This window comes from Podarcis erhardii (assembly GCF_964252035.2).
Source record: "Podarcis erhardii genome assembly, chromosome: 6".
Lineage (NCBI taxonomy): Eukaryota > Metazoa > Chordata > Lepidosauria > Squamata > Lacertidae > Podarcis > Podarcis erhardii.
In genome coordinates this window covers 24322-161573 of record NC_138510.1, presented here as the reverse complement: position 1 = coordinate 161573, position 137252 = coordinate 24322, and the positions used below count along the sequence as shown (strand labels likewise).

The following is a 137252-nucleotide window of genomic DNA, read 5'->3' as shown; positions in this document are numbered from 1 at the left end:
TTTCAGAACTCACAGGGTTAAAGAGTTCTGTGTGACGTCCCTCAATTCCTGTCACGTGATTCAGAAAGAGGGAGGAGTTGTTCCTCACTGTTCCGTCTCTGCTTCCGAGGGAGACGGTAGCAGCCATGACTGCTAGCAGCCCAGGAGAAATCTGAGAACTGTTTTGTATTTTACTGCTGTAATAAAGACTGTTATGTAAACACACAGACGCCTATGTGTGTTTGGATCTTATACACCGAGAAGCGACAGCTTTCCGCTGTGTTTACTCTGCATGTCGTGGCGGAGCGAAGGATCGGCGCAGCTTGAGGGAAACGTGCCGGACCCAGAGATCGCTGTAAGCTGGGCCTAATTGGGGTCGTAAACCAATTAGCCACGCCCTTTTTCACAGGTTATGGGACTAATTACTGCTATAAAGCTGTTGCGAAGTGTGCCGGTGTGTTTTGAAGTCAGCTGGGAAGACGCTGAGTCCTGCCTGACGCTGAGGCGCAGAGGAGCTGAGAGCTGAGAGCTGAGAGCAGCTGAAAACCGGGTGCTGGAAGAGCTGACTGGTTACGTGAGTACAGCTGGGGCCCCGGGAAGAAAAATGACGCAGTCCCAGAAGCATGGCTTTGAGCTTAAGCTGCCATGTGCGAAGTTGACGTGCCAAAGCTGGTGGGAGTGGAGCTTTCACATAGAACTTTTCCTGGTCGGAGAAAACCTTTGGGAAGCAGTCCAGCCGCTACAGACAGCGGCTGGGGCAGCTATAAAGGCTGCAGAGCTGAGTGAAGCTGAAAAGCGTGTGCTTGCTTTTCTGGCAGAGAATGTGAGTGCTGCTCTGAAGCCAGTTATCCTGGATGCTGAGAGGCCTGAGGCTGCTTGGCTGGCACTCCGTGAGGCTTGTGAAGCAGGAGTGGAAAGCAAGAGCCAAGACGTGGCTGCATCCGAAGGGGAGAGGCAAGATGGCGCTGGGCACATTCTTGAGAGCCAACACACAGCTGAGGGAAGCTGTGAGCCCCCAGAGGGGGACGAAGGGACTATTGCTGGCAGCTGTATGAATGCTGCACCGTACCTGTGTGAGGAGCCAGGCCAGAGGCCAAGCGTTGGGAGCCCTTTACCCACCAGAGGGGGTGCAGGAAAACGTCCTGGGAGCCCTGGGAGCAGTGGGGGGGCTGTGAGCGGTGGAAGCTCAGAAACGGCTTGTTTTCCAAAGGCAGCCAAGAGTTGTTTTCGTCGTCAGCCGAGGTCTGTGAAGCTGCGGAGGGCTATACGCTTCAAGGTCAGCCACCTGCACAGCCACAATGTGCAGATAAGCCCTACAAAGTTGCGTGGGAACGCAGAGGCCAGTCCGGTCTCCAAGGCAACGGGGACAGTTGCTTCTACGGAAGCTGCCAACGTCCTGAGCAAGTCTTCCTGCAAGGGGGAGTTGGTTGCCGTGACAACCAGAGAGAACAGCTGCAGAAGCCCAGAGGGAGGGAAGCAGCTGGTCAGAGTTAAAAAGGGGCAGAATGATCTCTTTGTTCTTAAAACGCCTCTGGAGGCTGAGAGGGCACAAGCTATGCGTGCTACAGTTCCCACTCATGTTTCATGTGCATGTGCATGGCACAAGAAGACAGCCCATAGTTCTCTTGAAGAACTCCAGGTGCTACCTGAGTGCACTAAAGGCCGTAAAATTCAGGAATGTGGAAGGTCCATAAATTGTAAGGCTTGCAGAAAGGCAAAGGGTGCAGTTACCCCAGGGTGGACAGGGTAACCACAAAACCTTTTGAGCTTGTTCACATAGATCTGTTGGGTCCCATGGCAGAGCCAAGTCTGGGAGGGGCCAGGTTTCTGCTGACGATGCAGGATGATTTTAGCCAGAATTCCTGGACACATGCTCTGAAATCCAAGGAAGATGCACCACAACTGATTAAAAGTTGGGTTGAGGAGGTGGAACTAAGGTTCTCCACCAAGGTACAGGGAGTTCGAAGTGACCGTTGTGCAGAGTTTACTGGGTCTGCTCTGCAGAAGTTCTTTCACCAGAAAGGGATACGTCACAAGGTGACTTCTCCTCAAGAGAGGGGGGTGGCGGAGCTCAGAAGTGAAGCCCTGGTTAAGGCTACACAGGTGTTGCTGTCAGACTCTGGGTTACCTCCAAGCTTTCGGATGGAGGCAATTAAGAATGTGAATTTCACCTGGAATCGGTCCTACAATTCAGTGGTAGGCGACACCCCGTTTTTCATGCTTCACGGAAGGAAACCTCAGATTCACTTCCTTCGTTCGTTCGGGTCAGTGGCATCTGTGCCGGTGCCTAAAGCTTTGCAAAGGCCAGGTGGACCCAAGTTCCATAAAATGATCTGTGGATATGAACCAGCTTCTAAAGCATGGCGGTTTGCATATCCAGAAGGTGATCAGAGTAAGCTTCTGATCAGTAAACATGCTGAGTTCTATGAGCAGGATAGTTGGTCAAAGACTCCTGCAAGGCGTGACGTTCTCTCAGAATGCCTGTCTGATTCTGATGAGGATGAGGGAGAGCCAGGGGCTGAACCTGTTGATGAAGACCAGGTCGATGACCAGGGTCAAGAACAGGATGGGGCGTCTCCACAGGTTGTCAAAAGAGAGCCCAAGAGTGAGCCTGCGTCTCCTGTTAGCGTAATGCAGAGAATTCGAAGACGCTTTAAGTCAGAGGGGGAATCCCGTGATGCAGAGGACACACCTGCTGACAACAGTGAGTCAGAGGAAATGCCTGAGTTTGTGCCCAGGCGGTTCAGTCGCACAACGAAGGGCATTCCACCTGAGAGGTATCAGGCCACAGGGGTGTGGGTTGGTTTTGCACAGTGCGAACCTGAGAGTTGTGAGGATGTTCCACAGGTGCCTGACAAGAACGCCAAGAGAAGGCGCAAGGCATTTGGGAAGGGATTGATCTCACAGAGGTCTGCAAAGGTAAATACCCAAGTCACCTCAGGAATGGAGGGAAGAGGGGGTGTTAGTGTTTTCAGAACTCACAGGGTTAAAGAGTTCTGTGTGACGTCCCTCAATTCCTGTCGCGTGATTCAGAAAGAGGGAGGAGTTGTTCCTCACTGTTCCGTCTCTGCTTCCGAGGGAGACGGTAGCAGCCATGACTGCTAGCAGCCCAGGAGAAATCTGAGAACTGTTTTGTATTTTACTGCTGTAATAAAGACTGTTATGTAAACACACAGACGCCTATGTGTGTTTGGATCTTATACACCGAGAAGCGACAGCTTTCCGCTGTGTTTACTCTGCATGTCGTGGCGGAGCGAAGGATCGGCGCAGCTTGAGGGAAACGTGCCGGACCCGGAGATCGCTGTAAGCTGGGCCTAATTGGGGTCGTAAACCAATTAGCCACGCCTTTTTTTCACACTTACTGCACGTAGAGGTCAACTTCTCGACCGCCAGACACCCAGAAACAAATGGGCAGGCGATAGAAAAAGGGACACGACAGGGTTGCCCAATATCCCCTCTATTGTTTATATTGGTCCTGGAGGTGTTGTTGAATATGATTAGAAGGGACCAGCTGGTTGAAGGAATATACCTCGGAGCTAAACAATATAAGTTAAGAGCATTTGCAGATGATCTAGTTTTGACTTTACAACAGCCAGGAGCCAGCACAAAAAGAGTTTTAGAGTTAATTGAAATATTTGGTCAGGTGGCTGGTTTTAAATTAAACAAACAAAAGACAAAGGTACTGGAAAAAAATCTAACGATGGGGGAAAAAGATAGTTTTCAAAGAGAAACTGGCTTGGAGATAACAAAAAAGGTGAAATATCTAGGGGTGAATCTAACATCTAAAAATATGAATTTGTTTATTTTTTTTTTTATAATAATATTTATTAAATTTTCCAATAAAACATACAAATACAAAACAACTACAATAAAGACAAACACAAACAACAACAAAAAACAACAAGAATAATTTCAAAACCTTATTTCTTAACCTTATTTCCCCGACTTCCTTATACCTCACCATTTTGTATTCTAGTTTCATTATTCCATCAGCAAGTCCCTTCCCTTATTTCACCATATAATTTTACTAGTTCCATTTCTTTTCTTACGCTAATGTCTCTGAAAACCAATATATTTTTTAAATCCTTGTCAAACTAACATTCTTCAATCTTATAGTATTTATTTAAATAGTCCTTGAATTTCTTCCAATCTTCTTCTTGTTTAAAGACAACTATGAGAAATGTTGTTCGGAAGTGAAGAAAGTGAAGAAAGATTTTGACACATGGTCTAGATTGAGATTATCCTTGTTAGGCCGAATTGCTGTTATTAAGATGAATGTATTGCCGAGATTGTTGTTTTTGTTCCAGACACTACAAATTATAGATAAGATGGATTGTTTCAAGAAGTGGCAGAAAGATATATCAAAATTTGTCTGGCAGGGCAAAAAACCCAGAATAAAATTTAAGATTTTAACTGATGCAAAAGAAAGGGGGGGTTTTGCGCTGCCGGACTTAAGACTCTATTATGAAGCAGCAGCTTTCTGCTGGCTGAAGCAATGGCTACTTCTTGAAGACACAGATATTTTAGATTTGGAAGGGTATGATAACAATTTTGGCTGGCATGCATATTTATGGTATGACAAGGCAAAGATCTATAAAGGCTTTAAAAATCATATTGTCAGGAAAGCTTTATATAATGTTTGGAATCGATATAAGGATTTGCTGGAAAATAAAACACCCAGATGGTTGTCACCAATGGAAGCTAGAGCAGTTAAAAAACTTAATATGGATTCAAATTGGCCAAAATATAGTGAAATTATAGAGTATGATGGTGAAAAAGTCAAATTACAGAGCTTTGAGAAATTAAAATCCAAAGTTCGAGACTGGTTACATTATTATCAGATAAATGAGACTTTTAAGCAGGACAAGAAATTAGGATTTCAGAAAGAGAGGTCAAAATTGGAAACAGAACTGTTAGAGACCAATATTAAGAATCTGTCTAAAATGTATAACTTGTTGCTGAAATGGAATACACAGGATGAAACAGTTAAATCAGCTATGATTAAGTGGGCACAAGATGTTGGTCATGATATTATGTTTGCTGACTGGGAGCAGTTATGGACCACAGGCCTTAAATTTACGGCATGTAGTGCCTTGAAAGAAAACATAATGAAAATGATCTATAGGTGGTACATGACTCCAGTCAAGCTTGCAAAGATATATCATTTGCCCAATAATAAATGCTGGAAATGTAATGAATGCGAAGGAACTTTCTATCATCTTTGGTGGACCTGCCCAAAGGTTAAAGCCTACTGGGAAATGATCTATAATGAAATTAAGAAAGTCCTTAAGTGGACATTTGCAAAGAAACCGGAGGCTTTTCTCTTGGGCATGGTCGGCCAATTGGTACCAAAGAAAGATAAAACCTTTTTTATGTACGCAACCACAGCAGCAAGAATTCTCCTGGCAAAGTATTGGAAGATGCAAGAATTACCTACTCTGGAAGAATGGCAGACGAAGGTGACTGAATTTATGGGACTGGCAGAGATGACCGGCAGAATCCGTGATCAAAGGAGAGAGACGGTGGAAGAAGACTGGAAAAAATTTAAACTATATCTTAAGAACTGTTGCAAAATTTCGGACTGATAAAATGTTAAGGGTCAAGAAATAAAGAACTATAGCTGTAAATAGTTAAGTTAAGAAAATTTTGAGGGAAACGAAATATTGAAAAGGAATGAAGGATTGCTAAAAATTTCTGAAACAGGGGTGCAGTGAAGGGGAGGCGTGGGGAAGTCATGTGTTGTTTATTTGTGTGTTTTTTGGTTTTATGAAAATTAATAAAAATTATTTAAAAAAAAAAAGAAACAAATGGGCAGGCGGAAAGGGCAAACAGTATTCTGCAAAAATATCTGAGGTGTTATGTAAATGACAGAGAGAATGATTGGGTAGAGAAATTGGCTCTGGCCGAATTCGCCTACAATAACGCAGAAAATGTGTCCACGGGCATGAGTCCATTTATGGCCAATTATGGGTGTCACCCTGGGATGCGGGTGGCGCTGTGGGTAAAACCTCAGTGCCTAGGACTTGCCAATCGTATGGTCGGCGGTTCGAATCCCCGCAGCGGGGTGAGCTCCCGTCGTTCGGTCCCAGCTCCTGCCCACCTAGCAGTTCGAAAGCACCCCTAAGTGCAAGTAGATAAATAGGTACCGCTTTATAGCGGGAAGGTAAACGGTGTTTCCGTGTGCTGCGCTGGTGCTGGCTCGCCAGAGCAGCTTCGTCACGCTGGCCACGTGACCTGGAAGTGTCTCCGGACAGCGCTGGCCCCTGGCCTCTTAAGTGAGATGGGCGCACAACCCTAGAGTCGGACACGACTGGCCCGTACGGGCAGGGGTACCTTTACCTTTTTATGGGTGTCACCCTAGGGCCTTTCCAGGGGAAGGAGGGGAAAGATGGAGCGTACCGGCAGCGGAACATTTCGTGGAAGAAATGGAAGCCATACATCAACAGCTCAAGATGAATTTGGATAGGGCCAAGGAAGAATACAAGAAGCAGGCAGATAGGAGCAGAAGGGAAGGAGAGACCATAAGGGTGGGGGACCGGGTGTGGTTGTCAACACAAGGGTTGCCATTTAAGGGCGGGTGCAAGAAATTGAGGCCGAAACGACTGGGACCCTTCGAAGTTATACAACAGGTTAATCCGGTGGCCTTCAGACTCAGGTTGCCAGACAACATGAAACTGCATCCAGTATTCCATAGGTCATTACTGTCACCATACCGGGAGGGGCGGGAAATTTTGGGACATGAAGGTGAGGTTCCCGCGACACCGGAAGTAGAAGAGAGGGAGAGCAGCAGTCATGTAGCAGAGATACTCGACTCTCGGTGGAAGGGTAAACAGGTGGAGTACTTAGTGGCATGGGAAGGGGAACCGGAGTCCGAAAATACCTGGGTACCGGCAGAAACGGTTGATGATGAGGTTTTAGTAGGAACGTTTCATCTCCGGTACCCAAAGAAGCCTCAGCCCTTGGCTAGGTTCTGGGAGGAACACTTCGGCACCATTGACGAAGAAGGGGAGTTCGAGGGGTTCCCAGAATCAGGACAAGAAGAGGAAGAAGAATCAGATGGGGAAGAGTATTCGGGAAGAAGGGACAGTAGTAGGTGGAGGGCAGTTTTTGAGTCATCCGAAGATGAGGAGGATTCTTTCAGGGGATTCCCAGCCTCACCACCCAGAGAAGAGGGGGAAACGGGGGGTGAGGGGGGTCCTGGAGGGGAGGTGGATGTCAGGGAACTGCCATCGGAGAGCCAGGTGGTGGAGGGGCTCAAGGAGGGTAGGAGAGCCTCGGATGCTGAGGAAGGAACCAGCAGGGGGAGAGAGAGAGTTCCCACAGAAACTCAGTCGGAGGGATGGCTCCAAGATACTTCCAGTGAGAACAGCGGAGAGGTTTCAGGACCTCCGCTGGGGACGCCTACTCCACGTAGGAAACTGTCACGCAGAGAATCCAGAAGGAGAGTTTCCGTTAAGGAACTCTTATGTTGGCGCAAATTCCGGAAACGCCCACTGACGGATTCTGCCAGCGATTGAGGTGGCCATGCACCCATGGCTCCGCGGACTGGGAGAGTTTAGAAACTGATTGCATGAGTTGAGAGCTCAACCATTTACGCACAAGCAGCCCCCTTAACCCATAACAGGTGCCAGCAACAATTATTATTGATTTCATTTGTGGACTTCTATATTTTTAAGAAAAAGATCTCAAAGCAGTTTACAACACATTAAAATATCATAGGTTTCAGTGGCCCTTCCACAAGTGTGACTTAGTTGGCTGCATCCCTCAGGATAAAGGGGGGAGTTTCAGGGGGCTCCCCCCTCCGATCTTGGGTGAACTGCCATAAACAATGCAGCACCAAGGCCTCATCAGCCTTGCCTTGATTCTAGGTCTGAAGACAGAGGAGACCCAACTGGGCAGACCATTCCTGTGCCCGTCTCCTCCCTCTCTTTCCCCTTCAGCTACTCTCTCTTGGCTCCCATTAACAGCTTCAAGGTGCAAAGGCGCAAAGCTTTGAGGGGAAGGCAGGGTGTTTCCAGAAGAAACTCTCCACAAAAATGTGCACACTTAGAAGATGTTTATTCACTGGCAGCAAAGCATAAAAGGTGAGGCAACAGAGGAAACAGAGGGAAATATTGGGAAACAGCCCTGGCTGGCTGGCTGGCACACGCGAAGCTGTCTGCCAGGAGATGAGGATGCAAAGGGAGGTGCTGGGCAGAGGAGCCCCTCTGTGCCTCCAGAAGACCAGCACTTGAACCTCAACAGCGGGCAGGCTGAGCCCGTTGCCCATCTTGCTCTTTCAGAAATGCTTGAAAGTGGAACCATGGGCAGCTGGGGCCTGGGCTTCAGGGCAGTGGTTTTGGGGGCGGTGCATTGGGCAGTGGCAGACTCTGGGCCCTGTGCAACGCCTAAATTCAGTCCCACCTACCTGTTGCTCTCTGTTGTCCCTCATTGTTCCAGCACCCTCAGTGGTGCCCTCTCGACTCAGTGTCATGTGGGGGCAAACTGATCACGTTCCCCTAAATCTGCCTCTGTATTGCAGGGGTGCTGCTGCACGGGGCCCTGGATTTGGGTCCCACAGACACAGTCCAGCCCTCAGGGTGCCATTGGCTATCTCAGCTAGTCAAAATTCTCATCATATTGTTTTCATTCTTTTTGGGGGGAGGGGATGCTACCCCTTTTTTGCTCGACTAGAAGAAGAGGCAGGATAGGAAGCCTCATGCAGAAATAAATAATAAAATAATAATTTCAGGAACTTTCCTATGTAGTTCAAAAACTGTCTAGATATGACAATTTCTTTCTCACTGAGTGTCCCAGATCGGCTGAGCCAGCAAAGCCTAATAATAATGTCAGGGACGCAGCGAGAGCGCAGGGAGGGGAGGAGATGGAGAGCGAGGGGGAGCAATCCGAGGGCAGCGTAGGAGAAGATGACAGTAGCCCAAGAGATTCCATGAGCCTCTCCAGCGAATCGGAAGATTCACAGAAGGAGGCGCCAATGGCCAGGGCAAGGGGGGCCCCAAGGGGGACACCCCAGAAGCAAGGGGCCAGCGGGGACTCCCAGAGCAGCAGTTGGAAATCAGGACCAGCTTCCCCACCAGAGCGTAGTGGGGGGGAGGAGTCCCAGGTATTGGGGCCAGTGTATTCACCACCAGCGAGAGAAGATGAGTCAGGGTTGGCCACGCCTCCATCGGAGAGCGAGGGAACGGTCAAGAGGAAGGTTGCCGGCTGGACGCGCGTGCCAAGTTCAAATGTACAGGCGAGCGGCACAGCAGGTAGCCCGGATAGGGAACCAGGTCCTAAAGCCCGCCGGAAGGAGGGGCAAGAATCAGGGGGGTCAGCGTCAGAAGAGTCCAGAAAGGTTGAAACCCCAGCGGGCAGGAGGGCCCAGAGGAGGAAGGAGCTAAGGAAGAGGTGGAGCAAGGCTAGAGTCTTAAACTGGTGTGGAAGGGGAGGAGATTCAGACGGAACTTCGCCGGTCTAGGCTTTAAGACGTAGAGTTGCACGCTGCGGCTTTGAAATGGAAACTGAACTTCAATAAAGACTTTTGTACATAACTACAGCCGGGCGTTGGTCCTTTGTGAGCTGGGACCTAGGGGCGGCTCTGACAAATAATAATAAATATATTTATACCCCACCTATCTGGGGTTCAGCAGAAATCCTAGGCCAAGGGGTGGCCTGGCAGAGGAGTGTAGAGTCCTGCAAGCGGGAGATCTCCTCTGGCCTCCGCAGGCTGGGCTGGAAGAATCCCCTCTCTGAGACCAGAAGGTTGGGGCAGAGGTTTGAGGTCATGTGGTCTAGTGGTTAAAGCATCGTACTCGGGTCAGGGTCCCAATCCCCACTCAGCCATGAAGCCTGAACTGGTTCGCTGGGTGGCCTTGGTTCAGTCCCTGCCTCTCACAGATGCTAGGAGGGAACTTCTGAGAGGTCATAATCTGGGGGTTTCTCTCTACTTTAACAATGGCCTCTTTGCCACGTGGGAACCGGGAGCCTGCCTGTGTCAGCCAACCAGAATTCCTTGGGCAGCCCACCCTCCCTCTGGCCTGCCCTGCTTGGCTCCATTTCCTCCTCCTGGCTTGTCAACAAGGCTTCCTGCCCTTCCAGCCTTCCCTCCTCTCCCTTCCTTGTTTCTGATGTAACATTTCATTAGCAGGACTCTTTGAAGTGCTTGCTAATGGCACCTGGGGAGGATCTTTCCCCAGGGATCCTCAGGCAGGCTGAGCACCTCCCCCTGCCCCACATACACACCCTGTCCTCCAGAGCTCAGTTTCCATAGGAGCCTGCCTTCCCCATGCCAAGGCCAGCTCTGCCACAGCAAGGGGGGTGGGGGTGGGGTCAAGAATGGCCACAATGGCCATGCTCAGAGGCAGCAGTGCTCCAGAATGCCAGTTGCTAGAGGCCACAGGAAGCGGGACTGCTCTCGTGCTTGAATCCTGCTGGCTGGTCTCCCCTAAGGGGCATCTGGTTGGCCACTGTGAGAACAGGATGCTGGACTTAGATGGGCTCTCCAGACATTCTCACATTAATGCTCTGCTGGCTAGCGAACTCTTGTCTTTTTGGGGGGAGGGGGGACTTGTGCCTGTTCTTCATAGACCTGCTAAGCTGGCAGCCTGCTTGTGCCAGCCTAACCTAAGTGGGGAGCCCTGCAGGATGAGGGATCAGGATCACTCCTAAGAGAAACGAAACATCAGGCAACCCGCAGCCTCTGCCTCAGGGCCGTCGCTGACTGCCACCAACCACAGACCACCATCGCTACCCCCCCCCCCGGACCTTCCATTGCAAACCGAGCCTAAGCCAAGCAACACTGTGTTGCCTCTGAGTGGTGAGAGAGGCCAGGGGTGATGGTCTGTGTTTCCTTTTGAGTATGAGGCACAGCAGAGACTGTGGAGTCTTTATGATAAATGGTTTATTTGCACATATCTACAACCTGAGCCTACGATGGAGGGGCTCACAGTATTAACACCTCAAAAGGGTCTTGTTTCTCCCAGAGATTCAGCATTGGATTCAAAACAGACACCAGCAATAGCTCTGACTCTGCAGCTTGCTGACTTTTTCCAGACTGCAACCTTTCCCACCTCACAGCCAACTCTGGAACTCTGCTTTTAAACTCTGCCTTGTCTTCCAAGCTAAACTTGGAGCTAAGGGAGGGGCCCCTCCCAGTTGCTATCTGGCACGGAGTTCCCTCTCCTTGGCTTTCCTAATGGCTCATTACCTTCCCTTTGTTTTTCTTAATGGCTCGCCTGCCAGGTGATTTCTTGGCGCGCCTGGCTATTTGAATTTTAATACTTGCTAAATCCAGCATCTTGCATCCAGTCTTAATACTGCCGGCATTGATTAAATTCTAACATTTGCTGAATCCTGGAATTTAGGGTGTCTTGCACCCACAATCTCATGGCAATATCCTGGGCTCCGCCCTAGCCAGCCGGGACCCCAAATCACCTCCTTTCAGGAGCAGGGCTGACTTCTCCCAAGAGACCTCCCAGGGGCCCTTTGCCTGCGGCTGGCAACTGGGGCTCCTGCCTGCCCAGGAGTGGGGCAGAGGTGAGATTAAAGAAAGGTCCCCACCGCCTCTAGTGTGGCTGAAATATACTCGGAGTCCTGTAGCGATTTCATTCTCTTTACTGCAGCTTGTAAAACAGTGATTGAATTGCCCCCCAGAACTCAGGTTTTTATATACATTATTTACACAATGAGTCCCGTCTGATTGGCTGATTCTGCTTCCCTCCTAGAGCCTGATTGGTCTTTTCCTGCAGGCCAATCAGCTGTTGCATTCTAGGATCCTACTTGCCTCTTGTTCTAGGATCCAAGCTTAGTACATAGCAGTGGCCATTGCAGGGGAGCTGGGGGCAGAGGGACAATCTTGCTCTGCCAGCAAAGGTCACCCTCGGCCAGAACCAGCAAAGCTTGAGAGTTGAACTAGGAGCTGGGAGAGACCAGGGTTCAAATCCCCACTCAGCTGTGACTCTCCCTGGGTGACCCTGGGACTAGTCACCCATCTCAGCCTAACCTACCTCACAGGTTGTTGTGGGGATTAAATGAGGAGACGGAAAACCAGGTACACCACCTTGAGCTCCTTGGAGGAAAAAGGTGGGATAGAAATGCAATACAGTGGTACCTCGGGTTAAGTACTTAATTCATTCTGGAGGTCCGTTCTTAACCTGAAACTTTTCTTAACCTGAAGCACCACTTTAGCTAATGGGGCCTCCCACTTCCGCCACGCCGCTGGAGCACGACTTCTGTTCTCATCCTGAAGCAAAGTTCTTAACCCGAGGTACTATTTCTGGGTTAGCAGAGTCTGTAACCTGAAGCTGGGACCTAGCGGCAGGCCTGACAGTATGTAACCCGAGGTACCACTGTAAATTAAGGCAAATAAATCTCATTGGGCATGAAGGCAATGGTTGCTCTCAACTGCAACAATATGGGCTGACTGGGAACAGTTATGGACCACAGGTATGAAGTTCATGGCATGCAATGCCTTAAGAGAGAATATAATGAAAATGATATACAGGTGGTACATGACACCAGTCAAGCTTGCAAAAAATTATCATTTGCCCGATAATAAATGTTGGAAATGTAAAGAGACTGAAGGTACATTCTTTCACCTTTGGTGGACATGCCCAAGGATTAAGACTTTCTGGGAAATGATCTATAATTAAATGAAAAAGGTATTTAAATATACTTTTCTGAAGAAACCAGAGGCCTTTCTCCGGGGCATGGTCGGCCAATTGGTGCCAAAGAAGGACAGAACTTTCTTTATGTATGCTACAACAGCAGCAAGGATACTTATTGCAAAGTACTGGAAGACACAAGATCTACCCACCCGGGAAGAATGGCAGATGAAGGTGATGGACTATATGGAACTGGCGGAAATGACTGGCAGAATCCGAGACCAGGGAGAAGAGTCGGTGGAAGAAGATTGGAAGAAATTTAAAGTTTATCTACAGAAATATTGTAAAATTAAGGAATGTTAGAAGGAGGCTGGAATGAAGTTATGTGGCTTTAGCAGAAATATTATAAAGGATTAAGTAAAAATAGATTGTTAATGGATGAAAGGAGGAAAGGTAAAGTTATATTATATTAAGATAAATTATAGGATAAAAATTGGGAAAGATGGAAAGGATTTGCTGAAATAGCTAACCGAACTAGAATACAAAAAAGGGAGGTGCGAGGAGGTCAAGGAAACAAGCAAATGAAAGATAAGTTATGAGAAGGTTTGTTGTGTTTGTTTTCAATTGTTTCTATTTTTGTTTTTTATAATTTTTTCTTCTTTTTTCTATTCTCTTTTTTTTCTTATTGTGATGTGATGTTAAGTGTTTGTTTAACTTGGTGTTTTTTCTTTTTCTTTTTGTAACCTTTGAAACTTTAATAAATATTATTTTTTTAAAAAAACCCAAAAAACTTGCAACAATATGGGCTGATAACTGGAACCTGCCTGAGAGGGTTGTTGTAAGCAGGAAGACAAGGCGGTGCCCTTCTCCCCTGGGAAGCTCCTGGCAGCAACTGGGGGTGTCTGCTGGGGCCGGTCAGATGCCCCCCTCTCCAGTTCTGTGGGGCTCCCTTCCTGCAAAGGGGACTCCTGCTTGACCCACCCTGCACAAGACCAGCCTTTCCCACCTCTGGGGCTGCTGCTTCCTGCTATTTGTTGGGATGCTTTGCTTTAGGAAAATCATAGAATCGCAGAGTTGGAAGGGACCCAGGAGTCATCTAGTCCAGCCTCCTGAACTTCAGGAATCACAGCTAAATAATCTGAAATATACTCAGAGTCGCAAAGTGATTTCATGCTCTTTATTCAGCTCATAGTGGTGAGGAGGAATGAATGAATGTCCCCTCAAAGTATCTGCTTTATATACATTATTGACACAATGGGCTGCACATGATTGGCTAATTCCAGAATTCTACTATAAGCCAATCAGGTTGTGGATTCACCTCTATCTGGAGCATGATTGGGTAGTTCCTGCCAACCAGTCATACTGCTGCATTGTTCTAGGACCAATCAGACTGCTGCATTCTGAATCCTATTGTTCTAGGACCAATCAGACTGCTGCCTTTTGGATCCTATTGTTCTAGGACCAATCAGACTGCTGCAGTTTGGATCCTATTCAACTCAGTACATAACATAATCCCTGATGGATGGCCATCTATTTAAAAACCTCTATGGAAGGAGAGTCCACCAGCTTCCAAGGGAGCCTGTTCCACTGCTGAACGGCTCTTACAGCCAGAAAGTTCTAGCGTATGTTTAGCTGGAATCTCCTTTCTTGTAATTTGACTCCATGAGTTCAGGTCCCTCCCTCCAGAACAGGAGAGAACAAGCTTGCTCCATCTTCCTCGTGGAGCCCTTCAGATATTTGGAGATGGCTATCAATCTCCTCTCGGTCTTCTCTTCTCCAGGCTAAACATCCCCAACTCCCTCAACTGTTCCTCATAAAGCTTGGTTAATGATGTGCGGCATTTAAGCCGTCAGGTTCTTTGAATGGGTCCTATAACATTTTATGACATTGTTACAATGTTTTTAAACCACTCTGTAAATCACTCTCCATCCTAGAAAAGTCACTCGTCTCTAAAGCCATGCTCCCAGGGTATGGTCTGAAGGCCACAATGAAAGCCGGTCTGAACTGGGTTGGTGCGTGGATGGGGGACCCCCTGGAAGCCCCCAAACATATGGCACATGAACACACCCACCCACCCCAGCTCCATGGTGGAAGAAAGGCAGAATATAACAGGAAGAAACCAAATATGCAAATAAGGAACACAGTAGTTGAATATATGTGATACAGTATATGCATCGATGGAGATGGGCTGCCGGGGAGAGGATGAGGAGATCCACAGACCAGGCAGGGTCTCTCTTTTTGCTGAGGCCCAAGTCAAAACTTGGGGGCTGTAGGAGGCAGAAGACCAAGCACCCAGGGCAGCCGAGGGGCTCTGGCCGGAAGAGGCAGGATACCCCGGACAGTCTGCCTGCCTGGCTTGTTTAGGGAATCTGGTTGGGAATTGGCAAGGAACCCGGCCAAGAGTCTCCTTTCCCTGTTTGGGCAGAAATCAGCCCTGCCTGCTGCCTTGAGCAGCGATGTGTCGTGTGCCACTGCTGACCCACCAGCCTCCCCCCTCCTTCCCAGATGATGGAGAAGGAAAAGCACCAGAGTCTCCCCAAGGCAACCCGGTCAAGCTCACGCCTGAGTCCAGCAGGCCAAAGACGCTGGGCAAATTCTGAGCCCCTTTTCCTTTGATCACACTGTCCCTCGGGCCAGAAAGGGAATTTTGCAAAGGAAGAACAGCTTCTGGAAGAGACTGCCCTATGCAGTGAGTCAGCGATGCTGGAGGGCCTGGACAAGACATTTAGCTCAGCCCAGTGACTGAAGCTCATCCAACAGGATGATGATGATGATGATTTTTACCCCACCCATCTGGGCAGCTTTCAACAGAACATTAAAAACAGAATAAGACTTCAAACATTAAAAACTTCCCTAAAGAGGGCTGCCTTCAGATGTCTTCTAAAAGCCAGATAGTTGTTTATTTCCTTGACAACTGATGGCAGGGCATTCCACAGGGCAGGTGCCACCACTGAGAAGGCCCTCTGCCTGTGCTCTTGACAGTGGCCCCTCACAGCTGAGAAGAACTAGCAGGGAAGAGGCAGCTGGACCAGGGAGGGAAGCAACGCCTCCTTACTTTGGCACAGTGCAAAGCATGGGGACCCCTGGTGCACAGAAAGCGCCCCTGGAAGGCCCCCTGCTCCATGTGCTGTGACAAAGGCATCTCTTCCTCACCCAGCCCAGCCTCCTTGAGCTGCTGTGGAGGTCTGGCCTCCTCCTCTCCTTGACCTCTAGGCTCTGTTGCCTAAGGAGCATTCCCTTTGGTTCAGAGAGCTCAGCCCCAGCAGGCCTGTCCTGGACAGAACAAGGAGGTGTTTTGTCCTGCAATGAGCAAGAAGAACTCGGGGGGGGGGGGAGGAAGTGCCTGGAGGACCAGGTGGCCAGGGGGGAGATGGTGCTGGGAGATGAGAGGCCTCCTTGCTGCTCTGCCAGAGACCTTCCTCTTCCCTTCCGCTCCCAGCAGTGTCCCAAAGGAGAGGACAGGAGACGAGGGTGAGAGGTGAAGCTCCCTGGGGGTGTTTTGAATTTTGCAAAGCAGGAAGAGGAGAAGGAGGAGGAAGAGAAGGCCAATTTCAGTCTTGCTTTGCCCTGAAGTGCCACTGACGGCCGGACAGTAATTTTCCAGGCCTCTAATTAAAGGGGTGATAAGCAGCAGCTGCATTCCCAAGTCCTTGGCCTGGTTCTCTTGCCCCATCCCCTGCAGACTCCACGTTTCACTCCTCAGGTGTGCAGGGAAGCTAGGGAGAAGCCAGTATGTTTGGCCCCTTGGCCACCTGCCTTGGAGGGGAAAGGCCCTAGGATCCCAGGTAGCAGCAGGTGGGGAGAAAGGCCCTCCTTTGCCCCAGAAGCCCTGGAAGAGAGGGTACTCTGGGGCCAGGTGGGCACAGTCCCCCATGAGCCAGCCTGTGGTCAGTGTCCGCAGCAACAGGAGCAGCACTTGCAGGGGGATGGAAGCTCTTGCTTGAGGAGGAGACGACGTTGAGCCACCAGCAGGAGACCTGCATGGGGTCTGTGCAAGTTTGGGGAGGGCGTCTGCCTTCCAAACAGAAGGTCCCCAGTTCAGTCTCCACTGGCATCTTCTGAGAGGGCCCCTGCCTGAAATCCTGGAGAGCTGCTGCTGCCAGCCAGTCTAGGCAGTCCTGAGCTAGATGGGCCAATGGTCTGACTTGATATACGGCTACTTCCAAAGCTCTTCTTAGCACCTCAGCCTCCCCACCCACCTTGGCCTCTTCGGCCGGCTGAGGCAGGAGCCCCAGAGAATTTGCCTCTGTGCTTGTCGTGAGTGACAGGTCTCACAGATGGAGCCATTCCAATCAGTCTCCCAGCCTGGGGGAGAAGGAGTCAATGGAGCCACCAGGCAAAAGGCAGGCGCAGGCAGCCGCTTGGCAGCCGCCTGGCAGCCCTCTTGGCATCTTCTCCTGCTTGCCTGCTGCTGCTGCTGGTGTTGCTTGTCTGCCCTTGTAGCAAAGTGTGAGCGACAACAGAGGAGGCTGCCCGCCTGCCTGCCTACTTAGGTTAATAGAGAGGTGGACTCTCTTGCCAACAGGAGATGCCAGTTAAGCCAGGTTCCCACAAGGCCGCCCACATAACTGCCAGCATGCATTTGAAGGTTGCCTCATCAGCCTGCAGACAACGCTCCTGGCTGCCTTCATCCTGCACTGCAGCTCCTTGATTAGTGCCAGGAATGAGCTGCCCACCATCTTCCACTAGCCAAGGCTGTGCCCACCCTGCAAGTTGGGGGGCTGCTAAGCTGGAGACAGGCCCTTCAGGGACTCCATCGCCCCACCCAGGCTCCTCCTGGCAGCATCATGGGCAGGGGGAGCTATGGCCTTGGGGGATGGCTGTGCCAGGCCAGGTGAAGGGGCATCAGATACCCTTTTGGGCCGTGCCCTGTCCAATGAGATTGGGCTGTCATGCCAACCTGCCCTCTCACCATGCGTTGTTGTTAAATGTCCACAGCAAAACCAGAAAGGCAGGTGCACTCAGGATGCTGAGAGAAGCAGGGTGGTTTGCAATGCAAATGCACCATGGCAGTTGCCACAATGCTCATCGGCATGACAAATGACTCTGTTCCTGCTTTCTAAAAAGCTGGGGAGAAACAACAGCAGATAATCTTAGGGCACTTTGAGGACAAACAACTTTATTCCAGTAGAAGCTGTCTTGTGAACACAAAAGGTTAATCTCATTTGGGTTCAGAGTTTTTTTTTTAAAAAATAAGGGTCATTAGATGTCATGAAATGCAACATGCAGAAATTAAAAATATGCAGCATAAGCAGAGCAGCCACCCCACACCAGCAAACTCTGTTGTCTCAGCCTGGCAGAAGTATTTGGCATCTGGACCCGGAGAGAAGCTGACAGGAAGGTGTGTGGCATGATCTGCATCCCCGGAAGGGAGCAGGGAGGAATGACAAGCATCAACTCAGCCAGGCCTTGCCTACAAAAACACTTGTGGGGACTTGTGGGCCTCCAGGCCACCATCCAGGGTGCGTCCAGAGAGAAGCAAAGGACTGCATGAATCCACCTGAGTGCCAAAGGGAGCCCCTGAAGAGGCCCCTCCTGGGCCCCCATGCCCTGCAAAAACTATGACCAGGAGTACTTCTGGCAGGGCAGTCTCCAACCCAGGCACAGCCCTGCCTCCAGCCCCTCCAGCCCCCCAAGCACCTGCCACCTGAAGCCTCCAACTGGCTCTTCCTGAGCCTCTTTCCCCTTGGAAGCACCCAAGGAAAAATTGGGGGGGGGGACAGCTCCCCCTGTCTGCTTTGAGGCAAACAGAGCCACCTACTCCCTTCCAAGACTGCCTGGACATGGAGAGAGAGAGAGGATTACAGATAGGCAGCCGTGTTGGTCTGCCATAGTCAAAACAAAATTAAAAAAATCCTTCCAGCAGCACCTTAAAGACCAACTAAGTTAGTTCTAGGTATGAGCTTTCGTGTGCATGCACACTTCTTCAGATACACTGAAACAGAAAAGAGAGAGAGAGAGAGAGAGAGAGGGAGAGGGAGGGAGGGAGAGGGAGGGGTAGGTGCATGAACTTCAGGTGACCCATCCTCTTACCTGAACAAGGCAAGTCCCTGGCCTGGTGTGAGAAACAGGAGCAGCAGAGGCAACAATAAGAACCTGCCCTGGCCAGCTCAGGAGAGAGGGAGGACATTGCATCAGATAAGCTGCTATTCTCTTATCCCCCCCCCCCCCCGCCGCCGCATTGCAATATCGCCCTTTCCTCTCTCGGATTCTGCCTTTACATTCTTCCATCTGCCCAGACCTGTCCAGAGACCAGAGACCAAGGATGCCCCTCTGGGTCTGGTGCTCCCTGCCCCATCCAGTTCTGTGGGACCAGGGGTGAGGGCTGGAATTACAGGCCTGGAGGAAACGGGGGGGGGGGGGCCTTCAAAGCAAGCCCTGCGTCAAGTGCATGAGAAGAAGCATGTTCTGCTGCTTTTCTCTCCTTTCAGGCCTGCAGCCAAGCAGCATTTTTGACGCAAGTTCATTTGGGGCTCCAGGGCAGGAGTGTCCTTCTTGTCCATGTGAAACTTGCCCCCCCCCCCCCGGCAGCTCCCACCCCCATTTCATCCTCCTGTTGTTGCTGCTGTTGGCCTTCAGCTCCTGCTGGGTGAAAAGAGCCCCATTGACAACCACATCCCCTCCAACAAGACGCCCCCCTCCCCCCCTTGGGCACGGCAACTCCCCCCCCCTCACTAGTTGCTGTCCAGGAGGGACTCTGCTGAGATGATGATGATGATTCATTAAATTTGTACACCTCCCTTCATGCGTATATCCAGGGTGGTTCACAGCATAAAAATAAAAGACAAAGACAGAAAAACAGAGGGAGGGGTTGGGTCCCTTGGCTGTGCTAGAGATTCTGCCCCCTTCCTATTCTGAAGGCCCTTCTGCTGCAAAGCCTCTGTCTTGAGTCTCGGGGGGGGGCTCTCGGCTTAAGGGTCACCCCCCCTTGCTGGACCTGCCTCACTATGCCATTGGTGCAGCAATAAAACTGCAAGCACATTTGCAAAGCTTAGCCAGGTCCGGTATGGTTTCAGACTGGATATCTATTCATGTTTCCAGTTTTAATTCCAGTCTCTTTCCCAATGATCACCAGCAGTGAATTTTTTTACAGCTGTGCTGGCTGGGCTTGCCCTCTAGACGTCATGTGCCTTTCAACAGGGCGGCCTCCTCCCACCATTTTTGCCACAGACTCTGCGTGTAACTCTGGTCCTTGCCAAAAACCAGAAGACCAGGTTTCGCTGGAGAGCAGCCTGGGGGAGGTGGCTGTACATGTGCCCCAAAAGTGATTCCAGAAGAGGGCATGTGGCTGACAACCATGTCTTCCTCTGCCCACCTCTTGAGATTCTGCTGCCCTAGGCAGCCTCCTGGGCAGGGCTGCTCTTGTCAAACACCTGCCTAACAGCTGAGCTTAGGGCACCGAAGCAGAGCTTGTGCAAAGCAGGGATTGATTGGCAGGTGGAGTCCATCCTTCAGGGCCTCCCACACTGCTCAGACCAGACCCTCCAACATTTGTGCAGTGAAAATAGGGACAGTCTATTCTACACAGAGTGACTGGGGCAACCCAGGCAGATGAGCGGGGTGTTGTTGTTGTTTGGTTGTTGTTATATCAGGAAGCTGCTCCCGTGTTTGATCTCACCACACATGAAGACATCACATACACATCATTTGTCACCTTGGGCCAATGACAACCTCTCCACTAAACCTACCTCACAGGATTTTTGTATAGAAACAATTTGCAAGTGAAGGGATCGTTACAACACCTTCAATAGATTACAATAAAGGAATAAACCAGGGGTAGGCAACCTACAAAGACAGGAGTGCCTGGCCTGCTCTGGTCCATGGGGTCACGAAGAGTCGGACACGACTAAATGACTAAACAACAACAACAGGCAACCTAAGGCCCATGGGCCAGATGTGGCCCAGTTGCCTTCTCAATTCGGACCACAGACGGTCCGGGAATCAGCGTGTTTTTACATGAGTAGAATGTGCCCTTTTATTTAAAATGCATCTCTGGGTTATTTGTGGGGCATAGGAATTTGTTGATTTTCTTCTTCTTCAAAATATGGTCTGAGGGACAGGGGACCGGCCCCCTGCTGACCCCTGGAAGAAACACTCCACATGTTTCCTAAAAAAATGCCCGGCTGCTGAAGCATTGCAATTTAAAATGGATTGCTGACATTTCCCTTCAAAATTATAGGAAGGGCTTTTTATGCCAGCTTCACCATTTCCTTCATTTGGTGCAGGGATTTTATTTTCAGTATAAACTGGACTCCGTTTTTGCACCTCCACACACACCATTCTTAATTGTTGTCTGAGACATGGAGGGGAGGAAAAAGGAAAACCAGGGACATTCCAGGATCAGATCAGAAACTGGGATGACTTCTGAAAGATGGGGACACTTGGAAGGCAGGTACTACTTGCAGGCATGGAAAATGGCACAGTGCAAGCGCCCTTGGCGTGTGCTGGCTGCCTCCCCTTAGAAACGAGATTGTGGAGCTGGAAAAGCTACAGAAAAGGGCAACTGAAACAGCCAAGGGGTGAAACAACTCCTTTAGGCAGAAAGGCTGTCGCATTTAGGACTTTTTAGTAGAAGAAAAGTAAGAGGCGGCACAACAGAGGGCGGTGCGGAGACGAGAGAGAGAGAGAGAGAGAGAGAGAGAGAGAGAGAGAGAGAGAGAGAGAGAGAGAGAGAGAGGCCTTTCCAACTCGGTCTCAAGATGCGGGGACAGATCCTGAGGCTCTTTCTTAGGAACTTGGGTGCCCTTTTCCCACCCGCCTCCCGCAGTCCTTGCCCTGAGCCCCGCAGGGCTAAAGAGCCGGACAAGCTGCTGCAGATCCCCCTGCTGCAGGCCCTCACATGGGGCAGCGGAGATGGCAAGCGCAGCCCAGGCGTGGGGCAGTCCAAAGACGCTGCCCCTGGAAGGTTTCTTCTCCCCTCAGGTATTATTATCATTATTAAATAAATTTGTATTCCACACTTCATCTATAGACCTCAACAACATAAAATTACAATATAAAAACAACAACACTGACATAATAAAAATAAGAACAAAACAAACCAATACCCCCACAACTCATTTAAAAGGGCATTGGATGTGGGGGGTGATGAGACCCAGAGGTCTTTGGGGGCTCCCCCCCCCCCGCAGCGCCACAGCCCGCGGCAGGGGTGGGGTTCTCTCCCGCTCCGCTTCCAAGCACAGATATGGGATGCAGCCGGGTGGGGCTGCTGGCTGTCATTTGGGCTGCGTGTTGGCCACCCACGCAGAACAAGCTCCTCTCTCCAGCAGCTTCCTAATTACTCTTCCCCACAACTGGCAGGTGTCCAAGGGCAGGTCGGCCTGAGGTGCCTTTTCCGCATGGGGCTCCCTGGATGGGGAAAGAGGCTTTGGCTGCTTCCCTTGGAGCGGAGGCTCAGGAGACGGGGTCCAAGGAAGCCAGGAGGACCCTGTTTGCAGATGGTGAGGAGATGCTCGGCTTGGAAGACTTGCTGGGGGCTTTCCCATGATTTTGGATGATCATAAAGTAGGAGACAACCCAGGCCAATCCACCTTCCCTCCTCAAGTTTAACATGAGAGTCCTTCTGGATCAGGCCAGTCTGGCCTCCCGGCCTCCCAGTGGCTGCCCAGATGCCACAGGGGGAAGCCTCAAAGCAGGACCTGAGCTCAAGAGCAGCCCAGCAACTGGGATTGAGAAGCACTGACTGCCTCCAGCAGTGCAGGCAGAGCAGAAAATCCCCCAGGGCTGGCAGCCCCTGTCAGGAAGCGAGCTGTGAGGCCCAAGAGGCTTGGAGAAGAGCCCTGGGCTCCCACGGGAAGCTGGTCTTGCTGATGGGGCAACCATGGCTCCCCTGGAGTGGTCCCGGAGCTTCATCTAAATGGCCCCACTCCTTGCTTGTTTCACACACCCCCCAGCCACCCCCCTTCAGCCCTCTGTGCTGTGTTGCCTGCACAATAGGAGGAATCAGAGGGAGGGACTCTGAGTCCAGCATCCTGCTCTAGTCTGCCTTGGTCAGGACCCCCCCCCGGCATAGGAGCCAATTCCTAGGGGCCGAGGGGCTTTGTCCCCTCAATAAAATATTTGAGGGGGTGGCGCCCCCCAAAGTTGATGGGCATTGCCATTCACATGGTGTCTGTGCACTGCATCATGTGCTTGATTATGCAGGGCTTAACTGCCCCCCTATTTTATTCAAGTTGGCACCCCTGCCACCTGGAATTCTGTGTCCAGTTCTGGGCCCCTACAATTCCAGGATGATTTGAAGGGAGAGCACCTCCTCTGCCGCCACCGCCACCCTAAGGCCCTTCTCTGACCCTGGGAGTAGCCAGTGGCCAGCCACAGAGGGTCCTCCATGCAGGGGCTCAGTCATCCCTTGAAAAACCACCCAGTTAGAGGGGGTCATAGAATTCTAGAGCCGGAAGAGACACCAAGGATCATCTGGTCCAATGCTCATTGTCATCCTCAACCTTCCACTTTGTATCCATGAAGTCCCTCTTCCCTGAGCTGGGACTGAGGGAGCGAATGGCTCTGACCCGGCCTTTTCTTCCTCTCCCTCCTCCTGAGTAGAGCCAGCTGCTGGATGAAGGCGAGAGCCAGGTGCCCCCACTCAGTCCTGGCTGACCTAGTTTAAAATTTCAACACCCCCCTGATTCAAAACCACTGAAATCCAGTTGAACCAGTCAGCTGGGTCACCACATTTCCACATCTATTATGGTTAATTATTGTTATTATATTCAGGTATGTTCATTAGGAGGTGGAGGGGAGGGGAGGAGGGCAGGCCCAACCGTCATGAAGGAAGCTCTGAGTAGCGGTTTGGGGCAGGGTGGGGGCGAGCCTGTGGGCAGAGCCAGCTAGGGCAGGGAGGGGGAGAGAGAGGGTTGGTGGCTTCCTCAGGGGGTAGAGCTGGGCCAAGGCAGCCCTGGGGGGAAAGGTTGAGAAAAGCAGACCCTCTTCTCTTAGGCTGAATCGGGGGGGGGGGGCTGGCAATATTGTGGTCCTAGCAAGGGCCCTGAGAGGGGAGGGAGTTGGATGGCGGCTGGAGCGAGGCAAGACCAAGGAGCCTGTCTGGCCTCTGAGGAGACCACGCTGGGAACAAAGGGGGCTGGGTTCACTCCTGACACCTGGGCAGCGGAAGCCAGAGGGAGGCCCCTCCAGTGGGGCTCCTGGAGGTTCTTCATCTGCTTCCAGGGCCCAGCTAGTGTGACCTGCCCTTTGGCAAAAGCTGCAGCAATTCAGCCAGGAAGAAGAGCACCCCAGCCCTGGAAGAGGTCACTGTGTGAATGCCCCCTGCCCCCTCCTCCCCCTGACCAAGCAGATTTTGCAAGATGCAGCTAGCGCGCCTTCTTAGCGGACCATTTGCTAGGAGGTGGTTCTGTGCCTTGGAGAGGCCCAAGTGGTGCAGTTTGACCCAGTTTCTGAGCTCATCTGCCCAAAGATCCCTACAAGAGGTGGTGGAGGAGGAGGAAGAGCTGTCATGTGGAGGATGGAGCAAGCGTGTTTCCTGCTGCTCCAGAGGGGAGGACCAGAACCAAGGGATACAAATGGCAAGAAAGGAGACTCCAACTCAGCGTCAGGAAGAGGGCAAGAGCCCTGGGAAGGTGGTGGCCTCTCCTGCCTTGGAGGCTGTTAAGCAGAGGTTGGCTGGCCGTCGGTCAGGGATGCTTCAGTGGAGATTCTGGCATTGCCGGGGCTTGGACTGGATGACCCTTGAGGCCCCTTCCAACTCTAGATGTTGATGACTGAAGGAGCAGGAGAAGTTCCTCACCCCACCCATGAGATGTGCATTAGCCACCCACAACCCCCTAGAAGACATGCTGCCACATTTCTGCCTGGGGAAAAAGCTTTTAATCATCGTGCAGGAACAGGACAGTCACACACACACCCTTTCACCACCGCAGCCCCTTGCCCCGGATCACATGGACCCGGCCGGGGCCACGTTCATGAGCACAAAGCCCTTGATGTGCTGGAACTTGTTGCAGGAGAAGTCGACGTGGAGCTGCATGGCCCCCGCGCTGCGTGGGGTGAACTCGAAGAAGATTTTGGACTTCTCTCCAGGTGCCAGCGCTGCCACACTGAAGGGAGAGAGAGGGGGGTCACACACACATGCAAGGACGCAGCCAGAGGCCTGCAGGGGTTACGTCCTCCACAGGGCCACAGCTGAACTCGCTCCATCTGCAGCTGGCTTGGCTTCTCAGAGGAGTCGCCTTCCCCTTGCCAGGCAGGAGAGTGGGCCAGCCAAGCTCCTCCCACTTGCTGGTTGCTCCTCCCCCCGCCAAACTTACTTGATCTTGACAGCTTGGCCCATCAGTGTCACCAGCAGCACACAGTTGTCCACTGGCTCTGGGAGAGGGTTGGCGTAGAAGATCTCCACGGTGGCTGGTTTGTTGGCTACAACGCTTGGAGGGGCCTGCAGTCAAGCAGAGGAGCTGCTCAGTCTCTGGGAACGCACTCTGCACCAGCACTTATCCTGGCAGGTGCAGGGCTCCTTCATTCCGAGCAGAGCCACAGACCCAGGGGGCTTGCTGAGCCAGGACCCCCTCCTCAGGCACAGCCACCACCTCTCCAGAGCCCTCCCCTTCTTTCAAATACGGTCAAACGCTGTACCTATTTAGGCCTTGGAATCGTTGCAAACAGGATTGGATCAGGATCTCAGCAGGAGCAAAGGGTTGAGCTCTCCCCCCCCCCCAATGATCCAGTTGCAGGGGGGACCCAACAGCCCCGCAAGGTTGCATCCAGCTTGGCCCTGAATGCCAACTGGGAGGCAGCTGCCTTGGAATAGTCAGGCTGCATCATTAACCCTTGGGGGCTCACCACCTCCTCCCCAAGCTCCCTTATGAGCTGTTGCATTCTGGGATGGCATCCCATGATGCAACAGGGCTGAACCAGGATGGGGAGGTGAGGCAGGGTTTGCAGGTACTGCAGTATGGACCTGGGGCCAGATGAGGGGAGACAGGGGACTGGCTGCCCCCTCCCCTTGCCCAAGGACAGGGTCTGTGCTGATGTGGCTCCAAACTCAGCCCCTCTTATTTGGGGTCTTGAGGCTAGAAGAAGCCTCTCAACTTGGACTTGCATCTTCATTGCCATATGAACATCAGAAGAACTGGATCAGGCCAGTGGCCCATCCATTCCAGCATCCTCTTCTCACAGGAGCCAACCGGATGCCTCTATTGAGAGTCCTGCAAGCAGGACCCGGGTGCAGGAGCCCCTCTCCCCCCCCCCCCAATTTCCAGCACCTGGGATTCGGAAGCATTGCTGCCTCCAACTGTGGAGGACGGGCAGAGCCATCTTGACTGGTAGCCCTCAGTTGCCCCCTCATCCTCCAATAATTTGTCCCACCCTCTTCCAAAGCCATCCCTGCCTCAAGTGGGAGGGAGTTCCACAGTTTCACTCTGCACTACAAGAAGGAGGACTTTCTTTCATCTGTCCTCAATCTTCCCACCATCAAGTTAGCCTCAGCAGCAGCAGCAGTGATTAAAATCACTTGTGGGTGTAAAAAAGAAAAATGGTGTAAAAAAAAGTACAAAGATGGAAGTAATCTACATTAGACACAACAATACAGTAAGAGTAAATTTTTTGAGGTCTTAGAACAAAGGAAGGAAGTCAATATGTGTATATGTATGTAATGAGATATGGTTTTTTTCTGTAGATGTATGCTTTTTCGTTTTTGTTTTGTTTCCTTTGCTTTTTTCTTTCTCTTTTTTGTATGTTTCGTTCTTTTTTGTTTGTACAGTATAGTACTATTTTGGACTTAATGTCTGTAATTTTTGTTATGATTCTACATTGAAAATAAAAAAGTAAAAAAAAGAAAAAAAGAAATCAAATCACTTGTGGGTGGGGGGCTGCGGTTCCAGGATGGGGGACCAGCAGGGAGTGGGGCATTCCTTCTTGGCTGCAGCCCTTGAGTGCAGAGGGGCTCCTTACCGTGATGGAGACGTTCTGGGTCTCCAGGGTGATGGCTTTCTCCACCAGCAGCTTCACGCCGTCCACAACGTCACATAAGGCTGTGACCAAGAGCTTCTTGTCGTCCGTCAGGGATGCCCCATAGTGGCCATACGTGATCCGCAGTGGGAGGTGCTTCTCTGAAAGGCAGAGGGGTGGGGGGAGTCAGGATCCTTTCCTCAGAGGCAACCTACCACCACCCAGCCTCTTGCCCCCTGAACTTGTTCCTTGCAAAAGGGGAGATCCTGCTCCATGGATTCAGCCCAGCGATGACCACAGCTCTTCCCGCCCCTTTTCCAGGGCCGCCTCTGCAGCGGACGGTGCAACTTCCAGAGGGAAGCAGCTTGGAGGACATCCCTCCTCCTCCCTTGGGAGACCCCAAAGGGCACAACATTCCCAGCCAGGACCTCCTTGGCTGGAAGGCCAGAGCTTAGAGCATAAGAGAAGATGCAGACCTCCCTCAGCTGGCTGAAGACTGACCTCTTTGCCTGACCCACAAAGCGAGACCCTTGTTTATGGCTCCAAACACCTCAAATCCCTATCTCGCTTGTCTTTCTAAGATCTTCTATGCTTTATAGAGTTCAGACTGTATTTTTGATTTAACGATACTGCTTAGTTTTTTTTTATTTAAAAAAATTGCAGACCGCTTAGATATTTTGAAACATCAAGTGATTTATAAATGCTTTTAAATGAGTAAAATACCTAGGGGTGAACTTGACTTCGAAGAATGTAAATTTATTTAAAGATAACTATGAGAAGTGTTGGTCAGAAGTGAAAAAAGATCTTGAAATTTGGACAAACTTGAAGCTTTCCTTACTGGGTAGAATTGCGGTTATCAAAATGAGTGTATTGCCAAGAATGTCGTTTTTGTTTCAGACGTTACAAATTATTGACAAAATGGACTGTTTCGAGAAGTGGCAAAAAAAAATTTCTAGATTTGTCTGGCAGGGCAAAAAGCCCAGAATAAAATACAAAATTCTCACTGAAGCAAAGGAAAGAGGGGGGTTTGCCCTGCCGGACTTTAAGTTATACTATGAAGCAGCAGCTTTCTGCTGGTTGAAGGAATGGCTACTTCTTGAAAACACGGACATTTTAGATTTGGAAGGATATGATAATGTTTTTGGGTGGCATGCATATTTGTGGTACGGTAACGCTAAAGTTTATAAAGCATTTAAAAACCATATTGTCAGGAAAGCATTGTTTAATGTCTGGATGAAATATAAAGATTTTCTGGAAAATAAAACCCCAAGGTGGCTTTCACCTATGGAAGCAAAGGCCCTGAAAAAGCTTAACATGGAATCTAACTGGCCTAAATATTGGGAAATTTTGGAGCAGTAGGGAGATAAAGTGAAATTGCAGAGTTATGAGAAGCTTAAAGATAAGGTGCGCGACTGGTTACATTATTTTCAAGTAAGAGAGGCCTATTATTTGGATAGGAAAAACGGTTTCCAGGTGGAAAAATCAAAGTTGGAAACAGAATTGTTAGAACCCAATGCTAAGATATTGTCGAGAATGTACAATCTGCTGTTGAAATGGAACACTGAGGACGAAACGGTAAAATCTGCTATGATAAAATGGGCTCAAGATGTTGGTCATAACATCATGTTTGCTGACTGGGAACAGTTGTGGACCACCGGTATGAAATTTACGGCATGTAATGCCTTAAGAGAGAATATTATGAAAATGATATATAGGTGGTACATGACCCCAGTCAAGCTTGCAAAAATTTATCACCTGCCCGATAATAAATGTTGGAAATGTAAAGAAACTGAAGGGACATTCTTTCACCTTTGGTGGACGTGCCCAAGGATCAAGGCTTTCTGGGAGATGATATATAATGAACTGAAAAAGGTATTTAAGTATACCTTCTTGAAGAAACCAGAGGCCTTTCTCCTGGGTATGGTCGGCCAATTGGTGCCAAAGAAGGACAGAACCTTTTTTATGTATGCTACAGCAGCAGCAAGAATACTCATTGCAAAGCATTGGAAGACGCAAGATCTACCCACCTTGGAAGAATGGCAGATGCAAGTAATAGACTATATGGAACTGGCTGAAATGACCGGCAGAATTCGAGATCAAGGAGAAGAGCAGGTGGAAGAGGACTGGAAGAAGTTTAAAGCCTATCTACAAAAACATTGTAAAACTTTTGAATGTTGAGGACATTGAAAAGGAAAAGAAGGGGTTCTAGTGACTAAGTTAAATAAGAGTTAAATTGTTAAATTTTCTTGTTTTTCTTTGTAAAATTCAATAAAATATTATAATATATATATATATATATATAAATGCTTTTAAATGGACAAGACAAGCAAACAAACAAATCCTGGGCCTCCAATTCAGCTCTCCAGCTTGCCAAGTGAGAGCCGCCTGCCTTGGCCCTCCTCGGCTGGGGGGGGGGCAGCCCATGCGCTGGGGCTCCCTCCAGACGTGCTGCTCCAGTTGCCCCCTGCCATTGCCTTCCTCTGCTTGCTCCACTCCAGACCCCAAGGGCAGGTACAGACTCACCTGGGCTGGGCTTCCTTCCTTTGCTGGCTCCCTGACGTGATGCTTGGAGGCCTGGGCCTCAGAGGACCACCCCCCCACCTTGTCCAGGGGGCTCTGGCTTTGACAGTGGGGCTGTGGGTGCTCCTGCCTGGAGACCTGCTCTTGGCCCTGGTCTCATGATGGGCCCTGCACAGCTTTTCTACTGCTGGGCTGCATTTCTCCGCAGCTGCCTCTAGTGGGAGCCTGAGTGAGGGGGAGCCTTGCAAGAGCCTTGTGTCTGGAAGCCCCAGGGGGCCATTGCAGAGTGGAGTGGGGGTGCCAGAAGGTGGAGCGGGTGGGGGCCCCTAGGCCCGCAAAGGGCAGCCCAGTCAGTTCCACTCCTGGATGGCAGCAGAAGCTGTGTAGATCCACCCAGCAGATAACACCTGTCCTCCCTGCCTGCCTGGATGGGCTTTGAGACACGCAGCAGGGGAGGCCACTTACCTTCCTTGTTGCCAAGGCTGACAGTCATCACTTCCTTCAGGATCTCTCTGATGGCCGTCCGGGTGTACAGGACACTCGAGACACTCAGGTTGACGGTTATGGTCTTGGGCTCCGGGGCCAAGTTGGCCAGGGTGAGGATGAGGTTGATGTCCTTGCCAAGGATGGGCGGCTGGGCCAGCTTGAACTTCCCAAAGAGCCCGGGGTGTGTGATGAGTTCGGAGGCGGAGGCGTCGTCGGTGGTGCTCATGCGGCTCTCGCTGGGCGTGGACCCATACATCTGGGAGCAGGCCTTGCGGTAGATGTTTCTCTCCTCGGCAGAGCCTGCAAGGAAAGGAAGGGAGTGGTCAGCCCCCAGTTCCTTGGCACACCTTCTAAGCCCCCCTGCCAAAATGCAGGCCTCCAGCTCACCTCCAGAGCTTTAGGTCTAGTCTGACACACTGCCCACCTGCTGTGCCCCTTTTCTGCCAGCGCACATGGAAGGAAGACCTGCAGGAATGGCGTTGCGGGAAATGACCGGACTCGGCTGGTGCTTCCTGCTGCACACAGCCTCCCTAGTCTAGCTGGGCGGGTGAGTGAGAGGCAAATAGCACTGGCCCTTTGAGCAGTTGAAAGCAGTTGACCAATTGACTGGCCAAAAAATAAAAAGCTTGTTCATCCTATTGTGAGAGTATCTAGGTGGCCCCTCTTCTGATGCTCTTAAGATGGACTAGTGGTCTAACTCAGAACAGAGCACCTTCCAGAGCTCCTACATGGGCTGCTTTAGGATGTCCAATGGACACAGGTGAGGGTGGGAGTGATCATCTGGCAGAAGCCCAAGGAGCGCTGGCAGGTTTCCAGCACGTGGAGCTGGGCCAGGAGCCAAGGGCTGGGGCTCCTCATCCCCAGAGAATGTGCACGGAGCGCATTCCAGAGTCCAGGCAGCAGCAGCTGCACCGCGGCAGGGAGGGCGGGTTTGCCTGAGGACGTATGGGGTGCTGTGAATGCAGAGAGGGCTGCACGGAGTCAGACGCAGAGCCCCAGAAGTCGCCTTCTGCAGAGTTAAAGCCCAGCACAGGGCGGTTGGCTCTGCTGGCACCCACAGGGGGACTCAGGGAGGGGCGTGGGGGGGGGCGCCTCAGGATCCCCAGCTGTTCTCTCCAGTGCCAAGGACCAGCGGCAGCACCTTCTGTGCACACAGCATGTGCTTCCTTCCTTCCCAAATGCTGCTTCCAGCCAGAAATCCTGAGACTGAGGGAAGGCAGGCAGAGCACAGGCAGGAAGGTTCCCATGTGGGACGGGGGAAGAGCCTCTGCCAGCGGGTGTCCCAAACACTCCCTGGCGTTCTGGCGGGGGGAGCGGCCAAGGGTGCAGGTGCCTCTGTGGGCTCTCCCAGCCCCTCATTCTGCCTCCATTTTGCGCCTCCTCGTCCTGGCCACTGACAGACCCCCTCCTCCCTGGGAGTTTCGCCACCTCCGCTATGATTGCTGCCTCTGAGAACGGACTCTCTTTTCTCTGTTCTAGAAGGGAAAGGGATTCCTGGGGGAGGGCAGTGGGATGGCACGAGGCAGGCAGACTCCCCTCTGTTCTCTCTGCTGGCAGCTATTCATAATTTTACACACCTGCTGTGCATCTCCTGCTTGTCATTTGCTCCACGGTCAAGAACTGGGGCCTCCTTCAGACCGGCAGGATCCAGCCCCTCCACAAAGGTGGTCCTACTGGCCCTGATTGGCCTTCTGAATACCAGCTGCTGGGAACCCCAGGCGGGGAGAGGACAGGGCTCTTGTGCTCAGGTCCTGCTTGGGGGTTTCCCATGGGGCACAATCTGTTTGGCTATTTGGACTAGGTGCCCCCCTTTTGGAGGGCTGCTTCAGCAAGGTAGTTTTAAGTTCTTATTGTATCACTCATTCCCATATGGAGCGGGGTGTGGGTGTGTGTGGACAGACTAGATGTCCTTCAAGGTCCCTTCCAAATTTGTGATTCTGCAATGGAGTTTAAACACTGGCATTGTGATTTTGGTGGTTGTCCTTTTACTCCCTTTCCTAGTTGATCATCTTTTGGTCTTGCTTTCTAGTACAATGGCAAAGTTTGCATCCTGGGGGGTCACAGCTGATGACAAGTTGTCCCACCCTGCATCGATTTGCCCTTATTGATACTCCGTTGAACCTGCCATTCTGCCACCCAGTTTGGAGAGACCACCTGTATGCTAATTTGGTGGCCTCTGTGCTGGCCTGGCCAGTGGTGGCTTCTGCCTCTCCCCGCCTAGTGTGTCCCCTGAGATCAGAAATGGGGAAAGGGGGGAAGCCAGCTGGAAGGGGCTGGTCCAGGAGGGAAGGGGACTCACCTTCTGGGTACTTGTAGTTGTTGGTGATGTCCACCCGATAGTTGCTGCCCACGGCTTTGGTGCTGATGTGGCTGCCGATGGACGTCGTGTCGCAATAGACCCTGACTTGCCTCCCGTCGGGATAGATGACCCATCGGTTGATATCGGCATTCACCTCGGAGAAGACGAATCCCGTGTCGTAGTTCAGCCGCACGTCTCCTTGCTTGACAGCCAGGACAGAGGCCGGTCCACATTGGTAGATCCCTGGAAGCAAAGTGGGATGCATCAGCTCCCCTGGAAGGCGACCAGGGTGGGGTGGGGGCAGGAGAGGGCCTTACCTTGGCTTTTCTCCTGGGGGGTTCCGTCTACCACCTGCCACCCGCAGTAGGCATTCCCCAGATCCCTCCGAGTGAACCAGCATTCATTCCAGACATGGTAATCCCTGAAGGGGGGAAGGAACAGAGGAGGAGATAGGAAGCTGCCTCATACAGAGTCAGACCACTGGCTCATCTAGCTCAGCACTGTCCACACTTCCTGGCAGCAGCTCTCCCGGGTTTCCGGCCAGGTTCTTTCCTGCCCGCCCTGGAGGTGCTGGGGATTGAGCTGGGCGCCTGCTGCATGTGAGGCAGATGCTTTGGTCCTGCTGAGCTGTGTCCCTTCCCCTGAAGGCGCTGGAGGCTCGCCTGAAGAGGGGGCAGCACGAGGCAGAGCCAGGGCTCTCCCCACACAGCTTCTATACAACAGGAGCCTCATGCACAGATGGCAAGCCAATGGGCTGAGCTCGCAAGGGGGGAGGTGGCAGGGGTGCCAACTTGAATAAAATATGGGGCGGGGGGGCAAGTAAGCCCTTCCCCACATTATCACATGAGGCGGTTCGTGGACACCATTTGAATGGCAATGCCATATGTTCTAGGGTGGCTGAAGGGATCTGGGCCCCTAGGAGTTGGCTCCTCAAAGACGACGCTGCCCCAGAGCCCAGAGGCAGAAAGGCAGGCAGGGAGATCCTGTCCGGGGGCTTCTGGCCAAATCCGCTCAAACTGGTCAGCAATGGGTCCTCTGGATCCTTTAGGAGGAATATTTCCTGGCTGGTTGGTGATTATTGGTAAACATGATGTTTATTCCCCCTCCCATGTTTTAATATTGCTTTATAATGGAGTCATATTTAGCTATCATAAGGGTCCCCCAAACAGACAAAGAAGCAGGGTAAAGACATGAGGATGAATGAAACCAATGGCTGCTCCTGGCATGATAACGGGCTGCCTAGCCAAGCCGAGTGACCTGGGCTCTGCCCTTGTTGATCTTGGATGAGTGAAGAGGTGCTCCCTGAGCCATAACTGCCTCTGCAAACAGGACGGTGAGCAGCATTGCCCAAGGGGCAGGTGTTTGCCTTGGCTCCCTCCACCTTCCAGCTCTCCTGGGAAAGTGACTCCTCTTCCCCAAAGAGCTGGGGAGGGAGAAATGGCCCCTGGGCCAGAACAGTCCCCGCCCCCCGGACAGGAGCCCAGGCTGAGGAGGGCCACGTTGGGCTTTGCCAGAATCTGGCATTCCTCTGACAGTTCCATTGCCTGTAGGGGGCTGATCCCCAGAGCCAAACACAGACATGAATAGACTCATAGAAGTGTAGAGTTGGAAGACCAACCCACTCCCCAGCAATGCAGGAATCTCAGCTAAAGCATCTCTGACAGGGGGCTTCCCATGAAGGTGGTGGAGAATTGGGCTTAAGATTGGAAATGTGAGAAATGGAGAGAAACCCCGTTGTCTGTCTCCAGGGCCTGGCAAGACTGGCCCCCGGTGGGGGGCGCTTTAGTTGAGATTCCTGCATTGCGGAGGGTTGGCCTAGATGACCCTCAGGGTCCCTTCTCACTCTACAGTCCTGTGATTCTATGATCGAGCGTCCGAAGGGCCCCCCCTCCTCCCCGCCCACCAGAGGCACATTTACCAAACGGAGTCTTGTCCCCTCTTGATGCTCTTCCCAGAGGGATCGTAGTATTTGTCGATGCTGAAGTTCGTGTCCGCGTCGTGGGCGGAATTGAAGTTGGTGACCAAACGGGTCGGGATGCCCAGGCACCTCAGGACTGTGAAAGAGAGGAGAGAGGGGCCGGTGGGTCCGGGCTCTGCTCGGCGCCCCCGACCCCCATTTCTTCCTCCGCTTTGCCACCAGAAGCCTACCTGTGCCGCCCACCCCGGCGAAGACCCAGCACTGGCCGTACTGGACTGGCCGGAAGTTGTCCTGCGCCCACTTTCTGAGGATGGCCACGCTGCCGTCCCACCGAGAGGGGTTCTCGTGGTGGGCAAACTCCTCGCTCCACTTGCCCTCCAGCACCCCGTTGTCGTTGTCGTTCCCATTGACCTAAAGCGCCAGGGAGGCGGAACGGGAGGAGCAGGCGGGTGAGGGGGGCCTGGGAGCTGGGGAGGGCTTTCAGGCTCCCTGAAGGATCTCACCCCGCCTGGGATCAAGTGGCAGAGGGCTTGCGCTTACCATGGAGCTGATCACCCGGCCCACATAGCGAGGGTCGCTCCTGCGCGACGTGTCCCCACCTGGGTCCTGGCGATGGTAGAGGCTCAGATCCAGCAGCATCAGGGCCAGGTTGAGCATGTTATCTTGGAACTGCAAGGCAGAAAGGAAGGTCCTCTAAAGCGCCAGGAAGCAGAGGAGCATCCACACAGAGACAAATACGCACAGTCACCCAGCCAAGGTGCACTCCAGTTGGGGCAAGAGGTGGAGAGGGAAACATGGGCCCTCAGACCGGGGCCAGTTAGAACCAGAGGCTCTTCTCATGCACATGAAGATGCAGAAGTACCAACTGGTTCCAGGGCAAGTGGGGACACCCAGGACTCCGCAGCCAGCAGGAGACCTGCCGCTCCTCTGCTCATTCTCTGTGATACAGATAATCTCAGGCCTCAGCCCAGCATCCTCTGAGCAGAACCATCTCCATGCCATGGGGCACAGATGGAGCTGGGCTCAGTGGCTGCCTCCCTCTTTTCTACCTTCTGCCCCTGACACTGGGAGGGAATACCCGAGAATGCTGACCCCAAGAGAGTCTTGTCTTGTTCTGCTCCTGGTGGTGGCAGCAGGAACCATTCCTTTCCATCATGCAATGCACTCTCTAGTTTGGGCTACACACACAGTCACAGAACATGTGGACAACCTTCAGCATGTGTGAAATTGGCAGCCCAACCTAAAAAGTGCAGGTTCCTGCTAGCTGGCGGGAGAAGGGGCTAAGACTACAGAGCTCTGTTGCTGACAGCTAAGGACCAAGACCATAGAAATGCAATTGGTAGAGAGGGCTCTGTGTGATGTCATTTCCCCTCCTCTCCCAGAGAAGAAGGAGCATCGAGTACTTCCTGCTCCTCTCTCTCTCTCTCTTCCTTTGACCAGCAATGGGTGCAGACCTGCCTCCCTTGATCCAGCTCAGAAAAGTAAATAGAAGTGGCTTACTTGCATAGTCTGTGCTGCTCCTGTTGCTGTGAACCAAAGCCTGTCTACACTAAGTGAATCTTATTATGAAGCTTACCTGCCAAGCTGTTGCCTGGTTCTTTATTAAGCAGGGTAAGAAAGGGGAGCCAGCTTACTTCATAGCTGGACTTGCTCAAAGCAAGGTTCTACAGCCTAATTGATTTGATTTATTATAATTCCTATGTTTTTAAATTTTCTGCTACGCATGGGGTGATTTTGCTTAAAAATGGAAAGCGTAATGTTGGTGGTTAACAAAAGAGGTTTAAAGACTGTCTCATTGCAAATCTTAAAAAAATGTAGTATAAACACTGACAACTGGGAAACACTGGCCTGCGAGCGCTCCAGTTGGAGAACAGCCTTGACCAAAGGTGTCCTGGGCTTTGAAGACACTTGAACTCAGGACACAAGGGAGAAGCATGCTGAGAAGAAGGCACGCTTGGCAAACCATCACCATGATCAGCTCCCACCCAGAAACCTACGTCCCCCCGTGGAAGGACATGTGGATCTAGAATTGGCCTCCACAGTCACCTACGGACACACTGTTAAGACCGTGTTCATGGAAGACAATCTTACTTGGCTATAGCCAAAGAAGAATATTTTGAAACCCTGTTCAACCCACACACGTGGGTGCCTAGATGGATAAATTACAATTAATATATCTTCTCCTACCTATTCAGGCCCATCCCACTCGACGCTGACTGTGCAGCCATATAGCAATGGCCTAGGAAGCTGCTCTCCTCAACCTCCCCATGACCCCATTTCCCAGGACTACTTGCCCTGCTTATCCTCCCATGAATGTTTCCATCGCTCTGAGGATCCAGGCAGAGGAAAATGCTGCCTCTCCTCCCTTACCATCACTTCCTCTCCATCTTAAGGCTACAAGGGCACCGCTGCTGTTCCCCTGGCAGGGGCGGTGGAGCCCCAATCCCAGAGATATAGGGCCAGCAGCAGAGCTGGTGCTTTGAAGGCCAGGAGCAAGACCTTAACACTGACCTGCCCGTAGTACCATCCTCGCGCTTCGATATAGTTGGCGTTTCCCACGAAGATGATCCCATTTTCGTTCAGAACGTATTCTTGCCTCTCGCTTTCATCTGCCATGTAGACAAGGTCTCCTGTTGGGCGGAGGCAAGAGGTTGGCGGTGGCTGCTTCAAGCAAAGCTGGATTGGACTTTGAACAACCAAGTGGCACGGGGTAAATGTCCCCCTCAAATGTCTTGGGGGACCTCCAGCTTTGCTCTAAAATTAGAACTTGATCGTATAAATCAGTTTCCCTCTGGTGTGTGCTGGGCAACAGTTGCTTGGAAAATAATTATTTTGCTGAATAGAACATCCTTGCAAATGTAAGTTTATGAAAGAGCTGGATTGCAAGAGAGGAGATTCCAGAAAAAACATTAAGAAGAACTTTCTGGGGGTAAGAGCTATTCAAGAGTGGAACAGACTCCTTGGGAAGGTGGTGGTCGGATGCTCTGACTGTGCTCCTGCATTGCGGAGGGTGGGACTAGTAGACCCTTGCGGTCTGTTCCAACAATACAGTTTTATTATTTTGTGGTTCTTGCATAGACACTGCAGACCATGGCTGTGACCCTGAAGGTCAGAGACCCTGCCCCAGGGGAGGGGGACACTCGTCTTGACAACTGAGAGGGAGAGCTTTCTAGCTATGCAGTGCAAAGGAGCCTGGGCAAAAGGGTCACATCCTGCTCTGCGCTGCTTGGGCAGTGAGAGGGGAGCCCCCTCCCTGCCATGTCCCTGCCCCACAAGGAGATTTTTTGCTGAGCCCCATCATTGCTCCTGCCTCCTTAGGCCAAAAGAAGGAGCTGCCATGGAGCTTCCCAAGCCGGCCGTTTTGCAGCAAAGGATTTCCTAGCCCTTGGCTCCCTTCCAAGAAAAACCTGGCATCCTCTGGGGTCTCCCAGCCTGGCGTGGGCAAGTTCCAGGGCCCTCCAAGGCCAGGGATTTGGCCTGGCTCAAGGCAACCCCCCCAGCATCTGTCCTAGGAGGGGAGGGCTGGGAGGGCTGTCAGCTAGGCCTTGCAAAGCCAGTGGGACCATGTTACCCCCTTCCCTATCCTTTGGGGGTGGGGTAGTGCAACCACTAGTCTAGATCCGCTGCTTGGTGGTGGTGGGGCCTTGAAAGGGGCCCATGGAAATGGGGGGGGGGCTCCCCTATGCATCTGCTGCTGTAGCAAAGGGCTGTGGCTGCTGCTTGCTCTGCTGACGCATGGAAGGGGCAAGTCAGGACTCGGTCGGACGCAGCAGCAGTCAGATCTGCAGGTGCCTCTGGGAGGCTCACTGGGCCAACGTTCTTCTGGGCAAAGAGGGATCTGGCCTCCTGCCCAGCTGTGCTGGATCTTGCCCTTCTTCTTTCAGCCATGTTCCCATTTTTAGCTAGTCCTGAGTGCTGAGTTTCCACCGCCCAGCTGGATGATGGATGAGCAGCCCAGAGGCCCTGGGTGATGCAACCAGAAGAACAGGAGGAGAGTCCCTGGGAGGCAGGGAGGGAGGGAGAGGAGAGGCCTCCTCCTCCTGCTGCTGCTGTTGTGAAGCACACTTGGCCCCATGTGCTGCGGGGGGGACTCTGTCTCCAGGACCACCATTACAAACTCTTGCAGCATCAGCCCGGTCCATCACCAGCCGGTCAGTAGAGCATTGCTGCGCCCCAGTCAGGCTTCTGGGTCAGGCATCTCATTGCCCAGATGCCAACATCTGGGGTGGGGAGGAGGTCTGTGCAAGGCTTCTGCTTTGAGCTACAAATAAGCCCAAAGCCCCCTACAATTCTCTGAGTCTATGATTCCCTGCCTGCTCGCTTGGGAAGCTGTCCTAAGGGACGAGTCCTAAACCGCAGAGCTGTGGTGCGGAAGGGAGTGACGTGGCACCATCTGCATTGTCTGCCTGGCAACCCTCAGCAGAAACACCCCTGTGGGGCAGAGGCCCATCCCAAGGGCAGGCAGGCAGAAGGAGCATCTTACCTTGGCACCAAGGGTTAAAGAGCAGGACAAACTGCCCCAGGAAGCGGGCATAGGCCTGGTTGCCACACATCATCTGCAGGCTCAGCTTGTAGCGGCCGATGGCAGCGGTGGGGGGGCTGGCCAGGGTGAAGTTGGCGCAGTTGCCATTGATGGAGCTGAGCATGGCACTCCAGGACCCTCCAGTCAGGGCGCTGGAGACGGGGAAGACGGCCCGGGTGTGCTGGGACTCCGAAGGGGCTCTCCCTGCCAGAGGGAACAGAGGCAAAGGCAAAGCTGTCATTGGAGGCGACTCATACCTGTGAGAGGCTACCCAAGCGGCAACGTTCTCCTTGAAGGGTTTGGTCAGCATGAAGATCCAGCCAGCTGCCCAACCTGATTCCAACCTCTGGACGCAGGCACTGCACAGACCTCCTGGGACAGGATTGTTGGTGCGTGTGTGCGCCCGCACTGGACCCGGTCTCTTCCGCGCCACATGACAGCTCCTGTGGTGGTGGTGCCATCTTGGCTTCCCACCAGAGAGAATGCTGTGGAGGGCATAACATTGCACAGGGCAAGCCAGGGGTCTTTGGCAGCACCTTAAAGATGGACAAGCTTCTTGTGGGAGAGAGATGTTTGCATGCAGGGATGGTAGGATGGTGGGAAAGGGAAACCCCGCGGTCAAAAAGGTCTTGGCAGGCAAGAGGTCCAGGAGATCTGCCGCTTCCATGTGCAGAGGCCAAAGGTGCGCAAGGACTGAAGGGGAGCAGAGGTGCCATCCTGGAGGCGCCTTTTTGTCCTGCAGCCAGAGATCAGGCCAAGAGGCACCCAGGCGACTGATGCCAGCTGGCCATGGAGGAGGACGGGGGGAAACGGTGGTGGGGGCGGCCTTACCTGTCTCTACAACGAAAGCAAAGTTGTCCCCGGACTGAAGGGGTCTATTGAAGTAGACGGTCAGCAAGAAGCCCTGCCCCCGGCGTACAGCCAGCTCCGAGCAGGCAAAGCGGCTGGTGTGGTGGGCCGGGCCATTGGCCGGGATTTGCCAGCTCAGCTGTGTTGGTGTCAGATCTGTGGAACAGCATAAGGTGAGTCTGGAAGGGGCCTGCCTGGGCCAGTGGAGCCCGGCCTGACTCTGCTCTCCCCCAGCCAGCCAGACGCAGCGGCTGCTCGTCCACCTTCACGTCTCCAAGCCTTCTCCTAAGCAGACTCTGCTTCTTGGGTGGCAGCAGCAGGGTGCAATATCCATGCTGACTATCCAGAGCAGCCATCGTCATTTTATTTAGTAACACACCTACATCCCATTCTCCAGGTAAGTTTCTTCAACCCACCTTACAATATCCAATTAAATCAATGTCACAAAATATGAAAACTGCAACAGAAAAGGAAAAGGGGAGAGGGCAGCATCAAAGGAAAAGTCAAGATTGTGTGTGAAAGTGATGAAGGGGGGGGGCGGGATGTATAACATCAATCAATCATCCCAGATTAGGAAGCAGCATGGGCGTGGGCGCCTGCCAGGGAAGGAGCTGCATGTCTCCCGACAGGGACATCAAAGAGGAAGAGGCCTTGCCTTCATTAGACACACAAGGTGATTTGCAACAAGGACAAAACACCCTGACGCCGGGCAGCCCTTGCCACCCAAGTGCAGAGCGGAGGGACTCCCTTTCCAAGGCAGCTCCCTGCAGTCCTCCTCAGGCACATCCTGATCACCCAGCCGAGGGGCTGGAGCGGGCGGGGGCTGCTGCTGCTGCTGCTGCTGCTGCTGCTGCTGCTGTGTCCTTGGGATTTCCAGCACCACCACCACCACCACCAGGACAGCACAGGGTAGAAGTCCGTGCCAAGGCTGAGTCTCCATGCCCCAGTCCAGAGAGAGCGTTCTAGAGTTGCCCATAATCCAGCTGGGGCTTTGGGGATGGAGCGGGAAGCAGCAGCTTCCAGGGTTTTTGCTCTCTAGACTTGGCAAATCTGAACCTGAAGGATGAAGTGAGAAGGATGAGTCACCATTAAAGGGAGGGAGGGAGGGAGGGAGGGAGATCAAAGACTCAGTTGCTCCCATTGTGGTGAGACCAGGAAATGCTCTCAGGTGTTCCAGGCATTAAATGCCAGGCAGGCAGAACCTGCCCTAACATTGGGGATACGTTGGGGATAACGTTGGGGATAACATTGGGGATACATTGGGGATAACGTTGGGTCTTCAGGCGCCACTTGCTGCCCAGTTCTTTCACAGGGATTAATGCCAATGGCGGGGGGTGCTGGGTACTCAGTTTTGCAGTTCCCACCTGGGTTAGACCAGATCAGGACAAAGATCAAAGCGGCAGGCGCATGTACACACACACACACACACACACACACACACACACACACACACACACCACCCCATGACTGTTTGGTTAAGGAGCCTCAAGGAGGGTTATAGTGGGAGGCCAACCAGAGCAGGACTCTCAGGGGTTTGGAAGGGCTACCTGCTGATGGGCTTTTGGTGGAGGATTGTTGTAAACCGCTCAGATGCTATTTATGAAGAGCAATATATTAATATTTTCTACTCATAAATACATGAAGTGGAGAGATGGAAGAAGAGGCTGGTGCAGGAACTCCAGGATGCTCAAGAATGTGCTGCATCTGTCCACTCAGAGCAGATTGCCACCTTGAGAGGAAGAGCCATCACTTGGGACCTTCAAGGCCCTCTTGCACCCTGAGAGTAAAGCTGCTGTGGAAGAGGAGCACCCCATTTCTCCTGGCACCCAGAAACTCACCATCTCTCCCTTGGAAGGCTCCAGGCAGCTGGGCTGGACCCCTTTCATGTGGGAGACAGCAAATGCACAGTTGCCTTGTGTTCTTCTGAGGACTCCAGTCTCAGCAGAGCAACAAGCCAAAGGCCACCAAAGAGAAAGCTCCCTCCCTCCCTAGCAAGGACCACAGCATGCAGGGCAGAGAGCAGAGAGCAGGGCTGGCCGGGGCAGGTGCCACCATCCCAAACTCACCTCCCATCCTTGAGTCTTGTCTTCTTCAGCACGGCCAGGAGCTCCTACTGCACATTCCTCCCCGCTCTCCTGCTGTCCGCTGAGCCAGGTGTGATGTGAGGATGTTTCCGCTGATCCCTAAAAACTACCCAGGTGCAATTAGCCAGTTCCTGTAATTGGTGGCAGCGCAAGGGCAATTTTCCTCTCCAGTGGGAGGAGAAGGCATCCTTGTTTACTCAGAGGAAGTGCATTCACTTGCTTGCGCAGGGATGACATGCAGGACTTCCTACATGGAATTCCAAGGTGAGGAGTCACCCCCAGAGGCGAGGAAACAGGTGGGAAGGGAGAGAAACTGCAGGAGGAAGAGAGAGCCTTTCTCCCCACACCCTTCCATTAGGCAGAGCCCTGTGTCTCCTTCATTGCAGAAGCCCAGCCACCTCCCATTTCCCAATGGGGTTCCTGCCTGTGTGCGGACATCCCTTTGGCCTCCTGCCCTTCCCCCAGGAAGCTGGCATGGCCCCATTTTCTCCTCACAAGGTAACTGTGCTTCCAGCATTGCAGGGGGTTGGACTAGACGACCCTTTGGGTCTCTCGCCAATCTACAGTTCTGCTCAAAGAGCCTATTGAGGCAGCTTCAGCTGAGAGGGAGGGAAGGAGGGGCTGCTAGGCTGCTTGACCAGAGAGACCCAATGCCACCGAGTTCCATGGCTGAGAAGGGGCTGACCATCCCCAGGGACTCTTGCAGAAACCCACCGCTGGCTCCCTTGGGCCTCTTGCACAGTGCCCCATTGGCATCGATGTTTTCCCCTCCCCATTTTTGTTTCTCTTGGGCTTGAGGTGGTACCTCAGACAGTGGAGGAGCCTTTCCTTCTCCTCAGATGAGCTTTACTGAGGTTTCTAGAAATTGTGTTTTGGCTGAGGAAAGTGAAGTACCTTTTGCCAGGGGAGTATTGATCTTCTCTGAAGGTCTCCAGGGGCCCTTGGTTGCTTTGCATCAAGAATGTCTTCCAGGCTTGGAATTCAAAAAGACTCAGTTAGGAAGATGTGAGACAAGAGCACCAGTCATCTTCTGGAGGGAAGATGTGGCTACGTCACCTCTCAGCAAGGCTTGTCTAACAGGTGACATGGCCATGGCCAACCTGGGGTCATACCTTCCCCCACCCCACTGGGTACCCCAAGGGGTGCTGAGCTCCCCCCTTCTCTATCTGCTGGGGACCTTCTTGGGCCCTTCCTGAGTGCCTTCCATCCTCTCAGGTCCTCTCCATCACTGGTTGTCCAACCAGACATCCCCCTTTCCCTCATCTCTCAACAGACCTCACACTTTCCTTTGTCCTCTCAGGCTGACGCCTCCGCACCAGCAGGACCTGGAGCAATCTCTACACTGCAGAGCCACAGAAGACAAGGAGCTGTGCAGCCCCCCTGCCCCACAGACGCACCAGGGGAGCTTCACCCCTCCCCATGCCCCATTTCACCTGAGAGCATGAAAGAGCCCTGTGGCTGGATCTGGCCAAAGGCTCACTCCCACAATGCCCATCAGCCTGTTGGGCGTGAGCTGCCCCTGGGCCACCTCTCTCAGTCTGGCTTCCTCTGGGGGCAGCCCCTGCTTCCTAGCGTGGCACCTACTCCTTGTGCTGCTGCTGCTGCTGCTGCTGCGATACCTTGGGAACCACCTGCCACTGCCTCCTCTTGCTGCTCAGGCAGTCTCAGGCGGTGGCGTTGCCTCGGTCGTGCTTCACTCACTCCACCCCTTCATTACAAGCCACAGTGCCGGGTGTTTGATCCCTGCTTCCTCCCAGCTCTGGGCTCCTGCAAACTACCTGCTCTGAGCCTTTTGCCTGCTCAAGAACTTGACCTCCACACCTTTACTGCTGGCAGCCATGCTTGTCCCAGCCCAGAATTCCCAGCCCAGGCATTCTCCCCGCTGTGTGCAGATCCGTATCTGCCTGGCTTGACTTTCCAGTTTGGAGATTCATCTGCTGAACTGCAACTTTGTCCTTGTTTGCTTCCTGGATTCTTCACCGGGAATCATCACAAGCCCAGCCTGAACTCCATGATGGCTTCTGGAAGTCTGCCACAGGGCTGGAGTTGAGCAATGCCACTTCCCCGCCCAACTTAATGGTCCTGATGTTGCTCAATGTCCTACTCAGGAGGAAGTAGCCTGCTCCAAAGCCTTCTTTGTGAATCACAGAATGCTGGGAAGATATCTAAGGCTGTTGCTCTGCTTAATTTCCCCTCGGCATCCTCCTCCACCCCAGCTGAGCACTTCCAGCTCCCTTCCTCTTCTTTGGAAGGCTTCTGCTTCTGCACCACCTGCAGATACAGGGATCCGCCTTCTCCCCACCTTGCGCCCCTGCAGTGGGCAGATGCCTGACATGGTTGCCTTACTCTTCTCCTGCTGCTGCAAGTTCAGAGCATGTTCAGAGGCATTTCCCAGGGGATGGACAGCAAGCACACAGGTGCACAACAACACCCTCTTCCATTCGGAGCCTTATATCCAAAAAATCAGCTTTATACTACTACTACTACTACTAAAGACCCTGATGTTGGGAAAGATGGAGGGCACAAGGAGAAGGGGACGACAGAGGACGAGATGGTGGGACAGTGTTCTCGAAGCTACCAGCATGAGTTTGACCAAACTGTGGGAGGCAGTGGAAGACAGGAGGGCCTGGCGTGCTCTGGTCCAGGGGGGCACGAAGAGTCAGACACGACTGAACGAGTAAACTACTACTACTACCACTACTACTAATTATTTTTATTATTTTTATTTCATACCCAACCTTTCCCCCCTGACAAGGACTTAAGGCTGCTTACAGATAAAATAAGAACAGCTAAAAATATAGGGGAAATCGTTTTTTTAAAATAAGCATTAATAAAAGTTTGTACACACACTCACATAACAGAAGATAATTACAATAAAAACAGCACGGTGCCAACCCGTTCATTAAAAGCAATCTGTTCCCCAGAGCCTGTCGAAACGAGAAGCTCTCCACCTGCTGGTGGAAGAGCAACAAGAAGGGAGCCAACCTGACTTCTCTAGGCAGGGAGTTCCAAAGTTGCCTCTCTTCCAAGCTAAGCAGATTTGTTTTCCCGAAGCTGCTGGTTTCCGTCATGTTTGTTGCAACTGTATGTTTTCCTGTACGTAAACTTTTTTGTCTATCTTACTAAAAAAGCTGTGTGGTTTATTCTCTGCAATGGAAAGGTCAGATGACCACAAATAAAAGTGGTAAAAGGTATGATTGCCTTGTTTCTAAGCTTTATTAAGTGTTTTAGTCTGTTACAGAGGCTTCACAGCCTGTTTACTTTTGCATTTTAGCCTGCAGATTTAACCCTCAATCCATCTCCCACAACCACCACTGAGAAAGCCCCCTTCCCCACCCCACCAAGGGTGCCTGTGAAGGTGGCAGGACCAAGAGAAGGGCTGTTTTATGTGATAGCTTGCAGGGTAGCTTGCAGATAGATAGCTTGCAGATAGATACAAAGCTGTGCAGGGCTTTGTATCTTATAGCCAGCCCTTTGAAAAGAGAAAAGAGATATTTCATTAGTTGAAAATTGGATCTTATTTGTTTACCAGAAGCACACATTAGGGAAAACAATATAAAATATTTGTTTCAAAAAAAAATTAGCTGAGGAAATTGTCTGCAGAACTGAAGAAAAAAATGGGGTTATTCTACATGTACATAGACATTCCAATTTTGCCCAAAACTGATGAGCAAGGTAGATATTTTTTTTCATATAATTTTTATTAACAAACCAATCAGATCACATTAATTCCAAATTACAAAACCAAATTTTTAAATTTTTGTTGGGGGTACCCTTGCTTCGAGCTCAGAAAGGGATCCAAACATCTCTCTTGCTGCTGCTTTAATATTCACAGTTCTGTCCAAATAGTATTCACAGTTCTGTCCAATCTTCTCTTTATTATTTTCTTCATCTTCTTGTTGTTATCGTATATTCCTTTCTTTGTGAACTCTGATAGTCTCCACAAGCGGGTTAAAAACAAACGTTATATCCTGTGTGGATTTTCCGTTCCTCCAAGAGCCATATTCAAACAGACAGACACCATTTCAACACTTCGATACAAAGCATTATTAAAGTCTGCCCATTAATCCTTGCAAGCCTGTCACTCTCTCCTCAAACTTCTTAGGGGGTTCTGCCAGGTCAAACTCACATTCCGATATAATAACAAAGCCGTGGTCTCCTCCCCCTCGATCATAAATCCTGCCACCAGGCCTGCTTCCTAACAAGTCTCTTTTTATAGCTGGGTCATTCCAAAGGCCGTTCATTCCTTTCCAAATATTTCACAAGCCATGTCTTTGATTAGTAATTCATTTCCACACAGTTCTTAATCATTCCTCTTATATTCAGTAATTGCAACGATTCTTCCTGGGGGGGTGTTGTTAGGTAATCACATAAGATAAAAAAAAGAAAAAGAAAAGTCCCCCCCCCATTCCGTCCCGTTCCAAAGCAAGGTAGATATGTTGGGGTGGAAGTTAGCATCCAAGGGAATAAAACTGTGGTTTTAGGCATTTATGCCCCAAATGAAGACAAATCAATATTTTATAAATGATTTATGGAAAAGTTGGTGGGTTTTTCATATGAAAGTTGGTGCGTTATGGGAGATTGGAATGGAGTGGTCTTCACAATACAGGCTAGAGCTTCAGAGAAAAATATTAAAACTTCCTAGGGTAAGGTACTTAAACATTTTTTTAAAAAATGATGGATAATTTGGAACTTGTTGATATCTGGCGAGATAAAATGACACAGATCTTTCTCAAGAACAGACATGATATGGTGGACAGACACCGGTTACTTGGGTGCATAAAGCTGACATATAGTTAAAAAGGGAAATCCTGGGGGTGCAGGCTAACTCTGCTGCCCAGCTCCTGGGGTGCCACTCCCCGTGGGTCCCTCAAGTCAGTAAAGAAGGAATTTCCAGCCACGTTTAAAAACCAAAACTGCGCCAGTAGACCCAATCTTTAGTGTTGCCTCAAGGTTCAAACACACAAAGGGTAGGAACCCCAAACATGGGTTGCATGTGATCCCTCGTAGCCCAGTCAGATTGTCTTCCATGAACACAGTCTGAACAGTTAGTCCGTAAGTGACTGTGGAGGCCAATTCTGGTCCCACACATTCTTCCACAGCGGGGACATTGGTTTCCGGGTGGGAGTTCATCATTGTGTGGATTTGCCAAGCGTGCTTTCCTCTTAGTGTGTTTCTCCCTTGCGTCCTGAGTTCGAGTGTCTCCAAAGCCCATGACACTTTTGGTAAAGGCTGTTCTCCAATTGGAGTGCTCACAGGCCAATGTTTCCCAGTTGTTGGTGTTTATACTACTTTTTAAAGATTTACTTTGAAAGAGTCTTTAAACTTCTTTTGTTGACCACCAGCATTACGTTTTCCATTCTTAAATTTGAAATAGAGCAGTTGCTTTGGAAGACGATAATCAGGCATCCGCACAACTTGACCAGTCCAACGAAGTTGATGTTGAAGAATCATTGCTTCAACACTGGTGATCTTTCCTTCTTCCAGTACGCTGGTATTAGTTTGCCTGTCTTCCCAAGTGATGTGTAATTTTGGGGGGAGACACTGTTGATGGAATCTTTCAAAAAGTTGGAGATGGCGTTTGTAAGTGGTCCATGTTTCACAAGCATACAGTAAGGTTGGTAGTACAATAGCTTTGTAAACAAGCATTTTGGTTTCCCTGCGAATGTCCTGGTCCTCAAACACTCTGCATTTCAATCAGGAGAAACTTGCACTTTCAGGCGTTGCTGGATTTCGGCATCAATGTTGGCCCTTGTGGAAAGATAACTGCCCAGGTAAGAGAAGTGATTGACACTTTCCACCACTGAGGTCACTTTGTGGTGGTGCAGAGGGATTGTTTTGTGCTTGTTGGTGCAGCACTTGGTGTTTTTTTTTGGATGTTTGGCGATAGGCCAAGCTTCTTGTAAGCTTCTGCGAATACATTTAGGATGGTTTGGTAGTCATCCTCTGAGTGTACACACATTACGCTGAACAAAAATTAGAATTAGAACAAAAGAGGGAGCTTTGGGGGTTTAGGGTTATGTTGCATTTGTGCAAACAGTGTAGGGGAATGCTCAGGCTCATCATCCTGACTCGAGGCCATGGTACCACTTCTGGGGTGTCACAATCCCCCCCTCCGGCTTTAACATTACCAAAGACTTTCTCAATCATAATCCAGTTATTATGACTTTCAACAGGAAAAAATGTTTCTGTAGAGACTTATTACAACAAGAAAAGGTTGTACAAGACTGCAAACAGAAGTTAAAATATTTATTGGAGAATAATTTAGACAAAGTCATAGAGATGCAAACAGTTTGGGATTCAATTAAGCTTTCATAAGAGGCTATTTCATACAACATACAGTTGAAATCAAAATTATTCAACTCCCATTGCAAATCAGGTTTATTATCAAAAATTACAGACTTTCAGCTGTTTGCAATGAGCAAATCAAACAAAAGCAATTGAAATAGCTCAACACAATGGATGCTTCAAGTGGTTTCCCTCCAATTCATCTGAATTTGCAACTCCAGTCTCACTATCATTCAACCCCCTGAATAGAATCCCTCACAACAGCACAAACACAACAGGTGTTGATTAGTTGCACCAGGTGTGCTTGAGCTGGAACACCTGAGATACCTGAACTGGCTAGGGGTTTGCTGAGTATCAGATGTGGCTGCAAGTCAGAAATATCACTATGTCAAGAGAATACAAGAATGTAAGAGAATAGATCATCCCCCTTTCCCATACAGGAAGATGATACCAAAGGCACTGAATGGGAGCTTGAGTTGAGAGCCTAGCATTGCAGGGGGTTGGACTAGATCAGCCCCGGGGAATCCCTTCCAACTCTCTAATTCTATGATTCTAATTAGAAAAAGATTATGGAACTTTATTTCAATACATGATTACAGCTGTGAGACTTTTATAAGCAGAAAGATGGAAAGATTCATCATTACCTACCATGGAGGAATGGTTGTTAAAATTATTGGATTTAGCTGAGATGGTGAAGTAGACATGTTTAATCAGAGAAAAATATTGTCAATATTTACTCAAGATTGGACATTCCTTATAGACTTTTTGCATTAAAAAGAAAGTGACCTTATAATATAATATTGAGGATTAAAAATGATATTGGTGGAATTCTGGGAATTATTTTGGAATGGATTCTTTGAACAATTTTCTATATATAGCTGACAGACAAAGAATCAGAAGTTATCATTTTCTTTTCTTTACTTTCTTTCTTTTCTTTTTTGTTTGGATTAGTTTTTTATCTTTTATGTTGACCTTTGAATTTGTTTTCAGACTTTAATAACATCTATTATTTTAAAAAAGAAAAACTTGTTTGCATTGCATTGCCCTTGCCCCTTTCCTCCCCATTCCCATCCAGGGCATTCCTACTTCATTTCCAAAGATGCATCCATGCGCTGTTTGTCACAAGCTGTATCAATTCTGTAGGTTCCTGGCAAATCCTGCTCTTTGATGCATTTTCTCTCAAACCAGTTTCAGTCCACTTAGGAAACTGGATGAGGAGCAAGTGGTGACGTGAACAGCAGTGGCGCAGGCAAAGATGGAAGGGGATGGGGGGGGGATCCAAAAGGGTCATGTGCTTCATTGGGTAAAGACATCCCCACCCCACCCCACCCCCTCTCTGGTGCAAACAACTGCTCTGTGCTTCAGTGTAGCCAGGAGGAGGGATGACCTCACTGCATGCCAAGCTGTTACTGTGAACATCCTCTCAGTTTGGAGAGTTCCTCACAGTCTTTGTTTCAACCACCCTGAGCAAGCTTATTAGTGCTCGTTAATGCATGAAATGGTTAAGACCACAGAATTGTATTCCTAGACTCATCTAGCTCACTCCCCTCACCTGGAAGGAAGTTTCCTCCTTTGTTCAGTCTCTTTCGTCATGAAAACTCACTGAGATAGAATGGGCCAAAGCCTGCTCACTACCAGCTCAGACCATGTGCTGAGAGCTATTTCACTATATTTTGTCACCCAAGATTTCCGCTGCATCTCCCACAGGGCATGTTTTCAGAAAGACTGGTCCAGCGCACCACTAGTGAAATGCTCAGTTTATCTAACATTCAACCACAAAGGGGTTCCAGCCTAAAGACCCTTTCCACATTTGCAGTCCTGTCCCATCTCCTGTCTTCGTTGTACTCCTATGAAATACAGCTTGGAGTCAGAAACCCCTCCAGGAGAAAGCAGAATGAGGAATAACCTCTGCTTTCTGGCCTCACCAGGCATCTTGGAAACCAGGGAGCCAGAGAGCAAGGAAATAAATTGGAAGGGGAGCATGATGCTCAAACCACATTTGGGGCGCCTGCAAATTACAGGGACAGGCAGGTGTTTTGCCTTAGGCAACCTCGGTCTTGCACAGATCAATTCCATTAAGGATGGTGATTTGTAGCATAAGTAGTTTATGTATGAACCAGAACCACAACAAGGAGCATTGAGAAACTCTCCTGCCAAGGGTTATCCCTCTGCAGCTTCTGTTTTCAGGGTTCTGTTATTCTCCTTCATTCTGCAATTTTTCTGGGGAAACTTAACTTTACTGCCAGATTCCCAATGGGAGAAGTTTTGTCTTTTTTCTTCTTTTGGACAGTCCCTGGGTTGGGGCTCGCCTCAGTGGGCTTGGGGCATTTCACCCTTGCAGGCAAAGGCAGAGGAGAGAGTCTTGAACTGGGGCAGTGGGACGCAGATCCATTGGGGCTCAGAGTGCCATGGAGGGGGTGAGGATGAGCCACCACGCAGCTTTCCTTGGGGGGGGGGGCTTGGGGAGCTGCTCTGCCAGAGCTGCCCTGATGGAGGCCAGCACAGCCAAGGGGATCCAGTGGCGCTTCCCTGGCTGGGCCACCCACAGAGCAAATCTCCTTGCCACACCTGCCCAAGGCGGCTCATTGGGAAACTGCTGAACATGCAGGGGGCCAGCAGGATGCCTGCGGAGCCTGAGCAAGGAAGAGAACCCCACTGCAGCCTGCCTGGCCCAGCTGCGGATGGGGAACAGAACAGGGTGTGCTGGGGCACAGGTCTGCTTGCCTCAGCTGAAAAAGTGTGGGCAGTTAGCAGCCAAACAAAACAAAAGCCTATTCTTGCTAGTTAGCATGAGAAGGGGCTAAGATCACAGAGCAGTACTGCTGATGGGCAGAGACTCAGACCATAGAAATACAATTAGTAGAGAGGGCTCTCTCTGAGGCTTAGAATAAAAATTGTCCAGTAGCACCTTAGAGGCCAACTAAGTTTGTTCTGGGTAGAAGCTTTTGAGTGCATGCACAAACTTAGTTGGTCACTAAGGTGCTACTGGACAATGTTTTTATTTATTTTGACTGCGTCAGACCAACATGACTACCTACCTGAATCTGAGGGTTAGGGTTAAGTTGGCAGTCCAACCTAAAAAGTGCAGGTTCTTGCTAGCTAGCAGGAGAAGGGGCTAAGACTACAGCTGACAGCTAAGGATCAGGACCATCCAAATGCAATTGGTAGAGAGGACTCTGTGTGATGTCATTTGCCCTCCTCTCCTGGGTACTCCCTGGGCACCTCCTGGTACTTCCTGCTCCTCTCTCTCCCTTTGGCCAGCCAAGAGGGCAAACATTCCCTTTGCCTGCTCCACTGCAGGCAGATGCCAGAAACTGGTATACAGTCAAACCTCGGCTCCCAAACGTCTCCGTTTTGGATCATTTTGGCTCCCGAACACTGAAAACCCAGAAATAATTGCTCCGGTATTTGAACAATTTTTGGAAGCCGAACAGCTTCTGTGGAGTTTTCTTCCTTTATCTCCATTGACTTTGCTGGCCACCCTTTGATCCTTGGTTGTTGAACGTTTCGGAAGTCAAACTGTCTTCCAGAATGGATTACGTTCAACAACTGAGGTTTAACTGTACTGTAAAGGTAAATATTGTTGGGGGATTGATCATTTGTTTTACAGACAACCGAGTGAGTTTCTGTTCTGTATGTGATGCAACTTTCAGATGCTGGCCAGAAAAACCAGAATGGTTACACTGCTGCAATATAAGAATGAGATCATTCTCAGCTTGCAGCATCTGGAAAAATAGCCTTGAAAAACTGTGCTTTTTATTATTTTATTATTTATTGAGTTTATATACCGCCCTATACCTGGAGTTTCTCCTTAGACTACTGCTGTGCGCCATAGTATGCTAAGTGAGATGTTCCATTGTTGGGACCAGCAGCCATAAATGGACTTTCTGTATATATTTCAACAATTACGCTTAATACGGGCAATAAAGAGCTTATTGCTTGGACTGCTCTTGCGTCTTGAGCTGTTTATCCATCAGGGCAAATCCGCTTGCAAAAGCTGCATGTTTACAACTTTGCTGGAAGTGTGCTGGGCGATTGGTTTAAGGCAGGAGCTTGAAGGCCATAAAATCTCAGAGGTATTTTGCCTGCATAATTTTTACTCCTGCCATTGCTGTGAACCAATGCATAATAATAAGTAAATTATATTTTAAACTTACTTCCCAGGTTGTTGACTTTGTTAATCAGGGTAAGAAAGGGAGAGTCAGTTGAGCTGATAGCTGGACTTGCTCAAAACAAGGTTTCATAGCCTAATCCCTGTGCTTTTAATGTTGCAGCAAAGGATGGGATTCTTCCCCCCCCCCGGTGTCCTCTGCTCTGGGCTGTTATTGGGGGTCCAAGGATTACACACACATGAAGGAGATGGATGGTTGGTGAAGGAATGGCTGCTACTGCTCCAACCATGACAGTCCCTGGCAGGGCTTCACTGCCCCACAGGGGACTTTCCTTGCCAGGTTCCAGCGCCCCCTTCCTGCATAGAGGCTGGAATCCCCCCCCCCTCGAGTCCTGTTGATTGCATGGGGGCTGCTTTTCATCTCCTGTTTCTGTCTGCTGGGTTGGCAGGCCGTGGTGTCCCAAGAGTCAAAATGTCATAGAATCAGAGAGCCACAGAGTTGGGAGAGACCAAAGGGGTTAAGGTCTCACAGCTAATGTGTCGGGTTTTGGGGGGTTCTCAAAGGCACGCACCAGCCAGAAGAAGAGGACGTCACACAGTGGAGATATAAGAAGAAAACTTGTATTAAAATGCACATGAAAACAATGGGGCTGAGGCCCCGCTGTGCTCAGGCTCCCCATTCCACCGCTTGGCTCCATTCTCCTGGCAGGCTGCCACATGGCTAGTCATGCTCAGGCAGAGACATTAATGGGCTCAAAGGCTTTGATGTCTTGAAATTTGTCACAGGAGAAATTAACCAGCAGCTGCTTCGTCCCACTCTTGCTGGGCTTGACCTCGAACTCGAGGCGTGTGCTCTGCTTGGCCTGCAGGGGTGGCGCGCTGCAAACAAGGAGCAAAAGGAGCCAGTCAGCTGATGCTCAGGAGGAGCTGTGGGCCTGGCATGGGTCTGCCTGGCCCTCCTCTGCCCTTCAGGACTCCAGGGCTAGCTCCAGAGGCTCTCCCAGGCCCGGCCCACCAGGCGGGGTCTCCCTCTCGCTGCTGGGTTCCCATGCACAGGCCAGGCTGCTGCTTCATTTGCTTTTCACTACTAATTAGATCAAGCACAATAACTCTGAGTTGGGGGGGGAGCAGTGGCAGAAGCAGGTGCTTCCCCTGCAGAAGGACCCACGGCTGGGAGGGCAGCTGCCAAAGGGACCAGAGCAGGGGGGTTGGGGCTAACAGGGTCCAGGTTCGATATGCCATGATCATTCAGGTGGACCAGAAGGCACAGCCTGAGGTGCAGCCAGTGGGGGGACTCTGAGCCTGGAGAAACGATGGATGGCAGCCCTAGGCTGAGCATGATGGACCCACTTGGGGGGCGGGCAGTGGGTGCTGAGCAAACTCCCATTACCCCTCACCTCCCTCTCAGTCCACCCTAGGAAGAGCAGCTCTGGACAGCCCCTCCCTCGCCCCATCACCTTGTGGCAGCGGCAGCAGATGGCAGGAAGCGTATGGGGGGGGGATTTATCCTTCTTCTGATTTGAGGGTCAAACTAAATGTTCCCCAGTTAAGCAGCTCAGGCTGAAGGTAGCCATGAGCTCCCACATCCACGCCAGCCAGGTGGGGAACCAGCCTGGGCCCAGCTGAGCACACAAGTGGCTTGTGGGACCTTCAGTTTGGAGCATGGGTCCCTCTCCCCACAAAATACTTCCACATCCCATCAAAGTTTGCTCATTAGGAAGCAGGGACCCAGTGTCCCAATTCCTCTCTAGAAGGGTCCTCCTTGAAGTCTTTCTTCTAAGATCACTTTTCTTCCTCAGAGTAGTTTGTCCCCATTGGCTGCCCAGCCTCCTCCTGACTTTGGATGTGCCAAAGAAACAGCAGCCCAGCTCTGCCTTTGCCAGTTCCTGGCTGGAGTGTTGAAAGGCAGTGGGGACACCCAGGCCCAGCCCCACACAGCTGCCACCAGGTGGGGTGAGTGACAGCACCAGTGCTAAGCACTGCCTGGGGTGGTTGGCAAGCCGGGGGGGGGGTACAAATGAGCAGTTTGAGCAGTGGGGTGCTGGGGGCAAAGATTTCTAAAGGGTGGCTGAAACCCATGTCTGCAGCAGAGGCTGCCTGTGCACAGCGCTCTCTCTCTCTCTCTCTCTCTCTCTCTCTCTCTCTCTCACACACACACACACACACACACACACACACAATCGCGATTCCCTGAAGCAATTTCTCAACTATTAAAAGACACCTCTGAGGCAAAAGGGGCCCCAGCCTCTGTCACTGACAATTCCTGGTACATGTAGAAAAGTTGCCTTGGAAGGTGATAGAAAAGTGGGCTGTGACTCTTTTGGGTAGTGAGCAAAGGAAGCCCCACATGGCCAGGGAGACACAGGAGTCCCTTCTGGGCACCCCTTTCCAGACCCCCCCCCGGGAGACTGGAGCCCCGACTTTGCCTGCTCTGGAAGTGCAGCTGAGGAACTGGGAGGTGGGAGCACCCCAAGCGAGCACCCCAGCAGCCACCCCCAGTCCTGGGGAGGGGACTGGGCACCCCGCCTGTCTGGATGTCCCAGGCACTTACTCCAGCTTGAGCTTCTCTGCCAGCAAGTCACTGCCCTCTGCCTGCAGCACACAGTCCTTCACTTCTTCATTGAGAGGGTTGGTGAAGACCACCTCCACCTTCAGCGGCTGGTCCACTTTCGCCTGTCCCAGCACCTGCCCAGAGAAAAGCCCCCATTGAGTAGGATGGCCACGCCCCCGGCCTCCCAGGGGGCAGGCCAGGGGCCACAGCCAGGAGGGCACAGGCCTCCAAAAGCATGCCTGGGAGGTCCATGCACCGCCCAGCAAGCAGAGAGAGAAACTTGAGAGGCAATTGTGTGGGCATCAAGGCAGAGAGGCACTCAGAAGCGTCTCCTGGGCACAGAGGCAGCTGAGGAAGGCTTACTTTCAAGGTGACAGAGGGGTTGCTCAGCGTGATGTCTCCTTCCACCACGGCTTCGGTTCCCTCTGAGAGCTGGCACAAGGCTGTGGCTCGAATCATGTTGTCTGGCGTCAGGTGTTGCTGGTACTCAGCGTATGAGATCTTGAGAGGAAACTTTTTCTCTGAAAGTGACAAGTAACCAAAGGGCCTTCCATGAGATGTGGGTCAAGCAAGCCGGCAGGGGCAGACTTTGGTCTTCCATAGTTCAGCAGCACCCAGGAAGACCTAATTTGGCACCCTACCTCATGCACATGCACTGCATCATAGTTGCAACACCTTGTGGCTCAGCGGCCGGTGCAGAGGAACCTCTTGCGGTGCTCAAAATCCCCCTCGGGTGCCAGGAAGAACCCCAAAGCGTTGCCCTTTCTTCATGGGAAGGTGAGTCCCATAGCCCTTGGTGGAGAACAGTCAGGGGCTGCCAAGGCAGGAACTTGGCTAGCTGGGGGCAGATATGGGGAGCAATGATCCCCCTCTTCCGTGTCCCTTGCCCCCCAACATTGCCCATGGGTGCAAAAAGAGGAGCCCCCCATCTCTTGGGGTAGAGCAGGTGGGAAAAGGGGCAGGCCAAGCACAGAGGTCAGCACACACCAGCAGTGGGTGTTCCTTGCACCCCAAGATCTGAGGAGGTCGCTGGAACTCGCCATCCCCCACCCCAGCAAGCCAAGAGGGAGACCTATGAGAGGTGCCTCTGCCACCCCCCCCACCTGAGTGGGGCTTCTCCAGAAGGCCCGACTGTGGCTTGTGGGCAAAGGAGGAGGAAGAGGGGGCATTGGAGGCTGCCCCCTTGCTGTGGGGAGCCCACAAAAGGCTTACCTTCTTGCGGGCCCAGAGTCACTGCGAGAGAGTCCTTCCAGACTTCATGGATGGGCTTCCCATTGTAGACGATGGACCAGGCGGTCATCTTTGCCGTCAGGCTCCTGGCCTCGGAGGCAAGATTCTTCAGGGTGAAGACCAAGTCAACATCCTGACCAACCTTTGGTTCAGGGCTCTTGGACTTCAGAGTCCCTGAGAGGTTTGGGTTCACAGCGTCCGGACCCTTGGCAGATATGGCATTGAACGTGTTCAGGTTCAGCTTCTCGCTGGCCTTTTTGAAGACGGCTCTTTCCTTCTCTGAGCCTGGAAGAGAAACAGCAGGTGGCAAAGCCCAGCAGGGCTGTTAGGCCCCAGTGCAGGAGCCATAGGGACCAGCAGTTGCATGAAGGGCACCTTCCCTCTCCTTCCCCAGGCCAGGGGCTCTTGGGGCCTCAGCCTCGCAGCCATCCTAGCAGGGCAAGGCCTGGTGGCACAGGAGGGCTGGGGTCCTGAGGGCTGGCAGGCAGGCCATAGGGCTCTTTGCTCAGGCCTGGCTTGGGTGTGGGGCATGGACTGAAATTTTTTGCCTGCCCTCCCTCCCACTCATTGGTGGGCAATGCCACCCATGTTCCACCCTCCCTGCCCTGGCCAATCAGCTGACAGGGCGCCCAAAGTAGCTTCTGGGAAATGCTCTGAGAAACACCTAAGCCTCCATGGGTGTAGCCAAGGGGGAGCAGGGGAGCAGCTCCTCCCATCAAGTAAATCCATAAAAATATTTAACTGAGGTTCTGCCCCTAACAAAAATACTGGCTACACCCATGTGAGCCTCCCTCTGCTTTGCTCTCCTGATGGGCCAGTCTTGTCCTCACAACTTGGGTAAGTGCTCATTTCCTTGGCAATAATCCAGATCCCTCAACATTTCCAGTTTCTGTCTCAATTTGCATGCCTTACCTTCTGGGTATTTATAATTGTTGGTGACATCCTGGCGGGCATAGCTGCCCACGGCCTTGGTGCTTGTGTTCTGGCCAATCGTCTTGGTCTCAGAGTAGACCTTTGTTTTCTTTCCCGTGTTCGTGTCATACGTCCAGGTGACGCGGTCGGCATTGACCTCCGCATAGACGAAGGGGCAGTCATAGTTCAGGTTGACGTCTCCTTCCTTGATGGCCGTCAGCGAAGCTGGACCGCACTGGAAGATGCCTGCAGGAAGGAAAGGGAAGGCGAACCAGTGGGCATTCTGCACCTCAAGGCCACATGCAAGAAAACCGTTTGGGAGGGGGCAAACAAAACCCCAGCTAGCTGATACACTTAAAACAAAATGAAAAGCATACAAAATAAACTTTCATAGCAAAGACCCACTAAATCAGCTGGGAAAGCCCGTCAGAACAAAAATGTCTTCAGCTGCTTCCAGAAAGTGCAGATCACAGCTGCCTGTCATATCTCCACAGGGATGCTGCTGCACAGAAGAAGGGCAGCCACACTCAAAGCCCTCTTCTTTACAGGTCAGTTGCTTTTGGTGAGAGCCATTGTTGTCGTAGGCATTGTGAGTTTGGGAGTGAGAGAAGGGGCAGAGAGAGAGGCAGGGGAGATTTTTTTTAACTTGCAGGAGGAACCTCCTGCCAGCTGCAGCCACCTACTGGGCAGCCAGTGCCAGATTTACATAGCTTGGGCCCCCGAAAAAAAATTTAAAGGAAAAAAACAACCTGGATGTACATTTCCAAAATATAAGATAAAAAACAAATAAAATAAAACCTACATACAGCAACAGTGTTTTGTGTTGTGTATGGACCTATTAAAATTAATCAATTTTATGTATATTGGTAATTCAAAATTATTTTGATGTGAATGGACAATTTGTTGTTGACAAAGGACAGCTGGACATATAAAGGGCCCCATTCCCTTCTGTAACGTAGGGCCTCATCAAATCTAAATCCGGCCCTGTGGGCAGCAAAGGGATAAGATGGTCTCTCTTGCAAGGAACCTGGTCCCAAGCTGTATAGGGACCATATAGGTAAGTACCAAGGCCTTGAACTTGGCCCCATAGCAGAATGGCAGCTGATGCAAATTCCAAATGTTGCTGCTGGTTGGTCCCTACAATCAACCTTGGTGTTCTGCCCCTCACAAAATCTTTCCTTTCAAAAAATACATATTATTATACACGGCACTCCAGCAGGTTTCATAATATGATGGGCAAAAGGTCCCCCTGCTTAAATTTCTTTAAAAATTAATTCCATTTTTCATTCATTTTCCTTCTGTCATTGACTGCTCCCACAAATCCCCCACCAGGATGACATTGCAGCAAAAGGTTTTGTTCACCCCCTTGCCAGGCTCCCTAAAATCGGTACATGTAAAACAAAACTATCAACATTTAATAGTGAATGATACAAAATTATATTTAAAAAGAGAATAGCTGGTGCGAAACCTTGAGAATCACTGTTCCTATAGCACTGACTCTTCCAGAAACACTGGGGGAAGAAAAATTGTGACTCCCCCCCCCCTTTTTAGACAACAAAGGTAAGCTTCCCTAAAACGAGAGCCCCTGGACCTCTTTGTCTGAACTTTGGCAGGTTTCTTAGCCAAGGGCGGCTCCCAGTCTCAGGTTCCCAGTTGCCCACATAAGACTGGGAGAGGCAAGGGCGCTTCTACCCACCTGCCCCAAATGCCAACGGCAGCCCCTGAGGAGGGACCACTGCCCTTCACAGAGACATCCTCCTCTCATTCCAATTCTGCCACAAAATCAACAAGCAACCTTCTTTTGCTCCCATGAGAAAAATAACCCTTAAAGGTCTTGTGGGGTGTACAACATTCCTTGTTTTGCTAGAGTGGACATGCAAGGGAATGTTTGGTCCAGCCAGCTGAAACTTCCTGTTCCTCCTGGCCTGGAGCATCCTTCCTCTTCCATGTGACCAGAGGTGGGCATGACCTTACCTGTCCAGGTAACAAAAGGACGAGTCATGCAGCACTCCCTCCCTTTTTTTCCTTCTCCTTTTGTCTGCTTCCAGCTAGGACTGCTCTGTTGGCTTTCAGCCAACAGCAGCACAGGGATATGGGGTAAATCCACATGTTGCTATTTGTAACTTTAAGTCTTTAAGCCTTCAGGACTGATACTGTGCGCTGCCCGAAAGAGAGTAAACTTACTTTTTGTTGACTATGAAGAGGATGGTGGTGTCTTTATTCTTTTAAGAGGGATTTAGAAGGGGATCTTACCAGGAACATACAGAATGAATTGCATAATAGGAAGAGGTTCTAACGAGCCTGCAACCAGTTTCTGCTGTGCATGAGAAGGGGAACGTAACTCTGCTACATAAGGAACTTGCTAGCACATGTTAGGAAGAATATTAATAAAAAATATATCCTCTCCTGCCACCCTGAACATTCCCACAGGTCCCTTGGATGAAACTCCCCTGGACGAATCTACGTGAAGCTTGGCAGGCTTTGGATCCCACTCTGGAGGAGATCCTTTGCCTGCAAATGTCATCCACCTCTGCAAAAATGCAGGTGGGGAATTATTGCTGATTTTAGATTTCCCATTATAGTCAAGGGGAAGGGGACAGAGCTGGAGATTTAGCAGATCAGAATTGGTCCCAAATAGTGAACTGAACTCGAACAACACAGAGCCTTTGGGTCGCTTCCAACACTACAATTCTTTGATTCTGCTGCCCGCCACTTAGCCCCTCGCCAAACCTGGGCATTTCTGCCATGGGGAACAGTGTGGCAAGAAGGCAAAGCACAAATCACCCCCCCCCCAGTCCTCACCTGTGCTCCTCTCCTGGGGAGTTGCATCCAGAATTTGCCACCCATTGAACTGGGAGCCAAGGTCCGGCCGGACAAACCAACCTTCATTCCAGACATGGAAGTTCCTGGGCCAGAGAATAAACAAGTCTGATGTGAAGGTTTGCAGTGAGATGAGGGCAGATTGTGGCTTCCACCACGGCAACTTCCTCCTGCCAAGGGAGGCAAGGAAAGGACCAAGAGACCCCTTTCACCCTGCCCTGCATCTCTGTGCAGAAATGCGACTGATGCTGGTGAGGTGGGGGAAGAGTCAGGCTGAGTTACCAGACACTGTCGGAGGCAATGTTCAGGGGGTTCCCAGAGCTGTCATAGTACTCGTCCACAGTCAGGCTTCTGTCAGTGTCGTGGGCAGAATTGAAATTGGAGATCATGCGTGCTGCAATTCCCAGGCATCGGAGGACTGAGAGGGAATGAGAGAGAGAATACGAACTTTGTGAGGCTGTTCCTCAGGGGCAGAGGCAATGGCTGCAGAATACTCTTGGTTGAAACATCAACTTCTCAGGCAGGTGCTCTTGGCTCTGTGGCCTGTGAGCACTCCTTGGGAGACGTTGCCATTGACCAACCCCCTTCCCCTGTGGGCTGGCACAAGAGCAAGCATGGAAAGGGGAGTGGTCACTGGAAGGAAGTAGAGCAGTGGCTGCCATTCCCACTCAGGAGTCTCCTGTGACGAGGACTGGTCTAAGGTGTTGGGTGCGAGAGGCAGGTGCAAAGTTGAAACTTCATCACTAGCTAGACGGCTGCCTCATGCCCCATTGCCCTCTTTGTTAGGGCCAGCACTTTTTCTGCCTCCTCACACATCTGAAAATGCCAGGGGGACCCAGCAGAGCGTATCTGTCAGGGGCTCAGGAGCAGAGGCACAGGGGAGTATCAGACTACCGAGACCACCAGCCCGGAAGGAGCCCCACCAGGGGAGTTTGCAGATCCAGAGAGGGTGACGCTTTTCTCCCCAGTCACAACACAAACACACCCAGCCCAGGATCCCAGGCAGAAAGGGCCACAAGTCTGAATCAAAGCTCAGACCAGAAGCACAAGTGCAGGGTGCTCTGAGCCATGAGGAGGAAGGGGAGCCGTGGAGCAAAGGGCTCTCTGGATCCAGCTATGGCTCCTTCTCCTTCCTTCCGGATTTACTGGTGCAGGACATCCTTCTGTCCCGCTCCTAGGCCTGTGTGTGATTGTGACCCCTGGGCTGGACATTTCACTTGCCACAATTACATCAAATGATAGGAACATAAGGAAATGTTGAAGCAGAAAAGCATAGAATCATGGAGCTGGAAGGATCATCTTTCTAGTGCAACCCCCTGCCATGCCGGAATCTCAGCTCAAGCATCCCTGACAGATGGCCATCCAACCTCTGCTTGGAAACCTCCAAGGAAGGAGAGTCCAGAACCTCCTTATAAAAAGCAAACACTTGTTTGACCTCAGTTATTTGACACAGAGGGGGATACCTACAGATACAGTCCAAAAGGCACACAGGGAGTTCTGCATGTATGGGAGAAATTTAAAAAGCAAGTGGTCCTCACTGACCGGGTGCAAAAAGATATTGTCATCCGGAGGAGCCCTGGCTGCCTATATAAAACACTATAGCGCCCCCCTTACCTGAGAGTAAGGCCCACTGAACTCAGTGCAGCTTTCTTCTGAGTAGATAGTTCTTTGCTAGATGTGAGTCAGCTGCACCAAACGACCCCGTTCAGCTAGGCACTGGAGTGGGTTTCACCTTGCGCCTTGCAAAGCTGAGCAGATGCTGCCAACAGGCCTTGTGCCCCTCAGCAACATCTGAAGACCCTGATCTACCTGATCCAGTGCTGGGTGGATTGGACCCTGTGCCTTGCAGAGTCAGGCCCAGGCTGCCACTGGGCCCAGCACTGGTGGCAGCTACAAGCAGCTCTGGTTCGCCCAGCCCTACCCATTGCCACCCCACCTGACCTGGGGGTTCTGGATCGGTAGCTCTACTGGTCAAAATAGGAGCATCAGCAATCTCCCTCTCATTATCTTTTCCGCCATGCTTCTGAGGCAGATGGATGTCTGTCTGGTCTCTGCTCCAGTGGAGATCCCATTTTTGACCTCAACTATGTATTGTAATCTAGAAGCAGAATTTGCCTGTTTGTAACTGCTGGAATCAAGTGCAAGACTTTATGTAAGTACTATTCTACATGTGATTCTTTTATTAAGAGGGAGAAGGGGGAAATCATATATCCTATCCTTCCCACAAAATCCATCCAGCAATGGTTCCCTGGAGACTCCGAATGTTCTGGGGGTGGTGGGGGCAGCAGCAGAGAAGCTGCTTGCAGCAAAAGGCATTGGCACCCTTTGCACTCAGCCATCCGTTTTGTCCAGACTAAATGCTTGCTGCATGTCTGCCACCTGTGGTTTGGCTGCTGACCAGAGGCAGCAGAGCCTGCCATGAAAACCCACAGCTGGTGCTTGAGCTAATTCCTCACCCCAGCGGCTTTGGTGGTACATGCCAGTGTTTCAGGCAGACCTACCTGTAGTCAGCACTCCAGCAAAGACCCAGCACTGCCCATACAGGACAGGTCTAAATCCCGAGTCCTTCCATTTTCTCAAGATGTCCACGCTTCCATTCCAGCTGCTTGGACTCTCCCCACCACTGTAATTCCCACTCCAGTTTCCTTGCAGGACTCCTCTGTCATCATTGCTGTTGACCTGCAGCGGGGGAGGGGGGAGTCGAGAGAGGCCAATGAGCTGCTCCCCCTTTTTTGCACAGGCTGGATTGGACCAGGGAGCAGCAGGAAGGGAGTAGTGGGCTGCCTGCCTGCCTTCCCCTTTCTACCCATGATCCCACCTCCACATCCTTTTGCAAAGTTAATAGAATCATAAAATTGTAGGCAGGCAGGTGAGAGCCCCCTCGTGGCTCCTCTCGGGGACACTCGCTCCTATCCATGGGGTGGGTCATGCTGGGCTTTCCTTACCATGGCGCTGAGCACCCGCCCAACGTATTTGGGGTCATTTCGTCTGCGCACGTCAGCAGTTGGGTCCTTGCGGTAGCTCAAGCTCCGGTCTAGGATGTCAAGGCAGATGTCCAAAATGCCGTCTTGAAACTGAACACAGAGAGGAAGACAAATGAAATGGTTCTTCATTCTGTGGCAGCATCACCCAGTGCTACACACATAATAACCTGGAGCTCCCCCTGCGTTTTGAGCGACTCCAACGATGAACTGGTTGAAGGAAGAGAGAGAGGACCAGGAGGTACTATTTGTTCCTTCCTCTGCAGGAGAGGAGGGGAAATGATATCACACAGAGCCCTCTCTACCAATTGCATTTCTATGGTCTGAGTCGGCCTCTCATCAATACAGTTCTGTGGATTTAGCGCCTTCTCATGTCTTGGGGGAATTACTGGCTTGTTTTGCTTTTGATTTTCTTACTTATTTTGTGTTTTCATTTTGTATTTTTCTGTATTTTTCTGTTGTGAACTGTGATCTTTAGAAGAAGGCTAATATACAAACTTAATAAAATAAATAATTTATATAAATATGTGTTTGGCTGCTAATCTCTCACAGGGCCTGGGTGGGCGAGAGGGGCCCCACAGTGGCTCCGAAGGTTTCCTGCCCCTCTCCCTCCCTTGGGCAGAGGCTTGGGAGTAACCCAGACTGTCCCAGAGAATGTTCAGCTTGTTAAGACGACCCAGGCCAGGGGCTCCTCCTTCTCCCTCTCCCCCCCCCCCACTTCCCGGGATTGCCATGTGTCCTCTTTTTCCAAGACACGTCCTCTTTTTCATGGGTAGAGCCATCATCTCCCCCCAAAAAACTAAGTTTTGGGTCTTTGGGGGGATTTTTACATAGTTTTCCTCAAAAAGTGCCCAAAGTTGCCATACTTCCGGAGTATTTGGGAAAAATCCTCCCAGACACCGTTTTGACAGTCCGATTCAGGGACGTGTCTGGGGGAAAACCGAGACGTATAGCAGCCCTATCATGGTGATCCATAGCTAAAAGCAGAAGTCGTCAAATGTGTCCTGTTTTTTGCTCTTCCAAATATGGCAACCCGAAGACCCCCAGGGACCGTCCAGCCAGCCTAGGAAGTGAGGAGACACGAGGCATTGCCATCCACACCTGGAATTGAGGAGGAGGTGGAAAGGTCCTTTGGTTTCACACCCAGGACCCATTTTCTCTCTCTTCTTTTGGGGGGAAACGGGATTTGGAGGGCGCGCGCGTGTGCGCGTAGCTGAGCTCCAGTTGCTCTGGGCATTTCTGGACGGGGCCGGTAGCGTCTCTCCTAACCCCTCCCCACCCCGGTCTCCAGCCCCCGCCCAAAGGCTTCCCCCTACCTGGCCAAAGTTCCACCCGAAGCTGGAGATGCGGTTCGCGCTGCCCACGAAGACGACGCCGAACTCGGAGAGGACGTATTCCTTGCGCTCCGCGTCGTTGCCCATGAAGACGTCGTCTCCTGCAAGCGAAAGAACCGGCCGGTGCTGAGGGGCCATTTGGGTGGGGAAGAACTAGGAATCCCCAGTACCTCCTTGGGACGCCCCCAGCCCTTCTCCCTGTAGCTGCAGGTGGCCCGTCCTGTCCCTGTGCGCCTTGGGGGCAGAAAGCCCCCCGGCGCCACTCCCGAGCCACCCGGAGGCCGCTTCGTGCAGCTGGAAGCACCTAGCCAGGAGGAGAAGGGGGAGGAGTCTCGGGTCCCCACAAGAAAAGGCCGGGGGCCGAGGGGGCAGTCGTCGGGGAGGGGACGGTGCGGTGGGGTCGGGGGCATGAGTCGCTGGGGGGCCCTGTGTTTTGGGTTTGTTTTCGCTCTTGTTTTTATTAAGTATTTCGTGTTTCTTATATTTTTATGTTGTGAACCACCTTGAGATCTACGGATGAAGGGCGGCATACAAATTTAATAAATAACTAAATACCTGTCGCCCAGGGGTTAAAGAGCAGCACGAAGGTGCCGAGGTGGGAGGCGCCGGCGGTCGTTTTGATCCCCAGCCGGTAGCGCCCGATGGCGGCACTCGCAGGGCTGGAAATGGCGATGTTCAGGGAGCCCGACGCCGCCGGAGAGTCCTGGACGGCGCCCCAGGAGCCGCCGCTGGGTGCGGCGCTGGAGATGCCAAAAGCCACGCGGGTCTTCTCGTGCAGGGCAGAGGTCGATCCTGGCAGCAGGAGGAAGGCGGTGAGCTTTGGGCATAGGGGAGGTCACATCTTGGGCAGCCCGCCCTCCGGGTGGGGGCCTTTACGCCAAGTGGCCCCCTCGACATGGAGAGCCAAGGAGTCACCCAGCTGGACTCTGCAGTTCGGTGGCGGCTTACCTGTTTCGACGGTGAACGTGAGGCTGCCTGGAGCTGGCGCTGCTCCGCCGAAGGCCAGAGAGATATAGAAAAGTTGTGCCCGTCGCACCACCAGCTCGGTGCCGGGGTACTGCTCGGTGTGGTGCGCGCTGCCATTGGCTTTCCGCTTCCAGTCAATCTTCGGCACAGCTGCAGAAACGGGGACAAGACCACGAAGGTTGAGGCAGAGAGGGTCGCCGGGGCCTTTCCGAAGCAGGTCATGCCCTCGCAGCGACCCAGAAGGCACCCTTCAGTCCCAGGGCGCTCCTTTCCCTGAAGACCAAGAGCCAAGGGACCGCCTTTCCTAGCGCCCCTTTCCCTCAGACCGGCTGGAGAAACGCAGCTCTTGATGCTCGACTTCATCGCATTTGACACCAATGCAAATACTGTAGATCTCCCGTGCGAGAGGAGGAGGAGGAGGAGATCTGTGGCAGCTGCGGAGTTGTGGGCAGGGCAGACCCTCCACGTGGCGCTGCGGCACTTCGGCAAGAGCAGCCGCTGCGGAGCAGGGCAGCGCAAGGGCACCAGCCCGCCTGTCCCGGCCTGGCGCCAGCTGAGCTCAGTCGCTTTCTGCGGATTCACGCGTGTTGGGTTGCGTATACAGAACAGAAACCGCCGTCCCCGGTGCCAACGTATTTAGTCAAGGGATGGATTGTGACTAAGCAAAAACCACTCACGAATCTGGGGGCTCAGCACTTGCTGGGCAGCTCCGGACCGACCTCTCTTAGCGCCTGGGACGGGACCGGGCGGGTGAGCAGTTCATCAGGGAAGGAGGGGAGGGGGGCACTCGCCCAGACTCTCGCCATGGCAGCCCGGCCACATTCTGGATGCGGCCAAGCCTGCGCGCGCGCGCTCTCTCTCTGTGCAACGGTCCCTCGTGCGTCCTGCATCGCCCTAGGAAGACTCCAGGCCCCGCCGCTCCTTGGCCCGGGGTGCGGAGCGCTTGGGCTGGGCTGCGGACCGAGGGAGCTGAGCCCCGAAGCCCAGAGCCCAGCCGCCTTCCGCAAGCGCCGGCTTGCCCTGCCCCCGCCTCTCGCTGTAATTACGGCTCTTCAAACCGGGCGGACAGCGCGCGGAGCGTGTCCTGGTGGGGAGAGGGCAGCCCCAGGTCCCAGCCCAGGAGGCACCCGGGGACTAAAGATTTGCCTTTGGGAAGCTGCTGTTTGGCGGCGGGCGCCCCATAACGGAACTGCCGGAGCCTCGCTGGTCCCCCGAGCTGGCGGAGGCTCCTTGCGGAACGCGCTGTCACTGGAAGTCCAATGGACGCCTGCTGAAAACTTTTCCGCGCTGCCCAGCTCATGCAGACAATTAAGACACCACCTTTCAAAGGCTCATAGAACCGTAGAAGGCACCCCAGGGTCATCTAGTCTACCCTCTGCATTGCAGGAATCTGTTGCCCGAGGTGGGGCTGAACCCATGACCCTGAGAGTAAGAGCCTCATACTCTACGGACCGAGCGATCACTAGAGAGGGAGTTCCAAAGGTTGGAACAGACACCATAATACTGTAGTTAGTGGAGGATTCCTGTGTTTAGATTTTCATGTGCTTTTAACTGCATATAGATGTTGTAAGCACGGGTTCTTTTTGTGATATAGTGGTATATGCATATTCCTTGGGGTCAGGATAAAGGTTAACTTTACCCCCGTCAGGCAATCAGCCTTTCTGCGCCAGCCCTGCCCTGCCCAGGGTGGTCCCCTTTCCCATCCATGTCCTTGATGAGCTGGCTCTGCTTTGCTGCCGGCCCAGGATGAACCCTACAGGTCTTTATCCACTCTAGAAAGCAGACCACCCTCACCAGCCCCTCCAGGCTGTGCTCCCAGCAGCAACAGGGCTGGGGGAAATGGGCAGGGCTGTGCCTAGCCCCTCTGGGCAGGGGGGCAGGTGTGCTGGGTCCGTCCGAGCAAGGTGGGGTGCATGGCTAGAGGAAGCCAGCCCACCAGAGAGATGCAAAGGCTCCCCCTTCAGAGGTAGAGGCAGGAGAACCCAGCTGGCTTGTATTCTATTAGCTGGTGCTGTGGAGGGGTAGAGGAGAGGGCAAGGGCAAGGGCAAAGGCAAAGGCAAAGCCTTGATTGGCTGGCATGCCCAACAGGTCCATGAAATGCTGGCCAAGCCTTCCTTATTCGCACCTGCCCAGCCCTGCAGGCAGCCCATACTGGGGCCTTGCCCAGGGCAGCTTGTACTCACCAGCCATGCTCTCTCTTGCTCTGCTGCTCTTTGGGTCCTCTAGAGAAGCTCCCAGGGATAGGATGAGTCTCCTAAGGGGCTTGGAAGCACCTTATATGCAGCACACTGGAGACTCCTCCTTTTTGTCCAAAGGTGGGCGAGGCTCACAAGCCACACCAACAGTGCTGCTGCAACCTTCCCTGACAGAGTGCGCCTGCCATGGGAGGGGCAGGCAGGAGTGACTCTGGGTGGCTCTTCACTCCAGGAAGGCTGATGACAGAAAGGGTGCATGCAGCAGGGAGTCATTTCCAGGTCAGAAGAAAGGGGCCTGAATCAGCCACCAGTAACCTTTCCCCTAGTCTTTCTAGGAAGGCCTCGGCACAAAGCCCTCAAGTGGCCAGCCCTCTGGGGCAGGTACACGGGCCTCTCTACAACTAGGGCATCTCTTAACTCGTGCAGCCATGAAGCCAGCATTTCCCACTGGGGAGCAGCTCGGTGGTGCAACCTCATTAAGCTGCACTCCTTCCTTAACGCTCATTCCTTGCTGCATCCCGCACTCCCTGCATGTCAGACACTTTGCCAGCTGCAGTTCTGCTGGGTGGGAGGTGGCAGATGGCTGCAGCTGCCTGTGTGCAGGTCAACTCTTCCCTGAACTTGTTACCAGAGAAGTCAAGGCCATTTCTGACAAAAGCAGGAACGCACCACCTCCTCCCTCCTATACGCCCATCCCAGCACAGGACTGATGACAGGCCTGTGGCAACAAAGCACTCAAGGAAGGAGACCCTCCAAAGCACCTCAGAAAGGGTCCCTTTACCTCCCACCTTCTCTCCAGTATTCTTGGGCAACCGACATGCAGGAGAGGCTCAAAGCTTCTTATGTTAATAGGCTTCTTAAACAACTGATGCATATTCACACACCAACTTATTTTTGCTGCCACACATGAAACAGCCTGGCTGGAACCTCCAGAGCCGGCTCTTCCCGAGCATTTGTCCCTTGCTCTCTCAGCCAGTGCTGGGACCAAGCAGGCAGGGGAGCTGTGATGGGGCCTGCTGGCTTCCAGGATCCGGCCATTTGCCCCAGTGACCGTCATGGCAGTGACTAAGAAGAGCTTCCTTATGTCAAAACCCTCCATGAAAGATTGTGTGGCAAGGAAAAACTACCCACATGCATTTCTACTCATGAGGCGGATGTGACTCCCCTGAGTCACGAGCTGATACATCTATCAATTCTTCCAGGGTTGCAGTTTCACTCACAGGAAAAGCAGAGGGAACCCTCTTCCTGCTAATGGGCCTTCCCACTGAAACTGGAAAGTAGCTCTCTTTCTACAGGGAGTCAAGGCAGAGCCTTGGTGCCACTCGGGAGCACATGGCAGGCCAGCCTTCCCTGCTCTTCCTCTCCTTCTGATGCAGCGGTGCCATCCCTTTGCCCCACAAACATCTCAAGACAGCAAGTCCTCTGACCAATTTGTGGACTGGGCATCTGTACAAGGAACTGCAGCCCATGGAGAAAGCCTCACTTGGGGAGGCACATGGCAGGGTCTGGAGCAAGGGGCCCAGGAGCTGCCTTCTCTCAGGACAGAGCTCAGAAGCAAAGGTGGGCTCTGCTGTTGGCTCCACCGTCCTCCAGGCCATGGCAGAGGAAGCAATGCTGGCATTTCCCGGCTCACCTCACAGTGACTGATCCAGCCAGAATCTCCTTTATGTTGCTCCATTCAGGCTGCCTCAGCACTGAGTGGCAACAGAGGCCAACAGCAAGCAGATTATTATGAAGGGCCACACCCTGAGCTGATGGTTTTCCTGTCCAGGGAATCTTGTTACATCTAGTTCTGCATGTTCACCAGTGACTGCCAGGGATAAAAGTGTGGAAAAGATCACTCCTCCCCAGGACTGTGGCTCACCTGCTTACCTGGAGGGAGGGGCAAGGAGGGGCTCAAGCAAGGGACAGCGTCACACACACACACACACCCTCCAGTTGCCATCAGGTTAACTGGACAGGCTCATTCCTGCCACAGAATCCCTACATCTTCAGACCTTCCACTGCCCTCGGATAAGGAGCACCTGGGGTGGGGTGGGGGGGCATGTGCTAGCCTGTGGCTACTGGCAGTGAGGTTGGCAAGCTTGGGGGTGGGGTAAGAGGAGAAAGATTGACTTTGCCACCCTCTCAGTGCTCTGTCCCCCAACAGAGATTCTCCTAGACCTTATTGCAGGTAGTGAGTTTGCTCAGATCCTGGCCACCCTCCTCCCCGGCAGTGCTCCAGGAGAAGGTACAGTTGTTCCCACCTGTTGATGGAGCCCCCCCCCATACTCTTGCCTGCCCTGACACTGGCCTTAGTCCTGGGCTGGGCTTGCTCTGGCCCTCCACCTCCACCTGGGCTCAACTCCTTGTTTCCAAGCTACTCTTGGTCTTGTGCCTTGTGGAGGGGCAGCAGAAACCCCCTCCTGGCACCTCCCTCCCAAATGAAGGGGCTCGGGAGTTTGGGAGCCTTCCTGCCCCTTTGGCCAGAGATATTGCCCCACTTCAGGGTGACTCGCGTGACAGAGTTATGAAAGTCGGATGGGGAGGAAATGCTGGTGCAACCTGGCCCTAAGTGAGCAAGAGCAAGGGAGGAAGAGCTGCTGGGGCAATCCTGCTGGGGAAGGGATGTGCCAACCCCGCTCCTGCTCAGCCCCTGCTGGGGTGGACAGGCTGACTGGCCCACGCACCCCCAGGATGATGCTCATAAGGCCAGGAGCAGATTGGGTGGGCTGTGTGTGCGTTAACCAATGTGAGGAAATCTTTAACCATCAAGTGGTTGCCGTTTGAATTGCAAAACAGCTGACCCAAAGAAATCCTGTTCCTTGTAAGGATCTGGCCACGGGTTAAAGGTGTGGGCCAGGACTGGCCACCCCCTGTTCAAAACTCACCTTAGCCACAACCTTGCTGCCCCCAGCTCTGATGGCCCACGGGCTTCGCTGGCTCTAAAGGGAGAGTAGACTGGAGTGGTTCTAATAGTAGTCATAGCAGCAGCAGCAGGGACTCTCAGAATTATAGAGTGGGGTGGGGTCCCAAGGGTCATCTAGTCCAACCCTGTCATAGTCCCGTGCTGCTCAACCATGGCAGAGCTCAGTGGCAGGAGAGGCCAGCCGACCCTCAGGGGGTACTTGTCTGAAGGCAGAGTCTATATGCAAGGTTCAGTCCAGTCCTAAGGTCAGAAGTATCTCAGTTCATGTAGTCACGACAGTCCGGGGTCACAAGAGGCAAGAAGCAGCAAGGTCTGGCCAGGAACGACAAATATTGTTTCCAGCAACTGACTGAAGCTGGAAACCCTGCTGAAGAAAGCTGGAGCCAGCTGGTTCTCATCAGGAGCAAGAAGGCTGATCAGTGGCAGGTGGCATCACTCTGCCTTTTGCTCCTTCAGGCTGCTGCTCAACAGGTGAAGCTGATTCCTGGCCCATGACAAAATCCCTGCAATGCAGGAATCACAACTAAAGCCTCCCTGATAGTTGGTGATTGAGTCTCTGCTTAAAACCCCCCAATGATGGAGCCCAGCACCTTCCAAGAGAGTCTGCTCCACTGTCCAACAGTTCTTACCCTCAGTGTGTTTTCTCCCAATATTCCCATGTTTGTAGGTGATTTTGCCTGATAAGACACTTCTTTGCAAAGTGCCCCCCCCCAAATAATGGATTTTTGTATGTTGTTTTCACCAATGCATGCACTTTTATGTACACTTGATTACCGTATGTGCATTTTAGTATACATTACTTGGCTGGAGAACTGCATTCCAAAATTTGGGGGGGGGGTGAATTTTAAAGGATAGCTGTGTTTGAATTCTTGCAAGGTTTGCTTCCCCTTTCAGTGGAAACTGAATCGAGTTTCTCCATCTACAGAGCTAGGGGGCTCCTGCAGGTGGGAGAGGCAGCTCCTGCTGCACCCAGGTACTCCACTGGACTTTCCGGGGTGCTGCCAGGGCGGGTGGGGGAAGAAGGAAGTTTTTCTCAGTGGCAGCAGCAGGGCACACAAACAGCATTTCTGGTGATGGTGAAATTTCAGCTCTGCTTGCTCACGGAAGGTGGCTGTTTGTGAGGGACGGATCTCTCTCTCTCTCTCTTTCTCGGCTGAGCCACAGTCAGGCCTCTGGCTGACCCTTCCTCTTTTTCAGCCCAGCTGCTGGCCACATGCGGGGTACCTGAGAGCCTCTGCTGGTCTTGCTCCACTCTAGATCATTTCATCCTCTTTTGAGCTGCCTGCCATCAGGAAGGTCTAGTCCAGAGGACATAACACGTGTGGATTCTGAAATGATTTTTTTTTTTTTAATAAATATTTATTAAAGTTTTTAAATATAAATGCACAAATAATAAACAATCTTACTTCTATCACAGACATAATTTCATGACTTCTTTGGACTCCCTCGCGTCTCCCGCTCCCATTTACATCGTTAAAAGTTTTTTCCAAACAAATTATCAACTTGTTTACAATCTCATGTCCGCACATTCAAATATAATCTAGCACTTCTTCCAAAAAGTTTTATATTTTCTTTAGTCTCACTTATCATCAAATTTCAAATCTAATTTAGTGGTGGCCAATTTTTTATAATCTAGCATCCTTCTTAACATTCAACCAAATTACAATGTTTTTTTAGATACTTCTTGAATTTCTCCCAGTCTTCCTCCATCTTCTCTTCTCCCAGGTCACGGATTCTGCCAGTCATCTCGGCCAGTTGCATATAGTCCATCAGTTGCATCTGCCACTCTTCCAGTGTGGGTAGATCTTGAGTTTTCCATTTTTTTGCGATGAGTATCCTTGCTGCCGTTGTTGCATACATAAAGAATGTTCGGTCCTTCTTTAACACCTTCTGGCCGACAATACCCAGAAGGAAGGCCTCTGGTTTCTTAGTGAAGGTATACTTAAATACCTTTTTCAGCTCATTATATATCATTTCCCAGAATACCTTCACCTTAGGGCATGTCCACCAGAGGTGAAAGAATGTTCCTTCGTTTTCTTTACATTTCCAACATTTATTATCAGACGAATGGTATATTTTGGCAAGTTTAACTGGGGTCATGTACCATCTATATATCATTTTCATTACATTTTCCTTCAGAGCATTACATGCGGTGAAGTTCAGCCCAGTGGTCCACAACCTTTCCCAGTCCTCAAACATGATGTTATGCCCAATGTCCTGTGCCCATTTTATCATAGCCGATTTAACCATTTCGTCTTGTGTATTCCATTTTAACAGCAAGTTATACATTCTAGATAATACCTTAGTCTTTGGTTCTAACAATTCAGTTTCTAACTTCGATTTCTCCACCTGGAACCCTAACTTTTTATCATTTTTAAAAACTTCTTTAATCTGAGCATAATGTAACCAGTCTCGCACCTTATCCTTCATTTTCTCTAAACTCTGCAATTTCCAATTGTCTCCATCTTTTTCTAATATTTCCCAATATTTTGGCCATTTGGCCTCCATATTGGGTCTTTTTAGGGCCTTAGCCTCCAGAGGTGAAAGCCACCTTGGAGTTTTATTTTCCAGTAAGTCTTTGTATTTTGTCCAGACATTAAACACTGCTTTCCTGACAATATGGTTCTTAAAGGCCTTATTGATCTTAACTTTATCATACCATAAGTATGCATGCCAACCAAAAGCATTGTTAAAACCTTCCAAGTCCAACACGTCAGTGTCTTCGAGAAGTAGCCAGTCTTTTAGCCAGCAAAAAGCTGCGGCTTCATAGTACAACTTTAAGTCTGGCAGGGCAAAGCCCCCTCTTTCTTTCGCATCTGTTAATATCTTAAACTTAATTCTGGGCTTTTTGCCCTGCCAGACAAATCTAGATATATCTTTCTGCCACTTCCGGAAGCACTCCGTTTTGTCCACAATCTGTAATGTTTGAAACAAAAACAACATTTTTGGCAATACATTCATCTTGATAGCAGCAATTCGGCCTAACAAAGAAAGCTTCAATTTTGTCCAACTATCCAAGTCTCTCTTAATTTCAGACCAACATTTTTCATAATTATCCTTAAATAGACTCAGGTTTTTTGCTGTTATGTTTACCCCTAGGTATTTTACTTTTTTAACCATAGTTAGTTCTGTTTCTCTCTGAAACCGTTCCGACTCTATATCTGTCAAATTTTTTCCCAACACTTTAGTTTTCTGTTTATTTAATTTAAATCCTGCCACCCGACCAAAATCCTGTATCAGTTGTAATACTCTTTTCGTACTAGATTCTGGCTCCTGCAGAGTCAAAACTAAGTCATCTGCGAAAGCTTTCAATTTGTATTGTTTCGCTCCGACCTGATTCTGAAATGATTTTGAAGACAACATCTCACACCAAACCCTCCTGCCTTGAGATCACAGCGGATGGAAGCTTGGATAAGTACATAAGACAAACCTGATGGATAGGGCCAATGGCTCATCTAGACCAGCATCCATTTATTCATTGTCTTGCTCTCCCACCTCGTTTCTCCAAGAAGCTTAAGGTGATAAATGTACTGGTTCTCCTCCTTCTCATTTAATCCCTGCAACCCCATGAGGTTGTTTAGGCTGAGAAGCCCCCAAGGTCACAGAAAGCTTAATGGCCAACTGGGGATTCAAACCCTGGTCTCCCAGTCTGACACTCCTAGTCTGACACTCTAACTAATATACCACACTGGTTCTCATTTCCCACTGGGGAAACTAAGAAATCTCTGCTCTGAGAAGAACTTTCAGGTAGACAAAATCTTTGAGGTGCTTAAAAAAATCAGCCATGTGCTCCTCTTGCTGAAGCTTCTAGCATTGGAGCTGAGCACTTGGCCCCGGTGGCAAAAGATCCAGCAGACCTCAGGCTCAGTGCAAGGTTGGCCCTGAGACCGGTGTCAGCCGAGTGAGGCTGGGGTGTGTCTACGATGGTATTCCACGGGTAATTTAAACACTTTTTTGAAATTGTGTTTTTAAAGGATGTGACCAGTTTTGCAACTTCAATAATTTACCTGTAATTTGGAGAAATATTTTCTCTAAAAGTACTTGAACAATTAAAAAAAACCATCTGTGGCAAAAGGACAAAGAGCTAACGCTTCATGGGCAAGTGCTGAACATATGGCAACGTTTGTTGGAAACTGTGGGAAAAAGCTTTTCTGGCAAAGAACCTGTGGCCAATGTAACATTACTGATGTGACGTGACAATTCAAGCCACGTAAATGTTTCCAAAGCAAAACCCTGTGTATATGACACTTCACTCTGCAGTCACGGGTTGAAGGGGAGCATCAGGTCTACGTGAAAGTTGTAATGTGGAGAAACAGACCCTTTGCTTTAGCAACACCCTAATGATTTGTGACTTTTCAACCCAACGTTTATTATCGTTTACAGGGAAGACAAATGTCAAGGAAGTTCTCTTTCTCAAGAAGAAGAGAATTTCATACCAATAAATATGTAAATTGTATCATCTGGCCAACCAATTTCCTTTTCAGTTTCCCAGTTCCAACAATGTCAGAGATGCCAGCTGACACCAGCAGTCCAGGACCGCTTTCTAATTTTGGAGAACAATCAGTTTCCATTGGGACATTACTGTATTCCGTGTCTTGGTGCCGCTTGTTTTAAATTATGTGCCAAATTCATGTACACTTTATGGGTTTGTAAGTTGAAATTTTAATGGAATTATCTAGTAGCTCAATTTATGCCTCAGTTTCCCTGCTGAAATTAAAAAAAAAAATAGGAAAGAGTTTTAGGACACACTTTCAGAGTTAAAGATCAACAGCAATTAGAATATACGGTGCAGTTGTTCACAAGTCAGGATAATCTACCAATTTACCAGCTGAAATCACAGTAAAACACCCCAGGCTTTCTTGAGCATTTGAAGGCTGACTGGACAATGCCTCAAACTGAGATAAGCAACTCTTCATCAAGGATAATAAAATGTGAGAAAATGTTGTTTCTCCAGAATTTCAGGAAGGCAAGAAAAGGCTTGCTGCTGTTGCTGCAGTCATCCCCAGTCACTGACAAACTCAGGGACAGCCGGACCGACTCCCTTTCTCAATATCTTCTCCCTGAAGAGCTGGCTGGACCCACATAGCTAAAGTTGCCCCACGGCTGGTCGCTCCTGAGACTGCAGCTGGCTTCCTATGGCACAGAGGAGCCCCTGGCCAGAAAATTACTTGCTTCTCATCTTTGTGATGCGTCCAACAGTCTTGGCTCTGAAATGCCCCAGATTTCTGCCCCACGTGTCAACTGAGGAATAACCTCAACTTCGAAAACTCTCAGAGGCGGCACCACAATATCCCCACCCTTCACTCTGGGAAATGCAAACACTGACTGCACCAAACTCTAACCATTCCAAAGACCATTTTGGGCAAAAGAAATCTCCGGTTAATTAAATCTATCAAATTGCTCCAACAGATGCCTGCTTGATTGCCATTTGTGCTTAACTGCTCAGTTGCCAAATACGTTTAAATTGGTCTTGGTGTAATTGACACATAACTGTTGCTTATTGCATACTTCCCCAAATGATTTCAGCAATCTCCTGCCAATTAGGGTCTGAGAAAACAGGTTCCTGTTGTCCGTGTGTAGCAGCCACAATGCCCGTGCCATGCTATTTTGCGCCCTAGGCAAGGCTAACTACACACATACAAACTAGTTAACTTTAATTTTCATAACAGATGTCTTGTAGAAAAAATGATAAGTGCAAAACTTGAAACTGCCTTGGTCTGACCACATCTGGAATACTGTGTCCAGTTCTGGGCACCACAATTCAAGAAGGATGTCCACATGTGGTAGATATGTAAAATAGTTTAAAAGTATCGGGAAATGATATATAATGCTATATAACGATAATGATATATGATGAGATGAAAAAAAAATGTTTAAAAACCTTTTCCCAAATACCCATTTCTGTTGGGAATGGTGCATATTAAGGATGCAGGTGGCGCTGTAGGTTAAACCACAGAGCCTAGGACTTGCTGATCAAAAGGTCGGTGGTTCGAATCCCCGCGACGGGGTGAGCTCCCGTTGCTCGGTCCCTGCTCCTGCCAGCCTAGCAGTTCAAAAGCACCTCAAAGCGCAAATAGATAAATAGGTACCACTCTGGCGGGAAGGTAAACGGCATTCCTGTGCACTGCTCTGGTTCACCAGAAGCGGCTTATTCATGCTGGCCACATGACCCAGAAGCTGTACGCCGGCTCCCTCGGCCAATAAAGTGAGTTGAGTGCCGCAACGCCAGAGTCGGCCACAACTAGACCTAATGGTCAGGGGTCCCTTTACCTTTACATATTTATGTATGTTACTACAGCAGCTAGGATTTTGTTAGCTCAGAAATGGCAGGTGAGTGAGGTCCCAAATAAGGAGGGTTGGCAATTAAAAATGATGGAATGTGCAGTTAGCTGGTCTAACAAGTAAAATAAGAGAACAAGAACAAGTATACAAAGAGGAATGGAAATTTTAGTGTAGTATCTGGAAAACAACTGTAAACATGTGAACAAGTTAGTAGGATTAAGGTAAATTCAATAGTGTAACACATAACAAAGGAATAATAAAGGAATAAGGGAGTTAAATAGATATATGAGAATATGTGGGGTAGGTGGGAAAATTAAAGGAACCACGGAAGGGGAAGATGGGAAGTCCTAAACGACTGGTTGGTTTTAAAGAGACCTGGTGTTCACCTCTATGGATGTGGGTGATCTGACACTAAGTAAAAGCGAAACAAAAGAAGCGCCATGGTCAGATCACTTCCTGGTGCAACTGGACTTCTACACAACCCTTCCCCTCTGCAGGGAGGTGGGACTGATTCGGATGGTCCATCCCCGCCACTGAATGGATCCAAATGGTTTCCAGAGGTAGGGAATGTTTTATCCCATGTTGATGGCCTTTCAGCTGATTTCCTGGTAGCCCGCTGGAATGCAACCCGCGGCTCAGGAGCCGCATGTGGCTCTTTTACACCTTTGCCGCGGCTCCGGGGCGGATACTAGCGAGGAGAGGAGGCGCATTGTGTGCCCCGACACTCCCCACTGTGCTGGGCGCTGTACTGGCTGTGACATCGCATGGGGGCGGTGCGTGCGTTAGTCATGCACCGTCCCGATGTCACCTTCCCGCCCGCTGTCAGATCGGAGGGCAGCGGCGCGCATGCTTTAAATGTCACAATCGTTTTGCAGCTCCCAGGTTTTCTTTTTCTTCGGAAACGGGTCCAAGTGGCTCTTTTTGTCTTAAAGGTTGCAGACCCCTGACCAGGGCTATTGACTGTTTGGCTCCGAAGTGCCCTATCTGATTGCATGAGGCCCAGACAGCCCCATGGTTTTCACCAAAGTTGAGGGCAATGAAACAAGTCGCTGAGACGGCTAGAGAACCAGTGGCAGAAAACTCATTCTGAATCGGACCGGACATGGGTTAGAGCTCAACGTCGAGCCTACTAAGTGGCGATAGTGACGGTGAAGAGGACCTTCTTCACTGCCTCTATTGCATCTGCAGAAAACAGCAGCAGGAGACTCTTTCAAGCTCCAAAAGAGATTCTTACGCTAATTCTGTTCAGTTTCGGAGCTTAAAAAAGGAATCTGGAAGAAAATACAAATCTATCAGGAAAATGAAGGCAAAGTAACAGGAAATTTGGCAGGTGGGCTTCTGCCTACTCCTTGCTCCAGTCCATGCATGTTTTTGTGTAACACGATCATGTCTGCCTTATTTTTTCTTCTTCCACAAACTCCTGAGCCCCAAGGGTTGTAGCCAACTTTCCTCCCAGGCAGTGGCGTAGCGTGGGTTGTCAGCACCCGGGGCAAGGCAAGTAATTTGCACCCCCTAACCCGTGGGAGAGAGTGAGTGAGCCAGGTAGGGGCAGAGAGCTGCGAGTGCGAGCGCCCCCCCCAGATGTTGCGCCCGGTGCGGCCGGCCCCCCCTGCACCCCCCACGCTACGCCACTGCTCCCAGGGGACTCACTCCATCCCCTTCATGCTTTCGCTGGCCCTTGCCTGAAACTTCCCCGGCTCTCTCCTTTTTGAGGTGGGGCGACCAGGACAGGACAGGCTTCCAAGCGGGTAAAGCTGCCTTGACAAGAGTCAAGTGGACCTCGGGCTTTGGCTGAAGTGGACGCGGGGTTTTGTTGCCTGGCCCCAAGGATTGCGTCCTCTGGATGGAGAGCAGCTGCGGGAGGGCCTTGGATCCCCTTCGGGGTGGAAGCCGGCAGACAAGGTGGCGAAGGGCTGAGGAGGGCCGGCAAGCTGGCCAGCAGAGCAGCTGTGTGGGCCTCCTCGAGAGCAGGCCTTTCCGGGGACGGAGACACTGCTGGGCTCCAGCGCTTTGCCAGCCGGAGGTCCCGCCAGAGAGAGAATTCTTTCACTCTTAAGATACTTCCACGTCATTGTATTTCAGTTCAACAATTACTTTGATAAAATACATATTTTGTTATGTGCACATGAGGTCCATAAATGACCATCTGGCATATATTCAACACAAAACACAGCAACCACTTGTTATGGGCAAAGGACGGCTGGCCATCGCAAGGGCCCCGGGCCTTCCCTTCAGGAACCTCCCTCCGGCGCCCCCCCCCTCCGCCTCCACTTTCCCCGGGCGGCCAAGCGGAGGCGCCTCCCTCCCTCCGGCCCCGGCCGTGCCGCGAGCCAGGGGCGCCCCCCAGCGGCGAGGGCGAGCGCGGGCGCCCTTCCCCGCCCCCTCGGCGCCGCCCCCTTGTGGCCGCGAGGAGAGCGGCGCCGGAGCGCAGGGGCTGGGCACGTGCGGCGCCTGCGCAGGGCCGCTGGGCGCGCGTGTCGGGCGGCGAGCTGGGCGGGGCCGAGCCGCGTTTCCCGCGCCGCTGCGCTGAGGGAGCCCGGAGGGCGGAGGGCGAAGCGGCAGCCTCGGTCCCGCCATGGCTTCTCCGGCCAGGGCCCTCCGGCCGCGCCGCTCGGCCCCCTCTGCGCCGGGCCGGGCCGGGCCGAGCTCCCTCTTGGTCCGCAGGGCGACGGGCAGCGAGGCCTCGGAGGACTCCGGCGCCAGCGCCTTCGAGGAAGCCCCTCGCGGCAAGGCCGGCAAGCGGCAGCCGCGGCCCCGCGAGCCCCAGGTAGGCGCCGCCGCGGCCCCCGCCCCCGCCCCCGAGGGAGGCCCCGCCGGCCGGTGGGGCGCGGCGAGGCCTGGCGGGGCCCCCGGCTTCCTCCTCCCGCTCTCTCTCCGCCCCCCCAGGCCCCGAAGGACGCGGAGCCCAGCGGCGGCCTCTTCCAGGCGGTGAAGGCGGGCGGGAGCGCCGCCGCGCAGGTGAGGGGCGGGCAGCCGGAGCCGCGCCGAGAAGGCCCTGCTCTGGGCTCCCGCCGGGGCAGGGAGCGGGGAGGGCCCAGCCCGGAGAAGGCGCCGATTGGGAGCGGCCGGGGAGCGCCCGCAGCAGGAGCCGTCCCCAGGGGAGCTTTGGAAGGCGAGGGCAAGATGTGCCTCCACACCTGTCCTGTGTGCTGGAATGGGATAGCTGGCATGGCATGGTGGGCTGGAGTGGAGCAAGGGTTGGGTTTTTGAAAGGAGACCTGGGGCAGGTGAGAGTGGCAGGGTTGGCTGGAGAAAGATGAGGAGCAGGGATATGCTGGAGGGAAAAGGCAGAGGAATGTGTCTTAGGGGGAACTCAGATCCTCTAGTATGCTTGTGCTCTTGTGGGTCTCGCATCTCTCTCTTGCTTCTATGTGCGTGTCCTTGCCCTGCTCCCTTTGCCTACTGCCATCCTCTGTCAACTGCCACAGTCTATAGTTGATGACTGGCTTGAGAGTTACAAGAAAGACAGGGAATCTGGGTTTCTGGAGCTGTTCAACTTCATTGTCCACTCCTGTGGTTGCAAAGGTGAGTTTAGAGTGGAGTGTTGTGCTTCTGCATACTCTTGCAAAAGCTCTTCTGTGCTCCATCCTCCTTCCAGTTGCATGCTTGCTCTGCAGTGATGTGAGACTGGACTGGCGCTCTCTCCCCTCTCTCTCCCCTCCACGCCCTGCAGGTGTAGTGACCCTGGAGATGCTGAGAGGCCTTCAGAACTCGGAGATCATCCAGCAACTGACAGAATCATTTGATGAGGTGAGAACTGAGGAAGGGGATGTTTCTGGGGAGGTTAAATCCAAACAGTCACCTTGGAGGGAGGGTGGCAGAGACAAATGGTGGACTCAGACAAATCTTTTCCCAGGGCTCAGCAGAGTACCCACTGTTGTTGAACACCCCAGTCTGGCGGCGGTTTCGGCAGGGGTTCTGTGAGCTGCTGGGAGTTCTTGTGCACCAAACACAACATGCTGTTCTCTATGATGAGTATTTGATGGGTAGCCTTGTCGCCCTGCTTACGGGCATGTCTGACTCCCAGGTGCGTGCTTTCCGCCACACGAGCACCTTGGCAGGTAGGAGAGTAGTCTGGGTTTGGGTGGGCAGATGCATCCCTTTCTGAGAGGAGCTGAGAAATGCCGTGCTATGCTTCATCTTTTCCTGTAGCCATGAAACTAATGACAGGTTTGGTGCGTGTAGCTCTGAGTGTCAGCCTGCAGAAGGACAACAGTCAGCGGCAGTATGAGGCTGAGCAGGCCAAGGGATCGAGCTGCCGGGCTCTGGGGAAGCTGGAAGGGCTGCTGGAACAACGCAGAGAGGTGAAGGTGGCAGGGCTGCAGCACAAGGTGGCATGGGGTGGGGCGGGAGAGCAGGCAAATACTATGTCCTCATGGAAATTCCTGAAACCTCGTGGAATGAGACGTGTCTCGGGGGACCGTGGGAAAGGGCAGATTTGGAGGTGGGGTAAACAGGGGGAAGGTGACAGCACCAGTTCTGGCTGTAGAGACCAATGCGAAGGAGATGGGTTTTGTTGCAGGTGGGGCAGATGAAGGCATCTGGTTGGGCTGCTGTGCATGCACTATGGCATTTCTTTTCTCTCTGTTCCTTTCACCGGTCATCCCTCTGCTGGTCACTTTTATGCATGCAGGACCTGTCTGTCTCCAGGCATTGCAGTCCTCTGCAAAGGATTCCCACACGGTGGGGTTGCTGTTTCCAGCCTTTATGTCACGTTTGCAGGCATCTTTGTAGCGCAGAGCTGGTCGGCCAATGGGCCTGGTGCCTGAAGCCAGCTCCCCATAGAGCACATCCTTGGGGAGCCGACCATCTTCAGTTTGTGGACAAGACCAAGCAAGCATAGGCATCACTGAAACTGGAGTGTGAACATGCTGGGAATGTGGGCTTGAGAGAGCCCTTTTTTGGTTGGAATTCTGTCCTGCCATTTGATACCCAAACCCTTTATGATGCAGCGTATGTGGAAAGTGTTGAGGCATCGCTCCTAGCGGTTGCCCATGACTTGCTTCCATAAAGCATCGTGCGCAGCACACAAGCCTGGTAGACCTTCATCTTGGTATTGAATGTTTGTTGTTGTTGTTGTTTAGTCGTTTAGTTGTGTCCAACTCTTTGTGACCCCATGGACCAGAGCACACCAGGCCCTCCTGTCTTCCACTGCCTCCCGCAGTTTGGTCAGACTCATGCTGGTAGCTTCGAGAACACTGTCCAACCATCTTGTTCTCTGTCGTCCCCTTCTCCTTGTGCCCTCCATCTTTCCCAGCATCAGGGTCTTTTCCAGGGAGTCTTCTCTTCTCATGAGGTGGCCAAAGTACTGGAGCCTCAGCTTCAGGATCTGTCCTTCCAGTGAGCACTCAGGGCTGATTTCCTTAAGAATGGAGAGGTTTAATCTTCTTGCAGTCCATGGGACTCTCAAGAGTCTCCTCCAGCACCATAATTCAAAAGCATAAATTCTTTGGGTAAAAATTACAGGAGAGGGAAACTACAGTGACTTTATTCTGGGTGTCTGCTGTAGACTTCCAAGCCAGACTGAAGACTTGGCTGATGTCTTCCCAGAGCAGATTATCAAACATTTGTAGTGGAGAGCTATAGTAGTCATGGGAGACTTCAACTTCCCCAATATCTGCTGGAATTCAAGCTGCCAAGAATGTAGTGTCCAACACATTCCTCACTTGGTCCTTACCAAGAGGGATGAACTGATCAACGAAGTAGAAGTCCTGGAAACCTTGGGGGGGAAGTGATCATGTCCTCTTGGGTTTCATAATGTAGAGGCAAGGGAAATTGCTCTCAGGTGTGCACTCTAGACTGTGACATGCCATGGCTGGAAATAACTCAAAGAGAAAGGAGCTCAAGATGGATCAGAGTTTCTTAAAGGTGAAATATTAAAAGCTTAAATGCAGACGGTTCCAACAAGAATTGGATGCAGAATGAGCTTACAGATGGGTTGAAATTTGAGAAGAGAAGAAAGGAAATCATGAAGGAGGAATATATATAAACGAGTAGCCAACAGTTGCAGGGTGAATGTCAGATGGGCTAAAGCTCAGAATGAACTCAGGTTTGCAAGAGAGGTTAAAAAGGGTGTAGGTTTTTGGCTGTGTTCAAAGCAGGAGAAACAAGCAAGTGGCAGGTCCTCTGTGTGGAGAAGATGGAGAAGTGCTATTGTATGAGCGAGAAGGCAGATGTCAGAGAAGTTCCTTCACTGACAGCAGAACTGCTCAACATCTTCTGTCTTCACCCAAAAGAGAAGCAATGCCCAACCTAGTGATAGCATGATAAGTGAAGTGAGGGAGGAGTTGCAGCCCAAGATAGGAAAAGAGATGGTAAGGGAACACCTAGCAACGTTAAATGCCTTCAAATCTCCAGGGACTGATGAGCAGCACCAAAGGGTTCTAATGGAGCTTGCAGATTTAATCTCAGAGCCTCTATCTATAATCTTTGAGAATTCTTTGGAGTTGTCATTCATGAATGTCTGGCATGCCACAGGTCTAAAGTGCAAATTTTAGGCAAAATACATCTTTGGATTTTGAGTTTCTTGGTAGCTTTTTGGGGCTCACCATGTTGATCTAGTATTTCTTCAGGTGAAATTTCAGAAGAGAAACATGCAGATTCAGCACAGAAACCACCAGGACCCAAGCAGGTCCTTCACAACACGTCTTTTGGGAAGGTATCCCCATGTTCACACACCAGAGCTCCGCAAATCCCTCGGTGGACTTAAGGGAGCAGCTTCTGTTACACAAAGGCTCTCCACTGTGACTTCCCTAGATTCTTGGGCGAGTTAACATTTCTTATGGGTATCTCCTGTCCCAGCTTTTCCTCGTGCTCTCTTGATAAAGGCTTCAGGGCATCCAGGTGACTGTGCTTGGGATCATGGAACTCTGGGGTTCTAATGTATCAATATAAGCATTGGCTGGGTTCATTTCTCATAGACAGGAGGGAAAGGGTTCAGTCTTCCTGTCACGGATCCCCTAGATTAAATATTAGAGCACTACAGCTGCTGAACTGATCATCTGTGGGCTGGTTTTTACTCCAGACCTCTAGAGATTTATTCTAACTCATTAGGAGGCAATTTTGACTCAGTGTCATTTTTACATGCCAGAGACAGAAGATGTGACTGTGCTTCAAGCAGGGCAGACAGTCTGCTCCCTGTGAGAGTCCCTCTAACATGTCAGATGCAGGTGGCAGTGCACGCAAGTGCGTGGCTGGAGACTTAAACCACTTGTGTCCTGCTTTGTGTGTTGCCAGCTCCAGGAGAAACAGGAAGAGCTTGAGAATTTGATGAACGCTATCTTCAAGGGGGTCTTCATTCACCGCTATCGGTGAGTTGGGGTGAGGGCAAGTTCAGCTAGAGCAGGGACCAGTGAGCCACGCTGTCCATCTTAACACTTTCTTTGTTATTTGCTTGTCAAGGGACCTTATGCCTGAAATTCGTGCCATTTGCATTGAAGAGATGGGCCAGTGGATAGAGCATTACAGCAACTCCTTCCTGACTGACAGCTATCTCAAGTACATTGGCTGGACACTACATGACAAGGTAGGTAGGTGGAAGAAGGTGGGTATTGCATCCAGCAGGAGGTATCCATCTGCTCATAGGCAAACAGCTGTAGACATGTTCAGGGCTTCCATGGGACTGCGGTGGAGAACCTTTCTTAGCCTGAGAGTCAGATTTCCATATGGCCAACCTGCCAAGGGCCAGGGCACACGCATACACCTGGGCAGGCAGGGATGCCTCTGTGTGATCTCTAACAGGAAGAAACAGCATTCACACATCCAGCCACCTCTGTGCTGGGGTGGGAGGAAATGCTGCTGTTTCATTTTGAAAGGTTAGGCAGCATTTCTCTTGTTTCTGATCTTGGAGACATTTAAAATGCATTATTTCAGTAATAATAGCAACGCTGCAAGATAAGCTATATTATTCTCTTACCGATAATTGGAGGGAGGGGGGTACTGAACCGCAAGCACAAAGAGGTGCTGAGCGAGGGGTTTGATGTAAGTATACCACAAAGGAGGATGTCAAAAACACCAGAATGGGCAGTTCTACTGCCTTATTTAGAGGTAGAAACTTACACCACAGCATGCAGAGCCCCACTACCTGTACAGAAGGGACGGACACCACAAAAGCGAGAGGTCATGATTTGTTTGCAGCTGAGGAAACATGTATGTATCCTTTATGCACAAAGTAGCATATGTTAGTTTCCCCTGGTCAGTGAGGCCAGATGTAGCAGCTGTCCAGAGCTCCTCTCTTCCTGGGCCCAGCATCCCAAGGCTTACAGATAAGCATAGCATTGAAGCCAGATAATTCACATATATCAAAGCAAGTGAACATGAGCTTGTTCTTGCAACAACTAGCCGTTGTAGTTGTTGATACAATTGGTCGTTGTTGGAACATTTCACCTTTGGTTCATCACAGTGATTGTCAGAATAGCTGCTTTTCTAGTGGATATGTTTTTGGAGGGAAAGGTTTGGAAGAGAGATTCTTACTCTCTCAGCAAAGTTAAGTACAATTGTGATTGCACATTAAAGCTTGGTTAGATTTGCATCTTTAAGCAAATGTTCATCACAAAAATACTTTGGGTATAATAAATCACAGACACTTAGCTTTGCAAAGAGGTGAATATTTTGCCAAGGAGTTATAGAAGTTACAGTCGACGTCAACATCTGCTGGTAGTGAAATGAAGATGAAAAAGGTTCCAAACGAGACTTCCGGATTAGGGCCTCCGGTAATGGCTGAATTCCTCTGATCGGGAGGAATTTGCCTCGTGGAAATCCGGGTCTGGCTGCCACGGCGAAGGCGGACATCCATCAAAAATCACAGGCGGGTGAAGCCTGTGAACGTGGGATTCGGCGGGCATCCTTTGCACCTCCCCTAATCGCGGGGAAACCCGGTCTCGGAGATCCGGAGCGACGTGGGGTGAGCGGCACGGTGCTTTGAATCGACTGCTTCTTCCACGGAGCGAAGCTGCATAGCTGTTGCTGGAGAGCGCTGACTTTTTCCTGTGGACAATTTGATCTTAAAGCAACTACCCGTGAGTAGAGTGAAGAATTGGATTTTTAAACGTCCTAATTTGGCATTTGGCATCGAGACGGGGGAGGTTCAAAACAGGAAGTCCGCCTTCCCTTTTTGTAAATAGACTGAAGCAAAGAGGCTGCAAGCTAGAGTCTTGGAAAGCCTATTGTAAAGGACTAAATTTTCATCAGTAAAAAATATCAAACCCCCCCCTTGGAAGCAGGAGAAGAGGGGGGAAGTTTTGGACTGTATATGCCTGCAGGAGAGAGTGAAGGAAGTTAAAATACCACCGCTCGGAACCTGGAAACGGGCTGCCAGTAAGATTGACGTGCTTTTTTTTTTTTAATGATATTTATTAAACTTTTGAATAAACACATATAAACACAAACACAAATAACAATAAGAACATACATACACCAACAAACAAATCAAAAACAAGTATAAATTCAAACCTTATTTTCTAAACCTAATTTCACCGACCTCCTCACACCTCTCCCTTCTGTATTCTAATCACATTTATCTTATCAGCAAATCCATTCCCATTTTTCCCATAATTTTTAATAATTCTATTCTTTTTCCTTAATCAACGCCCCTGTAAACCCTAATTTTTGAACCCATATCTTTTAGCCTTCATTAATTTTGTAATATTTATTAAGATAGTCTTTAAATTTCTTCCAATCTTCTTCCACTGTCTCTTTGTCCTGGTCTCGGATTCTGCCAGTCATCTTTGCCAGTCCCATATAGTCTGTCATCTTCATCTGCCATTCTTCCAGAGTGGGTAGATCTTGTGTCTTCCAATACTTTGCGATAAGTATCCTTGCTGCTGTTGTAGCATACATAAAAAAAGTTCTGTCCTTCTTTAACACCACATGGCTAACCATACCCAGGAGAAAGGCCTCTGGTTTCTTCAAGAAGGTATATTTAAATACCTTTTTCATTTCATTATAGATCATTTCCCAGAAAGCCTTAATCCTTGGGCATGTCCACCACAGGTGAAAGAATGTACCTTCATTTTCTTTACATTTCCAACATTTGTTGTCTGATAAGTGGTAAATTTTTGCAAGCTTGACTGGGGTCATGTACCTCCTATAGATCATTTTCATAATATTTTCTCTCAGGGCATTACATGCCGTGAATTTCATACCGGTGGTCCACAACCTTTCCCAGTAAGCAAACATAATGTTATGGCCAATATCTTGTGCCCACTTAATCATAGCTGATTTAACTGTTTCATCCTGTGTATTCCATTTCAACAGCAAGTTATACATTTTTGACAAATTCTTAGTTTTGGATTCTAACAACTCTGTTTCCAGTTTTGATTTCTCCACCCGAAAGCCAATTTTCCTGTCCAACTTATAGACCTCCAATATTTGATAATAATGAAGCCAGTCTCGCACTTTATCTTTTAAGATCTCAAAACTCTGCAATTTCCACTTATCGCCCTCCTGTTCTAGAATTTCGCAGTACTTTGGCCATTTAGCCTCCATATTAAGTTTTTTCAAAGCTTTTGCCTCCATTGGTGACAGCCACCTTGGAGTTTTGTTCTCCAGCAAGTCTTTATATTTAATCCAGACATTATACAATGCTTTCCTGACAATATGGTTTTTAAAGCCTTTATGAACCTTAACCTTGTCATACCACAAATATGCATGCCACCCAAAGAAATTGTTAAATCCTTCCAAATCCAAAATGTCTGTATTCTCGAGAAGCAGCCAGTCCTTTAGCCAGCAGAAAGCTGCTGATTCATAATAAAGTCTCAAATCTGGCAGGGCAAATCCCCCTCTTTCCTTTACATCAGTTAGAATCTTAAATTTTATCCTGGGCTTTTTGCCCTGCCAGATAAATTTAGAGATGTCTTGCTGCCAACCCTTGAAACAGTCCAACTTGTCCACAATTTGCAAAGTTTGAAACAAAAACAACATTCTAGGCAATACATTCATCTTTATAACTGCTATTCGACCAGACAAGGAGAGCTTCAAGTTTGACCAGATTTCTAAATCTTTTTTCACTTGTTTCCAACATTTATCATAGTTATCTTTAAATAGATTCATATTTTTAGCTGTCATATTAATCCCCAAATATTTTACACTCTTAACCACAGTTAAACCTGTCTCATTCTGAAACTTTTCTTTCTCAATCACTGTTAAGTTTTTCTCTAATACCTTAGTTTTTAACTTATTCAATTTAAATCCTGCCAATTGACCAAATTCTTGACGTGCTTTGGACTGTTTATTGATTGCTGACAGTTAGCTAAATAAGAGAGATACATTGTTTTAACTGTCTCCGTCTGATTTTAAAAAAGGAGTAAAATTAACTGGAAACTGAAACTAACTTTATTGTTTGAACTGTGTTCTAAAAGGGAACATTATGGATTGATACAAATAGCAACTGTTTCCCTCTAGAGGAAGCTTCAGAAATTATTACAAGAGCCGGACTGGGGGATTTTCCAGTTGCAAGATAAAAACTGTGTGACTTTGGGATTGACCTTGAATTTCTTAAGTGTTATGGCAGATGGAAAGGAAAAAATAGACCAGTCAATTCCTGAAAAAACAACAAGGTCTGGGAAGACCTGGCAGCAACCTAGGAGGGCCTCAACATTGGGCCCCTCGCTTCCTCTGCGGTTGTACCAGTACATTCTAAATCAAGAGGAATGTCAACAGAAGAGACTTTAGCGCTGGCATTAAGATAAATGACTCATTGGAACAGCTTAACAAGAAAGTGGATGTGGCAACTACTAAAATTGATTTGAATACAGAAAGTATAAATAATCTGGGACAAAAGGTGAATACTAATACAGAAACCATCCAGAAATTGATTCAGGAATCTACCTTGATACGGCAGACTGCGGAGGAAGCTAGGGAAAAAGCTGTTGCTGTGGAATGTAAAGTAACACAACTGGAGAGAGAGGGGGTCCCAGCCTTACAGAGGCAACTTGATGACCATAAGTTGATGCTTTCTATGATTGATGCTTTTTCTATGATTGAAAAACAGACGAATCTGAGGATCAGAGCTGTACCTGAATTGGATTAGGATAGTCTGATAGACTTTCTCACGCAGGAATTTGCTGATTTTTGGGACTTGAACTTGGAGCAAGAGGAGTTTAGAATTGTGAGGGCCTTCAGACTTGGAAGAGGAGGGAAAAAGGAGAAGAATAGAATAAGAGACTGTTTGATCACCCTCCGAACTAAAGAAGAGAGAGACAGAATTCTGGGTTGGCACTACCAGAAGACCTTGGAAGTACAACAGTCAAGAGTGGAAATTTTTAAAGACGTCCCGAAATATCTTTTGGATCTCAGATCTAACTACGGAGATTTGTTTTTTTTGTTTTTTTTAAATATTTATTGAAATTTTCCAGAATAATATATTGTAAAACGAAAAGAAAAGAAACAACAAAAATACAAAAACAGAAAATTAAAAAGAACTAAAAACACATAGAGTTTCCCTTTACTTATTTTCTTTTAACTTATTTTCTGGACCTCCTCATACCTCCCTTTCTTATATTCCAATTCAAATTATTAATTCAGCAAATCCTCACCATTAATTTTTACTTATTTCAAAACTTTATTTTCCATATCTCTTAAAACATTACAGCTGGGAACCACTTAATTTCTATCTAGCATCATTCTAACATTCATTAATTTTACAATATTTCTGCAAATAATCTTTAAACTTCTTCCAATCTTCTTCCGCCGACTCTTTTCCCTGGTCTCAGATTCTGTCGGTCATTTCTGCCAGTCCCATATAGTCTATCATCTTCATCTGCCATTCTTCCAGCGTGGGTAGATCTTGTGTCTTCCAATATTTTGCGATAAGTATTCTTGCTGCTGTTGTCGCTTACATAAAAAAAGTTCTGTCCTTCTTTAACACCAATTGGCCCACCATGCCTAGGAGAAAGGCCTCTGGTTTCTTCAAGAAGGTATATTTAAATACCTTTTTCATTTCATTATAAATCATTTCCCAGAAAGCCTTAATCCTTGGGCACGTCAATCCTTGGGCACGTCCTAACTACGGAGATTTGGTGGCCCTATTGAGAAGGAATAAAATCATCTTCAGTTGGGAATTTCCCCAAGGTCTATCTTTCAGTTTCAAAGGAAGGAAAATAAAAATAAGATCAGTAGAAGACAAGGTAAAGTTCTTGTATAACCACGAAGAAGATCTGCAGAAGGAACTTGGAAAAGACCCAAGAGCATCGGATAGAAGATCACCAGATAGAGGATTAAAGCAAAGAGCATTGGACAGAAGATCATTAGTGGATATAGCAACATTACCCTTTGGACTGGACACCCCAGTGAAAGTGACACCAACACCACTAACAGAAGAAGAGCAAGCATTGGGTGCAGTTGGAGGAAAATCAGAGTAATTATGCCATGGCGTTGCAAGTATTGAGTTGGAATGTGAATGGACTGAACTCCCCGGAAAAAAGACGGAGAGTCTTTTATTTATTGAAAAAAGAACAATTGGACTTGATTTGCCTACAAGAAACACATGTGACAAGGCTACACAGGAAGATATTGAGTAATAAAAGATTGGGCCTTGAATTTATCTCATCAGATAAATTTAAAAAAAGAGGAGTAGTTCTTTATGCAAAGGAGAGCCTATCACCGAAATTTATATTTAAAGATGACCAAGGAAGATTTGTTGCAATTGAAATCCAATCACAAGGAGAGAAATTCTTGATAGTAGGCTTCTATGCACCAAATGAAGGAAAATCGGAATTTCTTAAGAAGCTACATGAGACTCTGATGGACTATATGGATTACAATATGATTTTGATAGGAGATATGAATGGAGTGGTGTCTACAAACATGGACAAGGCACAGAGACAGGTAATTACCAAAGACGGTAGACTACCAAAAACCTTCTTTGACATGACTGAAAATATGGATTTAGTCGATATCTGAAGAATGAAGAATCCTCTGGGAAGAGAGGGAACTTTCTTTTCTGAAGCTAAAATGACATGGACAAGAATTGACCAAATTTGGGTAACTAGAGGACTGGCTCCGAAGACCAGCAAAGTGGAGATTTGCCCCAAAACTTGTTCTGACCATAATGCTGTGAAGATGGATTTGAAATTGACGCCAACTGGTTCTTTTAGATGGAGGATGAATGATACTTTATTTAGGAATGAAGAAGTGACCAAGAAGGCCCAAAAAACTTTGAGATTATTTTGAGATAAATATGAATACTACAGTGGAAAAATTAGTAATCTGGGACGCAAGTAAAGCAGTTATGAGAGGATTTTTGATACAACAGAATGCAATTAAGAAGAGAACTCAAAATGGAAAAAAAGATAAAATCCTGGAGAAAATAAAGGAAGGAGAGAAGAAACTGAGAGCAAAACCAAAGTCACAGGAGATCCTAAAAGAGATAAAGTTATATCAAGTGCAATATATGAAAATGATGAACCAGGAAATAGAATGGAAAATTAAACAGATGAGACAAAAGACATTTGAATCGGCAAATAAGTGTGGAAAATTGTTGGCTTGGCAAATGAAAAAAAGACAAAAACTTAATACTATTATGAATTTGGAAGTGGAAGGAAAGACTATACAGAACCCAATGGAGATCAGGAAGTGCTTCCAGAGGTATTTTAAACAACTTTATACACAGGAGAAGCAGAAAGAAATGGACATTGATCGATTTTTGAAAATAAATGGACTACAGAAAATCTCTCAGGAAAATAAGTTAATGTTGAATTATAAAATAACGGATCAGGAAGTGGAAGGGGCCATCCAGAACATGCAATTGGGTAAATCTCCAGGACCGGATAGTTTGACTTCAAGATATTACAGATCTTTGAAAGAATGGTTAATACAACCATTGAAGGAAGTTTGTAATGAAATATTGGAAGGGAAAAGGGCACCAGAGTCGTGGAAGGAAGCCTATATTACATTTATACCAAAAACAGAGACTGAAAAGACACAGCTTAAGAATTACCGCCCCATATCACTGCTTAATGTGGATTATAAAATTTTCGCAGACATTTTGGCTAAAAGATTTAAAAAGGTGCTAGTAGAAGAAATTCATAAAGATCAAGCGGGCTTTCTCCCGGGCAGACATTTGTCTGACAATATGAGGAACATAATTAATATTTTAGAAAAACTACAGGTGAATATTAATACTAAGGCAGTTTTGATATTTGTGAACGCGGAGAAAGCTTTTGATAATATTTCTTGGAGTTTTATGAAGAAGAATTTACAGGGGATGGGGGTAGGTCAAGGTTTTGAAAATGGTATAGGTGCAATTTATTCAGAAAAAAGGCAAAACTAATTGTGAACAATGTAGTGACAGAAGAGTTTAAGATTGAGAAAGGAACACGACATGGTTTCCCAATCTCTCCATTGCTTTTTATATCGGTCCTGGAGGTTTTGTTAAACATGATTAGAAAGCACCAATTGGTTAAAGGTATACAAGTGGGAGCTAAACAGTACAAACTGAAAGCATTTGCTGATGACTTAGTTTTGACTTTACAGGAGCCAGAATCTAGTACCAAAAGGGTACTGGAACTAATTGAAGAATTTGGACAGGTAGCAGGCTTTAAGTTGAACAAAATGAAAACTAAGGTCTTAGAGAAAAACTTAACTGTGAATGAGAGAGAGAAGCTCCAGGAGGAGACAGGATCAACATTGGTCAAGAAAGTGAAATATTTAGGAGTCAACATGACTGTCAAGAATGTGAATCTGTTTAAGGATAACTATGAAAAATGTTGGAATGAAGTGAAAAAGGATTTAGAAATATGATCAAATTTGAAGCTATCATTGCTAGGTCGAATTGCTGCGATAAAAATGAATGTATTGCCAAGGATGTTTTTGTTTCAAACACTGCAAATTATAGACAAGATGGACTGTTTCAAGAAGTGGCAGAGAGATATTTCCAGATTTGTCTGGCAGGGCAAGAAGCCTCAAATAAAATAAGATTTTAACTGATGCCAAAGAAAGAGGTGGATTTGCCCTGCCAGACCTCGAACTTTATTATGAATCAGCCACATTTTGCTGGCTGAAAGATTGGCTGCTTCTTGAAAACACGGACATTTTGGATTTAGAAGGTTTCAATAATGTTTTTTGATGGCATGCATATTTGTGGTATGATAAGGTCAAAGCTCATAAAGCCTTTAAAAACCATATTGTCAGGAAAGCATTGTTTAATGTCTGGATGAGATATAAGGATTTGCTTGAAAGTAAAACGCCAAGGTGGCTGTCATCAATGGAGGCTAAGGCTCTGAAAAAACTTAATATGGAGACAAATTGGCCGAAATATTGGGAAATTTTGGAACAGGATGGAGATAGATTAAAACTGCAGAGTTTTGACAGTTTAAAAACTAAAGTACGAGACTGGCTTCATTATTATCAAATAAGGGAGGTTTATAATTTGGACAAGAAAATTGGTTTTCAGGTGGAAAAATCGAAATTGGAAACAGAATTGTTAGATCCTAAAACCAAGAATTTATCAAGAATGTATAACTTGCTGTTGAAATGGAACACACAAGATGAAATGGTTAAATCTGTTATGATTAAATGGGCACAAGACGTTGGACACAACATTATGATGGCTGACTGGGAAAAGTTATGGACCACAGGTATTAAGTTTATGGCTTGTAATGCCTTAAGAGAGAATATAATGAAAATGATCTACAGGTGGTACTTAACCCCAGTCAAGCTGGCAAAAATTTATCATTTGCCCGATAATAAATGTTGGAAATGTAAAGAGATTGAGGGCACATTTTTTCACCTTTGGTGGACATGCCCTAAGATTAAGGTCTTCTGGGAGACGATATATAATGAAATGAAAAAGGTATTTAAATATACCTTTCAGAAGAAACCAGAGGCCTTTCTCCTGGGCATGGTCGGCCAATTGGTGCGAAGGGAGGATAGAACTTTTTTTATGTACGCCACAACAGCAGCAAGAATACTCATCGCAAAGTATTGGAAGACACAAGATTTACCCACCCAGGAAGAATGGCAGACGAAGGTGATGGAATATATGGAATTGGCTGAGATGACTGGCAGAATCCGGGACCAAGGAGAAGAGTCGGTGGAAGAAGATTGGAAAAAATTTAAAGTATATCTTCAAAAATATTGTAAAATTAAGGATTGTTAGAAAGATGCTGGAAAAAGAAAATTAAATGGTTTTGGTAGAAATGATATAAAGAATTAAGTAAAAATGAATTGATGAAATTGATGAAAGAGAGAACATAAAATAACAATATATTAAAACAAATTATTAAGTTAAAAACAAGGTTGGAAGGATTTGCTGAAATAGCAATTTGAACTAGAATACAAAAATGGGAGTTGTGAGGAGGTCAAGGAAATAAGTAAAGGAAGAAAGTTATGTAAAGGATTAATCTGTTCTTGTTCTTTTTCTAAATGATTGTATTCTTTCTTTGTATTTTTTCTGTTTTTTTGTATTTTTCTTTTTTCTTTTTGTAATTTTCAAAATTCTGAATAAACATTATTCTAAAAACAAAAAAAGAAGCCTCGAATAAAATTTAAGATATTAACTGATGCTAAAGAAAGAGGTGGATTTGCCCTGCCAGACTTTAAACTTTACTATGAATCAGCTGCTTTTTGCTGGCTGAAAGAATGGCTGCTTCTTGAAAACACTGATGTGCTGGATTTAGAAGGTTTTAACAGTGTATTTGGTTGGCATGCATATTTGTGGTATGATAAGGTAAAAGCACATAAAGCGTTTAAAAACCATATTGTTAGAAAAGCACTGTTTAATGTTTGGATGAGATATAAGGATTTGTTAGAAAATAAAACCCCAAGATGGTTGTCACCAATGGAAGTGAAGGCACAGAAAAAACTCAATAATGGAGACCAAATGGCCGAAATATTGGGAAATTTTGGAACAAGACGGAGACAGAATAAAATTGCAGAGCTTTGAAAAATTAAAAAACAAAGTGCGAGATTGGCTCCATTATTACCAAATAATGGAGACATATAATTTGGACAAAAAAGTTGGCTTCCAGGTGGAAAAATCAAAATTGGAAACAGAATTGCTAGATCCCAAAATTAAGAACTTGTCAAGAATGTATAACTTGCTGTTAAAATGGAACACTCAGGATGAAACGGTGAAATCTGCTATGATTAAATGGGCACAAGATGTTGGACATAACAGAATGATGGCTGACTGGGAACAGTTATGGACCACAGGTATGAAATTTACGGCATGTAATGCCCTAACAGAGAATTTAATGAAAATGATTTATAGGTGGTACATGACACCAGTCAAGCTTGCAAAAATTTACCATTTGCCCGAAAATAAATGTTGGAAATGTAATGAGACTGAAGGTACATTCTTTCACCTTTGGTGGACATGCCCAAGGATTAAGACATTCTGGGAGATGATTTATAATGAAATGAAAAAGGTATTTAAATATACCTTCCTGAAGAAACCAGAGGCCTTTCTCCTGGGCATGGTCGGCCAATTGGTGCCAAAGAAGGACAGAACTTTCTTTATGTATGCAACAACAGCAGCAAGAATACTTATCGCGAAGTATTGGAAAACACAAGATTTACCCACCTGGGAAGAATGGCAGATGAAGTTGATGGACTATATGGAACTGGCGGAAATGACTGGCAGAATCCGAGACCAGGGAGAAGAGTCGGTGGAAGAAGACTGGAAAAAGTTTAAAGATTATTTACAGAAATATTGTAAAATTAATGAATGTTAGAAAAATGATGGAATGAAGATATATGGCTTTAGCAGAAATGTTATAAGGAATTAGGTACGGACAGATTGTAAATGTATTAAAGGGAAAAAATAAGGTTAGAATATGTTAAGATAAATTACAGGACAGAAAACAGGAAGATGGAATGAATTGCTGAAACAGTTAATTGAAGTGGAATACAAAAAGGGAGGTGTGAGGAGGTCGCTGAAACAAGTGAACGAAAGTTATGATATTGAAATTAATGGATGTGTTTTTAATTGTTTTTGTTTTGTTTGGTTGACTTAATGTTTCAGGGTTTGGGTTGTGTGGTGTTTTTGTTTTTGTATTGTATTGTATTGTATTGTTTGATTTTTTTCCCCTTCTGTAATTTTTAAACTGCTAATAAATATTATTTAAGGTTCCAAACGACTTAAAAAGAAATGTACTTGGTTTCATTACAAAAAGGTTCATGCAATCTTTCGACTAACAAAAATGCAGGCAATGAAACCTCCTTATAGAGAGATTCTTCATTCACATGCAGTATTCTGGAGTTGGGATCAGGAAGCAGGAAGACTGAGAGCCTCAGGTTAACCCTTTCATGCACACAAATGTGAGGCTGAGATGAGATTTGAGCCCAAGGACTTTTTAAGTCAAAGTCAGTTATGAGTGAATGTAGTTCAGAGGAAAAGACTTAACTTGCTGTTTGCCATAGAAAGCTTTCAGGTAGAAGTTACTTGACTTAGGACAGCTGTCTTGTAGTCCTTTGAAGTCAAGGCTCCTTAAAACCCATTGAAACAAATTTTAACTGCAAGATTGCAGGCTTGTTTAGGTGACTATAAGAATCTGTGGTTATACTAGTTACTTGTTCATCAGTGTGGATAGTGCAGGTAATATTCTCGGTTGATTCTGTGAAAGTAGAAACATGCCTGTGAACGTTGAGGTTCTTCTGGGGAAATGTCCACCTTAGGGTCTGGCCATGCTGATCTCTCTTGAAGAAGCCCAAGGAGTTGGCCTGGCAGCTTCTAGTCTCTTGCTCCTAATCTCCTCTTGTCTGTCTTGCAGCAGGGGGAGGTCCGGCTCAAGTGCCTTCTTGCTCTGCAAGGACTGTATCACAGCCAGGAGAGGGCTGCTCGCATGGAGCTCTTCACCAGTCGCTTCAAGGTGAGGGTCTTGACCCAAGAATGCTGTCAGCTGGATGTCTTCCACACCTTCTTGGCCTTCCTCTGACAGGGGGAGTATGTTCCTGTACATTCTGCTGTGGGCTCCTTGCATCTGTGGAGACAGGGTGGGGAGGTACGTTGCTCTCCCACCCAATGCCTGCGCTCTTCCCTGCAGGAGCGAATGGTGTCCATGGTCCTGGACAAGGAGCCCCAAGTGGCAGTGGAAGCTGTCAGGCTGCTCACCCTCATCTTTCAGTAAGTGTTGTCAGGGTGGGGGTGCTGCTAGGGCCTGAGCCCCTTGGATCCCCCCCCCCCAATGTCCATAGTGTGCACACAGGAATCTTCCTTGGTCCATTCAATGCAGTGTTATCTGCGCTGACAAGCAAGTCGCCTCCAGGGTTGGGACAAGGTGTTTCTCAGCCCTGCCTGGGACCTTTGCATGCAGGGCATGTGCTCTGCCACTGAGCTCCAGCCTTGGCCCACAGATGAGTGGATGCTTGATCTCCATTCAGGAATATGGATGATGTGCTCACAGACTCGGATTGTGCAAGCGTCTTTCCACTTGTGTATGCTTCTAACCGTCCCCTTGCAGCAGCCGCTGGCGAATTCTTGTATAACAAGTGAGTGTGTCCTCTCTCTACCCCCCCCCCCCAGAACTGCAGCATCTCAGGCAGAAGACCAGCTTGTATTTTCATGTATCTTGTAAATCATATGTTTTGCTGCAATCAAGCGGTTTGTAAATTTTATTAAACAAACAAGATTTGATCCTGCTCTGCTGCCTCTTACAAGCCTTCCTGCAGAATCCTTGATTCCATCTCCCCTTTCTTAACAATAGCGGTTTGGCCCCTAGGTTGTTGGCTCCCACCATGTGTGCCAGGGGGATGGCAGGGAAGCAGCGCACCCGAGCCGCCTTCCAGCTGCTGCTGGCCTTTTTCATTGAGAGTGAGGTGAGGCAGCAGGGGGGTGGGGGCAGGAGAGGCCTTCCCAGGCAGGGGCATGACATTGCTCTCCCCACACAGTTCCATGACCATGCCAGCTACCTGGTGGACAGCCTGTGGGACTGTGCGGCTGCCTTGCTGAAGGACTGGCAGCTGCTGACTGGGCTTCTGCTGGAGGATCCCCCTGCGGAAGGTGAGGAACAGGTGGGGGGGGTGAAGGGACACCTGGAAGCAGTGAAGAGCATTGACACCTCTGCCAAGGTTGCATGCGTGATGGGGGTGGAGGTTGGCTCTTGCTGGACACGTCTGCCATTAAAGTGTCTAAGGTAACCTGCTTGTCATTTTTAGCATCGCCTGAACACATTCCTAGCAGGTTCATGTCCCGCCCTCCTTTGGCTGCTTCCAAAGGTGCCAGGGGAGGAGGTGGAGTGGTTTGCATGTTGGCAGTTTTAAGCAGTTTTTCTGGCTGTGAAGAGATGCAGGAGCAGTGTTCAGTCTAGATGCCTATTTTTTACCTTCACACAAGTTGAGATGGAGACATTATGGCTGCTGGTGAAATGAAGCCTCTCATTTGAGACTTCTCACAGGGTAGGCTAAAGTTGGAGGGGGGAACATACAAGGTGGTGAACTACAACTCCCATCAGCCCTAGCAGGCGTGGCAAATGACCAGGGATGATGGAAGCTGCAGTTCACCAACGTTGAGGTGGGTTTAAAGGGCAGTCCAGACACGGACAGTGTATGAGGTGTACAGTGTGGAACAACTGCATTGTGCTGGCCAGCAAAGGGCCTGCAGAACTGCTTGGGTGAGCCGCCTCACTCCCTGGCTCAGCTGCTGCCTTGCTCCACAGGCCTCGGAGACCGAGAGGAGAACAGCCTCATCATGTTCTTGGCAGCCAGTGTGCGGCAGGCCACAGAGGGGCAGCCACCTGTCGGCCGGATCTCTGGAAAGAAGGTAAAGGAAGGGTCAGGGTGGCCACCTGAGGTGTTCTTAGCTCAGCTCCTGCCCTCCACTGGGCTATGCTTCCCATCCTTTCTTCTCTTCAAGGTGCTTTCTGCTCGGGAGCGCAAGGTGCAAGTGGAGGATCGCCTCAGACTCACTCAGCACCTCATCCCCCTGCTGCCCCTGCTGCTGGCTAAGGTGAGCCCTGTGCGGGATGGGGGCCTCCCTCTGTGTTACTGGGAGGGGGGCATGGAAGCATTCTGGAGTGACGTGTCCCACCCTGTTGGGGTCTGGGTTCATGGCACTTGACATTCTTGGCTTCAACAAATGCAGACAAGATGGTTTCCCTTGCCCTGGGCAGTGCCCTCCTGTTCATGGCTCCTCTTGGCTATGCGGGAGCCTGAATGTCCCTTCTCTCCGCTCCCTTTGGCCAGTTCTCAGCTGATGCCGAAAAAGTGGTTTATCTGCTGGAGGTCCCGCGCTACTTTGACCTGACTCTTTACAGCAGCGGCCGTCTAGAAAAGGTGAGGGAGCCCTGCGCCTGCCCCCTTCCCTTTGCCAGACCAGGGCTTCGGTGTGGGGCTGGGCTTGCCTTCTCCACCTAGTCCAGAGCTGCCATTCAACCAGGCTGCTGCACTTCCCCCAAGCATTTAGAACTGCTGCTGGCCCAGCTGTGGGAGGTGATGGAAAAGCACACAGACTGCGAAGTGCTGGAGGCTACTTCCAGGACTCTGCACATGCTCTGCTCTCCAGAACTGGCTTTCTACAGCCGTGCAGATTTTGCCCGCAGTCGTCTGGTGGACCATCTGGCGGATAAATTCCAGCATGAGGAGACTGAACTGTTCCAGGTACAGAGCACTGGTGGCTTTGGCAGCTTGGAATGGTCAGTGGGAAGGTAGTGGCCAGACCACAGATGGGTGGGTGCAGCGGAGGTGCCTGGGAATGGGGTTGGTGGCTGGGTTAGGCAGTGCACGTATGGAGCAATGCTTTTCCTTCATTTCACCCTCTTCCACATAGGAGACTGTAAGAGTGTTGAGGTACTGGGTTGCTTTCCTGCTTCACAGATAGACAGGGCATCTCTGTCATTGCAGTCCATGGAAGACCAAAAGACTGCAATGATCACGGAGGAGAAACAGGCATGGTCAATTAGGTTTTATTTCTCTTGGTTCCTGTTCAGTCCCCCGGCTGTCTGGAGAATGAAGATGTGTACTGTGTGGCTACCACTCTCAAACGCATTGCCATCCTGCACAGGTGAGCACAGGGAGGAGGGAGAGTACCAGGCCGTCCTGTTGTTTTACAGGCCCTATCCTGGCTAGCGTCCCAGCTCAAGGCTTTCAGACCCTCCCTCAGCTGCTCTGGAGCAGCCCCATGCTGCTTCTGTTGCATGGAAGGAAGAGGCAAGGAATGTCCTTTGCTTTTTTGTCTGCAGTGCTCATGACCTGACCCCGTGGAATTTCTTTGATCCCTGCATCCGACTCCTGGGCCACACAGTGGACACAGAGGAGATCCCCAAGCAGGTACTGCAGGGTTAGAGGGGCTTGAACTGACAAGTGCCCTGGAAAAGTGGAGATGAACATGAGCATGTGTCCACAGTTGCATGCCTGTGTGCCGTCTCATTGTTGCTACCACATCCTGCTCCCTTCCCCCATTTTGGGGGGTGGGTGCAGTCTTGCAGCTGCAGAGTGGAAGGCTCCTCCCCACCCCAAAAATTCTTGATCTTGCTTTGGCTACTTCCACATCTGCCTGACTTCCTTTGTTGCAGGTGGTCATCTCTGCCATATCCTGTTCATACTTCTCACTCTGTTGGGAGCTGTCCCAACTCTGTGCCGCCACCGCAGCCTCTGACCCCCTTCCCAGACAGGTGAGCAGGGCTTTTAGAGAGGGTGGGTCTCCCTTTTGCACCACCACACGCTCATGACACCACTCCTCCTTCCAGGAGCAGCTGCTCAGCCTGAAGCAAAAAATGGCTTCCTTCTGCTCCCTCTGTCAGAACTACCTTGTGGACATGGACCCCAGTGTTCAGGAGCAGGTGAGAGCAGGAGACAGGGTTCCAGGGTTCCTCGTGGGAGTTGGGATTTTGGCTCTTGCCTACTTCGTGAAACACTCAAAAGAGCTGGGCTTCTTCTGCTGTTGGCCACAGGGATGCTTGCTCATCTCTTGTTCACATTCTCCCTTCACAACACGAGAGAGAGAAGTTGCCAAATCTTGCAAAGCCCACTGGCCACAACCCCTTCCTTCTTATTCATGTGGGTACAAGCAGTACTGCCACACAACCTTCAGCATATAGCAAAGGACTCTGATACTCTGGGCAGGAAGCTGAAGGACCTTGGGGCAAAGGTGGTCTTTTCATCTACCCTGTTGAAGGTTGTGACCCAAAAAGAGAGGGTAATACTGGAGGTCAACCACTGGCTGTGCAGGTGATGTCAGGAAGGTTTGGCATCTTGGATCATGGTCTCCACTTCTTGAGGAAAGACTTCTGGCAATAGATGGGCTGCACCTCTCAGCAGTTGGCAAGAATGTGTTTGCTAAGAGTCTCACAAACCTGATCAGGAGATCTTTAAACTAGATCCTGAGAGGGAGGGAGACAACATTACAGTTAGAACACCAGTTACTGGGGACAGTAACTTCATTGATGCGCAGGAGACGGAGGTGGTGCTCCAGAAACCTGCTAAAGGGCAGGAAACTACAAGAAGGAAGCAGCTGGAGGAGTGACTCATGGTTTCATTTGTTGCATGGCTTGGCCTTGTGCAGCTGATTTGAGTGTCTGTGTGCAATGGTGTTTGGGGGGCAGCAGCCTCAGGAGTCATGGAGGAGGGGAGGCATTGATTTCTTGCCCCAGCCACAACTGCAATGCAGTGGGTGGGAGCTTCCTTGCCTGTTGCTGCTGGGACAAGGAAGAGGCTGCTCCTCCCCTTTGCCTGCCCTGTTGATTCCGGGGGGGGGGGGGTTCACAAAAGAGGCAGTGTGTCCCTGCTTGCTGCCCTTTTCCTGCCCCTCCCCCATTTTCTAGGACTTGCTCCTGAATCCTGTGATGTCCCTTCCTGCCCCCTCACTTTCACTCTCTGGTTTCCCTGCCAGGCCTTTGTGGTGCTGACTGACCTGCTTGTGATTTTCGGCCCTCAACTGCCATATGGGGGCCACCGCCTGCTCCAGGAGCTGGTGTACGAGCCAGATGTTGCTTTGCAGTCGCAGCTGGCTGGCTTCCTTGTGGACCACGTCTTCAACCACGACCAGGTCAAAGGTACTGGGCTGGGCCCATGGTGCCACTGGCTGCAGGAGGGCAGGGGGTCCCTGGGCAGAGCAGCCTCCCCCACTCTTCCTCTTGTTGGCCTCAGGCAGCCAGGATGAGATGCTCCAGATCGAGGAACTGCACCAGCGCCGCAAGCTGCTGGCCGGATTCTGCAAGCTCATTATCTATGGAGTCCTGGAGCTGAGTGCTGCCTCAGACATCTTCAAGCATTACTCCAAGGTTGGTGGGGGGCGGGCAGATGTGCCCAGGCTCTTGGCTCTGACATGGGTCCCCTTCCTCTTGCTCAGCGATGTTGCTGGACAGCTGGTTGGGTGCCAGATTAGCTGTTCCTTCCCCAACAAGGCCCCAAGAGACCCACCACATCTGGTCCTCCATGTGCAGCTCTGGTGGGGACGACTGTTGCTTTCGGCATTACCTGGAGCTGTAATGCGCAGCAGCTGCCTGGTGGTAGAGGATGGGGACCTTCTTCCTCCCAGGCTCCCAAGGGATTCATTCCCGGAGGATGGGGAATATGCGTTACAGTTCAAAAGATCACAGGCTCGGTGCAAGTGCAAAGCATTAGGCACGTAGCCAGAAGCGCACTGAACTCATGATCAGGCAGCAGCAGATTTAAAAGACCCTGTTACCGCACCCAAAGTCTCACCACTACTCACCAGGCTGGTCGGGCCTGGCTAGGGGTTCGATTCTGGCTACCTTTGTGCAGCATCCACCTGGGGACAAACCCTGGGATTCTCTGTTCTATGTGATGGTCAGCAGAGGACTGTAATAATAGCTGTCTTTGACCCGGTCTTTCTGGCATCCTAGCATGTCCCACGTGAAGCATTTTTAGCTTGGCAAATAGCACCAACACAGATAGTCCTGCTTAGCTGCTCAACTATCAACCATGCCCACCATGGCCTACATGTGCCTGCCTGCCTGTCCATTCATCTCTGCAATGCACTTACTCCAGCAAAGCAGTTGTCTCTTACTCTAGAGCAGCACATTCCCAGGGAAGCTCCCCAGTACAATCTGAGCAGAAATTCACCATCCTGATTGGCACAAACCTCTTTGCATGTCTGCAAGAAAAGAAATATTTTTGGTCACCTGACAATGTGATGTCAGGGGATTGAGGGATAGGCACATGGCTGGGAAGGGTTCCCTCTGCCTGTGCTACAGCCCAGACCCTTTGCAGCCTTCAGAGCCCAGTCAAACGCATCTCAATGGCCCATGAGTGCTGTGCTTGCCGGGCCTGAGGTGTCTCCAGCGGGTTGCCAGCTGCTGTCCAGCTGCCTGACTTTGCAGTTAACCAAAATAGCCAGCCAGTGTATTGTTCACAGAAGCAAAACTTGAAATGCACAAGTCATGGCTCTTGGGCACAAGAGGATGTTTGGAAGCCCATTTCCAGTTGGACCCTAGCCAAGGAGTGCTGCCTGCTAGGACTATTGCCCTTCCTTACCCATCCCATAATAGGGAATAGAACTTTCTGTGCGTTTCTCCATGGCTTAAGCCCTATGCCTTGGGAATGGAGTGACTTTAGTGTTCTGCCCCCGCCAGGCCTACAATGACTACGGGGACATCATCAAGGCGACACTGAATGAGACCCGCCAGATTGACCGGACCGAATGGGCTCACACGCTGCTCCTCACTCTGCAGCAGGTAATGGGGGAAGGACCTTGAGCCAAGAGGTTGGGAAGAGGCCTTGGGTGACGCTCCCTTGCTCTTCCTCCTAGTTGCTGACTCAGCTGCTTCTGGAACAGGGACCTGTAGGCGTCCACTCTGCCGCCTTCCTGGAGATCCGGGATTTGGCACGGCGCTTCTCTCTGCTCTTCGGGCTGCACCAGCTGCAGAACCGCTCCGCCCTTGTCACTCTGCATAAGTGAGGATGCTGCCGCCAAGGCCTTCTCTTCCTGTCTTGCAGGGTGTGGGAAGTAGTGGGAGGGCAGGATCTGGTCCAAGAGCAGCCAATGCCTGACAGGAAGTCAGCTGAGCAGGTGGAAGGGTGGGCCTTGGGAAGCCAGAGATGGCTGGTCCAGGGGCTCAGTGCTCTCTGCAACAAATGGCAGTGGCTTTCCAGGGTTCTGCCTGCAATGGACCTGGGCGCAAAGTAGCTGCTTCTGCCCTGAAGCACAGCCTTGTCCAGTTCCTGGGTGTGGGAAGGGCAAGCCAAGAGGCTGGCTCCCCAGGTCCAGGAGGCATCCCTGCTGCACTTTCATTTGCCGTAGGGATGGGATAAAGTTTGCCTTCCAGGAACCGGTGGCCTCCGACTCCAGGCTGGACCTTGTCCACCTGCCCTTCTTGGAGCTGCTGAGCGAGTTTTCTCCGCGGCTGGTGCCTCCCGACAAAGCCTTGCTGTGAGTGACTTGCGAGGGAAGAGAGGAGGCTGGGAGGTCCCTGTGCCCCTCGACTCCATTCTCTGCTGTTAAGCCTAATGCAGCTCCTCCCTCTGGCAGGCTGTCCTATCTCAAGAAGATCAGCCAGGTGCACCTGTCCTTCCGACGTGGAGAGGAGCACCTCTGGGCCTCGCTCCTGGTCTATCAGCGCTCCCTGAGCCCCCAGGAGGAGGCAGCCCCCTCACCAGATGTACCTGCTCAGCAGAAGCCTGGACCACCTGCCAAGAGGCGGCACCTGGATGGTGGGAGGCAGAATGGAGGGGGGCAGGGTGGTGGTGGTTGTACTGCTGCAGAGTTGGAAGTGGAAATGGCCATGTTTCTCCTGCCTTGGCAGAGTCCCTTGGGCATAGCGATGCCAGTTTCTCCTCCACTTCTGGCAGCCGCCTACAGAGCCCCTTGCTGACATCCACCACCTTGAGGAAAAAAGGCCACTTGGCTGCCCAGCTGCTGGGCCAGGAGGACTCTGGCTCCGAGTCGGAATTTGTGCAGAGGTGAGCTGGGCTGTGGGTGGGCTAGGGCTCGCTAGCACCCTCCCTGCAGGAGGCTTGACTTGCTTCTCTTCTGCCTTTTCAGCCAACCAGTGCAGGGGCCACAGCAGGGCCACAAAGCCTCTCGCAGCCAGCCGCAGCCCAAGAACCGTGGCAGCCTAGGCTGGCAGCTGGGGCGGTAAGTTTGTCTGGGCCCTTGAGTTGCTGCAAGCTGGAGATTGGGCAATAGGGTTTCACCACGAGGCCTCTGCCAATTTAAATAAGTGGAAGTAATGTTTTCCATGAGAGAAGAACAAGTGATACAAGATTTTGTATATGCTGCTTTATGGGTTTGTGGTTATATTCATTAATATGAATAGTCATTATTACAATAAAGCCAAGATGCTTGGCGTCTGTGCATCCAGGGAGAGATTCCTGTGACTAGACGGTCTTTGCAGGGCAGCTGTGAAAAGGCAGAGACAGGGCAGGCACCAAGTTGGAGCCATCCAGACTGCCTCTCCCACCCCCAGAATAAGCTTTAATCCCCCCAACATGGCCAGGCAGCAAACGTCCCTTTGCTGTGCCAAGACATGCCTCTGTTTTTGCCTCACAGGCTGACCCTGATGGAAGTGGGAGAGCCAGAGACCAGTGAGGAGGAGGTCGCCTTTGGCAAGGTGAAAAGAAGCCCCTGGCAATGGGGGGGGGGGGGGAGAGCTGCCTGCCCCCAGGTCCCCTGAGAGCCCCAGCCAGCCTGACCTACAGCACCTGCTCCTCCTTGCACCCCCTCAGCTACTTTCTGGTTTCCCTCTTGGGGGCGGGAGGAAGGGCTGCATTTAGCAGGAGGAAGGGCTGGAGTGACTCCACTTTGTGCAGCAGGCAGTGAATGGGCAGCTGGCCCACCTGGCTTTTGTCCGCAGGAGTCAGAGCTGAGGCCTCTCCTTGCCTGCAGGATCTTACCTAATCCCCTTAACACCTGCCTTCCCTCTTCCTGCAGGATTCCTGAGGTAGGCTCCCCCCCCCCTCGCAGTTTCTCAGGGGGCTCTATGCTGCGCTGCCCCTCCTGGGGTTGGAGGCTTCAGTTGCTTGTTGCCAGTGCTGTTTGTCTAATCGACGATCTGGTTTTGGTGCCTTGGGGGGGCTCTCCTTGCCCTCATTTCTCAGGGACAGTTTTTGTTGTGTAGCATTTGAGGTTTTGCCTCAGCTCCTCTCACTTGTGGGACACTTTCCATTCTGCTATTTCTGTTCTGCTGTTCCTTTTTGATTGGGTTTTGTGGAGCTGTTGGCTGAGAAATAAAACTGTTCATGGAAAACTTCTGGTGCCTGCAAAGAGGCTGCTTTGACAGGGGCCGGCGAGGGATGTTGCACGGTTGGGCCCTAATGCATCTACCCTGCGCTGAGGCGGATGACGTAGGAATCGCTGTGGGTCACGTAGCGCACCCAGCGGTGAGGGAGGCTTGGCTGCGGCCCCACAAAGCGCAGGAAGCGGATCTGCAGACCAGAAGATGTGTGTGCTGGCACCTCAAAGGAGAGGTTGGCGGGGCCCAGCTCCAGCAGCCGCGCCCGGCTCAGCCCTGGCACCTCCAGCTGCAAAACAGACACACATGATGGGGCGGGTGAGTGTGGCAGCAGAGATGGAGCAGCAGCTGGAGGGCCACCATTGTGGGGCTTCCCTCCATTGCTGCACCAACTGCTGAGGCCATCAGTTAACCCCTTACCTTGAAAAGGGCTGAGAGCTGGGAGCCACCTTGGACTCTGGGAATGACCCACTCGATGGACTTTGTGGCGGGCTGGAAGGTGGCGGACTGCTCAGGACTGCTCAGCTCCTGGGAGAGGCTGGGGGTGGGGGAACAGCCGTGAGGGGGGGGGGAGCACCAAGCAGGGGCACAAGAACACCTGCCATGTTGGAAGTGGCCTTGCAGCAGCCGCCCCCCTCACCTTACCTTAGAGTGGCCTTAGGCACAGGCAGGTGGAGGTGGATGTTCACTGCGTGGCTGAAAGAGATGGGATCCGTAAGTGGGGCAGAGCAGGGTGAAGGGGGTGCCCCCTTCCTAGTTTGCCCCCCCCCCGAACTACAGGGAAGCACTCTACCTTTTGGGTGACAAGTCACAGCGAAGCTTGAGGTAGATCTGCACTCTGCAGGGGCGGAAAAGGTGCAGGGTGAGGCAGGGCTGGGGGCCGCCCCCTTCTCCTCCCTTGCCCAGGGCACTTTGAGGGCTGCTTGAGGTGGCAGCCAGCCCCACTCACCGGCCGCTGGGGTCGTGGTTGATGGTGGGGAAAAGATGGAAGGGCAAGGCCGCAGGGGTGTCGTCCGCCAGCTGGTACTGCATCAGAGTCAGCTGCTCAAAGAAGGGCAGGGCTCAGCAGGTGGGCTTCTCCCAATCCCCATGGGCCAGCCCCCCGCTCGCCTGCCTTTACCTCTCCTTGGCTGGGGTTCACGCGGAGGATGCGGCTGCGCTCAAATTCGTCCAGCTTGACGGAGCTGTGGAAGGAGCACTCGTCCACGCGCACTGCGGTGCCATAGCCTGGGGGAAAGCAAGAGAGGCTTTAGCGGGGGCAGGTCCTGAGGTTCTGTGGCGGGCAGGGGGCACACTCACCTCGCAGCTCAGTCTTGCCCACACAGAACTCTTCAGTGAGGCCAACCCGCATCTCTGCAGGGGAGAAAAGGGCACAGCCTCCATGAGCTCTCCTGGTTCCTCAAGGGGCATTTCCCCCCAGGGAGGAGGAGAGCCCTCGCTACCTCGTGTCTCTAAGTGAGGAAGGGAAGCGGCTACTGTGTTTTTATCCTTCAGCTTATTTGCAACTGAGGTCGCCCTGCCAAAGGTGATGGGGCAGCGGGTACACTTAACTTGCACAAGCCCTGCCTAGTGGGAAAGTGGGAGGGAGGAACCCCCATTCCCTGCAAGAAATGAACCTTCACAGTAGGGCCAGGGTCACATCTCCCTGCAGCAGAACTCCCTATTTCTAGGCACAACCCCCCCCCCCCAAAAAAAAACATGGCATGGATTCCTTGGTCACTTTGCACCATCCTTTGCAGGAGCCTCCAGTGCCCCTTGGGACAAACCTGCCCCTGCAAGTGGTGTCCAGACAAGCAGGAGGTCCTGGCTTGTCCTCTGAAAACTAGCCAGGCACTTTACTTTATGATGGGCAGAGAAAGGGAGGCGCAAGCAGAAGCTATCCGAATTGGCGGTTGCCCTCCCTGGTCAGGACATGTCTGTGAGGGCATTTACTCACCGGAGCAGCCAGGAAAGAAACTCTTGAGGCGGATTTCTCCTTGGATGTCAGTCTTCATGGGGGTTCCCTGGAGGGAAGAGGCACAGGGCTCAGGGCCTTCACCTGGGCAGTGCTGTGGGTTCAGGGAAGGGCTGTGCAAGAGGGAATCTCTGGCGCTGCTTTCGACTTACGTTGGCTGCAATGATGACTGTGAGACGCTCCACTACGTCCAGGAAGACCTCTGGCCGCGAACTCTGGAGGAAGAGACAGGACAGCTCTGCTGGGGCTCTTGCATTGTAGGGCCCTTGGGGATCCCTTCCAACCCTACAGTTTTGCAATTCTGTTCCCACAGTGACCAGGCAAATGCTTCTCCAAAGCCCACAGGCAGGCAAAGCATGACAGCAAGTCCCCCTCTCATGCTCTCTGTGTTGGGGGCCAGGGGAGGGTTCTGGCCGGGTGAAGGTGCCCTGCTTGTCTGAATGAATCTTCCACCAGTTTCTGGGAGCCATTTGGGTTCTGATACCAGCAGAGCAAGAAAACCTCTTAGGCCCTTTCTCTGCACTTCTGCCTTTTTTTCTGAGCTACCAAGCCCCAAACACAGCAACTTTCCTCACGGGGGAGTCACTCCACCTGCTTGATAATTTTGGTTGATCTTTTCCTAATGTTTCCCAGCTCTGCAATATTTATCTTGCAGGAGGTTGACCTAGATGATCGTGGGATAAACTACAGTTCTAGGATTCTAAGTGCAACAACCAGAACTGAAGTTGGTGTGTTGGGTGTGTTAATGCCATAGAATCGTAGGCCGATACCATGGCATTATGACAGTGGTGGTTTCAGATTACAGGTGGGAGACAGGCATTTGTTGCATCATAAATGTTTGTTGGCAGTCAGCACAACTCCAGCCCTGCCAGCACCTTTGGGGAGCTTTTGCTGAGTGACTCAAGATACGGGGCATCTTACCTGTTCCCCCCGCAGGGACAGGACAGGACGGGCAGCTGCGCAACTGGGAGCCACTTTGCTTTGCTGTGTATCTGCTCCAAACTGGATCCACAAGAAATAATAATTATTGGAAACGGGTGTTAATCTGAGTCCTGTGAAGCTGAAAGAGTCCTCAACTCTGTGAACAGCGAAGCAGCTTATTGCTGACTCTCAGTGAGAGGTGTGTGAGATCTTGGAGAATGCCACAACATCCACATAATAAGATGCTACAGAACACAAAGAGGAAAAGAGCAATGGCACCCCAATATTACTGTAACATAATAAATACTTGAAAAGCAGAGGTCACCAATATACTTTACCCAGAGCGCTTACGCAATGCCTGTTGTTTATTGGGGTTGGGACCATTTTTCAGCCAGTGGGCTGGATCCTTGGATCCTTAGCTCCTTCAACCACTGTCAGCCATTTTGACAGTGGCTGGGAGAAGCCCCTGTGCCAAATTCTAGATTATCACTGGCAGTCAGTGTAGACAATACTGCTTGAGGAATTAGCAGTGGGACTGGCATACCCAATGTGTTAGAAGAGGTGTTATGCATACCACCCTCTTTCCTGCTTTTTCCTTGCAGCCTCACTTAGCCCATCTAGCAGGAGGCGGCTTTGGCTGCAGCGGCAGAGAGGCACCCAGAGCAGAGCCATTTCTTAGCATTTTCAGGCCAAGCATGACAAATCCAGCCCAAGGGATCTTGACAACTGGACAGAAGCACATGGCCACATACACAGCCTTGTGCTGTGCAAGCAAGTCTCCCTCATCTAGCAGCTGGGGCTTCTCATGAGGAGAAGGTCTTTAGAAGCTAAAAGGCATTAGGTGAACCTCAATGCCAGGTGGCCATTCACTCCCATGGAGCCCATTTCTGGGTCTCGCACTACCAGCCCCACTCACCAGGCCCACCGTACTGAGGTCAAGAAGACTGAAGGGCTGGCTGAGCACAGGCTCCATCTGGATGAAGTTCTTCAGCACGTCGGGCGCTGTTGTCTGGATGTAGCCATAATCCTGAGGGGAGGGAAGAGTTGTGGGTGCAACCAGTTCCCTCCTTCCCTTCCCCTTTGTGCCCCAAGCAAGAAAACACCTGGCAGCATCTATGCAGCAGGATTACTAGCCACGCACAGATTTGATAAAAGGAAATCAGTTAAGATGAAAAGCTAATAATGGCCAGGGGGGGCGGGTTCAAGTGGTAGCCTCCTCACCCCAACTTCAGATAGAGCCATATCCAATGCCAGGCTCCGCCCTTTTAAAATGGTTTGCATGAATGGACCCTTCTTCTGCAATGGTCCTATTCTGGCTTGGGACCATGGTGCCCCCCTACCCAACTGTCCTGATGAGGTGCCACACATTTTGATCCTTGAAGCTGGGTGTGAGCCTGTTGGCACTTCTGGTGTCTTCTTCCGCTTACGCGGTGGATGTCATGCTGTGTTCTGTGTGGAAACTCTGCTATGAATTTGTCATGGCCTTGTTTGATATTGGAGCTTTTTGCACTGGTTGGCCTTCCTGGCAGGTGCCATTTCTTTGCATGAGGCGGCTGGCTTGCTGTCAAAAGGGGCCCGGTGCTCCCCCACCCCACCTACCAGGAGCTCATCCAGGAGCTCATAGATGAGCGCAAAGTTGAGGCTGACCGTCTTCTCACTCAGAGAGCCGCAATAGTCCCGCAGGAGAGTCACCAGCCTGGAGGCAGAAGGGAGTACAGGTGTCAACAGAGGGGGAGGGTCCCCACAGCGCCCCGCCCTGCACCGCAGGCAGCAGCCTCACCGGTTGAGGAACTCGACAGCTGCGAAAGGAGAGGCGTTGGGCAGCACCGTCACCACGAAGTACAGCCCGGCGTGGCGCACGTGCGCGAAGTGGAGTCCCTGGCGCGCCTGCTGGAGGGAAGGAAGGGGGAGAGGGGTGTCAGTCAGCGGCGACCCGCTTCCCCTTGCACGACACAGCCCCCCCCCCCGCCCGCCCGCCCGCCCGCTTCTCTACCATGAAAACGGGCGCCTGGTCCCCCGGCAGCGCGGCGATCTTCTGGCAAAAGGTGTCGACCAGCTCGGAGTCGCCGTCGCCGCGGACTGAGGTGGGGGGGGGTCAAGGAAAAAGGGGGGAATCCGAGCCCGCGAGGTCCCCCCGCGGCCCTCCCCTCCCCCCCTCCCCGAAGCTGCCGGGCGCTGCTTCCCTGCCGGGCCGGAGCGCGCGGAGGATACAGTCCTTGTAGAGGAGGCGGTCGCCCTTGGCGGAGAGCACGAAGACCTGAGGCAGCATCGTGGCGGGGGGAGGAGGGCGAGCCGGGCACTCTGCACATGCCCCGGAGAACCCGGCGAAAGGAGCTGCCGGAGCCGGGGCGGGGCAGACAGATCCCTTTCACGCCCGCCCCCGACATCCGGGACCTCCGCTCTTTTCGGAAGCGGGCCGCCGTCAAGTGACAGCTTGCCGTAAAGGAGGAGAGGAGGGGCAAAGTCGGTGGGCGGGACTTCTGAACGTGGGGATGATTGGGTGATCTGGAGGGGGAGGCGGGCGTTGCTTCCCGTGCGGGGATTGGGCTTCCTGACCGGGAGGAGGGCGGCCATAGGCGGAGTTGGCGCCACTTCCCGCGTCGCTCAGTTCCGTGGCGGGAAAAAGGAGAAGGAGGCGAAGCGGCCAAGATGGCGGGAAAAGGCGGAGGTTGCGACTACGCGGAGGAGGCCGGTGAGCGCAGGGGCGGCGGGCGGGCGGGAGGGCGGGCGGGCGGAGCCGAGCTGACCGTCTCTCTCTCTCTCTCTCTCTCTCTCTCTCTCTCTCTCTCTCTCTCCCCGCAGCGAGGGCTTCGGCCTTCCTGGAGGGCTTCTACCGGCAGAGCGAGGCGGGGAAGGAGTTCCCTTACGTGGAGCAGCTGGTGAGGCGGCGCGCGAGGCGGGCGGGCGGGCGGGCGCCGGGGCGTGTGCAGAGGGCGGGGCGGGGCGGGGGCCCCTCTGCCGCCGCCGCCGCCGCCGCCGCCGCCGCGCTCACGCCCTTCCCTCCCTCCCTGCTCCTTCCCGGCAGCGGCGGGTGGCGCAGCGGGACCAGGTGGCGCTGCGCGTGGATCTGGACGACGTGGCCGAGGAGGACCCGGCGCTGGTGGACTCGGTGTGCGAGAACGCGAAGCGCTACGAGAAGCTCTTCGCCGATGCCGTCGCGGAGCTGCTGCCCCGGTACCGGCAGCGGGAGGTGAGCCTGGGCCCCGCTCCCCGCTCCCTTCGTCAGGCGGCGGCCTTCCTGCCGCGGGGAGTTCCCCGGGTGAGCGCCGCCTTGCCTCTCTCCTCTCGCCCAGCAGGTCGCCCACAAGGATGCGCTGGACGTCTACATCGAGCACCGGCTGCTGCTGGAGGGGCGCGGGCGGGAGCCCGGCCAGCCCCACGACCCCCAGAACCAGTTCCCGCCAGAGCTCATGCGCCGCTTGTGAGTGCTGCCCCCTTTTGCCAGGCCTGGCCGGGAATCCTGCTGCCTCCGCAGCCGCCCCTGCAAGCAGAGGGGGCATTTGCTGAGTTTCTCTTCTCCCGGTCGAAATGGACGCTGAGGAGGCCAGGGGATGGGGGTGTCCTTTTCCCCACCTCCATCTACCTCCAGGTGTTGCTACAAGGCCTCATGGCCCACCGTGGTCTCACTCTGTCTCCCTCTGCCCTGTTTCATAGTGAGCTGTACTTCAAGGCGCCATCGAGCACCAAGGCCCAGGTGATCCGGGAGGTGAAGGCTGATGCCATTGGGAAGCTTGTGGCCATCCGGGGCATTGTCACCCGCGTCTCTGAGGTGAAGCCTCGCATGGTGGTCGCCACCTACAGCTGTGACCAGTGTGGTGCAGAGACCTATCAGCCGGTGAGGAGACAGCCTTCCAGTGGGAAAGGGAAATGCACAAGGGCGTGATACCCCAGCCGAGGCTCCTTGCACCTGACCCCCCTTCCTTCTCCTCTTGCCTCCTCCCAGATACAGGCCCCCAACTTCACCCCTCTGCTGATGTGCCCCAGCCGGGAGTGCCAGACCAACCAAGCTGGTGGCCGACTCTACCTGCAGAGCCGTGGCTCCAAGTTCATCAAGTATCAGGAGCTGAAGATCCAGGAACATGTGAGCCTCTGTGTGTTTCTGTCCAAACAATGGGCCCCTCTGCTGCTGTAGCCATTTCCCCACTAACCACCCACGGCGTTCCAGGGGTGGGGTGGAGAGCCAATATCTAGCTGCTCAGCCACCAGTGGAAGCAGTGTGGGCCAGTGGTTGCAGAGAGCATGTTTCACAGGCAAAAGGTCCCCAGCATCTCAAAGCAAAGGTTGTTGGGTTAGTACAAAGCAAAGGTTGTTGGGTTAGCACAATTTCACTTTAAGTGTTTCTGTCTTCCTCCTCAATTCCCAAAGTATTTAGAGTGGCTTATGATAAAAGAGTAAAAGGCAGTGTTGGTTGGGTGGTTAACGTGCAGAACTGGTCATTGTGCACATTCACTGGACCCCCTGGAGAGCGTATACATAATCTAGCTATAAGGAAGGAATTCTGCACGTTTCCCAGTCAATGTGCACCTGTCAACTGGCCCAAAGTGGTTCTAGTCCTTGGGCCCCAAGGAAGGGCGTCTTTTGGAGCAGCCCTGTGATTGGCTGCCTCCTTCACAGCAGGTGGGCCTGTCCATTCCCTCAAGGAGGCACTCGCCACTTGTGGAGGCGGAGCCACTCCATGTCTACATCCTTGGGGCACAGCAAGTGACATTCAGGCGTAACCCAAGACTGGATGCTACACTGGAAACACAAAGCACCCCAAAGCAATTTGCTTAGCAAGACACAAGCAAGGGAGGAGCTGCTTTCCTGCCATCTCTGCCGCAGAGCAGGCTTGACAATGGGCTAGATCCTGCAGGGGCCAGTGTGGTGGCTGTGCAGCTGCTGTCTCTACAAGCACCTCCAGGTGGGGGGCAGGGACTCTTTGCAGTCTCTGGGTGCGTAGTGGGGAGGTCTTGGGCAGGTGCTGGGGTCAGAGTAGGCAGTGCTGTTCTGGGCTAGGGCAGGTGGGTGGGTGACTGGATGTTCAGAAACCTCCAAAGAAGGTGATGGGCTCTCTTCATTGAATGTTTCTCAACAGAGGTTGGACGGCCAGGGATTCTTTATGTATGACCCCTGCATTGCAGGGGATTGGAGCAGGGGGCTTGTCTGGCGCCGGGGCAGAGGGTCTGGGTGCACTGGAAGGGCGAGGAGGGGGCCCTGCTCTCACCTTCCCCCTCCCTCCCTCCCTCCCTCCCTCCCTCCCTCCCTCCTAGAGCGACCAGGTGCCGGTGGGGAACTTACCACGTTCCATCAGCGTCAGCGTGCAAGGGGAGAATACGCGCCTTGTGCAGCCAGGGGACCACGTCAGCATTACTGGCATCTTCCTCCCTGTGCGGCAGACGGGATTCCGGCAGGTCCTGCAGGTGGGAGAGCAGTAGGTGAAGCTGGGAGGGGTCTGGGGGTGGTGCTGGGGCTCTGGACTGAGCACATGTCTTGCTGCATTGTAGGGCCTTCTGTCTGACACATACCTGGAGGCCCACCACATCGTCTGCATGAGCAAGAGCGAGCAGGAGGAGCTGGGTGGAGGCGGGCTCACGGAGGAGGAGCTGCGCCAGATCACAGGTGAGGGGCGGCTTCATCCTCCCTGCCCCTCTGGCCCCCTGGGGCTCGGAAAGGGCTTCCAGGAAGCTGGTTGTGGTGCGGAAGTGGTGCTCCGGCCTGCCTTCTATAGTCTGGTTCCAAGATGCTTTGGGCAAAATCCCTTCTCAGAAGAGGTGCCTCAGTGCTGGAAGCGAAACAGAGAAAGCAGCTGCCTTATACTGAGTTAGACCCAGGGTATAAGGAGGCAGAGAGTCTTTCCCAGCCCTACCTGGCGATGCTGTTGGCAGGGATTGAACGGGGAAGTTTCTGCATGGCCCTTGGGCAATGACTGTCCAGGAAGAGAACTTTGGGGTCATGGCAGAGATCTCGCCCAAAGTGCTGCCTCCTTGTTCCTGGCCAAAGTGAAGCCAGTCTTGGCTTGCTGGCCCCTCCTGTGGGCATCTCCTTCTCTCAGCTGCCTCAGCTGGAATCTAAATCGTAACCACCTCTTTCACACCCTGATTTGGAGAGTTTCTCTGGAGGTCGGCTGGCTTCTGTCAGGGAGGTGCTTCTGTCCCTCAAGCAAGATTACTGGCAAACTCGCTTGTGCAGGGGGTGGGGCATCTGTCCGTCACCATCCTACGCAGTGCCTCCCAGCCCCTTCTTGCCCCCAGGATCCTGAATTGCCCAAGGGGCTGGTGGGGTCTGGTTGGGTGCCTGGAAGGTGCAGGGCAGGGGGTGGGGCATCTGTCTGTCACCATCCTACGCAGTGCCTCCCAGCCCCTTCTTGCCCAAGGGGCTGGATCCTGAATTGCCCAAGGGGCTGGTGGGGTCTGGTTGGGTGCCTGGAAGGTGCAGGGCAGGGGGCCTGCCCCACACTCACACCTCCCTCCTGCTGATTCCCTTGCAGAGGAGGATTTCTATGACAAGCTGGCGGCCTCCATCGCCCCCGAGATCTATGGCCACGAGGATGTCAAAAAGGCCCTCCTCCTCCTGCTGGTGGGGGGCGTGGACCAGAACCCCCGGGGCATGAAGATTCGGGGTAAGGCCCCCATGGCTGCAAGCAGCTGCTCTCCTGCGCCTCCTTTCTCCCTCTGCTGCCATCTCTGCTGCCATCTCTGCTCTGGGGCCTTTTCTGCAAAGTGCTGCCTTTGCTCTCAAGGGGGCAATGTTTTCTTCAGAGGCCAGAGGCACCCCTGGATAATGTGCCCTCTTCTTCCCACTCCCGGACCTTGTAGGGAACATCAACATCTGCCTCATGGGGGACCCTGGTGTGGCCAAGTCCCAGCTGCTGTCATACATCACTCGCCTGGCGCCACGCAGTGAGTACCACTTCAGGGTCCACTGACTGGGATACTGCATGGGACTGAGCCTGGGACCTTCTTCCTGCAAGGCAGATGCTCTGTCCCTGAGCAGAGCCTGTCTGGCTGATGTTGCAGCTGCTTAGTTGACTCCCTCTGGAAGTTACCCAGCTCCCGCTAAGGAGACCTACAGGCTGCCATGGTGGGGGGAGCAGGGAACCTGAGGTCTCCGCTTCAGAAGAAGCTGCAAGGGGATGGGCAGAGGGGTCTGCCCAGGGTCTTCCTGCCCATGGCTCTCAGCCAGATGGGCAGGTGTCTATGGAAAGGTAATGCTGCTTAGGCCCTGAAGGCGCACCTGAGCAGCCCCTGGTCTCAGAGGTCACTTCCACCCCTGGGCTCCTTGCTTTCAGCTTCCTGCCATGTGTGTGTGTTGGGGGAGAGTGCACAAGGCTTTCTCTGTGGTGGTCCCCTTGCCTCTAGAAAGGCCTCGCCTCTGAGGTGCATCTCACCATGATACTGATTTCGTTTTGTCAGTTGGACAAGACACCCCTTTTGCCCAGGTTCTGGGGGAGGGCCGAGGCTTATGAGGCAGCCGGGGGCCTTATTTTGCTTAGCTCTGAGGGTGGATGTTTCCTGCCCTGAGCCCAGGAGCGTTGGGTGAGGGCGGAGGAGAGCTGCTTTAGTGATGGGCCCAACTTCCGTCCCGTTCTCCAGGCCAGTACACCACGGGGCGCGGCTCCTCTGGGGTAGGGCTGACAGCTGCTGTGCTGCGTGACCCACTGACGGGGGAGCTGACCCTGGAGGGGGGCGCGCTGGTGCTGGCTGACCAAGGCGTCTGCTGCATCGACGAGTTTGACAAGATGCTGGAAGCAGACCGGACGGCCATCCATGAGGTGATGGAGCAGCAGACCCTCTCCATTGCCAAGGCTGGCATCCTGACCACGCTGAATGCCCGCTGCGCCATCCTGGCGGCTGCCAACCCCACCTATGGCCGCTACAACCCCAAGCGCAGCCTGGAGCAGAACATCCAGCTCCCGGCTGCCCTTCTTTCCCGCTTCGACTTGCTGTGGCTCATCCAGGACCGGCCGGACCGTGACAACGACCTCCGGTGAGCAGGGGTCACCAGGCGCCGCAGATGAGGCCCTTCTCCCTCCCCCCCCCCCCCGGGTTTTGCTGCTTTTTCTAAATGGTTGCCTGTTTTTCACAGTCTTGCCCAGCACATCACCTACGTGCACCAGCACAACCGCCAGCCCCCCTGCCAGTTCCAGGAGCTTGACATGGGCCTCATGAGGTGAGGGGGAAGGGCTTTCCAGCCCCAGGGGCCATACAGTGGCTGGGCATTGGCGCATGGTGCAGGGAGGGCGGCTCCCATGCAGCGGAGGCCTTGAGTCAGGGCTCGTCTCCTTGCGTCTCCTGCCAGGCGGTACATTGCCATGTGCAAGCAGAAGCAGCCAGCGGTGCCTGAGGCTCTGGCAGACTACATCACGGCCGCTTATGTGGAGATGCGGAAGGAGGCCTTGTCCAACAAGGACACCACCTACACCTCGGCCCGCACCTTGCTGGGGATCCTGCGCCTGGCCACTGCCCTGGTGAGTAGAGTGCAACAACAACAACAACAATAATAATAAATAATAATAATAAATTATTTATATCTAGCCCTTCCCAGCCGAAGCCGGGCTCAGATCGGCTAACAACATTAAAATGATACAACATTCTAAAATGATTTCATTATAAAATCAATTGAAATCAGATTAATGGCAACCATTGGGCTAGAGTTCTGTGAGGATTGCCAAAGGAGGAGGTCAGGCTGTGCCCTGGCCAAAGATGTCAAGTCCCACAGGGCCCTAGTCTCTTGTGACAGAGCGTTCCAAGAGTCCTGCAGCAGCTGACCAAACCAGGAGGAGCCACCATAACCCCATGTCTGGGAGCCCAGCTGGCTGCCTTTTCTGGGAAGACCACCAGCAGAGCCTCAGGACAGCAGTTCTCCTCACTCACAGTTGCCAACAGCTGCTACCCAGCTGATGGTGGAGCTAGAATATAGCTATTGCAGCTAGTGGCTGCCAGTAGCCTTTTGCTCCCCCCTGGTTGTCTCATCCTCTTCTAAAACCATCTGAGCCAGAGGCCACCAGCACTGCATTCGTCTGCTCTAATTCTTCCAGTGTTCAGCTCTCCCCTCCCCCCACCCCAAAATAAAATAATTAATTGTAGTTCTGTCATATCTAGTTTCCTCCCAGCAACTGTAGTTGTAGTCTCCATGCTGTCCTCTGGCCAATACTTCAGAGGGAAACAGGTTAATCCATCCTAGGCCACCTGCTCCACCTTCTCACTTCTAGAGATTTGTGTGGATGCAGCAGAAATTGCAGTGGGCCAAACATCTTTTTAGAATACAGTGGTGCCTCGCAAGACGAAATTAATCCGTTCCGCGAGTCTCTTCGTCTTGCGGTTTTTTCGTCTTGCGAAGCACGGCTATTAGCAGCTTAGCGACTATTAGCGGCTTTAAGAAAAGGAAACAAACTTGCAAGAACTTGCAAGACGTTTCGTCTTGCGAAGCAAGCCCATAGGGAAATTCGTCTTGTGGAACGACTCAAAAAACAGAAAACTTTTTCGTCTTGCGCGTTTTTCGTCTTGCGAGGTACCACTGTACTCTGCTTTCCTATTTTTCTTTTTTTAATCCTAAGAAGCCCGCTTAGAGTTGACCCCTGCAATTCTGGTGCCTGCACTGAAAGGGTTTCAATGCAGCGGCAGGACCTTGGAGGGCATCGCTTGGTGGCTTGGAGCAGGAACTGTTTCTTCTGTGTGGTGGTAGAGGGACCGTGGGTGAGCCGGCTGACATTGTGGGGCTCCTCTTTAGGCTCGTCTGCGGCGTGTGGACTTGGTTGAGAAGGAGGATGTGAATGAAGCCATGCGCCTCATGGAGATGTCCAAAGACTCCCTTCTGGCAGACAAGGGGCAGACAAGCAGGTATTGTATTGTCATAACCTCATGCTGTGGAGCGGGGTCATCAGACTTCTCTTGGGCTACTGGATTGACCTTCCCCCTCCCCCCCTCCTTACTGCAGGACACAGCGCCCCTCTGAACTGATCTTTGCAGCCATCAGGGAATTGGTTCCGGCTGGGGGACCTCGCTCTGTGCACCTAGCAACAGCTGAGCAGCGCTGCGTCTCCAAGGGCTTCACTCCTGCCCAGTTCCAGGCTGCGCTCTCTGAGTATGAGGAGCTCAATGTCTGGCAGGTGAACCAGAAAAAGACCCGCCTCACTTTTGTCTGAGCCCTGCTAGCCTGCAGGAGGTCTTGGTGCCTGCTCTCTCCCACCTTGGCTTGGACCTGGGCTGGGGGACTGCTTGCAGGGTGTCTCCTGCTATTGCTTTTATTAAGACTGGCATTTTTCCCCAATAAAGCAATTAATTTGTATATCTTGTGATCTAAATAATGCCAATGGCTGAAGGCTGACTCCTACCAGCTCTCTGCTTCCAGGACTCTTTCTGCCTGGGGGTGGGGGGCGGGATGGGCAGCCCACTCAAGGTTGCAATGTCCATTGAGGAGGAGAAGCAAGGGGGGTGTTGTAAGACCTCCTACACACAGTACCACCCCAAAGAGGCCAAAGACATGAACCACACACAAAGTGTCTGCTGTCAAAACTGCTTTATTAGAAAGAGCCAACATCTCAAAAGAAGAGCCCCCGCATTCGTCGGCCAATGCCCTGGCGGTCATATAGAATGTTAAACTTGTTCACAAACTGGTTCATGGTGTTGCAGGTCTTGGTGATGGTGCCAAGGTATGTCATGAGGCCCACGTCATTGCATTGCTGAGAGGGAGACAAAAGGAGGCCGGCTGATCACAGAGGGGACAACCTGTGTCCTGCAGAGCTCCTGGAAGCACTTCTTCCTCCCACCTTCCCATGCACCAGAGCTCTTCTCCAGCTGCCCTCAGATCAGGCTGTTGCAAGCTTTGCCATAACCTTAGCATTGGAAGAGACACTGAGGATCATCTAGTCTAACCCCTTGCAATGCCAGAAAAGCTGAAGTTGGCAGGTGCATTTCCAACCTTTTCCTGTTGTGGAGGTCTCTGTGAGATGCAGGAACCCCCCAGGCCAGAGGGAAGCACTTTAGCCGGGGAAGTAGAAGCAAATTACAACATTCCTGCTCCATCTGTACCCGCCATTAACAAGGGATTCCTCTCCCCCGCTCCAGTTTGACATGTCTTCCCACACTTGGCAAGAAGCAGACAAGTTTTCCTTGCCAGGACACTCACATCATAGAAATCTGTTTTGAACTTGTCAGTGCTCAGCACAGGCAGGCAGTGGCAAAGAGCATAGGCCTCGCGCAAGATCTCATGGTTGAAGGGCACCTCCCCTGGCGAGGGTGGGAAAAGAAGCAACAGGTTAGAGAGGAGGCTGAGGTGCTTCCCACCTGCAGGAAAGAGGAACAGAGACAAAGGTGGACACTGTTGCTTCACCCACAGACCTCACCTGCTTCCGAGGCTTTAACATACTCCAAGATGAGCTTGACACGGCTGTGAAGCATCTTTATGGCACTGTGCTGGGCAATGAGATGCTCGGCCACTACAGTGACAAGTGGGGGAGGGGGAAGAGTCAGGGGGAAGCTGCCTGAAAATAGCCCTAACACCTCTCCCTGAGGCATGAAGCAGGCCAGGAACAGCTTCCACCATCCTCTCTCATGGGAGACCTTGCAGCTCCAGCCCAAAGTTAGCACTAACTGGCTAACAGCCCCACTGCCCATTGCCCCCCCTTGCCTGTGGAGTTCTCGCCGCTACCCGTCGCTGTCATCCGTGCCACATGATCAACCCCAATGCGCTCGGCCTCCTCTGTGGCCAGAGTGTACATCAGTTCAGCAAACAGCATTGTAGCCTTGATAGAAAGGGGAAAAGAGACAATAAGGCCGCAGATAGGCCTCTCCCCCTGCACAGGCAGCAAGCGGGGCTCCCTCCAAAGGTGGCTGGCTCTCGTTCCTTGGAAATTTTTAAGCAGAGGTTGGATGACGAGGGATCCTTTAGCTGTGACTCCTGCACTGGGGATCTCTCCTCCCATACAGGAAAGATGGCCCGCTTCTACCCAAGTCCTTGCAATACATGCCTTTCTAAAAAGAGTGAGATGGCACAAGAGTGGTGGGTATTACCTCTCCATTGATGATGTCAATCACCGACTCGAAGACACTGACAGGCAGCTGAGGGAGAGAGAGAGAGAGAGAGAGAGAGAGAGAGGGCACAGCAGCTCACTCAGATGTCCCTTGGTGCAGCTGTCTGAGGTTTCAGTCATGGAAGGGAGCAGGTACTCACATCTGTGTGTTTTGTCATGGGGTTCAGTTTGAGGAAGAGGGGGCTCTCGATGATCTCACACACCTGAGGAAAAAATGAAGGTGCTATCAGGAGCGGCAGAAGTCTGGGCCTCTGTCCCATGGCAATGTGAAACCGGAGGGCTGCTCAGAGGCCTCTGCCCACCCATCCCACAGCCAGCAGGCAGCAAAGGGGGTGAGGGCAAGGCTCACCTGCTTATGGACATGGATGTCAGACTGGTCTGGGGGGCCGCCTGTTGTGTACCAGCCTAGGAACTCCAAATCTTTGAAGACTTGTTTAACTGCAGGACAGCGGAAGAAAAACAGCTATCACAACATAGAGCGACACTGGTCAACTACGATGGCTGCAAGAAGGCATTAAACTAAGTTATGGAGAATAAGACTATTGCTTGTGAATATGACAATGGATCTGTATTACCTTTACTATTGGAGGCAGAATTCTTTTGAGTACCATTTGCCAGGAATCACCTCAGGGAGGGAGAGGGGAGGAGTGCAGCTGCACCGGGGTCCTGATTGCCATCTGGGGGGGGGGGCGCGGTGCCTCTGGTTTACCACTGTGCAGAAAGAGTGCTGGGCTCTGTGGGCCCCTCGGCCCCCTGCTACCAGCCAGGCTGCTCTGAGAGACCCTCTTTGGCTCATGCCAGTCCTGCGAGTTGCCCCCCGCCAGCCCCCCTCGTCCTCCTGGCAGGCCCAATTGCCGACTCACACTGTTCCTCCTTGGTATAGTAATACTCCTTGTCGATGACCACGTTCTCCCCCACCGTGTGCGAGAGCAGCTCGAAGGAGTTCATCACCTCGATGTTGCGCCCCTCCTGGCGGCCGATCAGGGCCCCGATTACTGCGGGAGGCAGAGCGGGGATTCAGGGCGGCTCCTCCCAGCAGCCCCAGCGAGCGCTGCTTGTGCTCCAGGACGACGCGAGTTCGAGTTTTGCCGGAGATGGGGTGGGGGCCTCTCTCCGCCCCCTTCCCGGAAGCCTTGGCAAGGCGGGCGGCCTGGGGTTGCAGAAGATGCATTCGCGCCCCGCCCCGGCCGCTCCGGGGTCCCGCGCGAGGCCGCCCCTTCCCGGCTCGCAGGCAAAAGCCCACCGGGTGCAGCTCCCCCCCCGCCGCCGCCGCTCACCTTGGACGGGGCGCCCCTCCTGCGAGCGCATCCGGATCCAGTGGTCGCTGATGTTGAGGATGACGAGCGGGTGCAGCGCCACCGACACGCTCCCCGTCACGCCCGACGCCATCACCGCCGGCGCCGCTGCGGAGACCGAGGGAGTCGTGAGGGCGGAGGGAGGCCCCGAGGGCGCCGCCGCCGCTCTTTCCCGCAGCCCCAACCGGGCCCCGCCCGCCGCCTCCCGGGCTTACCCGCCGCGTCCACCTCCATGCCGGCCCCGTTGCTGCTCCCGGCCGGGCAAGAACCGCCGCCGCTGGCAGCAGCCGCCATCTTGGCCGCGTATGTCCCGTCGCGCTCTCCGTAGAGCAATCTCCCCGACGGACGAAGGGCGCATGAGCGTCGGGAGTGAGGCCAAAGAGATACGAAGAAGGTAGAGGGATCCCGTGGTGGAACTTCCGGGCTCTTCTCAAAGCGGCTCGGCGGAGAAGGCGACTGCGCAGCTGCGAGGGGGGAGAGGGAGGACCCTTACAGGAGAGGAGGCAGGGCGGCTTGCTGCAAGGGCACTTGCTGCGGGGGGCGCAGGCGGAGCAGCTGCCGTCCCAGCACCGCGGAGATTTTCATTTGTTGTCCGCCTAGAAAGACCCTTATGCCCCCCTTATGCCGCCGGGCTGGAGCTGGAGCTGCGCGCGGTCCCCCCCCCCCCGTAATAATTCCACATCTGAAATACCGTGTCCAGCTCTGGACGCCACAGTTTAAGATACAGTATTAAGGATATTGACAAGCCAGAAGGTATGCAGAAGATGACCAAAGGTCTGGGAAACCAAGCCTGATGAGGAATAGCTGAAGGAGCTGGGGATGTTTAGCCTGGAAAAGAGGAAACTGAGAGGAGATATGCGAGCCATCTTCAAATACCTCAAGGACAGGGAAGATGGAGCTCTGGAGGGCAGGACTCGAACCCATGCCTTCTAGTTATAAGAAAGAGATTCAGACAACATCAGGAAGAGCCTTCTGACAATAAGAGCTGTTCGACAGTGGAACGGTCTCCCTCGAGAGGTGGTGAACTCTCCTTCCTTGGAGGCTTTTAAACAGATGGCCATTCTCTGGTGAAGATATTCTTGCATTGCAGGGGTGGACTAGATGACCCTTGGGGTCCCTTCCAACTCGACAATTCTATGAGTCTAACTTGTGCTGCTCTGTGTTTCTATGGATGTTCCTAAAGCTGCAGTCCTGTAGGTGCCAGGCAAAACCTAGTCCGGCATTCTAACAACTACAAAATCTTGGCTTTTAAGCAGGCATTTAAGCTTCAGTGTTAGGTTCAGTACAGTACTGTACTTTTCGATTTCATTTCCTCTCCGCTGCTTTCTTTTCTCGCTCTCGCTCTCTGTACCCATACACGCACTTAGGTATGTGCACAAAGCGAACAAATATCCCTGCAAACTGTGGGTCACCATTCAAGCACCTGATAAAGTGGAATATAATCCACGAAAGTTTCTGTCGCCAGACAGTGGCAAATCCTCGTGTCGTGGTGCCCCAGGACTCCTCTTTATGTGGGAGGGAGGATGGGGAACCTCTGCCTCTGCGGGTTCCTCTTTCTCGACAGCTGCGTCTGCTCTGGCGAGCGGGAAGAGGGGGCTGCCCCAGCCCGACTGAAACCGCAGCTCCTCCTCCAGGCTGCACGGAAAGGGGAATTCGCCCTCCAGGGCCAGCTCAGCAGGCGGGGAGGGAGCTGATTCAGCGAGGCTGGAGGGAGGCGCCCGCGCTGCTTTTGGCTGCCTCCTCCGGCGTTGGCAGCTGCTTTGGGGCGCGCCGGTCTCAGCAAACAGCGCCTTGCGCAACTCGGGCATTCCCGCCTCAAAAGCGGCCGTGGGGAGCGGCTTCTGCCGGGTGTTGCTAAGGAGCGCCCAGAGTGGCGGGCAGGGAGGCGCCTTCAGCATTCACAAGTGCAGACCAGCTCACGTGTGTAGGGGGAGAGCAGGTGCCTGGGACGCCTCTCTCTTTTAGGAATCATAGCATCATAGAAACTGTAGAGTTGAAAGGGATCTTGAGGTAACGTTACCAGATTTTTTTCAAAGAATCCGGGGACACTTTTTTAAAAAAAACGTTATTAAAAATATTTTAAAATAAATATATTAAGAAGTAATTTCTTCTCTTCTGTGGTCTCCTCTGCCGCGTGGCCTTCCTCTGGGCCCCAGCCTGCTCTCTTGGAGCGCTAGCCGCCGTGGAGTAGGCTCAGGTCTGACCTGGGCTCGGCCATGCGTCCTTGCCCTCCCAGGGCTCTCCTACCTCTCTTCCTCAGAGGCAGCGGTGGCAGTGACGCGGCAAGGTCGGGGTTCCCCTCTTTTTTCTCCTTCCTCTTTCTCGCTCTTCCTTCTCCTCTCTTCCTTCTCCCTGTGTCAGCTCCGGGGTTTTCCTGACCCCGGAGTGCCACTGGGCGGCTGGCCGGGCACTCTCGCTCCTGGCTCGATTGGGGGGGGGGGGTCAGCGGTTCCCCCAGTTGACGCGCCGGGCGTCCCGGTTCTCCCTTGGCAGTGACAGCAGCAGTGGCAGTCTCAGCAGCCTGGAGCCAGCCTGGTAGCGCAGTTGGTTCTGGCTGGCTTCAGGGGCTGCTAGCTGCTGTGTTGCCTGCTATTTTGCCTTGCTGGAAGTCCCCATATGATGTGTCTTGTGCCGTTGAACCAATCACACAACATTCATTCCCTACTAATAAATCTACAACACTTAAAATATAAATCCGGGGATGTTAAATGAAATCTGGGGACATTTCGGGGATGGATTTTGTCTGGAGACAAATTTGTAAATCTGGGGACTGTCCCTGGGAAATGGGGACATCTGGTAACCATATCCCGAGGGTCTTCTAAACACATCAGTCATAAGGACATCAGAAGAGGCCGGCGGCTGCATCAGGCCAAAAGGCCCATCTAGCCCAGCATCCGGTTCTCCTCCCATCCAGAGGCCTGCATGGAAAGCCCGCAAGCAAGATTCGAGCGCACCAGCCACTTGCCCCACTCTCGATCCCCAGCAACTGGGGTCCATAAGCATTGCTGCCTCAAATTGTGGAGGCAGAGCTTAGGCATTGTGGCTAGCAGCTATAATAGCCTTAGCCTCCATGGTTTTCTCCAAGATTCTTTTAAAGCCCATTTTTTACTTTGGGGGAGCGAGTTCCATCGCTTGACTTTGGGCTGCGTGAAGAAGGACTTTAGATTATTTGTCCTGAATCTCCCAACAATCAGCTTCATTGGACGGATGCCCCTGTATTCCAGGGTCACGATATTATTGAAAAGCATTATCCGAGGTTCTCCCCCCCCCCCAGCAGAAGCCTGCCCCCCTATCAAAAGCCTGGCTACGCCCATGTCTCCATGCCATGCATAATTTTATAAACTTCTGTCCTGTCGCCTCTTACTTGAATGTTCTTTAAACTAAAAAATCCCTATGCGGAGCTGGCGAAACTAACAGCAAAAACAAGAAACCAACATGAGGGACTAGTCATGAAGAATGGAAGCCCTTTTGGAAATATCTGAAAAAATAAGCAGATGAAATCGCGAGCAGGATTTGAAATATGAGCAGCGATGGACGAAATACGTTTTAGCAGAAATGTTTATTAGAATGCGTTATGTAAATGGGATGGGATTAAGAACAGCATGGAGGGGACGGCGGGAAGTCAAAGTTTAAAGAGAAATGTAAAACAAATTTGGAATCTTGAATATATGTATACTGTATAAAGTTTAATTTAAAAAACTGACTTCAAAAAACTAAAAAGTCCCAGACGCTGCAACCTTTCTTCATAGGGAAGCCTTCCCCTCCACTTTATCATTTTGGTGGCCCTTTTCCGACCCTTTTCCAACTATGCAATACAGTATCCTTTCTGAGGTAAGCCGACCGGCACTGCACACAGCATTCCAGAAGCGGTGGCACCATATATTGGTACAAGGACATGATAGCAGCAGTTTTATTTTCACTAAGTTCTTCACCTTCCAGAGACATACAAACACAACATAAACAGCAGAATCAATAGCAGTTATGGGGCTTCTCCCCCCATGCAGGGAACAGGGAAGGGGCTGGCGAGAGACGCGGCTTGTAGTTTTTCCCCAGCCGGAGACGCCGGAGGGCGGGGGGAGGAAGTGGGTCCGAGGCGAACCTTCCCGGAATGTGCCTGGAGGGGTTGAGGTTGCGCAAGGGGGCCTAGAGTTGCCGGGTAGCAGCAGCAGCAGCAGCCGCCGCAGCAGCAGCAGCCGCAGGGCAGGCAGGCGGATAGAGACCCACATGGAGGTCCTGGAGGTAGGAGGCAGTGGGACTGGGGGCGCCGGTTGCTTGGCTGTGAGCCAAGGTGAGGCAGGGAGACGGCGGCAGAACTCGTTTGGCCCCGACGGCAGGACTCCTGGGTCCCGTCGGGAGGAAGGAGTCAACTCTGCTCCTGGGGCTTGGGGGAGAGCGGCGGAGACGGCTTTCTAGGAAGCGAGAACCTCCGGGAGGGTCATCAGCACCCTGGACAGCCGGGAGTGGGGAAGAAAGGCAGTCCCACCCCTTCGACGGCCAGCGCTCCCTCCCACCTGCCCACCTCTCGCCCCCTCCCCGCCTCCTTTCCAAGGGGCTCAGCCATAGCCCCAGGGAGGAAAAGCTCCACCAGCCTCCGCAGAGGGACAGCCTGTGAGCCGAGAGAGAGAGAGAGAGAGAGAGAGAGAGAGAGAGAGAGAGAGAGAGAGAGCGTCCTCTGCAGGAAGAAGACTACGGCCTCCCCCCCCCCCCCCAGTCTCAACTGGGCGAAATGCGGAGATGTCAGGATTTGAGGCTTCCTTTAAGTAGGGACAATCTAGGACAGAAGAGCCGCCAACCAGACACCCCAAAAGAAAACCTGCAAGCCGGATTCAGGCACAAGAGCATTCTCCTCTCTTGCGCTTTCCGGGAACTGGTATTCGGAAGCATTATTGCCTCAAGCTATTTAGGTAGAGCATAGCCATCATGGCCAAGCAGCCATTGATAGAGCATCTCCAAGCACCGCAGAATCCTAAGAAAGGGGTTCAGGTTAAAAAGGAGAGTCAAGATTGTCAAATATTTCGAAAGGTCTTGGAAGTTATCTAAAATTGGGGGGGGGGGGAGCTAAGAACCAGGCAAAGCGGGGCTGAAAAACAAAGAGCCATCTAAAGGAGGAAAAAGTAGGTTGCAGCAGGCAAAATTTCAGGGCACCATCACCCCAGAACAAAAGGAAAGAGCACTCACTGCTGGCTCCCCGCAGCTGAAGGTTTTTCCAGATTGACGGGTACATTCGACAGACAGGGGACAAGAGGCGGTTGCTCTCTGGGTGGCCCCTTGCTTCGGAGCTGCTCAGTAGACAGTAGCTATAGGGTGTGTGGGAGAAGTATTCTTCTCTGGTCAGACCTCTGCTCTGGTCAGACCTCACCTGGAGTACTGTGTCCAGTTCTGGGCACCACAGTTCAAGAAGGACACTGACAAACTGGAACGTGTCCAGAGGAGGGCATCCAAAATGGTCAAAGGCCTGGAAACGATGCCTTATGAGGAACGGCTAAGGGAGCTGGGCATGTTTAGCCTGGAGAAGAGGAGGTTAAGAGGTGATATGATAGCCATGTTCAAATATATAAAAGGATGTCACATAGAGGAGGGAGAAAGGTTGTTTTCTGCTGCTCCAGAGAAGCGGATACGGAGCAATGGATCCAAACTACAAGAAAAAAGATTCCACCTAAACATTAGGAAGAACTTCCTGACAGTAAGAGCTGTTCGACAGTGGAATTTGCTGCCAAGGAGTGTGGTGGAGTCTCCTTCTTTGGAGATCTTAAAGCAGAGGCTTGACAACCATATGTCAGGAGTGCTCTGACGGTGTTTCCTGCTTGGCAGGGGATTGGACTCGATGGCCCTTGTGGTCTCTTTCAACTCTATGATTCTATGATTCTATGATTCTAAGTGTTAGCCTAGGAGAGGGAGAAACACGCGGTAGCTGCGGAACAAGCACCGCGAACAGGGCGCCGAGTGCATGTTTGGCCTTTCCAATGTGTTGAGGGAGTGGGAGATTCTTGGTTTGTTTTTGTTCTAATTTTTATTATGTATTTTGTGTTTTTTATATTTCATTTTTATTTTGTGAACCGCCCTGAGCAAGATGGATGAAGGGTGAATAAATAAATAAATAAATAATAGCGGTTTTCTTTCATTTTTTTTCCAGCGGCCGCCGAAGAACCTCTCAGTGCCGCTTTCTGGTGGCTCCGCGTGGAACAGCAGCAACAGCACCTCCGGCTGCTTGGAGAGCGCCGACTTCCAGTACCTGCTCTTCCCCGTGGTCTACAGCCTGGTCTTCGCCTTGGGCCTGGTGGGGAACCTCTTCGTCCTGGGCTACTTCTTCCGCACCAAGTCCGCCACGGAGCCCGCCAACGTCTTTCTGGTGAACCTGGCCGCCATCGACCTGCTCTTCGTGCTAACGCTGCCCTTCCGCATTGCCTACCACGCGCTGCGCAACGACTGGGTCTTCGGCGAGGCGCTGTGCAAGGTCACCGGCTGCCTCTTCTTCGCCAACCTGTACGGCAGCTCCCTCTTCCTGGCCTGCATCTGCCTGGAGCGCTACGTGGCCGTCGTGCACCCGCTGCGCCACCTCCGGCTCCGGCAGCTGCGCTACCGGGTGGCGGCCGCCGTCGGAGTGTGGGCGGTGCTAGTCGCCGCCGTCCTGTACCTGGCGCTCCGCGGCCCGCTGACCAGCCGCTTCCCCGACGGCCGCACCGCTTGCCTGGAGAACTTCTCCTCCAGCTCCTGGCGGAGGCGCATCTCCTCCGTCAGCCTCTTCGCCGCTGCCGTGGGCTTCCTGCTGCCGCTCTTCCTCATCGGCATCTGCTACCCGCTCATTGCCTGGCGGCTGCTGGCCACTCCTGGGATGCAGCCCGGCTCACGAGCGGTGCGGCGCAAGGCGCTGCGCACGGTGCTGGTGGTGCTGGGGGTCTTCCTGGTCTGCTTCGCGCCCTATCACCTGGTGCAAGTGGTGCACACGTTGGGTCGCGCCGGCGTGCTGGGCGGCTGCCCGCTCATTCGCGCCACCTACGTGGCCCGCCGGCTCACCATGGCCCTCACCAGCCTCAACGCCTGCCTCGACCCGCTCGTCTACTACTTCGCCGCCGAGCGCTTTGCCTGGCAGCCCGGCTGGTGGAAATGCTGCTGCTGCTGCCGCCGGCTAGAAACCGCCCAGCCGTCCCTGCTGAGACTTCGCGGGCTTGTGGCCAGGAAGCAGGGATCCTCCTCGTGGGGAGAAAGCTGCGCTCCCGGCACAGCGCAGTGAGCTCTGCAGCAGATCGCTGATCGTCGGAGGTGCGCGCGCCTGCCTCCTCGGGCATTCTGGCTGCGCGTTCGTGGGAGCGAAGGAGTTCCTCAGCCTTAGACAAGCGTCCAGCATATGGAGGACCAGTTAAACTGCCCTGGAGGAGGTTCCTTCGCCCTCTTCACGTTAAAGTGCGCATTTACACACCCACAGCCCGTTCGTCGCAAGCATGGTTTAAGAGATGGGAATTTGGAAGGCAGAGAGAGAGAGACTTCCCCTCCCTTGAAGGGGTTTCTAGAGCTGCTGCTGCTGCTGCGGGTGTTGGGGCTTCGCAGTTGGGACCTCTTCTGAAGTCTTTGTGGCAGGCAGACTTTAACAAGGCGCAGGTACTCCCTGCTTTCTACACACCCATTAGAGCAAAGGTCGGGAGGGGCTTCCACACCAGGCAGAAGAAGGGGAAGAGAGCATCTTTTGCACGCAGAGGGGCCCTGACGTCTCCTGAAATCTGGAGTGCTGCTGCCAGTCAGTGCAGAGAGCAATGAGCTAGATGGTCTGTCTCCAAATATCTTGCTAATAGATCGAAAAAAGGAGGAGTGCTGTATGGGCCTATGTACCCCTTTGCCTCACACCTTCCTCAGCATCTGATGCGACCATTCTGCACACACACACACACACACACACACACACACACACAAATATTATGTCTGAATGGCCAAGTTTGCCAGGGAACATTCCAGCAGCCCTCATTGCCACTTGTCTGTGAGTGCAGGGGTAATAAGTGGAAGACAGAGCCTCATCTTGGCCAGCAAAGTGGGTGGGTGCTTCTAGGGAACAGTGTTAGTGTCAGAGTAATGCAGTTCAGGCAAGACACAGTATTCACATATTGCAAAAAAGATGGGGAGAGGGTTACAACATACAATAGAGGTTGCTATAGGCATTGATTCTCTTGCTCCTGCCCAAATCTCTGTTTTTATTCTAGAGCCTTTCCATCACAATACCAAAACAAGAACTAGCTAAACGGCAAAATATGTTAAATAACTTTATTTTGCTGGGGAGGGGGGCAGAGTAAGTGACAACACATTCTACTGAGCATGGAACATGTTGGTCTAGGAATCCCAAACCTGAAACTGTATTACAAGGCATTTTGGTTGAGACATGTTATACAGATCATTAGAAATGCAAAAGACCTTCCTCTGAGTTCAGCTTGATTCACCATCAAGGCATCAAGGCATTATTGCTTCCAAACCCATCAAGGTCATTGATTTGGAAAAGTAGCCACCTTTTCCTCGCTCTAGTGGTATGGGGGGAAATGGAATGCAGGCCTATCCTTGGCTCCCTTCCAAAATTGTATTGCCCAGATAAATACAAACAATGTGACAGATGGACTAGCAATAGTCTAAGGTACATAAAATATTTATTTGCTAGAGGAAGACCCACAAGAATCCTACAGGTGTGGGATAAATAACAATATATTCCTATCATTTGGTTTCAGCATTGCATTGGAGGGTCCGCAGTTCTGTGATGACTGGGCTGCACATGTGGTGGGACTGCCCATCAGCAAAAGAATTTTGGGAAACATTTCCCAAGAGTTGGGGAAACTACCACCCCCTCCCTTTTTTTGTTCTTGTTAGATCTTTAACCTAATAAATCATAACAAGCTAGCATTATAATTTGGTGGTGGAAGCTGGTTGGGGGCAAGGCACTCCTAAAATGTCTAAATTTAGTAAAGGGTTAGCATTTAAGCAACCCCCCATAATTCCTGAATTTAGTAAATTGCCTTGGGGATAAGTCATCTAAGAAACAAAGACAGAGTGATGGCCCATCAATGAAAACAATCAACCAGGGAAGCCCTGCCCTGAGTTCTGGGTATTTACATGGGCATAGCCAAGATCACTGACCAATCATGTTGGTTCTGCCCCCCACCCCGAAGAAAAATCCTGCCCTCCCCTGACAAAAATCCTGACTTTGCCTATGGTTGTTGTTTAGTTGTTTAGTCATTTAGTCATGTCCGACTCTTTGTGACCCCATGAAGCAGAGCATGCCAGGCACTCCTGTTTTCCACTGCCTCCCGCAGTTTGGCCAAACTCATGCTGGTAGCTTCGAGGGGTTGTGAGCGGGAGTGGCCTCCCGCGGGGGGGGGGAGGGGGCTCCCTGCTCCTGATTGCTTCTGCTGCCAAGCCTCCCAGCCGACCAATAGGGCGGGCTGGTGGGCGGGGCTAAATGCATTTAAACAGCCGCTGCAACCCTCTTTTTTCAGTCTGTCCCTGCTTTCTTTGGATGATGTGTGGTTGGCAGACATCATCAGAAGTATTAAGAATTGGTTGCACCTGTGAGGGTATTGGCGGCGAGCCTTTTGGCTCGGGTGGCGGTTAGGCATTGAAATATGTGTGCTGTGTTGGAATATTGGGTATGCGCCTTCATCTACCCCTCCTCTTTTGGGTATTCCATTAAAGGATGCCCTGCTAGTGGCAAGGGCCATGGCACGACCCCCCCCCGTGACATCATGGGGGAGCTTCCAGTTGTATTTGCATCAGCAAGCTCCTCCCATTGGTTGTTAACCCTGATATGACTCCCGGCTGTGTGGCGTGGAGTCTTGCATTGCTGTTTCATCCAATGCCTAAGACAATACTAGTCACATGATGTAACCAATAAAAGTTGTGGCCTAATTTCGCCCATTAACCTAAAATAACATGTCTGTGTGTCTTATTATAATCCTATGTGGGTGGAGGGTCCTTGACTCACAACACTGATGTTGAACAGAACCATCTCATCCTCTGTCATCCCCTTCTCCTTGTGCTCTCAGTCTTTCCCAACATCAGGGTCTTTCCCAGGGAGTCTTCTCTTCTCATGAGGGGGCAAAAGTCTTGGAGCCTCAACTTCAGGAACTGTCCTTCCAGTGAGCACTCAGGGCTCATTTCCTTCAGAATGGATAGGTTCTTTGCCTATGGTAGCAGAAGACAATTCCAGAGTTGGGAGGGGGAAGTTTCCAGGATTACATTGGGAGATGATGTAAACCAGAGCTTTTCAACCTTTTTGATTCCATGGCTCCCTTGACCAACTACACTCTTTCTGCTGCACCCCTGTGGGGCTTAGGAGCTCATTTTGGTTACCCCTTACCTGCAGAGCTGGCAGCCTCTCACCTTTTTCTAACACCCTGCCTTGTGGAGTGTTCCCTCAGTCTCCTCTCCGCTCTCCTTGGGAATCCTCTGGGCAGCTGCAGCTGCTGCCCCTGGTCCTTGATCTGCCCCCCACTTTGCCCCAAAGAGAGGTGCCTCCTCACACTGCCCACAGGGGCTTGAGAAGCACCCCTTTGCCAGTCACAGAGGCAGCATTTGCCTGGGGAGCCTGCTGCCAGGGCTGCTGCAACAAACAGCTGTGCAAGCCTTTGGGAGGCAGAGATGCAAGAGGGCATCAGAGAAGGAAAGGAAGGAAAGAGGGACTGAGGCCAGAGTAGCCCACAGCACCCCTGAGCACCATTCAAGGCACCCCAGGGTGCCATGGCACACTGGTTTGATACGGAAGGGGGGGCATGCCTTCTTCACCTTCTTCTTCGCTACAATATATCCATTTATTTCCAATTGTCAATGTCAAAAGGGACTAAAATCTATAAAATTCATAGAAACTCAACGTGCCAATTTGCTCAATTTCTCTAGGACTCCATGACACCTCCCCTGTCCTCCATAATCCCTCAAGCAAGGTGTGAAGAGCCTAATACTGTCAAATCACTCTGCCAAGCCTTTCCTCCAGGCAATCACTGGTACTCAGGATGTGCTTATCTGCGCATATCTCCAGCCCTGCATATTCCCCCCTCCCTCCTCCATATGTTAATCCTGTGTAACCCAACCTCTTCTTAATGTATTCATGATGTAATCTGTGTAACCCAACCTCTGTGTAACCGACAGTGGGGTCACTCAGAGGAGAAGATGGTGAAATGCAAACAGGGGACACAGAAAGGGCTGAACTCCTCAATGCCTTCTTTGCCTCAGTCTTCTCCGATAAAGAAAACAATGCCCGACCTGAAGAATTTGGAGCAAATGATTCAGCAGAGGAAACACAGCCCAGAATAACTAAGGCTATAGTACAAGAATACTTGGCTAGTTTAGATGTATTCAAGTCTCCAGGGCCAGATGAACTACATCCAAGAGTATTAAAAGAACTGGCAAATGTGATCTCAGAACCACTGGCAGTCATCTTTGAGAATTCCTGGAGAACAGGTGAAGTCCCGGCAGACTGGAGGAGGGCAAATGTTGTCCCTATTTTCAAAAAGGGGAAAAGAGAGGACCCAAATAATTACCGCCCAGTCAGTCTGACATCAATACCAGGGAAGATTCTGGAGCAGATCATTAAGCAAACAGTCTGTGAGCACCTAGAAAGGAATACTGTGATCACCAATAGTCAGCATGGATTTCTGAAAAATAAGTCATGTCAGACTAACCTGATCTCGTTTTTTGACAGAATTACAAGCCTGGTAGATGAAGGGAATGCAGTGGATGTAGCCTACCTTGATTTCAGCAATGCATTTGACAAGGTGCCCCATGATATTCTTGTAAAGAAGCTGGTAAAATGCGGACTTGACTATGCTACCACTCAGTGGACTGGCTGACTGACCGAACCCAGAGGGTGCTCATCAATAGTTCCTCTTCATCCTGGAGAAGAGTGACTAGTGGGGTGCCACAGGGTTCTGTCTTGGGCCCGGTCTTATTCAACATCTTTATCAACGACTTGGATGATGGACTCAAGGGCATCCTGATCAAATTTGCAGATGACACCTGTCAGGGACGCAGCGGGAGCGCAGGGAGGGGAGGAGATGGAGAGCGAGGGGGAGCAATCCGAGGGCAGCGTAGGAGAAGACAGTAGCCCGAGAGATTCCATGAGCCTCTCCAGCGAATCAGAAGATTCACAGAAGGGGGCGCCGGTGGCCAGGGCAAGGGGGGCCACAAGGGGGACACCCCAGAAGCAAGGGGCCAGCGGGGACTCCCAGAGCAGCAGTTGGAAATCAGGACCAGCTTCCCCACCAGAGCGCAGTGGGGGGGAGGAGTCCCAGGTATCGGGACCAGCGTATTCACCACCAGCAAGAGGAGATGAGTCAGGATTGACCACGCCTCCATTGGAGAGCGGGGAAATGGTCAAGAGGAAGGTTGCCGGCTGGGCGCGCGCGCCAAGTTCAAATGTACAGGCGAGCAGCACAGCAGGTAGCCCGGATAGGGAACCAGGTCCTAAAGCCCGCCGGAAGGAGGGGGAAGAATCAGGGGGGTCAGCGTCAGAAGAGTCCAGAAAGGATGAAACCCCAGCGGGCAGGAGGGCCCAGAGGAGGAAGGAACTTAGGAAGAGGTGGAGCACGGCTAGAGTCTTAAACTGGTGTGGAAGGGGAGGAGACTCAGATGGAGCTTCGCCGGTCTAGGGGTTAAGACGTAGAGTTGCATGCTGCGGCTTTGAAATGGAAACCAAACTTCAATAAAGACTTTTGTACACAACGACAGCCTGGCGTTGGTCCTCTGTGAGCTGGGACCTAGGGGCAGCTCTGACAGTAAGTTCCATCTCACTATAAAACCTTCGCAGCGTGAGGGACGCAGCGAGGGGACAAAGCTTGGTGCTTTGCTAGCTCACAAAGATCGGGAAAGATGAGTGCCGATGAAAGAATAGCAGCCCTGCAAGAAGCAGTCTCAAGGCTTAACTTGGAAATAGCCGCATCCCGGAAGAGAGAGGATGACGCAGCCGCTGCCTGCCGGGATCTGCAAACCAGGTTGGAAGTGTTGACCAAACAGGGGCTACCGGGTGCCAGACCAGAGGGGATTGGTCTAGGAAAGAGGGGAGGCAGCCTCATGTCTCATTTCGATGGGAGCCTGCAGCAGTATCCTAACTTCAGAGCAGACGTAGTTTTCGCGCTCAAATTGCTGGAGAAGGACTTTAGAGATGAGGAGGAGAAAGTGGGCTTCATACTGACTCATCTCCATGGGGAGGCTAAAGCGTGGCTGCGCAATCTATGGCGCGATAATGACCCAGCCCTCCGAAATGCGGATGCCTTTATTAAGGCGATGGACGCTTGTTTTTTATCAGCGGTAGATGTAGATGTGGCCAGAAGGGAGATACATGGACTGAGACAAGGGAAAGCCACTGTGCGACAATATCACTCCCGCTTTTTCACATTGGTGAATGCGCTGGGGTGGGAAAAAGACTCAGCTGCCGTCCGAGACCTGTTCTGGGAGGGGCTAAATGGGCCTGTTAAAGATGAAATTGCGAGGGGGGAGAGACCCCAGACCACTAAGGAAGTCATCCAGAGGGCACTGGCGATAGGAGTGCGGCTGGAAGAACGTCCTTGGAACAAGGATGAAGGACGTTGGGGACGCACACCAACTAGATCACCTCCCTTCTTTCCCAGAGAGACAGCGCGCGCCCAGTCCACGCCTCCACTGGGAGGGGGTGAAGAGCCGATGGAGATAGGTGGTGCCAGGGCTCAGACAGCAACCAGAGCCCAAACACCAGGAGCAGTAAAGGCGAAGCCTCCTAGAGGGAGCAGGAAGTGTTACATCTGTGAAAGTGCTCAGCACATGGTGAAAGAGTGTCCCCAGAGGATCCACAAGCACACTGCAGCCTCAGCAACAGTAACAGAAGCAATTCAGCAGGGAGAACCACTGCAGGGAAACGACGGAGTCTGGCTGGAGACAGAGGCACTGGGGCCCAGCCAGACGAGTCAGTGAAGCAGTCCCCAGGGATCTTACAGCCCACAGACCCCCTCCCACCCAAACCAGTGGTGCAGCTCACCGCATCGCTCCAGCTCCCCAATGGGCTCACCATGGAAGTCCCTATTACCATTGACTCTGGTAGTAATGCAGATTTTATAGGAGTGGATTTCATCAAGCAACAGAGCATAGCGCTCCTGCCAGCCACGATGCCCCTGAAAGTAGTCACGGTCGATGGCAGGGAGCTATTGGGAGGACAAGTGGTACAGCAAACACCGCCAATGGTGATGCACATTGGAAATCACCGCGAAGTCATCAGCTTCAACGTCACCCACCTGTCGGACACGCCCATAGTATTGGGCATGAGTTGGCTGGACAGGCACAGCCCGGCATTGGCATGGTACCAGCGTCAATTGACCTTCTGCTCCTCCTACTGCGCAGAACACTGCATCCTCGCTAACCAGGAAGATGAGGGGCCACGAGGATGGACCACAGCTACACTTAGGCATGTTGCAAGCGGTACCCGACAAGTACAAAGAGTTTTTGGAGGTCTTCTGCGAGAAGGAGGCGGACAAGCTGCCTCCCCACAGGCCCTACGACTGCAAGATTGACCTCCTGCCGGGGGCGACGCTGCTGACGGGGAAACTGTATTCCATGTCTGAGGATGAACTACAGGAACTCCGGGAGTTCATAGATCACAACTTGAAGCGAGGATTCATCCAAGAATCCAAAGCAGTGGGGGGCAGTCCTGTGTTCTTCGTGAAGAAAAAAGACACGCCCCAAAAGAGGCTGGTAGTTGATTATAGAATTTTAAATTTGAAAACCAAGCCCACGGCATTCCCCATGCCCAAAATCGACGACCTGCTCGCGACGGTGAGGAAGGGACGCAGCTTCACCAAGTTGGATCTGCGAGGGGCGTACAACCTTATACGCATGAGGGAGGGCGACGAGTGGAAGACGGCCATGTTTACGCCCCTAGGCACCTATGAATATAGAGTTATGCCGTTTGGTTTACAAAATGGTTCCCACTGCTTTCAAGCCTTTATGCACCACGTCTTAGCGGGACTCCTCTACAAGAAGTGCGTCTGCTTCCTGGACGACATCCTGATCTTCTTGGAATCACAGGAGGCTCACGAGAGGGACGTCAAAGACGTTCTGCAGAGACTACGGGAGCACAGACTTTACGCCAAACTGGAGAAGTGCCAGTTCGACATGACGGAGGTGGATTTCCTGGGCTACAAGCTATCCGACAAGGGACTTGCCATGGACAGCGCCAAGGTCCGCTCTGTGTTGGACTGGAAGAGCCCGCGCAATCGGAAGGAGGTCCAGAAATTCGTCGGCTTTGCCAACTTTTACCGCAAGTTTATCAAGGGATTCGCCATGCAAACAGTGGCCATCACGGACACCCTCAGCTCCAAGAAGAAGAAGTTCATCTGGACGGAGCAGGCGGAGCGGTCCTTTCAGACGCTCAAACGTCTCTTCGCGTCCGAAGAGCAGCTCCTGCACGTAAACCCCAGCAAACCCATGAGGGTTGAAACGGACGCCTCAGACAGAGCCGTGGGGGCAGTCCTGTTGCAGCGAGACCCGCAAGGGGACTGGAGGCCGTGTGCTTTCTACTCCAGGAAACTCAGCAAGTCGGAGCAGAACTACACCATCTGGGACAGGGAGCTGCTGGCCATCCATGCAGCATTCAAGGCGTGGCGGCACTTCCTCATTGGAGCCAAACACACAGTGCAGGTCCACACGGAGCATAAGAACCTGGAGCACTGGCGCACGGCGAGGTTCCTGAATCAGAGACACATCCGCTGGGCGGAGTTCTTTGCGGATTTCGACTTCAGGATAGAATACATCCCGGGAGACAACAACGTCATGGCGGATGCGCTATCCAGGAAGCCGCAGTATCTCGAGGAAGAGGCACCGGCGGCGGCCAAGCACATTTTCGCACCAAAAGCGTGGGCATGCGCCCCGGCCACAGTGGACCTGGACGCGGTACGTCGCGCGCTGCAGACAGACTCCTTCGCATGATCCAAGATGGAGGAGGTGCGAAACGGCACAGCGAAGGACGAGTTCCAGATACGCGACGGACTGCTCATCAGAAAAGGGGCCCTCTACGTGCCGGGAGACGACCTCCGCGCGAAAGTACGGCAGCAGTTACACGACGCGCCCAGCGCGGGGCACTTCGGCAAAGACAAGACGGTGGAATTAGTAGCCAGAGACTTTTGGTGGCCCAAGATGAGGGGAGAAGTCGCGGATTGCGTCACTAGGTGTGACACATGCCAGAGGGCCAAGCCAGTACACAGGCCGCCGGCGGGACTGCTGGAACCGCTACAGACACCGCTCGAACCGTGGGAGAGGGTGGCCCTGGACTTTGTCACGGATCTGCCCAGCTCGCGGGGCAAAACA

At 51.4% G+C, this 137252-nt stretch overlaps 7 protein-coding genes and 2 long non-coding RNA genes across 18 annotated transcripts; 5 read left to right on the top strand and 4 right to left on the bottom strand.

The window, feature by feature from the left end:
* Positions 1-24360: 24360 nt before the first annotated feature.
* LOC309344856 (protein-glutamine gamma-glutamyltransferase E-like) lies at positions 24361-43151 on the bottom strand. 5 transcript variants are annotated; one of them, XM_081867695.1, is made up of 15 exons: positions 42719-43151; positions 42029-42107; positions 41117-41240; positions 39033-39206; positions 38163-38405; positions 36191-36309; positions 34220-34348; positions 33910-34090; positions 33680-33815; positions 32079-32182; positions 31762-32004; positions 29442-29762; positions 26460-26617; positions 24821-24945; positions 24361-24610 (listed from the first exon to the last, which is right to left on the bottom strand). In XM_081867695.1, exons 3-15 carry the CDS (start codon positions 41121-41123, stop codon positions 24451-24453), a joined length of 2100 nt encoding a protein of 699 aa, XP_081723821.1. In that variant the 5' UTR covers positions 41124-41240; positions 42029-42107; positions 42719-43151; the 3' UTR covers positions 24361-24450. The 5 variants fall into 5 exon arrangements, with proteins under 5 accessions (XP_081723821.1, XP_081723824.1, XP_081723823.1 ...); XM_081867698.1 differs by having other exon boundaries at positions 41117-41233; XM_081867697.1 differs by having other exon boundaries at positions 42956-42974.
* An 8987-nt stretch (positions 43152-52138) lies between these two features.
* On the bottom strand, positions 52139-66649 carry LOC309344858 (protein-glutamine gamma-glutamyltransferase E-like). Its single transcript, XM_081867700.1, has 13 exons — positions 66512-66649; positions 64310-64477; positions 63917-64153; positions 63344-63462; positions 61992-62120; positions 61548-61725; positions 59329-59464; positions 59029-59132; positions 56227-56472; positions 55297-55599; positions 54448-54605; positions 54085-54218; positions 52139-52412 (listed from the first exon to the last, which is right to left on the bottom strand). The coding sequence occupies exons 1-13, from the start codon at positions 66516-66518 to the stop codon at positions 52265-52267; spliced, it is 2067 nt and encodes a 688-aa protein (XP_081723826.1). The 5' UTR covers positions 66519-66649; the 3' UTR covers positions 52139-52264.
* On the top strand, positions 52528-57033 carry LOC309345187. The gene is made up of 2 exons (XR_014158072.1): positions 52528-53486; positions 56364-57033. It is a non-coding gene; the product is annotated as an uncharacterized lncRNA (long non-coding RNA).
* Positions 58657-74839, top strand: LOC309345194. The gene is made up of 3 exons (XR_014158080.1): positions 58657-58770; positions 61149-61198; positions 74386-74839. It is a non-coding gene; the product is annotated as an uncharacterized lncRNA (long non-coding RNA).
* A 3981-nt stretch (positions 74840-78820) lies between these two features.
* Positions 78821-104794, top strand: STAG3 (STAG3 cohesin complex component). 3 transcript variants are annotated; one of them, XM_081866738.1, is made up of 29 exons: positions 78821-79238; positions 79387-79463; positions 79570-79774; positions 79866-80017; positions 82950-83023; positions 83115-83238; positions 95423-95521; positions 95696-95775; positions 96033-96140; positions 96371-96467; positions 96540-96651; positions 97307-97410; positions 97504-97596; positions 97833-97922; positions 98046-98246; positions 98576-98649; positions 98828-98915; positions 99161-99259; positions 99335-99427; positions 100477-100639; positions 100734-100867; positions 102182-102283; positions 102358-102503; positions 102850-102978; positions 103078-103259; positions 103352-103508; positions 103591-103683; positions 104098-104158; positions 104479-104794. In XM_081866738.1, exons 2-29 carry the CDS (start codon positions 79404-79406, stop codon positions 104485-104487), a joined length of 3129 nt encoding a protein of 1042 aa, XP_081722864.1. In that variant the 5' UTR covers positions 78821-79238; positions 79387-79403; the 3' UTR covers positions 104488-104794. The 3 variants fall into 3 exon arrangements, with proteins under 3 accessions (XP_081722864.1, XP_081722863.1, XP_081722865.1); XM_081866737.1 differs by lacking the exon at positions 104479-104794 and having other exon boundaries at positions 104098-104445; XM_081866739.1 differs by lacking the exons at positions 79570-79774; positions 79866-80017; positions 104479-104794 and having other exon boundaries at positions 104098-104445.
* AP4M1 (adaptor related protein complex 4 subunit mu 1) lies at positions 104721-110019 on the bottom strand. Of its 2 annotated transcripts, none has more exons than XM_081866740.1 (15): positions 109866-110019; positions 109648-109733; positions 109435-109544; positions 109254-109350; positions 108571-108681; positions 107655-107735; positions 106886-106948; positions 106716-106782; positions 106079-106132; positions 105900-106006; positions 105729-105820; positions 105573-105617; positions 105425-105475; positions 105200-105317; positions 104721-105068 (listed from the first exon to the last, which is right to left on the bottom strand). In XM_081866740.1, the coding sequence occupies exons 1-15, from the start codon at positions 109921-109923 to the stop codon at positions 104868-104870; spliced, it is 1341 nt and encodes a 446-aa protein (XP_081722866.1). In that variant the 5' UTR covers positions 109924-110019; the 3' UTR covers positions 104721-104867. The 2 variants fall into 2 exon arrangements, with proteins under 2 accessions (XP_081722866.1, XP_081722867.1); XM_081866741.1 differs by having other exon boundaries at positions 109435-109541.
* A 177-nt stretch (positions 110020-110196) lies between these two features.
* On the top strand, positions 110197-117920 carry MCM7 (minichromosome maintenance complex component 7). 2 transcript variants are annotated; one of them, XM_081866252.1, is made up of 15 exons: positions 110197-110346; positions 110457-110533; positions 110680-110844; positions 110951-111075; positions 111309-111489; positions 111598-111735; positions 112904-113053; positions 113138-113252; positions 114121-114252; positions 114449-114532; positions 115226-115619; positions 115719-115802; positions 115932-116100; positions 117363-117472; positions 117570-117920. In XM_081866252.1, the coding sequence occupies exons 1-15, from the start codon at positions 110304-110306 to the stop codon at positions 117775-117777; spliced, it is 2175 nt and encodes a 724-aa protein (XP_081722378.1). In that variant the 5' UTR covers positions 110197-110303; the 3' UTR covers positions 117778-117920. The 2 variants fall into 2 exon arrangements, with proteins under 2 accessions (XP_081722378.1, XP_081722377.1); XM_081866251.1 differs by having other exon boundaries at positions 110948-111075.
* Positions 117921-118136: 216 nt separating this feature from the next.
* COPS6 (COP9 signalosome subunit 6) lies at positions 118137-121315 on the bottom strand. 2 transcript variants are annotated; one of them, XM_081866254.1, is made up of 10 exons: positions 121175-121315; positions 120942-121067; positions 120528-120659; positions 120014-120102; positions 119805-119867; positions 119645-119692; positions 119262-119376; positions 118978-119070; positions 118761-118861; positions 118137-118314 (listed from the first exon to the last, which is right to left on the bottom strand). In XM_081866254.1, exons 1-10 carry the CDS (start codon positions 121251-121253, stop codon positions 118174-118176), a joined length of 987 nt encoding a protein of 328 aa, XP_081722380.1. In that variant the 5' UTR covers positions 121254-121315; the 3' UTR covers positions 118137-118173. The 2 variants fall into 2 exon arrangements, with proteins under 2 accessions (XP_081722380.1, XP_081722381.1); XM_081866255.1 differs by having other exon boundaries at positions 120942-121061; positions 121178-121304.
* Positions 121316-124283: 2968 nt separating this feature from the next.
* On the top strand, positions 124284-128652 carry LOC309344088 (lysophosphatidic acid receptor 6-like). Its single transcript, XM_081866253.1, has 2 exons — positions 124284-125198; positions 127093-128652. The coding sequence occupies exons 1-2, from the start codon at positions 124941-124943 to the stop codon at positions 128188-128190; spliced, it is 1356 nt and encodes a 451-aa protein (XP_081722379.1). The 5' UTR covers positions 124284-124940; the 3' UTR covers positions 128191-128652.
* The last annotated feature ends 8600 nt before the right edge of the window (positions 128653-137252 follow it).

Bases quoted from the DNA above. Each gene is read 5' to 3' on its own strand.
- LOC309344856 (XM_081867695.1), bottom strand. The intron at 34,349-36,190 runs GTCAGTGTTAAG...TCTGCCTTGCAG, and splicing joins GAGGATGGTACTACGGGCAG to TTCCAAGATAACATGCTCAA. The intron at 24,611-24,820 runs GTAAGTTTGGCG...CTCTCCCTTCAG, and splicing joins GGCCAAGCTGTCAAGATCAA to TGTGGCAGCGCTGGCACCTG.
- LOC309344858 (XM_081867700.1), bottom strand. The intron at 62,121-63,343 runs GTAGGGGGAAGC...CTCTGTGTTCAG, and splicing joins TCGGGTGGAACTTTGGCCAG to TTTCAAGACGGCATTTTGGA. The intron at 56,473-59,028 runs GTGAGGACTGGG...TCCTTCCTGCAG, and splicing joins TCCCCAGGAGAGGAGCACAG to GCATCTTCCAGTGCGGTCCA.
- STAG3 (XM_081866737.1), top strand. From the start codon at position 79,404: ATGCTGAGAGGCCTTCAGAACTCGGAGATCATCCAGCAACTGACAGAA. The intron at 96,468-96,539 runs GTGAGGCAGCAG...CTCCCCACACAG, and splicing joins CCTTTTTCATTGAGAGTGAG to TTCCATGACCATGCCAGCTA. The intron at 102,284-102,357 runs GTAATGGGGGAA...TCTTCCTCCTAG, and splicing joins TGCTCCTCACTCTGCAGCAG to TTGCTGACTCAGCTGCTTCT.
- AP4M1 (XM_081866740.1), bottom strand. From the start codon at position 109,923: ATGCTGCCTCAGGTCTTCGTGCTCTCCGCCAAGGGCGACCGCCTCCTC. The intron at 107,736-108,570 runs GTGAGTGGGGCT...TTGTGGATCCAG, and splicing joins ACCTCAGTACGGTGGGCCTG to TTTGGAGCAGATACACAGCA. The intron at 106,007-106,078 runs GTGAGTGTGCCC...GCTTTCCCCCAG, and splicing joins GGGCAAGACTGAGCTGCGAG to GCTATGGCACCGCAGTGCGC.
- MCM7 (XM_081866251.1), top strand. From the start codon at position 110,304: ATGGCGGGAAAAGGCGGAGGTTGCGACTACGCGGAGGAGGCCG. The intron at 110,347-110,456 runs GTGAGCGCAGGG...CTCTCCCCGCAG, and splicing joins CGACTACGCGGAGGAGGCCG to CGAGGGCTTCGGCCTTCCTG. The intron at 111,490-111,597 runs GTGAGGAGACAG...GCCTCCTCCCAG, and splicing joins GTGCAGAGACCTATCAGCCG to ATACAGGCCCCCAACTTCAC.
- COPS6 (XM_081866254.1), bottom strand. From the start codon at position 121,253: ATGGCGGCTGCTGCCAGCGGCGGCGGTTCTTGCCCGGCCGGGAGCAGC. The intron at 121,068-121,174 runs GTAAGCCCGGGA...CGGTCTCCGCAG, and splicing joins CATGGAGGTGGACGCGGCGG to CGGCGCCGGCGGTGATGGCG. The intron at 120,660-120,941 runs GTGAGCGGCGGC...TGCCTCCCGCAG, and splicing joins GGAGGGGCGCCCCGTCCAAG to TAATCGGGGCCCTGATCGGC.
- LOC309344088 (XM_081866253.1), top strand. From the start codon at position 124,941: ATGGGGCTTCTCCCCCCATGCAGGGAACAGGGAAGGGGCTGGCGAGAG. The intron at 125,199-127,092 runs GTAGGAGGCAGT...TTTTTTTTCCAG, and splicing joins CCCACATGGAGGTCCTGGAG to CGGCCGCCGAAGAACCTCTC.